The sequence below is a fragment of the Ylistrum balloti genome, unplaced genomic scaffold, assembly GCF_031769215.1.
Source record: "Ylistrum balloti isolate Yb309-2 unplaced genomic scaffold, AGI_CSIRO_Ybal_v1 Utg370286, whole genome shotgun sequence".
NCBI classification, from domain to species: Eukaryota; Metazoa; Mollusca; class Bivalvia; order Pectinida; family Pectinidae; genus Ylistrum; species Ylistrum balloti.
In genome coordinates, this window is record NW_026782218.1 from 275,629 (window position 1) to 409,087 (window position 133,459).

The 133,459-nt window shown below is 34.6% G+C and overlaps 2 protein-coding genes across 2 annotated transcripts; one reads left to right on the forward strand and one right to left on the reverse strand.

The window, feature by feature from the left end:
- Positions 1-58,391: 58,391 nt before the first annotated feature.
- On the forward strand, positions 58,392-60,505 carry LOC132552901 (uncharacterized). Its single transcript, XM_060217098.1, has 2 exons — positions 58,392-58,486; positions 59,800-60,505. Exons 1-2 carry the CDS (start codon positions 58,392-58,394, stop codon positions 60,503-60,505), a joined length of 801 nt encoding a protein of 266 aa, XP_060073081.1.
- A 19,423-nt stretch (positions 60,506-79,928) lies between these two features.
- Positions 79,929-111,478, reverse strand: LOC132552902 (uncharacterized). The gene is made up of 4 exons (XM_060217099.1): positions 111,394-111,478; positions 101,032-101,157; positions 80,940-81,749; positions 79,929-80,326 (listed from the first exon to the last, which is right to left on the reverse strand). Exons 1-4 carry the CDS (start codon positions 111,476-111,478, stop codon positions 79,929-79,931), a joined length of 1,419 nt encoding a protein of 472 aa, XP_060073082.1.
- Positions 111,479-133,459: the final 21,981 nt, after the last annotated feature.

A 133,459-nucleotide genomic window follows, 5' to 3' on the forward strand; every position in this document is an offset into this window, starting at 1 on the left:
GCTTTCGACAAACTATTATATTTATTACATATAGATAAACAGTCGTTACACCTAAATGTAAATTATTTTCAGTATGTGTTAAAGTCTACGTTCATTGTATCACCTTGTAGAGGGTAATGTTCGCGGGGTATTTAGCTTCCCTACAATCACGGTCATTAAATAAATATTTAACAGAAAATCAAAATATAAGGACATCTTTTATATACCTACATACAAGGATATCAACGTGAAATTAAATACCCAGTAACCAGTATAAACTAGACCAACAGCGAAATCTTAACCCCGCAGATTAAACAGTCTTCAACTGACAAATTCATAATACGGGATTTCAAAAGATAAAAGGCTGACAAAATTATGGGGTAGTTTTTAGATTGTCATAGTAATTTTATAAGAAATAATATATTACTTTGTGCGATGTGAATCTGCATGCTTTTGAAGCTCGTTAGCTTGCATGCTGATTCTATCATTGGATAAATTGCTTTCATTCGAGAGCGTAACATTACTTACTAGAATTAACAAAGATTTTACATGTCGAGTGTCGTCGATGAGGCAGAGCACACTTACTCTTCCGGAACGCCTGGTATTATTCTCCTTTTACTTTTTCATGAGTCTATGCTTTAACCTTCCACTTCAACATATGTTGATACATGATTTATATAAAAAGATGGTTTGCATGATATTTAAAATTCATATAGAGAAATATAATGTCATTAACAGAATATTAAGGCTGAAAGGCTGTTGTAAATGTGATTAAGTGGCTGTCAGAACAATATCGGTGCTGATCGATAAGTTTTGAGCAATGTAAACACACCTGTACACATCTTTAGCTGTAACATTATCTACCCTGATGTACGTGTTATACGCTTCTAAATGTTTATCCGGCGGAACAGTACAGTAGCATGCATTTTAAGAGAAGATTGTTAATTAAACATGTGCTTCTTGTACAGCGGATGTGTTATTTTTATTTGATTTGAGGAGTGTACAGTGTGAGAGGTCTCCCTGACAGACAGGTGTTCTCTAAAACTGCGAATCTGCGTGGGCACCTCCTAACGAAACGACTTCGTTATTTTCTACAGATACAAGTTTACATGTGTGTAGGTTTGCATACTTTAATTCTGTTATTACGTGCAATTTTTTCGGAGTGAAAAGTGCCGGTTATAGAATACATGTCAGACATTATTGGTCTGATTCCAAAATTATTCTTAAATGATTTTTAGATTGATGGTAAACACAATTGTTTGCGTTCCTCATAATCCTGTGCTGCAGTTCTCGAAATCAAGGAAACGTTAGTCTTTTCTACAGCAGGTTTTCAAACAAGCTGTATGACAGCCTGATGATTTCGATTTCCCTATAGCAGCATGCCTAATTAGCCAGCCTGTGGTATCTACATGTCTGAGATTTGATCAACAAGGACCAGTTCCAAATGTTACGATTTTTCTTCAAGATGTTGACAGTCGGCGTTAATACCCACAAGACAAGATCTCGAGAAAAAAAATTGGAATCATAGGACAATTTATTTTACCTTGAGCTATATGCAGTTGGATGTATCTGATGCTCGTTTGCATGCCTGGCTGTAGCTGTCGTTAATTCAATGTTTCTCATTTGGAAATTTGAAATTACCTATTTGCACTTACCCAGAGCTGAAGGCGTTTAACTTCCCGGAATATTTTACTTATTCTCCTTGAAGTTTTTCGCGGGTTTCCTGTACGATAATCTTTTTTTAATGTTTTGCCCTAGTTTCATCGAATTTAAATATGAATTCAGATTTTGTCGACATTTCAGTAACTGTTGTTCCTATTACGTCATCTATTCTTTTTTCAATTAAAAGAAAATAGATAAGTGAAAATATCAATAAACTAACACAAAGCATCATATACAGTTATGTTGTTGATCCGAAGGTTCCAGATTTGAATTACGTGTCGTAATTGTATCCGAGTTTAATGTGTGTTGTATATACAATGTAATTCTGGTGTTCATATGTTATTACGTTATTAGACGATTTACCACTATGATCAGACAGTATTTATCTAATGTAAACCGTACTGTTGGTATGTCGTCCAAAGTGTTTAAATAAATATGTAACATAAGCTATTTTGTTATTACACACGATTCAATATTTTCTTCAGACAAGTGACATGTATGATGATTGACAGAATGTAGGTTGTTTCGTCCCAAAGCTAATGCTTGATTAATTAAATCTGTTACCTGTAACCGTGTGAGATCTGGGTATCTCAGTCGAGGGCTAAGATCATGTAACATAATACCAACCGACTGCCCTCGACTGAGACAACCCGATCTCGCTCAATTACAGGTTATAAATTTTCTTTCTCGCACCTACTACTCTGAAAATTATTCAATATTTCATTAGAGTTTGGCGTATCCCGTGGGAGCCTCAAACTACCCACACAGCCTCTTCACTTTTAAGCAACGTTTGGATAGTGGCGCGTAAACGATGTAAGCCGCACTTTAAAATCCAACATATTTTACAGTGAACATTTTCTATCTAATTTAAATATGAGAATATAATTGAAATTTTAACAACGGCATAACCTACTTTTTTGTTGAAATGCTGGGATGTAAGTGCCACCTACGCCTACACGTGTATGAATACACCGAAATGCAAAAAAAGGTCCGCGGAAACGCACGTAAGGTTACTCGACAGATCGGGCGAGATAGAAAAATCTAGGATGGAGTATTACATGGGATATTCCTGTCTGAGGTGCGAGAAAAATGATTCTTTATATATTCTATATATTCTCTTTTACTTGTTATGTAACGGACGAGGGTCAGAAACTGTCTCGAACATACTGCGCTAGAATTTTTAATTATTCATAAACAGTTGTGATTTTGTTAAAATTTCTTGATGAACATATAAAGGTTGTGCTATAGTTTGTACAATGTGTACTTTTTATATGAATTATCCCGTTTACAGGACAAGTGTATAAAAAGAATGTTGATATAATATCTGCTGCTAGAGAGTGTACGTGATTACATAACATCTAGTTACACAGCATGGTGACTACCATAGGGACACACGAAATCACTGACACGGTGATTTCAAACCAATATATTACAGTAATCCTTCATCATTTTGTTTTGCTTTGAAAACAAGATTTTAGACATCTGACCTTCTGTTTTAAGATTCCAAAATATTGACCTTCTCCAACTCAATCAACATGACCTTCAAAATAAAATCTTTCGATAGGAATAATATTGATTTTTGTTATCGGACATTCAGTTTTTGTTGAAACGAAAAATATGTATCTTACTCTGGATTTGTGTACCTTTTCAAATATTAAGTATGTACAGATTCGTTAAGTGAACCGTTATTTTCACACAAAGGAAATATGCCATCTAACCATGAAAACAAACGAAGCATGAAAATATTTGTCTTTGCATGTAAATGTAAGACGCCCCGTTCTATAAGCCAGTCTATTTTAGATATACTGATATGATATATAACCATTGCAAAATACTCTATATTTTATAGTTTAAATTTTCACGATTTTCTTTCAAGCCGACCAAAAAATATTTTAACGTAATTAAAATCTGGATATGAAAAACATGTCTGATATACTCCCGAATAATTTTTTTCGTGATTTCATTTTTTACGATCACATTAGTGTACCAAGATATAGTGAAAATATCGTCCCCGCGAGAATACTCGGATAAACAGTATGCTATTTATAGATTATTTCACTTCAGAATGCGATACCATCGATGACCTCTTAGATTAGTCATCTTACGCATAGTATTTCTCAATCAATCAGACTTAAATAAAACGTAATCAATTTTGAGTATTTAAAATAATTTAAGTAATGTGACCAGTGATTTCATTACATAGTTATTTAATTCTAACTGGGTCAAGGTGTCCCAATGTACAAGAGATGGACACGACTTTATAATACATTCTCTGTTAGCGCTGGTGCCAATAAACCAGCATCCATTTTGTTTTCATCAAGACGACGTGACGTAATTAATTTGTGACGTTCAGAAATACTCGTTACCGCGAACCATTAAAAAGGACGCGGCGTCCGTTGGCGTCAAATTGACCACGAAAAAGCAAGTTATATGATTTCAAGGGACCATTTTCTTGTAACAATCAGCCACAACTGGTATTTCTAGAAATTACTGAAAATTGCTGTTTCGGACAAGAAAACATTTTTATGGTCAGATTTGCGTCGGCTGATCATACTAAAATGTGTCTGAAAAATATTGTCAGACCTTTGTTTTATTGATGAATGAAACACCCCAGTCAGAGACGCCGTTACAATTACAGACATATGGAATGACCAAACTATCTATAGAACAACCAACTTATTACTATGCGGGTACTTAAAACGCAAGTTTTTGTGAGTAAATGTGTAGCACGAAGTGAACAAATGTAGGAGTCACAATTACATGAACAATTTAAACAGTGTTTGTTATTATTGTATCAGCTGTCAGTTAGTTTTTATAATCATTATTATTTCTGAATGCGCTTTGGATGGTCTACTCATTTCTATCAAATGAGATTAGTGAATATGGTGTGTAAACATCAGACCGGCGATATTAGGATATTATACTGAATTGGAAATCGAAGACACGATACAATCTTCCTACAAAGAAACCAACATGACAGCTTTGATTTCTGGATAGCAGTATTGTTAAACCCCAAACCCATTATGTTAACATGTCACAGTTGATTCGATTTTCAAGGACCAGTTACCATTATTACGATCTTATAGGGCGCTATATAAATGTTGTATATATATATATCTCCGTGCAAGACGGACAAACTCGTAACACAGGGTTTAAAATGATGCAGGTTGATGACAATTACTGGGAAGTTTTACAGTTGCCACAGTGATCTCATTGAGAACTATTCTATTTATTTGTGTGATATAACGCTTGACGTGTTTGATGCTCGTTCTTTTGCCTGTTGGTTCCGTTGTTGTATACCTTTTTCTCATTTGAGGACGTCACATCTCTCACTTGTCGTCAATGAAGCAGAAGACGCTTACACTTCCGGAACACCTAGTCTTATTCTTCTTGTACTTTTCAGGAGTTTCCGGGTAAATCTGAATGTTTGTTTTAATTATGACTTTGTTGACATGTTGGTATTCTATTGATGATTATAGATATAACATCACAAACTCAAATTACAGCATGATGTAAAAAGTAATGACAAGCGGCAGAAATGAAACATAATTTAAAACAAAAGTGACCTGATAAACAGTATATTAAAATTGCCCGTATGTCATGTGATTCCTGTAACTCGATAATATTGACTCATCCTGTGTCATTAAAGGAAATGTGTTTTTGTCTCGTTTTAGAAAGCAATTGGAAATTATGTAGGAATTGATTTTACAGTAGAAACTAGAATATCACATGATGCTGGACGCGGGGATACTTTTCAGGGTTAATGTCAGCTTGGAGAGATTTCCACTGTATAGAGTAATCTCGTGTTTTTATATCACATTAAACGAAAGCGTCAAGATCATAAAGAGACACAAAGGAAAAAACTACAATTAAAGGAAACTTTAAAAACAATTATTTGTACAATACTGAAGACAATTTATCCTTTGTTTACAATCTTAATCAGAGTTCTAGGCCTGTAAGATGTTGAATGCCTATATTTACACTTCTGGTACTTCAATAGTCAATCAGTTGGTATCAAACCTGACACGTAATTATATCATTTGTGAAGAGAGTTGATTAGCGGCGATTTATCGCTCCGTCGAAAGTCTGCATTTAGAAAAAAAATGAAAGTATAAAAGCATTATAAAAGTGCATGATACGTCATTGTGATGCCGGTACTATAAACAAAGCATATACCACTACGAGGGCGTGCGTCGGCTACTCCCTAATATATAATATGCGTTATATATATGTGTTGTATGTATATGTAATTTGTGCTGTATGCATATATAATTTGTGTTGAATATATATGTAAATTGTGTTGTATGTATATGTAATTTGTGTTGTGTGTATATATAATTTGTGTTGTATGTATATGTAATTTGTGTTGTGTGTATATATAATTTGTGTTGTATGTATATGTAAATTGTGTTGTATGTATATGTAATTTGTGTTGTGTGTATATGTAATTTGTGTTGTATATATATGTAATTTGTATTGTATGTATATGTAATTTGTGTTGTATGTATATATAATTTGTGTTGTATGTATATGTAATTTGAGTTGTATGTATATATAATTTGTGTTGTATAAATAAATTGTGTTGTATGTATATGTAATTTGTATTGTATGTATATGTAATTTGTGTTGTATGTAGATATAATTTGTGTTGTATGTATATCTAATTTGTGTTGTATCGATATTTAAATTGTTGTGTATGTATATGTAATTTGTGTTGTATATATATGTAATTTGTGTTGTATATATATATATAATTTGTGTTGTATATATGTAATTTATGCTGTATGAATATATAATTTGTGTTGTATGTATATGTAATTTATGCTGTATGTATATATAATTTGTGTTGTATATATATGTAATTTGTGTTGTATGTATATATAATTTGTGTTCTATATATATATAATTTGTGTTGTATGTATATGTAATTTGTGTTGTATGTATATGTAATTTGTGTTGTATATATATATAATTTGTGTTGTATATATGTAATTTATGCTGTATGTATATGTAATTTATGCTGTATGTATATATAATTTGTGTTGTATATATATGTAATTTGTGTTGTATGTATATATAATTTGTGTTGTATATATATATATAATTTGTGTTGTATGTATATGTAATTTGTGTTGTATGTATATGTAATTTGTGTTGTATGTATATGTAATTTGAGTTGTATGTATATGTAATTTGTATTGTATGTATATATAATTTGTGTTGTATGTATATGTAATTTGTGTTGTATGTATATGTAAATTGTGTTGTATGTATATATAATTTGTGTTGTATGTATATGTAATTTGTGTTGTATGTATATGTAATTTGAGTTGTGTATATGTAATTTGTGTTGTATGTATATGTAATTTGAGTTTTATTTATATATAATTTGTGTTGTATAAATAAATTGTGTTGTATGTATATGTAATTTGTGTTGTATGTATATGTCATTTGTGTTGTATGTAGATATAATTTGTGTTGTATGTATATGTAATTTGTGTTGTATGTATATATAATTTGTGTTGTATATATATATAATTTGTGTTGTATATATGTAATTTATGCTGTATGTATATATAATTTGTGTTGTATGTATATGTAATTTGTGTTGTATCGATATTTAAATTGTTGTGTATGTATATGTAATTTGTGTTGTATATATATGTAATTTGTGTTGTATATATATGTAATTTGTGTTGTATGTATATTTGTGTTGTATATATATATAATTTGTGTTGCATGTATATGTAATTTGTGTTGTATGTATATGTAATTTGTGTTGTATCGATATTTAAATTGTTGTGTATGTATATGTAATTTGTGTTTTATGTATATATAATTTGTGTTGTATGTATATGTAATTTGTGTTGCATGTATATGTAATTTGTGTTTTATGTATATATAATTTGTGTTGTATGTATATGTAATTTGTGTTGCATGTATATGTAATTTGTGTTTTATGTATATATAATTTGTGTTGTATGTATATGTAATTTGTGTTGCATGTATATGTAATTTGTGTTTTATGTATATATAATTTGAGTTGTATGTATATATAATTTGGGTTGTATGTATATGTAAATTGAGTTTTAGGTATATGTTATTTGTGTTGTATGGATATTTAAATTGTTGTGTATGTATATATGTAATTTGAGTTGTGTATATGTAATTTGAGTTTTATGTATATGTTATTTGTGTTGTATGTATATGTAATTTGTGTTGTATGGATATTTAAATTGTTGTGTATGTATATATGTAATTTGTGTTGTATATATATGTAATTTATGTTGTATGTATATATAATTTGTGTTGTATATATATATAATTTGTGTTGTATGTATATATAATTTGTGTTGTATATATATGTAATTTGTGTTGTATATATATGTAATTTGTGTTGTATGTATATGTAATTTGTGTTGTATCGATATTTAAATTGTTGTGTATGTATATGTAATTTGTGTTTTATGTATATATAATTTGTGTTGTATGTATATGTAATTTGTGTTGCATGTATATGTAATTTGTGTTTTATGTATATATAATTTGTGTTGTATGTATATGTAATTTGTGTTGCATGTATATGTAATTTGTGTTTTATGTATATATAATTTGTGTTGTATGTATATGTAATTTGTGTTGCATGTATATGTAATTTGTGTTTTATGTATATATAATTTGAGTTGTATGTATATATAATTTGTGTTGTATGTATATGTAATTTGAGTTTTAGGTATATGTTATTTGTGTTGTATGGATATTTAAATTGTTGTGTATGTATATATGTAATTTGAGTTGTGTATATGTAATTTGAGTTTTATGTATATGTTATTTGTGTTGTATGTATATGTAATTTGTGTTGTATGGATATTTAAATTGTTGTGTATGTATATATGTAATTTGTGTTGTATATATATGTAATTTATGTTGTATGTATATATAATTTGTGTTGTATATATATATAATTTGTGTTGTATGTATATATAATTTGTGTTGTATATATATGTAATTTGTGTTGTATATATATGTAATTTGTGTTGTATATATATGTAATTTGTGTTGTATCGATATTTAAATTGTTGTGTATGTATATGTAATTTGTGTTGTATATATATGTAATTTGAGTTGTATGTATATGTAATTTGTGTTGTATGTATATGTCATTTGTGTTGTATGTATATGTAATTTGTGTTGTATCGATATTTAAATTGTTGTGTATATATATGTAAATTGTGTTGTATGTATATACAATTTGTGTTGTGTGTATATATAATTTGTGTTGTATGTATATGTAAATTGTGAGTTGTATATATATATAATTTGTGTTGTGTGTATATATAATTTGTGTTGTATGTATATGTAAATTGTGAGTTGTGTGTATATGTAGTTAGTGTTGTATGTATATGTAATTTGTGTTGTATGTATATGTAATTTGTGTAATTTGTGCTGTATGTATATGTAATTTGTGTTTTAGGTATATGTAATTTGTGTTGTATGTGTAAATTGTGAGTTGTATATATATATATAATTTGTGTTGTATGTGTATGTAATTTGTGTTGTATGTATATGTAATTTGAGTTGTGTATATGTAATTTGTGTTGTATGTATATGTAATTTGAGTTTTATGTATATGTTATTTGTGTTGTATGTATATGTAATTTGTGTTGTATCGATATTTAAATTGTTGTGTATATATATGTAAATTGTGTTGTATGTATATACAATTTGTGTTGTGTGTATATATAATTTGTGTTGTATGTATATGTAAATTGTGAGTTGTATATATATGTAATTTGTGTTGTATGTGTATGTAATTTGTGTTGTATGTATATATAATTTGAGTTGTATGTATATGTAATTTGTGTTGTAAATATATGTAATTTGTGTTGTATGTGTATGTAATTTGAGTTGTATGTATATGTAATTTGAGTTGTATGTATATGTAATTTGAGTTTGATGTATATGTAATTTGAGTTGTATGTATATGTAATTTGTATTGTATGTGTAAATTGTGAGTTGTTTGTATATGTAATTTGAGTTGTATGTATATGTAATTTGTGTTGTATTTATATGTAATTTGTGTTGTATTTATATGTAATTTGAGTTGTATGTATATGTAATTTGTGTTTTATGTATATGTAACTTGAGTTGTATGTATATGTAATTTGTATTGTATGTGTAAATTGTGAGTTGTTTGTATATGTAATTTGAGTTGTATGTATATGTAATTTGTGTTTTATATATATGTAATTTGAGTTGTATGTATATGTAATTTGTATTGTATGTGTAAATTGTGAGTTGTTTGTATATGTAATTTGAGTTGTATGTATATGTAATTTGTGTTGTATCGATATTTAGATTGTTGTGTATGTATATGTAAATTTTGTTGTTATTTGCAATTTAGTGTTCTATTTATTTGTTGTTTTTTAGGCTTTCGTTGTTTGTATTATTTTCAAACATTTCATTTTATGCATCCGGAAGCAAGGTAGAGAACTCATAAAATCTATTTGCCTGTCGTTAAACCTTTTGATTTATTCAATCAGTATAATATATTTGAAATGAAATAAAACACAATTTTGATTTAAATTATGTCACTGTAGTGCAAATATAAATCTGGCGATGATAACAGACAAGCAAACATGAAGTAACGAGAATACATTGCTAATGGCCATCTCATAGCGTATCATTTCTAGGAATTATTCTGATGAGCGAGTGAAATACATCAAGCGGCAATCCTATTTTATAAAATGTTCAACTCACGCCCGTCCTTATTCTCATCCAGTTTTTACGGGTGGGTCATTTTTACGAATTTACAGTTTGTAAGTCTGTATCTGATGACCTGATTCTCTACACCGACAAACACATCACCTACCTGTCTTACCTGTGAGAAAGGTTTTCCACAGTTTGGAATATCTATTCGGCATGTATGGAACAGGAAATTGACTATTAACTTTAGGAGTTCTTCTTCTTTCGTAATTATGGATTTGTTGATACAGCACCAGGTCATCTTCATTTATAATGATTAATCTGTAATATCAAACGTCAAATAGCATGATATTCAAATTCTGATAGGTGATTCATGTCTTATCACGTGACATACAACCAAAGTTTGAATGTCCTATATCGTATATTGATTTAACACCATACAACTTTACATTCCACACTTAAAATGTTGTTTATATATGATAAAAACAGTCTACATTGAAAATGTTTACCAACAATCCAAGCATGATGTCATTGAAATATCTTGGTAAAGATTACATGAAAATATTTTTCTTTAGAATATTCCCATAACAATTTAACTCCGGAATGAAAAAATATTTTCATTTTTTTTTTCTTTGTTGTCTTTTGAACTTGTGCTTTTTATCATCGTGAGAACGACACGACATTTTACTTGTCCGTTTACCTTGAGGATGAAAGGTCGCAAACTTTCTATTCTTGTCAATAAATTGACAAAGCAGGGGTCAGTTTCGATGTTAATGTGATAGCGAGCTCAGCGAGCGCTTTATGGTATTGTGAGTGTGATAATTCAACTCCAACAACCTGCCCATACGATCAACTTTAAACGGAAGTGTGGCAGGAACTTCATTACCAACAATACACTTACCGCAGCACGCAATGAAAACTGCCGACCCGTTGAATGGATTAAAATGATTTTGACCGACAAAAAATATTTTAAGCTTTCATATGGAAGTGAAATCATACTGAAAGTCTTAAATTATTCAAATGAATTTAACAAACATATACGTTAATGGTTTGAAAAACATATAACAAATATCTCGTTGAAAAATTACAATTTTGTCCACTCAAGATGAGAGCACGTTTGTTCTCCGATGTACCTGATTTCCGGTTTAACCTTCGAGAACTTTCGTCAATTTCCGTTTGACATCGTCTCTTACACGGAAGCAGCCGAAAGGTCTCAATTTGGCGGAAAACTTGTCCCGTCTCCTAACTATATTAATTTTGCAAGATGTGGATGTTCTTTCGATAACTGTTTGAAATTAAGAATGATCAAGTATTTGAATGTTTAGACATTTTCCAGCAAACACTTATAAGGCACAATGATAAGATACCTATTAGTGGTGAGTTTATTTTTGTCATTTTATTTTTTGGGTTTTCTTCCAGAAAAATGCGTTTTATGTAGTAAATTGTGACTTTAATAAGAATTTTATTTAAACATATATATTTATATTGATTTTCTGCATTACGATGTATAACAGAATAGTCTCCACAGTGTTTATAACCTTACCCTCTTTTTGCTACCAAGACAAGTTAACATTGCTTAAAAACCTGAGGGTTCTAATGCATTGTATAATTTGTTAATTAACAGAACGAAACTCAAATTGCAAAGAAAAAAGAAAACGATGGGAGAGAACATTCTGATTTTGATAAAGGAAACTTGTAAACATATAAGCACCGCCTTTACAAATCCAACTAAAACTATATTGTCTTTCGCCATATTTTAACTACAAAATCCTTTCTTTTTTAAAGCAAAGATGATAGATAGTCCTCTCTGCAATATCTGTAACTCTAAAAGGGAAACTCTTGCGCATTTATTTTGAAGACTTTTTTTATAATTTTTTATAGTCTAGATATGTTGTCAAAGACTTTATTAAGGCATTTACTGTTTCCACTGAAAGCGATGACCCTCATCACAAATTTCAGTTTTTCTGGACCAATGCTCTGAAACCATTCAAGATGATTGCTCAAAACTTTTTACACATATTAAGCTAGTAGTATCTTTTGCTATGGGGGAAGTTCACCATTGAAATACTTTTTCTGTTACCATGGAAACAGATAGGCCAGATTACAAAGTTCAGTTTTTTTCAGACCAGTTCTCTTAAACCATTCAAGGTAATTACCCGTTACTCAAAACTTTGTACAGGCATCAAACTCGTACTCTACCAGAAGTTCTCGATTTCAATACTTTGTATTGAATAATTAGAAATAACAAATAGAAATTAAACTTGTTATAAAATTAGCATATTTATATGTGATTGTCTGTCTTTCTTCTAAACAGCCAGGCGCAGGGGAAATGCCACGTTTGGCGTTATTTTGTCTTTCGTTGTGTTCTTGGTCTACTTTCATGGTGTATGATTATGTGTGCATGGTTTACTGGAATAAGGAAACTTTATTATTTCACCTTATAAAAATGATGTTTTTTGTAAGCATGCGAAGGGTCTAACTTTGGGAGGTAACTTGTATCCCTTCGGGGAATCGAACCCCGGACGGCTAGGTGATAGACAAGTGTGTTACAACTGTGCCACCAAACCACCGCCTGATGATGATGATACATTGCTTTCTAAAAGAAGAAGAAGATGTGTTAATGATGATGATAATGATATATTTATACATTTATATGTGCCGATGTTTTGTTAAAATCTTGCGAAATATACAATTTTAAAAACACGCATCTTGTTGACCAACTAGCGCTCGCTTTTGCGCAGTGCCTATTTCATATTAGTATATTGTGTACTCGTTATTTCTTCAGGTTACTTACTTAATGATTTATGCGGGGTTTGTGCATATATAGTTGATATACTATCTAAGCGGAAGAAAACCGAAAGCAATTTTAAACGAAATAAATCTATAACGATGTAGGTAGTAATCTACAGATGTAATACATTTCGCTGTCGGATCTGCCAAGTATAATTAACAAAGCATGAACAAGAGGTGATACGCCGGTTGTATGGAGATAGCTAACATTTGTTTCATAGTGTACTGAGACTTTTATTTTTATTAAAACAGACAGAATTTAATGTACATAGTTAGGCAGCTCATGATTCACCTGTACATACGATTTATTTCCGGGATGTCAATGTAGATTTTGAGCTTGAATGCAAGCATCTATTCTACACTACTGATGCAAACGCTGTGAAGCACTGATTATCATAAAATCATAACGAGGCTCCTTGTACAGTATTAAAGGCTCTGAAAGGCCGAGAGGCAGTAATAGAAAACGTTAAAACCGTTAAATAAGTGAATAAATAAATAAATCGGAGTTGTTGCGATAGATGTATTTAAAAGAGACAACCAGCCAAGATAACACATACAGGTTAGATTACGTGTTTGTATTGTCTTATCTTGTGCGTCGCTTTCTTTCGACCTGCGCAGGGTTTGGCGATCGCATGATTGTACACAAGACAACCTACATAAAGCGTAGTAAAGGTCTTGATTGGTTATGTTAATCAGTGAATACAAGGCGTCTGCGCGGATATCAATAAAAATCTGTTTCCTATGAAATACCCCGATCGCGCTTAGTTACAAGCAACTACTCTGAAAATTATTCAATATTTAATCAGAGTGTGGCGTATCCCGTGGGAGCCTCAAACTACCCACACAGCCTCTTCACTTTTAAACAACGTTTGGATAGTGCCGCGTAAACAATGTAGGCCGCACTTACAAATACAACACATTTTACAGTGAAAATTTTCTTTTTCAGTTTAAATATGATTAATTAAATATAATATCGTTGAAATTTAAACAACGACATAAACTACGTGTTGTTGAAATGCACGAGTGTAGGTGCCACCTACGCCTACACGCGTATGAATACATCGATGCGTAAAAAATCCGCGAAAACACACTTAAGAGTACTAGTGAGATAGAAAAATCTAGGACGGGGTATTAAGTGGGATATGCCTGTCAGAAGTGCGAGAAAGAGTGATCCCTCAGTCTTTCTGATAAGTAAGCTTGTAGAATTGTTTAGAGCAGGGTATGCTAAGAAGTGCGGAAAATAAGGCACACAGTTATTATTGTTCTTTCATAACATTAGAGCTCATGCACCAAGCAGTACGCATGCGTTTGTATATATTGTTGTTGATGCTAATGCGTCAGACCGGACGCATGCGTTTGTATATATTGTTGTTGAGGCTCATCCGTCAGAACGGACGCATGCGTTTGTATATATTGTTGTTGAGGCTCATCCGTCAGAACGGACGTATGCGTTTGTATATATTGTTGAGGCTCTTGCGTCAGACCGGACGCATGCGTTTGTATATATTGTTGTTGAGGCTCTTGCGCCAGACCGGACGCATGCGTTTGTATATATTGTTGAGGCTCATCCGTCAGACCGGACGCATGCGTTTGTATATATTGTTGAGGCTCTTGCGTCAGACCGGACGCATGCGTTCCTGATAGCATCTGCCAATCAGAATCATTTATACCTATTAGTAATACAATTCTATATCTATCAAAGGTAACTGTAAGACAAACAATTATTGCTACCATTTAATTATAAACAATACTTTCTTCCCTGATACTACCAGATACGACACCCCGCTAGACGTTACAACAGGAAGTTGTAACGGTGTGCTATGTTATAGTCCAATCGCATTCGAGAAACTCCCGGAGCAGTCCTAGGAAATTGTAAGTAAGGAATATTGAATTTAACTCTATCATACGACTGTTTCATCCTTCTAAAATTCGAGAAATCAGCAGTGCTAGGAAATTGTAGGTAAGGAATATTGATTTAAAACAACACCACGAAAACACCAACATGGCAACATATTCATTATCCGAAAAAATCCCCAAATTTTCACAAAAACTGGCAAAATATAAACTGTTTCAGAAGAGTAAGCGTCTTCTGTTTCATCGAAGACACCCGTCATGTAAATCTTGGTCATTCCAAGTAAGTAACGTCACGTTCTCCAATGAGAACAAATTATACAACAACGGAACCAATAAGCAAACTAACGAGTATCAAACACGCCCAGCTTCAAATCACACAAAGAAATAAAATATTTCTCAATGAGATCAGTATGGCGACCGTGAAACTTCCCTATAATTTTCATCAACCTGCATCATTTTAAACCCTGTGTTACGAGTTTGTCCGTCAGTTGATGAGTTCTTTCACGAAAATCGTGATAAATTGGAACATGCCCTTGAATATTGAATCAACTGTGACATGTAAATACCATAGGTTAGAGATGCAGGAATATCGATATCCAGAAATGGAAAATTCACAATAGGGAAATGTAAGTCAGAAAGTTTATCATACAGCTTGGTGGAAAACATCGAAATAAGGAGCCAATTTAGAAGAGTTTGTCGTGTCTTTGTTTTCTCATTCTGGTGGATATATACAATAGACAGAGCCATTCAATTTCGTTTTATTTAAAGACATGACGTCATCAATATATCAGAAAGTGAAATTAAATGACTTTGCAAGGCCTTTGTGACCTGTTTTGGTAAGTTCTTCAATAAATTCACTATCGTATGAAAGCAAAAAACAGAAACTGTATCATACAGCTGTCTCATCCTTCTAGGACTTATCAGTCACAGTAACACTCACATCAGTGCTAGGAAATTGTAGGTAAGAAATAACGAATTAAGCTTATCATACAGTGACCTTTTACGACTAATCAATAATGACGCCACGTACTTAAAATATCGAAAGCTAGAAGGGGATGGCTGAAAAAATCAAAACTCGACGAAATATACGTCAAAAACCAGATAGGGTGGCACAATTTTTTTTAAAAAAATCAAACGAATTACACATTTTTTCAAAAAAATGATTTCTTTTATCAGTTAAAGAAAAGATTTTAGAAAAAGTGTACATTATTACCATCAGGTGTACAGGCTATAATTGGTTTTTCGCCGAGTCTTCGAGCCAAGCCTCGTTATAATTACTTCTAAAAAAGTACAAGTATGGCTTTAGCTTTTGCAGGTAGGGCAAATAAAAGTTGATATTTAGCAGCTGTTTTTTCTTAATGTAATGGATAGCTTATATCTGTGTTAATAAGAGATAGTTTCCTGCCTGCCCTTTATCGAACGCCCTCCCCCCAAGTTTTGAATTGTTTTTCTATGATTTCATAACCTTGTATGGTAAAAAAAGTTAGTTGTCGTGATTGGTTGGAAGCCTTCGTTTCCTTCCGACCCATAACTAGTTCTTCGTGTGTTTTTACAAAATTAATTATGATAAATTATTTGGAATGTCGCATGTTGACGTACATGGCATCACTTAGATTTATATATGGCGGATGTCGTCGATGAAGCAGAAGACGCTTGCCCTTCCGAAACACATGATTTCGTTCTTGTACTTTTTCAGATGTTTACGTGTAAACCTATTTTTTGTTTCACCGAATTCTGTGTTTGAATTAAGATTCTGTTACTATTTTCCATGTTATTTTTCTATACGTTGAATTACGTATGTCGGGTCACGTGACATTCAGGCTAATATTGAATGTGGTAGGTCGTATGTGTGATCCAACATTACACAGCTATACACAATTCGCATTATAAAATGCAATTATGATCGCGATACCAACAGAATACGATAAATCATTAACATCAAAGGATTATGTCGTTAGAATATCGCTGTAAGATAAAGATAATCCATTCCGACAAATAAGCAATAAATCTTAAATTTATTTTGGAAACATGACATTTTCACTGAATGTTCCCATACTGTCCACTGTTGTTAAATGAAAATATTTCATTTTTGGGATTCATTCATTATTGTGAGAACGATGTGACATTTAAAAATGTCTACTTCATATCCCGCGAGAATGAGGGGTAAAGATACACTTTTTTCAATAAACTGAGAAAGCTCGACTGTACATCAACCAGGGAGAAATTCTGACGTTAATATGCTGATTTATTGTTATTTCTAAACGTGAAGAAAAATGTACTTATTGATGTATGTGGGATTAGTGATAAGAAAGATAAGATATTTGTTGAAGAAAACATTTTAGACGAAATCAGTGTATACTTATGTAGGTTTCTACATGTTATGGTGACAATGGTTGATCCTGCTGTGGCTGACAAAACAGCATGCTGTAGATGTCAACAGCTGATTGGTTTCCTTGTAACCATTTTCTACTGCTGATGTGACATACTATTTATCATCTTGAAAAGATCTTAAATTCAAAGAAGATTGAAAAATAATATCCATATTGTAGGTATGACATAAAACAGACAGGCGGTTTGTAATCGTTTATCTAGAAATAAGTAGACAATATAAGTTTCTTTGAATCAGTGAGAGCAGTTTGTACACCATAATCAGTATAAAACATAAATAATACAGATCTACATTTAACGTAAAGAATATGTGGTAAGTCTAGACGTCCAACAAATGCATATCTAGTGTGTAGTAGTGTGATACAATAGTATCTGGTGTGTAGTAGTGTGATACAATAGTATCTGGTGTGCAGTAGTGTGATACAATAGTATCTGGTGTGTAGTAGTGTGATACAATAGTATCTGGTGTGTAGTAGTGTGATACAATAGTATCTGGTGTGTAGTAGTGTGATACAATAGTATCTGGTGTGTAGTGTGATACAATAATATCTGGTGTGTAGTAGTGTGATACAATAGTATCTGGTGTGTAGTAGTGTGATACAATAGTATCTGGTGTGTAGTAGTGTGATACAATAGTATCTGGTATGTGTAGTGTGATACAATAATATCTGGTGTGCAGTAGTGTGATACAATAGTATCTGGTGTGTAGTAGTGTGATACAATAGTATCTGGTGTGTAGTGTGATACAATAGTATCTGGTGTGCAGTAGTGTGATACAATAGTATCTGGTGTGTAGTAGTGTGATGCAATAGTATCTGGTGTGTGTAGTGTGATACAATAGTATCTAGTGTGTAGTAGTGTGATACAATAATATCTGGTGTGTGTACTGTGATACAATAGTATCTGGTGTGTAGTAGTGTGATAAAATAGTATCTAGTGTGTAGTAGTGTGATACAATAATATCTGGTGTGTAGTAGTGTGATACAATAGTATCTAGTGTGTAGTAGTGTGATACAATAGTATCTGGTGTAGTAGTGTGATACAATAGTATCTAGTGTGTAGTAGTGTGATACAATAGTATCTGGTGTGATACAATAGTATCTGGTGTGTAGTAGTGTGATTCAATAGTATCTGGTGTGCAGTAGTGTGATACAATAGTATCTGGTGTGTAGTAGTGTGATACAATAATATCTGGTGTGTGTACTGTGATACAATAGTATCTGGTGTGCAGTAGTGTGATACAATAGTATCTGGTGTGTAGTGTGATACAATAGTATCTGGTTGTAGTAGTGTGATACAACAGTATCTGGTGTGTAGTAGCGTGATACAATAATATCTGGTGTGTAGTATTGTGATACAATAATATCTGGTGTGTAGTATTGTGATACAATAATATCTGGTGTGTAGTAGTGTGATACAATAGTATCTGGTGTGCAGTAGTGTGATACAATGTATCTGGTGTGTAGTAGTGTGATACAATAATATCTGGTGTGTAGTGTGATACAATAATATCTGGTGTGATACAATAGTATCTGGTGTGTAGTAGTGTGATACAATAGTATCTGGTGTGTAGTAGTGTGATACAATAGTATCTGGTGTGATACAATAGTATCTGGTGTGTAGTAGTGTGATACAATAGTATCTGGTGTGTAGTAGTGTGATACAATAGTATATAGTGTGTAGTAGTGTGTTACAATAGTATCTGGTGTGTAGTAGTGTGATACAATAGTATCTGGTGTGATACAATAGTATCTGGTGTGTAGTAGTGTGATACAATAGTATCTGGTGTGTAGTAGTGTGATACAATATTATCTGGTATGTGTAGTGTGATACAATAATATCTGGTGTGTAGTAGTGTGATACAATAGTATCTGGTGTGTAGTAGTGTGATACAATAGTATCTGGTGTGCAGTAGTGTGATACAATAGTATCTGGTGTGTAGTAGTGTGATACAATAGTATCTGGTGTGTAGTAGTGTGATACAATAGTATCTGGTGTGCAGTAGTGTGATACAATAGTATCTGGTGTGCAGTAGTGTGATACAATAGTATCTGGTGTGCAGTAGTGTGATACAATAGTATCTGGTGTGTTTAGTGTGATACAATAGTATCTGGTGTGTAGTAATGTGATACAAAAGTATCTGGTGTAGTAGTGTGATACAATAATATCTGGTGTGTGTAGTGTGATACAATAGTATCTGGTGTGTAGTAGTGTGATTCAATAGTATCTGGTGTGCAGTAGTGTGATACAATAGTATCTGGTGTGTAGTAGTGTGATACAATAATATCTGGTGTGTGTACTGTGATACAATAGTATCTGGTGTGCAGTAGTGTGATACAATAGTATCTGGTGTGTAGTGTGATACAATAGTATCTGGTTGTAGTAGTGTGATACAACAGTATCTGGTGTGTAGTAGCGTGATACAATAATATCTGGTGTGTAGTATTGTGATACAATAATATCTGGTGTGTAGTAGTGTGATACAACAGTATCTGGTGTGTAGTAGTGTGATACAGTAGTATCTAGTGTGTAGTAGTGTGATACAATAGTATCTGGTGTGCAGTAGTGTGATACAATAGTATCTGGTGTGTAGTAGTGTGATACAACAGTATCTGGAGTGTAGTCTAGTAATCCAACAAATATATATCTGGAGTGTAGTCTAGTCCAACAAATATATATCTGGAGTGTAGTCTAGTCCAACAAATATATATCTGGAGTGTAGTCTAGTCCAACAAATATATATCTGGAGTGTAGTCTAGTCCAACAAATATATATCTGGAGTGTAGTCTAGTCCAACAAATATATATCTGGAGTGAAGTCTAGTCCAACAAATATATATCTGGAGTGTAGTCTAGTCCAACAAATATATATCTGGAGTGTAGTCTAGTCCAACAAATATATATCTGGAGTGTAGTCTAGTCCAACAAATATATATCTGGAGTGTAGTCTAGTCCAACAAATATATATCTGGAGTGTAGTCTAGTCCAACAAATATATATCTGGAGTGTAGTCTAGTCCAACAAATATATATCTGGAGTGTAGTCTAGTCCAACAAATATATATCTGGAGTGTAGTCTAGTCAAACAAAAATATATCTGGAGTGTAGTCTAGTCCAACAAATATATATCTGGAGTGTAGTCTAGTCCAACAAATATATATCTGGAGTGTGTCTAGTCCAACAAATATATATCTGGAGTGTAGTCTAGTCCAACAAATATATATCTGGAGTGTAGTCTAGTCCAACAAATATATATCTGGAGTGTAGTCTAGTCCAACAAATATATATCTGGAGTGTAGTCTAGTCCAACAAATATATATCTGGAGTGTAGTCTAGTCCAACAAATATATATCTGGAGTGTGTCTAGTCCAACAAATATATATCTGGAGTGTAGTCTAGTCCAACAAATATATATCTGGAGTGTAGTCTAGTCCAACAAATATATATCTGGAGTGTAGTCTAGTCCAACAAATATATATCTGGAGTGTAGTCTAGTCCAACAAATATATATCTGGAGTGTAGTCTAGTCCAACAAATATATATCTGGAGTGTAGTCTAGTCCAACAAATATATATCTGGAGTGTAGTCTAGTCCAACAAATATATATCTGGAGTGTAGTCTAATCCAACAAATATATATCTTATATCTGGAGTGTAGTCTAGTCCAACAAATATATATCTGGAGTGTAGTCTAGTCCAACAAATATATATCTGGAGTGTAGTCTAGTCCAACAAATATATATCTGGAGTGTAGTCTAGTCCAACAAATATATATCTGGAGTGTAGTCTAATCCAACAAATATATATCTTATATCTGGAGTGTAGTCTAGTCCAACAAATATATATCTAGAGTGTGTCTAGTAATCCAACAAATATATATCTGGAGTGTAGTCTAGTCCAACAAATATATATCTGGAGTGTGTCTAGTAATCCAACAAATATATATCTGGAGTGTAGTCTAGTCCAACAAATATATATCTGGAGTGTAGTCTAATCCAACAAATATATATCTTATATCTGGAGTGTAGTCTAGTCCAACAAATATATATCTGGAGTGTGTCTAGTAATCCAACAAATATATATCTGGAGTGTAGTCTAGTCCAACAAATATATATCTGGAGTGTGTCTAGTAATCCAACAAATATATATCTGGAGTGTAGTCTAGTCCAACAAATATATATCTGGTGTGTAGTCTATATAATATATTATGTAATCAATTATTCAGGTATACATATATAAATTACATATCTTCGTGCACACATCACATATCGTGTAACGTTTTGTTCTCCCACAACTGTATATTGATGACCAACACACCAAGCTCTTCGTGCACACATCACATATCGTGTAACGTTTTGTTCTCCCACAACTGTATATTGATGACCAACACACCAAGCTCTTCGTGCACACATCACATATCGTGTAACGTTTTGTTCTCCCACAACTGTATATTGATGACCAACACACCAAGCTCTTCGTGCACACATCACATATCGTGTAACGTTTTGTTCTTCCACAACTGTATATTGATGACCAACACACCAAGCTCTTCGTGCACACATCACATATCGTGTAACGTTTTGTTCTCCCACAACTGTATATTGATGACCAACACACCAAGCCCTTCGTGCACACATCACATATCGTGTAACGTTTTGTTCTCCCACAACTGTATATTGATGACCAACACACCCAGCTCTTCGTGCACACATCACATATCGTGTAACGTTTTGTTCTCCCACAACTGTATATTGATGACCAACACACCAAGCTCTTCGTGCACACATCACATATCGTGTAACGTTTTGTTCTCCCACAACTGTATATTGATGACCAACACACCAAGCCCTTCGTGCACACATCACATATCGTGTAACGTTTTGTTCTCCCACAACTGTATATTGATGACCAACACACCAAGCTCTTCGTGCACACATCACATATCGTGTAACGTTTTGTTCTCCCACAACTGTATATTGATGACCAACACACCAAGCTCTTCGTGCACACATCACATATCGTGTAACGTTTTGTTCTCCCACAACTGTATATTGATGACCAACACACCAAGCTCTTCGTGCACACATCACATATCGTGTAACGTTTTGTTCTCCCACAACTGTATATTGATGACCAACACACCAAGCTCTTCGTGCACACATCACATATCGTGTAACGTTTTGTTCTCCCACAACTGTATATTGATGACCAACACACCAAGCTCTTCGTGCACACATCACATATCGTGTAACGTTTTGTTCTCCCACAACTGTATATTGATGACCAACACACCAAGCTCTTCGTGCACACATCACATATCGTGTAACGTTTTGTTCTCCCACAACTGTATATTGATGACCAACACACCAAGCTCTTCGTGCACACATCACATATCGTGTAACGTTTTGTTCTCCCACAACTGTATATTGATGACCAACACACCAAGCTCTTCGTGCACACATCACATATCGTGTAACGTTTTGTTCTCCCACAACTGTATATTGATGACCAACACACCAAGCTCTTCGTGCACACATCACATATCGTGTAACGTTTTGTTCTCCCACAATGGTATATTGATGACCAACACACCAAGCTCTTCGTGCACACATCACATATCGTGTAACGTTTTGTTCTCCCACAACTGTATATTGATGACCAACACACCAAGCTCTTCGTGCACACATCACATATCGTGTAACGTTTTGTTCTCCCACAACTGTATATTGATGACCACCACACCAAGCTCTTCGTGCACACATCACATATCGTGTATCGTTTTGTTCTCCCACAACTGTATATTGATGACCAACACACCAAGCTCTTCGTGCACACATCACATATCGTGTAACGTTTTGTTCTCCCACAACTGTATATTGATGACCAACACACCAAGCTCTTCGTGCACACATCACATATCGTGTAACGTTTTGTTCTCCCACAACTGTATATTGATGACCAACACACCAAGCTCTTCGTGCACACATCACATATCGTGTAACGTTTTGTTCTCCCACATCTGTATATTGATGACCAACACACCAAGCTCTTCGTGCACACATCACATATCGTGTAACGTTTTGTTCTCCCACAATGGTATATTGATGACCAACACACCAAGCTCTTCGTGCACACATCACATATCGTGTAACGTTTTGTTCTCCCACAATGGTATATTGATGACCAACACACCAAGCTCTTCGTGCACACATCACATATCGTGTAACGTTTTGTTCTCCCACAATGGTATATTGATGACCAACACACCAAGCTCTTCGTGCACACATCACATATCGTGTAACGTTTTGTTCTCCCACAATGGTATATTGATGACCAACACACCAAGCTCTTCGTGCACACATCACATATCGTGTAACGTTTTGTTCTCCCACAACTGTATATTGATGACCAACACACCAAGCTCTTCGTGCACACATCACATATCGTGTAACGTTTTGTTCTCCCACAACTGTATATTGATGACCAACACACCAAGCTCTTCGTGCACACATCACATATCGTGTAACGTTTTGTTCTCCCACAACTGTATATTGATGACCAACACACCAAGCTCTTCGTGCACACATCACATATCGTGTAACGTTTTGTTCTCCCACAACTGTATATTGATGACCAACACACCAAGCTCTTCGTGCACACATCACATATCGTGTAACGTTTTGTTCTCCCACAACTGTATATTGATGACCAACACACCAAGCTCTTCGTGCACACATCACATATCGTGTATCGTTTTGTTCTCCCACAACTGTATATTGATGACCAACACACCAAGCTCTTCGTGCACACATCACATATCGTGTAACGTTTTGTTCTCCCACAATGGTATATTGATGACCAACACACCAATCTCTTCGTGCACACATCACATATCGTGTAACGTTTTGTTCTCCCACAACTGTATATTGATGACCAACACACCAAGCTCTTCGTGCACACATCACATATCGTGTAACGTTTTGTTCTCCCACAACTGTATATTGATGACCAACACACCAAGCTCTTCGTGCACACATCACATATCGTGTATCGTTTTGTTCTCCCACAACTGTATATTGATGACCAACACACCAAGCTCTTCGTGCACACATCACATATCGTGTAACGTTTTGTTCTCCCACAATGGTATATTGATGACCAACACACCAATCTCTTCGTGCACACATCACATATCGTGTAACGTTTTGTTCTCCCACAATGGTATATTGCGCAAAATTAGATAAGTATATTCAATCTTGGTGACAGATAAAGAGAAAGGCTGTAGTTATTTTATCACCCAGCTTGCATTCATATTGACAGTAATTGTAATGTGACGATACCGTTCACTAGTTACACTTATCTAAGATGTTGTCGTGTCTATTTCCTGTTTTTCTGATACAGATTGCTGTTATTGTTTTATAACACTAAAAATGCAATGTATTGTTTTTTGTGATCCGGAAGTATATATATTGCTATGCAAAGAAAACAATTTAAAAAATGAAAAAAAACCCAAATAATAATAATAATGCATGCAAAATTATGATTCTATATGTTGGGTTGTAATGCATCCGACCCCCGATGTATCCATTTTTTGACAATCTTGACTTGAATTCTATTGGGGAGCATACTAGGAACTCCTAGTTCTGAGATTATGCAAGCTGTCTTTCGGATGTGTCGATTGGAATGTGAAGTGTATTGATCACATCGATCCTTTATAGCTAATAACAACTGAACCTTCAGCATTTATTGACCAAGCCATAAGAATTAAATGTTCTCCTCTCTTTGAAGATTTTTATTTTTATACTTAATTTATGGAAGGGCTTATAAATCACCCGGAATTACCACTGACCTCGCCATTTTCACTTATATTGATAATAATCTTTTGTGTTTTTGTTCATTGTATATACCCACCTGGACATGGAATACATCACCGGTGATCTCAATTTTAATGGACAACGAAACTAACAAACTGGAGATGACTTTGAATTCCCTATTGTGAAATTTCAATTTCTAGCAGCTTCCTGTCTTCCCATTCGATATTCAAGATATTGTACCCAATATCACAATATTAGTTAAAGTTGTCTACAGCTGACAGATAAACTCACAACACGGTCGTTCGCGATGGCCAGCATCCGAACGGAATATATCCTGGTCCTATGTATTGATAGATGTGTTCGATGTTTATTAGTGTGCTCCATTATTTCAATTGTCCGTTTCTTATTTCAGAACCCTACTTTACTGGGATAAGTGAAGTTGAAGAAAATAACCCTTCGGAAAACATATGGTGGTCTATATACATATGTTCATTTTGTCCAGTTTCTTTTCATCGCCTTAATTGAATTAACATTTTGTTAATATGTTGGTGTTGTAACAATGTAGAAATCGTGGATGCTACGCCATCTTCAGCATCTTAGTGTAACATGACCAACACGACGGAGATGCTCGTTAGTGTGCATGTTGGTTCCGTTTTTGTACACATTGTTCTCATTTAAAAACGTGACATTACTAGTTCGGATTGACTAATGTTGACATGGCTGGTGTCGTCGATGAAGCAGAATACGCTTGTTCTTACGGAACACGTGGTTTTACTCGCTTTGTACTGTTTCAGTAGTTTCTGTATAAATCTTTATTTTGTTCATATTTTGCCCTAGTTTTGTTGAATTTTTGTTTGGATTATGATTACGTTGACATATTGGTATTTTCTGGTTGTTTATTGAGCCTAAATCTTTGTTAACAAGTTAACGCTTTTAATTTACCTTTGATGAAACTATTCCTCATAACTAAATCGATATCCAAGTACTTCTTTCATCACGATTTCTTTTAAAGACAGCGTGTTGATTACAGCTCATGACCACAACATATTGTATTGACAAGTAAAGCATACTTTATTTAAATCACTTATTTTTGCCTAGACAGAAGTGCGTGAGTGCTTTTATTGTGGGAAGAAGCCGGAATATATATATGACCGGGCATGTTATCCTTGCATGTCCCATTGGGACATTGAACCAGGCCTGCATAGATGAAAGACTGAACTTTTGAAACAACCGATCACTCAAGATTAAGTCTCGCCGATGTAGTGAAGTTATGGAGAGACACGGATTTTCGTAACGGAATACGCTGAATATGCCGAACACCTGTTTAGTTCCTTAAAGTGGACGCATGTATACCTTGTTAATAATTTTCACTCGTTCCATTTTTCTTCACTGAATATTTTTTTATTCAAACCATTTCGCAAGATAGGCTGATGTGTACTCATCTCGTGACAGGCATGTGCACGTTTTCAATAGGCGTTTGATGTAGGACCAGTTGAATTTTATGTATTATAACTAACTTTATGGTTAATCTATATTCACACTGATTTCAACTCTTTATGTTATATGGATGTACTTAGCTTGGTATACATAATTGTTGATGAATAGAAATCAATAATACAATTTAACAGCCTATAGACAGCCGGAAGTGACATTTTGGGGTTCTCTATATATATATCCTGGCCCCACTTGTATAAAACATAATATTTCCTCAAGTCGAGATTTTCCTCTGCTGATATCTCCTCAAAAACGGCTTGTATAAAATTTTCTCAAGGAACAGGAGGAGTCATCGGCTAGGATGTCCTGAAATTCCTTGAGGAATTTTCATACAAGATATTTTCAAGGAGATATTTATTAACTGAGGAAAATCTGGGCTTGAGGAAATCTCAAGTTGAGATGTTTTATACAAGTGGGGCCAGGTAATCTCACTTAATTAAAGTATTCGCTAGATAAAATTTTATAGGGTGCAACAACCACACAGGTACCATTCAATACAAATTCAGATTTAAATACAGCTGAGCCAAAAATGTATTAAACTGCGTCATACAGCTGTTTCGTCAGTCTATGACTAGACATAGATGCTAAGAAACCTGTTGTAAACGACTGAGGAAAAATTACCTTAAATGTCACAATGTCAAAATATAGATGGCAATTTCCTAAAGCCTCCTAAGGACCGAAATCTTGTAGTTTTCATTTTTCTGAAAATTTCAGATGAACGTCAAGCTTCTGCTTAAAGTCTGAGCCATGCCACAGCTCGACAGAAGTTTGCTTTATATTCCCACACACTGATGAATGTATGTTAAAAAATGTTTGGGTTATCTATCGGGAGCTACATAAAATTCATCATTGTATTGTATGTATCTTTCAGTGAAACTGCTATGAAATATGCATGTGACTAGCGCCAACTATGTCCGCCAATTAACTGATTGACTGTTTAACGCAAAAGTCCAGGCATAACGACACACATGTATTGACCCAAGTTTGATATGGAATACATAAATCTTTGAGCTACCGAAGTTAGCCTGGACCTCGCTTTTCATACCCTAGGCAGTCCACAACAGAAAGTGCTGACGACATCTCTTAGATTATGTTCTCATGGAAACCTTTGACGGATATTCTTTTTTATTATTTTTGATTCATGTATTTTTACGTAACCCTAGTTACCCCCGCAGAATTGGCGGCTTATATAAAAGGGCGATAGAGGTACAAAACTGACAGCTGCGGAGGCTGTGTCATCGTGTGGCCTGTACGGTTCTCTCTGCTACATATCGATACACCTCTGCCTGAGAGTACAGGAGTACTGTGGACAAGTACTGACCGCTATAAAGGTAGGTGATCACTTTGACAGTCAGGGTGTGGATAGAGAAACGTAAAGCCAAGCCTGACTTACTGTGATTTTTCCGTGCGAATTCTTATATATAGTTGATAATTATACAAATATAAGAAATTTTGCTTCCTCGCCTTGTCAGTTACTAATTCAGAAATTCTAAGAGTGAAAAGATGTTTCATATTATATTCTATTCTTAACATGTTTTATATCTCAAAGTAGTCAAATAAATAGTATCTGTATTGTCGTACGATCATTGAACCGTATCTGGGACTTCCAATCTATTCCTATTGATTGTACTTAGTTTTAAAATCAAACTGTGGTGGAAAATTCCTTTTTTTTTTTAAATATCTGATTTACGGTATTTTTGATGTTGTTTATTAACATAATGATAAGGATTGTAGAAGGGGTACCAGTCGAAAAACGTATTACTTCATCCGTAATTTTTCTGAGATCGTTACTAATTTTGGGAACACGGGCGGGAACCCTTCAGGAGACGATGAAATCCACCAGTAGAGCTTTCTGACCAGCTTTCTTAAACGTTAAGTTAACATTTCAGCGGGGTCGTCATTTGTCGGTAGACGTTAGTTTTACAGTAACCCTGATGCTGGACAGAGGTTTAGAGTAACCTTGGGTGTTTAGAGGTTTACAGTAACCCGGGGTGGATGGAGGTTTACAGTAACCCTGATGCTGGATAGAGGTTTGCAGTAACCTCGTGTGGATAGAGGTTTACAGTAACCCTGATGCTGGACAGAGGTTTACAGTAACCCTGGGTGGATAGAGGTTTACAGTAACCCTGGGTGGATAGAGGTTTACAGTAACCCTGGGTGGATAGAGGTTTACAGTAACCCAACTGGTGGATAGAGGTATACAGTAACCCAACTGGTGTTTAGAGGTTTACTGAAACCCTGGGTGGATAGAGGTTTACAGTAACCCTGATGCTGGACAGAGGTTTACAGTAACCCTGGGTGGATAGAGGTTTACAGTAACCCAACTGGTGGATAGAGGTATACAGTAACCCAACTGGTGTTTAGAGGTTTACTGAAACCCTGGGTGGATAGAGGTTTACAGTAACCCTGATGCTGGACAGAGGTTTACAGTAACCCTGGGTGGATAGAGGTTTACAGTAACCCAACTGGTGGATAGAGGTTTACAGTAACCCTGATGCTGGACAGAGGTTTGCAGTAACCCTGATGCTGGACAGAGGTTTACAGTAACCCTGGGTGGATAGAGGTTTACAGTAACCCCACTGGTGGCTACAGGTTCAGAGTAACCCTACTGGTGTTTCGAGGTTTACAGTAACCCTGGGTGGATAGATGTTTACAGTAGCCCCACTGGTGGCTACAGGTTCAGAGTAACCCTACTGGTGGCTACAGGTTCAGAGTAACCCTACTAGTGGCTAGAGGTTTAGAGTAACCCTACTAGTAGATATAGGTTTTCAGTAACCCTATTGGTAATTGGAAGTTTTCAGTAACCCTACAGTTGGAATTTATCTGATTGGATGTATATTCGCTGAAATTGGCGACTTTATGTCATTTTTGCAAAGTTGAAATTAAAGAAAAAACTACAATCTGTATGGTTGTCAGTAAGGTACATGTCTTCTGGGTAAAGTGTTACCATAGAATTATTACCAGTGAACTTTCCCCTGTTTTGGTGGCGTTGATCAAGTACTGTTCAGTACATCGTAATCAGGTCTTGATTGTCATTTTGACAACATTTACACCGACATTTCATTAGCGGCATCGTGGTTTTACCCCAGTCATTACTGCAAAAGTACCCTGAGGTATCGCCATATGTACACGAAATTAACTTGTCCTGTGTCAAATTTAATATAAAATACAGTTATAGAGTAAACATGAGGAAAGAAATGTTTTCCTCTGATCAATTTATATTGACAAGTACAAATCACTTTGTCCAGGAAACAGTCTGCTTTGATCCTTTTTAGTCTTATTGAATGGCAGACATCGCCAATCGTGTTCCTAATCACGCCGAGTCACGTTATACTCCGTGTTTTCCTCTACACTTTACATAAATTTTCTGCAAATAATTCCTTCGTTTGAATCTAAGTTTCAAAGGTATCCTGATAAATCACATGTATATATCAAATATGGAAAAACAGGGTTGCCGTATCTCCATACAAAAAGGATTAACGCTAATAGGCGACGTTGATGTCCACCGAAACAAAACGTCGTGGTTAGACGGAATTACGGCGAAACGTCAATCTCATAGATTTGACCGTATAACATAGACCTCTGACGTTAAAGTGGATGACTAATGATGACGTAAACTTTAGTAAACAGTAGCATGAATCACTACTAATGGCAATCAGAATTCCATTTCTATATATATCACCTGATATCTAATTGTCATTAATAAGTGTGTTCCTGTCTTCTAAGCGTTATACAGCGAATCTATGAAAAGAAATCTTTTAAGAAAACAAAACTTTTTTTAATATCCAGTATGAAATAATTTACTCTTACATAATTACTGTATAATCATGTATTGTGTTCATTTGCTGACGTCTGAAGATATTTTTATTAAGTCGCCCCCCTCAAAATTTTATGAACAAAGAGATATTTAAAAGCCAAATGGAAAGTTTTTCTAAAAGGACACGGAAAGCTAACACAAAGTTTAGGGTTTAAGGGTCACTGGTCGACGCTTCAAGCAAATATTTGATCATCAATTTTCTCCTGGTGTGTAATTAGTAGTCCAAAAATGAAGCGTAAATATTGCTGCAAGCCTTAATGAAACAGTTGTGTTTTAATACAATGTTCACCAAACATTTTGGATGACATTTGTATCTGTGTTATGACATTTGTATCCTGTCTATTTCTACTTGTTGTCAAAAGGTCTTCAAACATGACAAATTTGCTTTCAATTGACAAAACTGATGAAGATGTGTTTTTCCTTGTCACGAATCACCGTATGCTAATATCATTTGTTAGATTATTTCAATATTGTGAGCAGATTTAGCTTCGAATGGTAATTACATTAGGTATGATACGTTAACATCTGTTATTTAGGCCATGATTTGCTTCAAGTATGAGATGTTGAGCGAACTGATTCTCTGTTCTATGTCTGTGACCATGTGGATACCATTATATATGTACACCTATGTTATGTTAACTTTGCGCAAACAAGCAATATTTGCCACTAACATCATCAGCTAACAAATTAAGTTACTAGCGTTTGCCAAAAACTTACTACTTTGAAATAAAATGTAAGCATGTTTTTTTTTTTGTCTAAAACCAAAATTTATATAACTAGATTATAAAAAAATAAACATGAAAATTACAGCATTTTGGTTGTCAAACTGAGCTGTTCGTTTAAAGTTCAAAAGCAAGTTACATACAAATATTCCATTTACACGTATATAACGACAGTAATTATATAGAAACTGAAGACACGCGCATTGCTACGCGCGTTCGTGGGAGAATGTCTCCCTTTTTTCTCTCTCGTATTCCCTTTCTAACTTTATACGTTATATAGCTTGGTGTAATATAGAGTGTTAATCTAGATACTCTACCTCCCACGGGATCAGAAGCAATTTGGGAGAAAATGGAGTCAGTATGCTTATCATTCACTCTGTACAATAAACATGTTCATATTACATTGTTCTACATGTCATGTGATAATGTGTCAGCAGAATTTCAGGCGGTCGCCCTTGTGTTTTCGTTATTTTATTTAAAATGTATGTGTATATACTTACATTGGGCGTTTGACCTCTGACAGATACATTGAAAAGAACAGCTGATCTGGAAGTGAAAGCGTCTGGTTTATGTACAGAGTACTTTGGTCAATATTGCAGGTATATCTTTAACAATGTATACTGTAAAAATGATATATATTTACGAATTTCAATTTTCGTGTATCATATCTTTACTGGTTTCAGTTGTCGTGTAATACATATTTGCGAATTTCAATTTTCGTGTAATATTTATATACGGGTTTCGGTTTTCGTGTAATCATATTTGCGAGTTTCAATTTTCGTGTAATATTTATATACGGGTTTCGGTTTTCGTGTAATCATATTTGCGAGTTTCAGTTTTCGTGTAATATTTATATACGGGTTTCAGTTTTCGTGTAATATTTATATACGGGTTTCGGTTTTCGTGTAATTTATATTTGCGAATTTCAATTTTCGTGTAATATGTATTGATGGATTTCAGTTTTCGTGATACCCACCCCCTCCCCTCTAAAATAACATTTCTTAGAATTTTTGATTTCGTACGTGCATATGGCTCTATAAATCAAATTGTAGGAACAGCTCATGTTAATTTGTTCTCTTGGATTAAGTGTACCGCAAAATCAACGAAAATAACCCCACTCCAAGAAAATCAATAGTTTTACAGTAAACCGTGTACTCATGTAATGCGTAGTGATATCTAACGCTAATTTGATTTGCTTGTAATGTACACGTCTTGAATGTGCGATAATCTCGAAACGCCGTATTTGAAATATTTATAAGAAGATGAAAAAAAAATAAATTTAGTCCTTTCAAGATGAAAATAAAACTACGCCTATTATCGCAGTGACGAGTAAATCAATGCCCTGGCATCAATATCTACTAACATGTATATAAAAGCAGTCCCGTTTTATAACAGACGCTGTACCGTCGTTTCCCTCCTACAGGGAACCATCCCATATACAACAAAATAACATGTTCGTGCAACTATGCACCTTTTTGAATCGTTTAATCTAGACGTATGTCATGTACACGATGTAAATGGCAGTAATATTATTCATAGTTCTCGTGTTTTGTTAGAATTCAATAAAAAGCGACGTTAAAGTTGCTCTATAACGAGACAGAACAACTTGTACTGCAGTTGTATGTACCTAATGATTAACACCTCTTGGTAAACGAATAGAATTAGAAAACGCATGCGCGAGACTATAACGAAACGACTGTTCCCTTTGGAGTCGTTTGCAGATGATTCGGGTTCCGTTGTTTGGAATATATGAATATCATTTCAATCCCCTGTGTATATGTCGGTTTAGTAGGATAGAGAACAATGAAACTCGGCACTTTCTCAGACGGTCAGCACACCGCCGACATCAGACTGGAATCCATGATACAGCGGCGAGATCACCTCTCAATAAAGACAGATCGGTGCTTAGACTGTCAAGGACAATATAAAAGATATGAATAAGGGGTTCAGACGGAACACATAGTGAAAGGAATATCAAATATATGTGTAATTGACAATGTAACTGGTGTTTGTTTCTCTTCTCTCATTCGAGGAAATCTTCATAACCTGTATGGGACAGAGAATAAACACTGGATTCAAATTAAGAAATACATTTTCTTTAGCTACATTGGCATACTAACGATTGACAATCAGAAGACGTCAGTAATTATGAGAGAAATTAAACGAGAAATTAAATTTTCTAAGAAAGGACCACTGAGTATGCTTTATCTCTTGTAAATGATCGAACATTCTTGAAACTGAATCAATTAAAGGAATGTTAACATCGTTCAACATTTAATTAAGTGATTAAGAAATGTGCCAAGATACTGTACAGCCAGTTATTTCGTGAGGATGGCATTTTCTCGATTTAACAGGGCGGTAACGTGATCGCGAAAATACGATCCGCGAAATGATGAGACGTTGGTAAATATCGGACGGTTGTGACATTGGTACATTCACTAGCCGACTCTCAACTCATTCAAGAACATTACAACGATCAAAATTAATTTAAAAAGGTACATGATTCAAAGTATATATAATAAGTTACATATAGCTTTAAAACGTACATAATTATCATGAACAATTTCTTAATAATGAATTAGAAATGTTGTGATATCCGAAGCAATATTCGTGAACAATAGATATCATCTGATATCAGTTTTAAATTTTACTTCTTTCGTTTTAATTTAAAACAAAAACGTTGAAAAGTTGACTGGCACAAATAAGCGGGTATAAAGCAATGTAATTTTATAAACAAGGCACAGAGAACGAATATCTCGACAACATCCAGATGTAGGGTTATATATAGAACAAACACACAAGATGTACGGTTATATATAGAACAAACACACAAGATGTACGGTTATATATAGAACAAACACACCAGATGTACGGTTATATATAGAACAAACACACCAGATGTACGGTTAAATATAGAACAAACACACAAGATGTACGGTTATATATAGAACAAACACACCAGATGTACGGTTATATATAGAACAAACACACAAGATGTACGGTTATATATAGAACAAACACACAAGATGTACGGTTATATATAGAACAAACACACCAGATGTACGGTTAAATATAGAACAAACACACAAGATGTACGGTTATATATAGAACAAACACACAAGATGTACGGTTATATATAGAACAAACACACCAGATGTACGGTTAAATATAGAACAAACACACAAGATGTACGGTTATATATAGAACAAACACACCAGATGTACGGTTATATATAGAACAAACACACCAGATGTACGGTTATATATAGAACAAACACACAAGATGTACGGTTATATATAGAACAAACACACAAGATGTACGGTTATATATAGAACAAACACACAAGATGTACGGTTATATATAGAACAAACACACAAGATGTACGGTTATATATAGAACAAACACACAAGATGTACGGTTATATATAGAACAAACACACAAGATGTACGGTTATATATAGAACAAACACACCAGATGTACGGTTAAATATAGAACAAACACACCAGATGTACGGTTATATATAGAACAAACACACCAGATGTACGGTTATATATAGAACAAACACACCAGATGTACGGTTATATATAGAACAAACACACAAGATGTACGGTTATATATAGAACAAACACACAAGATGTATATATGAAAAAATAATGTACACATTTATAGCTACAAATATATGATTGTTAAAAAAACCCCAACAAAACAGAATGTTAACAGTGCATATGTCTAAAATACACAGCCAAACTACAAGTAATGTAAAATATGCTTTAAAAAGAATGAATATATATATATCAACTTCATACAAAACAAATTTGAACATGAATGTAAATTTTACCATTTATAACTTTTGATTCACAAAATCAACCCAACAGTAGCAAGATTTATAGGAGACGATAAGTAGTGTTCTATTTTTGTTCTGTTTACATGAAACAGAGTGTGTTGAAAGACCAGCATCCTCGACACTCCAGAGGTTACTCGATGTACATCAAAAGAATCTCGAGGTCGCATAAAGTTATATTGTAATAGCTATGAAGTTGGGTGTTGCTCCTTGTAAATTGTAACAGGAGCTTACCAGCCTGCGAATGGTCAATTTTTTCTCTCACGGAATCAATAAAATTACTTCGCTTGTGCCTTCAATTTGCTGTGACATTCTCAGGGGTGCAGAGATAATTCGCTGATACGTCACCACGTCACCAGAACACTGACGTTCGTCGGTGAGACGATACCCGGATACGGGAGGAGTCAAGGAGACGTTCGTCGGTGAGACGATACCCGGACACGGGAGGAGTCAAGTAGACGTTCGTCGGTGAGACGATACCCGAACACGGGAGGAGTCAAGGAGACGTTCGTCGGTGAGACGATACCCGGACACGGGAGGAGTCAAGGAGACGTTCGTCAGTGAGACGATACCCGGACACAGCAAGAGTCAAGGAGACGTTCGTCGGTGAGACGATACCCGAACACGGGAGGAGTCCAGGAGACGTTCGTCGGTGAGACGATACCCGGACACGGGAGGAGTCAGGGAGACGTTCGTCGATGAGACGATACCCGAACACGGGAGGAGTCAAGGAGACGTTCTTCGGTGAGACGATACCCGGACAAAGGAAGAGTCAAGGAGACGTTCGTCGGTGAGACGATACCCGAAAACGGGAAGAGTCAAGGAGACGTTCGTCGGTGAGACGATACCCGGACACAGGAAGAGTCCAGGAGACGTTCGTCGGTGAGACGATACCCGGACACGGGAGGAGTCAATGAGACGAAAAACCTGTCAACCAACCAACTAACCAACGGGTGCAGAGAGCGAAAGTCACAATTCTATCTATCGAGTTTGAGCTTTTCACCCCTACACTGTGGAGACTAGACATTTGATGTCTACAATCTAAACACGGTATTGATATTCAGGAAAGCACACTGCACATACCAATCAAATTATAATCACAGAACGTACGAGATATTAAGCTGATAAGAGGACTGGCTGGGAAGATTACTTACAAATTAACCAGAGAAAAACCATGGAATTCCGTAAGTGAAAGTAGGACACTATCGCTATTTCAATTTCAAGAACTTACAACTGGGATTCTGAAGGTATATTGATTGTAGACTGCAGTACATGATTTTTATAATACCAAGCGGTATTGACGCGTCTGTATGTCCTTGAAGTCGGCGAGAAGGGTTAAAAATATATCAAGTCGCGGGGTATATTGCGGAAGGGGAAGGTGCTGCCGGATCGAGATTTTACGTAAACCAGATATCAAACTGTCAATTAATTCGTTTTATTGCTGCAGGAATGACAACGCTTCAAGTTCCAACTCATTCGGATGAGCAATAAGCCGAGATCATAACCTGACATTGGCGTTAATTTTTGTCATTGTCAATCTGAAACATCCGTTTGTTGAGTTGTCGCATGGCGCACCTGTCCGACCACGTTTTCCTCGGGTACTCCGACAGAAATATCCTTCGCTTCCATCCGGGTTAATAAGAGCGATTAAGATAAGCTTTAAGTTTGTCTCGCAATTGTTGTAAAAACTGAAGAAAGTTTATGTTTTTTGTTTTCCTAAAATGCTGTCTACAACTAAAAGTTAAATGTTCTCAGCATCAGAATTTTCAAATTTAACAATTAACAAATTCGCCACACATGGTTTCGGGAGGTATAAGTTAATGAAGAATATGGGAATGTTTTTATGATCATTATAATGATATCGTCAACAGATAGTTTATTTCCTTGTCCGGTATGAAGCTAGACGTGTTAAATGCTCGTAAGTATAGCAAACGATTGCATTGTTGTTGACTTTGTTCTCTTTTTGAAACGTGGCATTACTTACTTGACCAAGATTGACATGGCGGGTGTCGTCGTTAATGCAGAACATGCTTACCATTTCCAAACACATGGTCCTATAGATAAATAATAAGAGTTAAAGCTTTTATTTCTCATGTAGCAAATTATGGGATTAATGTATAAGCCACATAATGGTATATTTTTCATACAAATTTAGAGTAAGATATAGTAGCGCCAGATAATGTTTCGTTCTTCTTCGTCTCTTTCGCTACGTTTTGAAGCCTTAAGGTTAATCAACTGATTTTTCACTCTATCATTCGAAACATTGTCAAAAAATGTACAAAAGCACACAAGTGAAAAACACCTTTTAATGCAAATTTAGAATTGAATACAGTGGAGCCAAATTATGAATACAACTTCATCATACAGTTGTTTCTGGGACTCGTCAGTGATACTTAGGATCTTAAGTTTTCGAGTTTATCAGCTGGAACGGTATTAGTCTGAATCATCAAACCATTAAGATACTTAATGTATAACAATGAGTATATGATGCCTTCAGGTGTATGGACACCATATTTGTTCTTATCAACAAGAATTCGAGCAACGTTGCAGACAAAATAGATCTTTCCTTGCCATGTTTTCTTCCGTTCAATATGACTGAAGCTTGCACCTGATTTTCGGAGTGGTATTTTGGTTTCCATAAAGAGATGATCTTCTGAGCAAGTTGTTTTGAATTTTGTCTATACCAGTGCTAGTAGGTATGATTTCCATAAAACCTGACTTCTAAGCAAATTGCTTTGTATATGACCTTATAAAAAAACCCACTCTTTTAAGTACATCGTTTATTTGTCTGTCTCAGGTTATAATTATTCTAACAACATGATCTACTTAATGAACAATTGTACTGGATACATGTATAAACAGTGTTTTTTCTAATGGAGGTAACCTTGATTGTAATAAACATAACACACTATGACAAACCACATTGTTAATAGAAACACCTAACATCTACACTCATATTTACCCGTCTTTCTACTCTACCGTGACTGATTTACCCCTGATTAATTGGCAAAATCATGACACAGACTAAAAAGGGTACAACGATATCAAGGATGTACTCCTCGGATGTTTTGACAACAAGACATAATTTAATATAGAATTGATTCCACTCTAATATTTTTGACGTTTGTCTCTTTATATAATTTGTTATCAGTAGTTGTCCTTATAATTTGAAACCACGTTACCTCACGTTTTGAATCAATTTCGGAAGTGGACTATATTTTGATGGCGTAGTTGACGGAGTGATTCGGTTAATAGCGTCAACAATTATAACGTTTTCTGGTTACTAAGGTACTTCAGTATTACTCTTGAAGTCAGGAGTAAATTTCAACTAAATTTTGTATGAGTTGTCGCCACAAATCACAGAATTCAAATTCGTGAATTTCGACTTGGTGGCCATTTTCCCGGATTTTTAGGACCCAGAAATGATTATTTCAGCTGATTTCTTGATTTTATGAAATACTTAATATCCATGTATCGTACCTTTACTTTTTAATGAAAGACGATTTTTTTTCGAAAAAGATTATTGCGAAAATATCAGAGAATGACTGTTATAAAAAGATATTAAAAAAAGAAAGAAAACTATGTGGAAATAAATGTTTTCATGTTACACATATTCTGAAGCCGGTACCGAAAACAGCATTGCAGCAACATATTTAAGTGTATCGTTTTAATCTACGTTCTGAAATAAAACCTTTCAAGAAATCATCAGCAAAGTTTAATACTGGACTTATTCTGTTTCTGAGAAGTTTACATCATTAACAATTTACAGACGTACGAGACGACATGACTAGCAAGAATCTAGTGTTATCATAGTGTACTACGGCCGGGTTTATAGTGTACATTTCATGGCTCTGAGTTCGTACTATTTCACAATTCAGATTTTGGTCATCATCGTACGAGACGACATGACTAGCACGAATCTAGTGTTATCGTAGTGTACTACGGCCGGGTTTATAGTGTACATTTCATGGCTCTGAGTTCGTACTATTTCACAATTCAGATTTTGGTCATCATCGTACGAGACGACATGACTAGCACGAATCTAGTGTTATCGTAGTGTACTACGGCCGGGTTTATAGTGTACATTTCATGGCTCTGAGTTCGTACTATTTCACAATTCAGGTTTTGGTCATCATCGTACGAGACGACATGACTAGCAAGAATCTAGTGTTATCGTAGTGTACTACGGCCGGGTTTATAGTGTACATTTCATGGCTCTGAGTTCGTACTATTTCACAATTCAGATTTTGGTCATCATCGTACGAGACGACATGACTAGCAAGAATCTAGTGTTATCGTAGTGTACTACGGCCGGGTTTATAGTGTACATTTCATGGCTCTGAGTTCGTACTATTTCACAATTCAGATTTTGGTCATCATCGTACGAGACGACATGACTAGCACGAATCTAGTGTTATCGTAGTGTACTACGGCCGGGTTTATAGTGTACATTTCCTGGCTCTGAGTTCGTACTATTTCACAATTTAGATTTTGGTCATCATCGTACGAGACGACATGACTAGCAAGAATCTAGTGTTGTAGTGTACTACGGCCGGGTTTATAGTGTACATTTCATGGCTCTGAGTTCGTACTATTTCACAATTCAGATTTTGGTCATCATCGTACGAGACGACATGACTAGCAAGAATCTAGTGTTATCGTAGTGTACTACGGCCGGGTTTATAGTGTACATTTCATGGCTCTGAGTTCGTACTATTTCACAATTCAGATTTTGGTCATCATCGTACGAGACGACATGACTAGCAAGAATCTAGTGTTATCGTAGTGTACTACGGCCGGGTTTATAGTGTACATTTCATGGCTCTGAGTTCGTACTATTTCACAATTCAGATTTTGGTCATCATCGTACGAGACGACATGACTAGCAAGAATCTAGTGTTATCGTAGTGTACTACGGTCGGGTTTATATTGTACATTTCCTGGCTCTGAGTACGTACTATTTCACGATTTAGATTTTGGTCATCATCTCACAGGCTTGTTTTGTATGTTGATTTACACCTTCAAATAAGTTGTTCCAGAATCGATCAGGATGTTGAAAGTAATGGATTTGTCATCATCAGAACACAATATACTTGGTTGACGCCTTATTAACGCGTCTTTTGCCCGTGCCTACACATAAGCTAGATTTATCGACTCAGTCTTGAGGTGTGATGGATAGCCCTCAATACCAAAAATGAGATTCGTGTATTGTCGGAACTGAGATTTACAAAGGATTTTGAGATCTGAATTGTCTATCTTGTTTTTTCTTCTTTTATAACACTAAAACGATTGTATAAAACTCACAAGTGAAAAACACATTTTGATTTAGAATCAGATACGATGATGCAAGGGCCTAAATAAATAGGAAAAGGTAGGCTATCTGAGGGGAATCTTCAGCGAAAAATCGTCAAAATCTAGTGAAGTAATGTATAAACGAACTACCAGATCAGTCTCGTGCGTTTATTTCGACAATATTGTTTCTTCCAATTGTTCCTTCTACGGTTCCTCGTTAGGATTCCCGAGGACCTTAGAATGTAAAATCGGTAGACGTATAATCTACACAATGTTACCCCTTACCTCACCTTGACAAAGATATAAAGGTGTATATCGGGCTTATTGCAATGACAGCACGTGACGCAAGTGTGTTAAGTGTTATTTACCTGTTCACTATTTCACGCCTTAGTTGACTGAGGATGTAGATCGAGATAATTTCATTAATTAACCATGATGCTAGTTATGTGTATTTTACATGTATGTGCAATCTTATGATTAATTTATATTTTTGGGGTAAATGTAACTGTTGAAATATTTCATTGAAGTCCGTGATACAATCTAAATCACCTATATAAGTATACTTACTATAGATGAAATAAAATGTGTAACAGTTGGTATTTTGGTGTTTATTTCAATGAACGACCTGACATAAGGGAAAGCACAATGTCGTCAATTTGTCATTATGATATCATGTAAAATGTGCCATGCATGCACATGTTATCATTAATAAACAACAACAGACACCAACGTTGAAATTATTTTGTAAATAATTTTCATATTTAGGTGGATATATTTCTTTGAATATAAAAATTCCGACACGAAGTATATGTATAAAAACAGTTCCCATTGTTGAACAAATCGAATGATTGCAAACTGATTTTTCATATACAATATAGAAAAAATATCAACAAATTGAGAGTTTCTCTGTTTCTTTACCTTCAAAATTCCTTTATGCGACAAATTTCTCCTCAGTACCAAGAAACTGTATTCAATATGATGCTGCCAGGCACTGCATGTTACCCGGGTTCGTCTCTTTGGTTCAATTAAACTCACTGTCGAAACATTTAGACACATTTCATATGACGAGATCGAATAAATCTAATTAATTTTATCTTTAAATTTCTCAAAACTAAAACAATTTTTATTTGCAATCTGGTTGTTAGAAAAGAACGTAAAGCACATGTGTTAATCTCAAAACATCTCAAAACTGAATGATTTCGGCATGCTGAGAACAAATCGTGCAAAAATTGCCGTCAATGGTTTTCCTATTGTTATCATATAAGCCATTTATACACTGACTTTTTTCACTGAGTCAGAAATTACTAATATTTGTATCTGATGTCTCCGGAATGTTAATTATTCGGTTGGCTATACGTTGATATTTATTGTATACTGTGTACTGAAAACCAGAATCGCGGCACGTGGGCAGCACCACAACCTTGTACTCCAGAAAAAAATCGTATGGTGATCTTATTACATCATAGCTACACACATATAGTTTTGAATTAAAAGTAGTAGTTGAGATAATAAGTATTTATATTGGTGTATTATCAATAACATAAATGATATTGTTACGTTTAATTGAATGAAAACCATTAGCCGGATTCAGCAAAGTAACAGTAGGATACAGATAGAAGACAATCGATTGCATTAAATACAAACATTCTACTGATATCGGTTGGAAACTAAATTCAGATAAATTAATTTCGTATTAGTGTTTCAATAAGTATTTAGTTTTAGTTTTTATATCTTGTTTACAATATCAGGAGCTATACAGCTACGTCATCATATTTTATCGACTGTTTACTTCACAGTACATAATCAGTTAGCCTATAAATAACCCGGATATAAGCTTGTCACTTCAGGAAAAAGTAGTCTATAAGTTTCTGGTGTTTCCAAGGTTGCTTGTTTTAAAAATATACACCATGGAGTTATCGAATGCTTATTTCACATAAATAACCCGATATGAGGCTTTGCTACTTAAGTAAAAAGGTCGATAAGTGATTGATGTTTCCATAGTGATTCAAACAAAATGGCGACTAATGGACGAGCAGACGTCTTAAAATGGGATTCAATAGCGTATACTTCGGCAAGTAAACCTTCTACGATGTCTCCGCATGGTCAGACCATCTAATTTATTCCAGACGTACTCAGAACAGCTGTTGTCGCCACTGTCATAACCATAAAAATACAGAGTATTACATAAATAAAATGCATATTTGCCTATCGCCGTTATTTGAGGATTAAAAAGGGTTTTCCGTGTGGTTAAGTAATCATGTAGTTCGCACAAGTTTCTAATACATATATTGATAATGATAATGTTCAATTAAAATGCTGCGTTTAATTAGATAAAATACAAGTAGCAGGGATTTTTACACAGCTGTACAGTTCTGTATATTCTATCACTAATATTCATAAATGTTTTGCCAAGTTACACCACTTCTGCTGATATCGGTTGGTAATTCAGACGAATTGGCTCCGTTTAATTATTTGCTGAAGCTTTTAGTTTCTATTTTCATTATACCATCAATATTTTTCATTTTTTTGCTTAATCGAAAGCGTTGGCACGGTTCCTTTTTAAAAACTATACAGCCTCGACACCGTTCATTCATTGACTGTCCACAACACAGTAAACAAGTAGGTAATATAAATTAGTACGTAAACACTTATTTCATAATATATCGGAATAGTACAGACTTGATATCACCTGTTTATGTCAAATCACGAAAACCATTGCATCAATCAATCTCTAAATCTTTTAAATCGTACTGTTGGAAGCCACGGATTAAAACTGGTGGGCTGTAGGTGAGTGAAATTAGGAGTTATTCTTTCTCGCGTGTAGTTCTCCAAGGCAACTTAGCTTGATAATGGAGCTATGCTTATAAATTTGTTTCAAAGACTTTACCCCAAATGACTAAAACAATTGCAATAAAATGAAAAATCAAATCACGGAGAAAAATCTTTGATTCAATTTAAAGAATAATGGTATTTAAGTTTGCAAATTTTTCTTCGCTGAAATTATTGGTATAGACATAGCACCCACAGAGGATATATCCATAGCTCCAAAAATCTCTATCCATCCCGAAGGTCTGATTTCAACTAAATTGTAATACCAATACTGGTTTCTCTAAGAAAGCAATAAAGAGCTTTGAATCGTTATAAATCGCTCTTTATTTCAATAATATTTCTATTTTGTTATATAAAACATATTAACAGTTCAGAGATAACAAAACCTTCAAATGAACTAACACATTTATGATTTGACTGAAAGATACTGACATTTCAATAAATGTCAATATTCATTACTACAAAGTGATGTTAGGTGAACACGCTTCACACAAAGGGTTGTGAGAAATATCAGACTTCCTAGAGATGTAATAATAAAATGAAAAAAAAACCCGATTCTTTCTATCATGCTTTAGGGTATATATATGCTAATATCAGTAAACCTGTTTTTTAGATATCGCACACACTCGTGCTGGCTATATACCTGTTTTATGTGGTGACAAGTGAGACTATTGCGAGGTAATATTTAACATATTACTGCTCATTCATTTGTGATTAATACACAGTTTGTATTAAGGTTGAAGTCCTGAAAAATACATTGATTTCTGTATTACAATCGACATAATTTCAAATGACCCTTTGGCAAATCCTGAAAAAATACTACTATACAGAAAATACCACAATCAACAACCTATTGCTCAATATCAGCCATATATCAGGTTATGTTTCTCCTGTAATGAGAGCTTCCATCTCCAAGAAAAGTGAACACTGGTATAAATATATGTTTGTGAATTATACGGAATCATATTTCGTAAAAAATTCCTCCAAATCAAAACAAGAAATATTTGGAGGACGAAATCATAAAAAAGATCGAGGTTGGTGGAATGATCTTCCAACAAATCATTGGCATACCAATCGGAACTAACTGCACCCCTCTGTTGGCTTATTTGTTTTTATTTTCAAACGAAGCTTAATTTATTGAACAGCTTGTCATAAATGCCTTGGGAAGTCGACTAAGTTCACATTCAGATATAGTGATGACGTCTTGTCTTTAAATTACAAGAAATTTATTGACTATGTTATCTCGATCTTTTCCTACAACGAAACCAACATGGACAGCTTTCAATCAAGAGGTATGGTAAACGTTAGGATTTCAATATCCCTACCGGGAATTTCTCATTTCTAGATAGCAATATTCCTGCATCTGAAATGTATGTTATTAACATGTCATAGTTAATTCGATATTTAAGGGTCTATCCCATCATTAGTTAGTTACATGTGTCCGTGACTTACTGTAGTCCGAATATTAATTAGGTATCAGGTTATATTAAGTAAGTTAGTTATGTTCGTCTCTGTGATTCTTGCTGTAGTCCGAATATTAATCAGGTTATATTAAGTAAGTTAGTTATGTCCGTCTCTGTGACGCTTGCAGTAGTCCGGATATTAATCAGGTACCGGGTTATATTTAGTAACGTCTCTGTGACGCTTGCTGTAGTCTGAATACTAATCAGGTACCAGGTTATATTAAGTAAGTTAGTTATGTCCGTCTCTGTGACGCTTGCTGACTAGTGACTACTTTTCGTTGTTCTTTTTTCTTGTGATTTTTCTAGATGTGGTCAATATGTAATATGCGTCGAACAAATTAAAGTCAAGGAAATGGTACCGAGTCTTTGTCATATAGGAGGATCTGCTAATGATTCGTAGGTCATCTAATTCTCCAATTGGCTGACTCTATCCCAATATATTTGAACCGGTATATATCATCTCTGATCTGTTTAGGTAATTAAAGATAATAAAAGTGGCAATGAAAAAGTACAAGCGGGAATTACAATATACAGAAAAAGTGGTTCTTACTCCAGGATAATATTGCCTATTTCTTACCGAACAGGTGGGAACATATCTATCGTTATATTAATCAACTGCACCTATATTTCCAGCATAGGTCTACACTATCTGTCGATATATGGTACCTGTATCTAAGTAACCATTTATCGTGTGCAATGAGGCGTGAAGTACGTTTTCCGTGTTACTTCTATTATACACGTATATAACAAGGGAAAGTAGATAAAATGTACATTAAGTATAAAATATCGTACTTTACTGTAAAATTAAAGCTCTCAGAACATACCATGGTGCTGCTACAGGTTACAATGACCTGTGGAGATATCTGTATCGCTTATAAGAAAGTCCATTTTATTTATGTTTATAGCCGATTAACAGAATCATCACATAACTTTTTCACGAGAACAACAGCTATTGAAATCCGACAAAATCATAATCCAAACTCACAATTGTTGGAACGAGGGCAAATATGAGAAACTACGAGCAGAACAAAATCCATAGTTGTCTGCAATAGTCAGTGTCTTCTGGTGCATTAACTGCATCCATCTTGTAAGGTAAATAGTGGAACCGACCGGCATACTAATGAGTCCATATCGAACACCGGACAAGGAAATGGAATATCATTTTAAAACTATGCTAATACAGATATCAAGACGATAGTCATGTGTAAACTATGCTAAAATTTTGATTTGAATTTCATTAAAAGAAGAGAAATACGGATACAGTGAGAGCCTGAAATAAGTGGGTCGGTAGTGGCGGAATGGAGTGCTCCTTGAGCTGAATCGACGACACACGCGGTGTAAATAATGGACAATACACATTATGTCATGGATTTCAACTGAGAACTGGAACAACACCTCCCCCCAAACAATAAACCATAAAAACAGTTACCAAATAAGATATGTACATTTAGTATATACATAAAACACACCAACTCTCCAATAAGAAATGTACATTTAGTATATACATAACACAGACCGAGTCTCCAATAAGATATGTACATTTAGTATATACATAAAACACCCCAGCTCTCCAATAAGATATGTACATTTAGTATATACATAACACAGGCCGAATCTCCAATAAGAAATGTACATTTAGTATATTTATAAAACACGACAACTCTCAAATAAGATATGTACATTTAGTATATACATAAAACACACCACCTCTCCAATAAGATATGTACATTTAGTATATACATAAAACACACCAAGCCTCCAATTAGATATGTACATTTAGTATATACATAACACAGGCCGAGTCTCCAATAAGAAATGTACATTTAGCATATACATAAAACACGCCAACTCTCCAATAAGATATGTACATTTAGTATATACTCCCAAACGGACGTGAGGTTAACGCTATAATTGGATATTTCCTTTAGCACTATGAAAAGGTTATAGACATACATCTATCAGAGAAATGATCCAACTCCTTGTTTCATCTTCTAAATCTGCATCGTATTTGATTAATTCTTTATATGTTAGGCATTTTAGGCCTAGAGTTGCGAGATTCGATGTCAGTGTTAACAAACACTAACTCGCTGCACCGTCTGCATTCACACCACCGTAAACGTAATAGAAAACTGTTCGATATCTAAATAAAAAGTTATAGCCAATTGGATGACCTCTCCTGCACGTGGTTTTTGAAAGTTATGCCGTGTGTAAATCTCCTTGTAATTGTGAAGAGCTGAAGTCGAGTTTATAGTGGTACCACACTGAAGTACTGTTCAACAGGCAAACCCATGCGGTCACATTATACCAAGAACTGGTACACCTGTCGCTACACAATATTAATGCCTTATATGAAGCAAGGCGTATCTATAATCATTATAACATACTTATGGTTTTGTATTTAAGATTAAACAAGAGATACACAAACGAATAACACCTTTTAATGTAAATGTAGTGTTAGATATAGTAGAGCTAAACAATGAATAAATCTGAATGTTTTGTCCTTCCATATCGTGTATCTTTGGCTACTTTCAACAATGTCACATATATTCCTGTTATATATAGATATGTAGCATATTTCAAACTTATACTTTAATGGCGAGGATTTAATTTGATCTGAAACACCCATGAAAGAACCGACATTTTAAAAGAATATTAATTCAAACACCAATCCGACGAAACTAGAGCAAAGTAAGAACAAAGAAAAATATTTACACAGACTCATGAACAAGTACACCAATTTGTTTCGGAGGAGTAAGCATCATCGGATTCATCGGCGACACCCACTATGCACGCCTTGTCCATTCCAAGTAAGTGCTGGCGCATACCCATTTAAAACAAGCAAACAAAAACAGAGCCATATGGTGTTCTTACACGTACAGAAATATAACGACTGTTGAACTTCCTCATGGCCTGCATTTCCAGACGCCTTGCGTTGTGCATTTGTCTGATAGTTGCCCACATCTAGGCCGAAAATCGTGATATTGGAAACAGGCCCTATAATATCGAAGTAATTGTAAACAAACATATGCAGGGTTGTTGATATCTAGAAATAAAAAAAGAATGGGGAATTGAAATCATCACTCTTATCATACAGCTTGGTGAAAAGCTGTCGCTGTTGGTTTCGTTGTAGGAAAAGATCTCGAGGACAGCGGTAGAAGCAGAAAAGTCTGGCGTGTCATTGATGTCTTCCAATGGTAAAACATACTTATTTCAAATCAATTTTAACATTTATTCTTATTTAGTATATCGACAAATTTGTAAATATTGTCGATGTCGCCAACCTATTTTATACATGTACTCTTGATTCGAGCTCCGGCGCTGAGAATCCTGTATTAATGTGATATCGATATAAACAAAACATAACGAGCCATTCCTTATGACGAATAGCTCATAAAGAAGATAAGGCATTTTCCCGTTAACTTCCCATTATTAACCAGGTATTCAATTAAACTAAGAACCATATATTTTGATTGAGATGTGCTCGACGAGTATATCAGTAAATCTTTTGCGAACTGTCAATCGTTTATCGGAGAGAGTCCCTTATCTCTTTTTATGAATGCTTTGCTTGATTTCTTCCTGTTATGGCAAATAATCTAAAAATATTTATTCAATGATGGTTTAATGTAGAAAATATGGATAACTAAATTTTAACTTCAAAGCATTGTAAATTATCACTCGCTGATAATTATTTCCTAACTCACAAAAGATGAAGCGTTTTATAATGGGTTAATGATTTCTAATTAAATGTCCATCTTCAAAGATTGTTTACCCTGAATAGCAACATAACGATATGGTCATAATATATCATAGTTCACATTACAACCAGAATAGCAGGTATTGATCAAATCTCCAGATAAAGTTCTTTCCTTTAAGAAACAAAAAAGCGATCAAATCAAAAATGAGACATGCTTCAGTCGACAATTGATTTAACCATTTTTTAAATGTTGAACATCTGACGTCAGTATCTGTTTACAGTTACGTCAGTCCGATCATGTACTGAACAGTAATATATCGACGTGTTAATGAAATCTTGATTCTAACTCAACGACAATGTAACATGTACAAACTATGAAAAAAAGATTGATAAGAAAGCTCCTGCTAACGTACAACGAGAATAAGAACTACGTAAAGGAGCTAATGTTTCTATGGGAAATAAACATAGGCGATTAACGATGTCTAGAACTGTAAACAAAAAGAACAATATTGAAGATCAGAACTTTTTTCTGAAACATTTTCTATGTTTGTGTTCAAAATCTACTAAAGGATTTCTTAGCACCATCTTTCTATTTACAAGAGATGTTGTCTGAAAAGGGCTCTCATTCTGCTAAATCCTTTCACACACTCACAATTCAATCAATAGATAGCGTAGTAGTGTATTGTGATATGCTCACAACACCAACATCTGTTTTAAATTTGGTGTTGTTTTTCTAAATATCACTAAGAAATTTACTCCGCAGCTGTATTTCTGTATATTTATACTAAAGTTTCACGAGGGTTTATAATCAGGGTAGAAAAATCACCTTCCATTCAAAGGTGATTTACTCTGGGGACGATGTGTGAGATAACTGGATGTTTGACCTGAGGTGGTAAAATTTCGATCTAACAATATACTAAATATTGGTTATCTGTGCTCCATAAAACCTCCTGGCGATCAAAACAAAAGACAATAATGGTTTCAATGCCTTTCACACTTCAAGTAATGTATGCAATGTCGTATGCATGATGATGAAGAATTTCAACAAAAAGTTTAATTTCTAATTTAAACATCTTACTTTTATTTGTCATTAAATTAATAAAAATCATCACAGCACCACATACAGATTTGTTCTTAATACATATTTTTGAAAATACATTTTGTTTCAAACCACGTGTTTTAATGATAATTGTATCGCATTAACGCATTGAAAGTGAATATAAATGAACTTCATCGCCATATTTCATATCAGCGTCTAGTCGGTATGGATCCTATTTCTGATAAATAATGTTTAGAGTTCCATGACTATTTATCACAGAAATGAAGGATATGGTACATTTCAAGAAACGTTAGCAGAAATATTTATATTAAGAAGATTGATGGTTCAGGTTCAGAACAAGGTCAAGGTGAGATTGTACAAAAGACACTCAAATGATGAGCACCACATCATGATTTAGAGTTAAATACAGTTGAGCCGAAGAATAACTTAAACTGCATCATACAGCTGTTTCGTCCTTCTTGGATTCATCAGTGATGATAATTGATGTTATTGAATTTCCGGTCAGAAATTAAAAAAAAAAAATACATATATGGACTAAGTGTTTATATTTTATAAATTGTTCAGCTGAGTACGGAGTAATTGAAGGAAAAGATTTGTTATGCATACAAGAATGACTGGTGATGAATATCTCTATTCACTATTTTATGTCACTTCTTGAAGGTACTTAATCAATAAGCAAAAAGTGCATATTTACACTAATTCTAAAGATAAAAAAGACATTCCGAGACTAAAACACATATTTCAATCAATGAACACAATTATATCGGTTTGATAGGTCTCTAGGGCACTTTAATAAAACTGACAGAAGTATAATCACCCAAAAGGTTAGAAATACATCAGAGTGCTAAAACACGCGTGGTTGTGTGTTAAGTGAACGTTACCTAATGTAACACCACTCCCACGTCATTTTTTTTCTTAAATATTCTAATTTTGAAAAATACCTTGAATTGTCTGACCTTTTCTGATTTCGTTTGTTCAAACTTTCACGGTTGTTATAGAGACAGAAAATGAGGTAAAGATATTATTCAAGAACAAAAATGATATTGTTCGGGAACTTATCTATTTAAAGAAATGGTAATATTTTTATACTCAAAACTAATATAATCAAAACTAGTATAATGAATGCTATACAATAATTCTGTCAACGACATCCAATGGCAAGTTCCCATTGTTTGATATTTAAGTGTCTTAGATTAATCAATTTCGGCATTTTAACCGTAATCCAACAACAGACACAAACCAGATTGTATAATGATCAATGAACTGAATAAAATAGGTGCTTAATGTAAGATGTTTAAGATATCCTGATTAATAGTATCATTAATTATTATCCTTGTACTTTTTCAGGACTTTCCGTGTAAATTTTATTTTTGTTTATTTTGCCGAAGTTCAAATTTGGATTATGATTATGTTGGCACGTTGTTATATTATTGTTAATGTTTATGGATATATAACATAGCGGTTTTTACAAAGGATACACTCCTCAATGCACACCTCATTACAAAAAGACATCATAGATAAATACAGAGTACCTCAAGGACGTTACAGTGAGCAACATAATGAATCATAATTCAAACTCAAATTCCGTAAACTAGGGCAAAAATATGAAAAAAAAAATATATTAACTTACATATCCTCCACAGTTTATATCGTTATGTGAAATATACCATCTACCTTCATATCCTCTACAACCTGTAACAATATGTGAACTTTTACCCTCGTCACATATATACCATTTGTAGTTTTGCTGACAGGCATATTTTAACTGAATACATTATATTGAAGTTTATTTTTGAATAACAAGAAAAGAGGTCTTTGTTCAAATCTGTATTTCCATTCGTATCGGTAAATGCCGAGGTGAGCCGTATGAAGCAAGCATCGAGAAAAAGAAAGATTCAGAAAAGCATCAATTATCTGAAGATAAGGGAACTGGTTAACTCCCTTTCTAGATTTTGATATTTCTTTCGATCAGTCTTTATCTTCCTCGGTCGCCTCTTTCATTTAAAAATTCTGTGCTTTAGCATCATTAGTCTTGCAAATACGAAGCAGATGTATAATTCAGTTAAATTAATCGCAAGACTCTACTCTATCTCCTAATTTGTATTGAATGGTGCTTTTCACTGGTGTGTCTTTAATACAATACTCTAAACTTGTTTCACTTGTAACAGCACTTTCTAAGTTTTAGTATCTTTTAATGGTTTATACGGGATTTTTGCCTGATCTCTTCGCCAGTTGTTGACATGCACCGTCGGCTAAAACATTTCCACTACTGTTCAGCTGGCGACGCACACCGTAAATTTGATAAGTTCATCCCCTTTGAGCAAATGTGCAAATTCGCCAAGACTATACGTGTATAAAAACCGAGAACTTAGGAAATTATAAAAGTAGTTATCACGTCAATTTTAATTGAAAATTTGTTTTATTGTTGGATTTCATTCGATTTAATCAGTAATTTCCACAAATGCTTGAAAGACATGTAATTCATATTACTCTAGCTCGATTTGTGAAAAGACAGAAAGTATTTATTTCTCGGGTCTTATCTGCTGGCTATCAGTAGATACTGAACACAGTTCTGATGTATTGATATATCAGGCTAACAATGGTGAACAGGTCATCGTTTCATTAAATGAACGCTGCTTTACCATCAATGGATGTTTCCCAAGCTGTATACCCTTACATTGTTTGGAAATGCACCGGTTTATTTTCTCAAGATCCCATTCTTGAACCAAAATGCGATTTGCGTTTTGTAATCTTAGTGAATAACAGGTGCTTGTATTTAAACCTTTTACCATAAACATCCCTCGGATTTTGTGTCACTGAACAATATCGTAAATCCCCATGAATTGATATCATTGTTGTGATTATTGTCTTATATGTAAGTGACTGCAGAAGCTGGTTAGATAACACTTATATTTGTGAACGTTATGTGGTAGAATTGGCATTTGTGTATAAACAGTGTTCTCACAGTTAAGTAGTTTGAAAATATACAGTGAAACTATAACGAATGGGGTGAGAAGTCTCTTTATAGGATGTTAGTGAGGGTCACCAAGAGTTAACTGTAAAAGTAGATGTCTTATTATCACCACACAGAACAACTTATACTCGTTGGAATTGTAAAATGAACCTCGATTGCGGTGAAAAAATAACGACAGGATAACACGTGATTCACAATCACGTGATATTTGTCAACGAGGAGAACTCCACGTTTTATGATGTACCTAACAGTACAGACGATCTGATGACTTGACACGGTGATGATGATCAGGTCACATAGTTAGTGGAGATTTAATAGACCTAACGACATTTTCGTGTTCATATTGGTTCCTTTGCAGACTTAGTTAGAAATTAGACATGTATTGAAACAAAATATTTTCTCTGCATAGGCTGTTTACAGTAACGACCTTTGATGGTAAAAAAACCCAGCTTCTGCTGATTGTCAGCTTATCTATCTTTGCAGTTTGCATATGTTGTTTTGATCGAAAGAAAGGAACAGAGACCATCAAAACATGGATATTCATATTATATATTATATTATATTATATATTTACATATAACGTTATAAATCGTAATTAACAATAGTAATCTATAATTTACAATAAAATATTGATGTTAATATATACAGAACAATATAAAAAAAAATCACATCCTGAAACCCTAAATATAGTTACTCTTTATTACATAACATACGATATTAAAAAGCTACAACCAAGAAGGCGTCTATGTGTATCATCATTCCACATAGATTTTACTTGAATTCATGGCTTTATACAATACGCAGAACCGAACCTTTTTAATGCAAATAACAGAATGATAAATAGTCGTTATTGATGGAAGCTTTGCTGAAAAAAAACATCGATAAAGATAATTGAGGATTTGGTCATCCATTTCCTTTGTCTTCACTATCATACCTCGTATTTCGCTCAGTAGACAGGCGAAGTAATACAGTCAGGGCTCAGTGGAAGTGTCACTGTAATATAGCCGGTACAGAGGGGATTGTCCATGTCTCATGTGGATGAATTGCTACCATACCCAACACGACCGATACAGATTTACAACACATGAACACATAGTTCAGTCCGGGATTGGACATATTTCAAAGGATTTCAGATTGTCCTCATTATTTTGTCATCCGAATGGAACTACAACCTGATTAAAATTATATTTTAGATTAAATGAGGAGTGTCGTCTGCTTTTGCTTTCATTTAGTATCCGACTAGAGGTTCTCTCGCGGGAGGAATACAAGCGGTAAAACATTAATCCGAGTCGTTTAAAGAATGTGTTCCTTATGGCGTTAACTAACTCCATCGCAATCTAGGCGATTAATTTGTCATAGGACGCCAAACTTTGTTTTTGGAAAACATTAAACAAAGAAATCAACACGTGATTGCATTGTCATACAGCATTGTCATGAATTCAAAATCGTTTAGGTTAGAAATGTTGAAGCTTAAATATCCTCTTTATACCCCGTGAGAATAGCACTCCATACCCAACTTATATTGTGTGATTTTCTCTCAGAGTAGTCCGTGCCATTATTTGTTTTCCAGGGAACGGTGGTGTGTAGGAGTGGGATTTGGGTTGGGGTTGGTGGTGGTGTTGGTGGGGGGGTGGGGGTGGGGGGTGGGGGGTGGGGGTGGGGGGGGGGGGGGGGGGGGGGGCGGGGTGGGGGTGATAATTCAGTCGTAAAGTGCTGGCCTACGCAATCACAGGTGAGAAATTCAAGAACGTGTAATTCGAAACTCCCTACCTGTTTCTAAGGCAGCTGTGAAACTCAATGGTCTGTGCGTGTTCTGTTGTTGTACACTCCACGGTAATTTCTCCTCACAATGATCATACAAATCACATTATGTGTACCATCACTGTCGTGTAAGTTCTCCGGACACTTTAAAATGGAGGTATGTAAACAACCGCGCAGCTATATACTGGATCTCTAAGAATTAAAAAAAAAACATTTCTAATAGTTTCACAAAAACAAGAAAATTCCAACAAGTGAAGGTTATCATAATCAAAACTAGACCTCAATTAAATTATGGCAATAAAAAAAAACCAAACAAACAAACAAACAAAAAACAGCAAAGGTTAACACGACAGTCCTGAAAAAAATACAAGGAGAATAAGTCCAGATGTTCCGCAAAAGTAAGCGTCTTCTGCTTCATCAACTTTGTCAAGTTAATCTTGGTAAATGCGTGTAAGTTATGTAACGTTCTCAAATGAGAGCAAGGTATACAACAACGAAACCAATCTAGCTATCAAACAGTTACTATACTCTTTGGCCGAAGTCAACAAATAACAACAGGAAGATACCAACATTTCAACGTAATTCAGACACAAATGCCATAGAACTAGGACAAACTAAGAACAAAAGAAAGATTTACATGAAGACTCCTGAAAAAGTACAAGGAGAATAAGACCAGGTGTTCTGGAAGAGTAAGCGTCTTCTGTTTCATCGACGACAACCGCCATGTAAACCTTGGTCAATCCAAGTAGGTAATGTCAAGTTCTGAAAATGAGAACAATTAATACAAAAACAGACCAAACGGGCAAACTAACGAGCATCAGATACGTCCAGCATCATGTCACACAAAATAATAGAATATTTCTCAATTATATAACTATGGCGACCAATAACTTTAGGCATGTTTTTGAACTGTAAAATTCATTGCTATAATTCTTAACAAGAAATTTCAAACATGTATCATACATAGGTTATATGTAATGTATATCTTATAAATATTTAATGAAAGTGAAGGTTGTTTACTTCCTACCATGCATGCTTATTTGGACATAGGTGATATCCTGTGTCGATGTTTTAAATTTCCGTTGTTATGTCTCTCTGTTGAAATTAATGGTGCATCAAAAAAAAAAAAAAAAATACAAAATACACTGAGATGTTGCTGTTGTTACGTGCGGAACAGTTGAACCCTCCACTCGAACTCTTATAACTTGAAGTCCCGGTATAACTGAATGTTTTTCGTCGGTCCCGGCCAAACTTCACACAAAGCGTTCGAACTTGACTTTAAGCGAATACTCGGATAACTCAAAGGACCCATCGTCTTCGAAATAATGAAGTTTGGTCAAACTGTCAATAATATATTTCTTATATATAGGTATTAATTTCTGTTTGTTATACCTTAAAAAATACTGTAAAAAATATTTAGAATACCTTCATGTATGCATGTGTATGAGTGAAAGTAGGATGAAATTTAAATTATATGAATTACCTCCCTTTACTGTTGTAAAAGTTACCTCCCTTGCGTTTGTTATTTTTCAGTTCTAACTATATGTGGTCTACTTCTGGCCACTTCAATGTTTGAAGATAGTTTACATAGGCTTTGCCTGTTATTCAATCCAGTTTGACGTTTACATCTTATCAATAAAATGTATTGAAATGAAAAATAATGAAGTTTGACTTTAGTAGAAAAACGACACGAAAAACTAAATTTCTTTCAATCCTGCCGTTTCGAATTTATATATTCAATATAAAAGATGTAACATTTACAGGGTATTATTTTCCCACTAAATGCGCAGAACAGGGATGGGGGATAGTAATAGGCTTATTCCACTGTTATTCTTCCAGTGTAGATAACTTCAAACACCTTAATTTTTTTCGGTGGTCATATTTTTTTTCATTTTGCTCACAAAATTAATCAGTAAATGTAGTATCTTAATGCATGATTGATATACTACATTTATTGTTCACGAGAATATTATGATAATTCCAACTTCCATCTTGCCAAGAAAGAAATAAATCATAACTAATATGTCTTTTCTGAGCCCTCTTACAATGTAATTTGGTTCTTTAATAAGGTAATCATAAAAAGTGACAACTGTTAACACCACACACGATCATGCAAGCAAACGAGTCATGATTTCCTAACAAAGAAATATTGATCTAATATAAATCTAAACGATTTGACTGAGAAATAGTAATCGTCTTGAGATATATTATGAAAAAAGTGAGAATTATTGTTCATATTGAGAAGTATTAATCGGACTGTGAAAAATTAATAGTAGTGCGAAACATTAATCTAACTGGGAAATATTTTTCTAATTAAAAATATCAATAATCATATTGCAAAATATTAGTATAACTAAGAAATATTGATCTCTAAAATACCCTGCAGTATAATACATAGCTTGAATGATAATAACACAATGAAGACAATCTCACTCTTATTACGTTTTATCATTCTTATACTGATCGGTTGCTGAAGACTGATTGTATGAATGACGAGTTGGTTGTGTTATTTATTGGAGGACTTTTTACGTCTCTTCATCGACAAGATATATGAAAGCGTAAATGAGTCTAATTCCACTATCACTAGCCTTTATTAGAGACTCGCCGGGATTATTTTTCTTGAAGATAATGACATTTGTCACGTTCTAAATAGCCTTTTATGATTGGCAAATTAACTGTAAAAGTATTATTATGACGATCTCCAAAAATATCCAGCTCTTCAGAACTCATAAATACGATCTGTGTATTCATTAATCTTATATCAATCATGGGCGACTACTGCAACACAGTGTGGTGACCAATATAGCGCTTTATCAAAGAACAATTAGATAAAGTCTGCTACAATAAATGAGAACATTGTGTGTAGAAATGATCGGTGCGTAGAGCAACTGCGCTGGCTTTGAGATAACTTCGAGATAAAACGGGCATGGAGATAGAATGAAAAGTGTATAGACCAAACATGAAGAAGAATACGGACAAAATCTGAAAATCGTAAGGATACAGCATAGAAAAAATACAGACATTGCTTGAAAGAGAGTATGGCCAAGGCTTGCAAAAGTGTATGGACATAGCATAAACCTTTGTATGGCAAAACCTGAAAATCGTATGGGCACAGCATAGAAAAATAAGGACAAAGCTTAAAAGAGAGTATGGACACAGCATAAAGATGTGTATGGCTAAACTTGAAAATCGCATGGGCACAACATAGAAGCATACGGACAAAGCTTGAAAGAGAGTATGGACAACGCTTTCAAAAGTGTATGGACATAAAAATCGTATGGACACAACATAGAAAATACGGACATAGCTTGAAAAAGAGTATGGACAAAACATGGATTGATTAACAGCTTTGATCACATCACATTTTAGTGATCGAACAAACAGCGTGACTTTTGATCTTAATACAGATGTAATAAACACAAAAGTTGTTTGACCATATCTGATTTAAATGTTCTGATACCAATGTTAACGTGTGATGATTAGTCGAAAATTTATACTAAAATTCACCGTTGATTAGAGAAATAGTCACCGTTGATTAGAGAAATAGTCACCGTTGATTAGAGAAATAGTCACCGTTGATTAGAGAAATAGTCACCGTTGATTAGAGAAATAGTCACCGTTGATTAGAGAAATAGTCACCGTTGATTAGAGAAATAGTCACCGTTGATTAGAGAAATAGCTCTCACTTCATTTTTTTCAAAACTTCTTTGAGTTCATCAGCTTTTTGTTCAAGATCTTGGGGTGAGTTGTGTACTCTTTATATATAACAGATGTCGCTAATAACCAAATTTCACACCGCTAAACACGTCCACTCAATATTTATATTTGATATGTCACACTGTTAAAACGTTTTGTTAGAGGTGCTTTCTGAAATGTAAAAAAATACCAAAAGAACGTAAAACTAAAACAAAGCTGTGCTGCATTCAATCCTCAAACGATGTCTCTTGAAATGACCTGAATCGATGTTGCAGAGGACACTTTTACTTCAAGATCTGACATTGACGTCAGAGTATAAAACTCGGTTTTAGTTAAATTATGTAAGGTATCATACATGCTTGCCATGTTATCCAAGGCTTTGTACATGTGAACAACAGGCGACAAAGTCTGTAGGAATTTCAAGCTTTTTTTTCAACACAGACGAAACCTGTTACAGGAAGTGCGTCATTGCTGTTACTATGCGATCGCGCTGTATGTACACATGTATATATACAGCACATAATTAACATTCACCACATTTTCTTGAATTGCAGGTAAATGACAGCTTCCCGTCTTGGAACGAATATGGTTTCCCTAATTTTAACATTTTGCAAATGCTTACTTGTGACTCTGTGCGTGACAGGTGGATCATGGTAGGTAAAACTTTATTTATCTTTAAACCTAAGGTAGTACTTTCAACATATCCATCTTTATTGCTCATAGTTTTTGAGATAAAAATGATCTATAACTTGAAAAAAAATCTTTAAAGAAACAAGATCAATAATTATAAAGTTGAATTGTACTGACAAAAGTATGATTTTCATGGTGTGCCTGACTTTTGTAAATATTAAATGTAATTTGTATTCTACACTGTCACCAATTTATACTTTTGTTCAATATGATATATTCCTTTATAGATATACGACAGCAGTTGTAAATGAAATGTATAATACCCTTGGCACTTGTAGCTACACCTTTTATCTTATGTATCGTCAGAGACAAATGGATACAAATTATGTTATATAATGTCTAGTCGCTTTACTGAAACACTATTGGTGTTCGTAAAGGTTCGGCGACAGCAGATATTTTGTGGGGCATTACCGCAGCTAATTAACAGTAATACTGTAAATGAGCTGGTTGGGTGACACATTATTACTCCCACGATTATTATTACAGGCTTCAATATTGTTTCATATTAATATTTATAGTCTGTCCATCCGTCGTCTGGCGCCCGTTTGGTTTTTTAAATAAAAATCGCCCATGAACGACAGCACGGATTTTTACCAAATTGTCCTTGAAGCATGTTTGGGGAAGAGATATAAACCTGGTCTTATTCTTCTTGTGCTTTTGCAGGAGTTTCCGTTTCAATCTTTCTTTTGTTCATATTTTGCCCTAGTTTTATGGAATTTGAGTTTAAATTATGATTTTGTTCCTATGTTGGTGTTTTCTTGGTGTTATATATATATACAGTCATTAAATAATGAACATTATAAAATGTATCCATTTATGGTTCCAGTGCATTTCTCAAATTATATGTGGCATTTGTTTAGGTCAGTTTGGATTCAGTCGCCGCCACTCCTAGATTTATGAAACAGCACATTATAATTATTTTTGGTTATGTTCCATCTTATTCTGATTTGTATATGTATTTACGGTTCGCCCGTTTCTCTTTTGTACCTAATGACAAGAGGGATAATACATAGTTCAGTATACTCCGCAGTGTTTCTGTATAGATTTATATGGTAAACTACAGTGAATTCTCCCCTATCTACTTTCAATGTGTGTTACAGCATGATGCAGTAAGGAGATGTAAAATCAAGATTTTAGTGGAATAATAACGAATGAACTGACTACGTGATATTGAGCACTTACAATATATATATACTTCGCACAATTTGTGAAATATAATAAAAAACAACTTACATGTCTCGTTTTTAATGTTGTCTGTCCTAATTCGATTTTGCAGCGGCACACATGACGGCCCCCATGATGCGAGAGTTCTAACACAAGAGGACAACAGAAATTTAGATAGCATCGCAAACAGACTGATAGAGAAGAGACCTCTGGACACATATGAGAGCGGTTTAGCAGGGAAGCGAATGATGGATCCTCTTGCAAACGGACTTGTCGGGAAACGTTATATGGATTCACTGGCAAGTGGTCTGATTGGTAAACGGTACATTGATGATTTAGCAAGTGGCTTGATTGGGAAGAGATACCTGGGTGGCATAGCAAACGGCTTAATTGGAAAACGCTATATTGGTGGCATAGCGAACGGACTAATTGGAAAACGTTACCTGAGCGGCATAGCGAACGGACTAATTGGTAAGCGCTACATCGGCGGCATTGCGAACGGTTTGATTGGGAAACGGTATGTTGACGATATCGCCAGTGATTTGATCGGAAAGCGTAACGACAATGGACAAATGCATGAAGATAAAAGACTTATCGACTCTCTAGCAAGCGGCATCATTGGCAAAAGATCAAATGGCAACAACGATTATGACAACGAAGCAAATGAAGTCAACAAGCGCTACATCGATGATCTGGCAAGCGGTCTCATCGGGAAAAGAGGATCCTTTCGACGAAGTGATCTTCAAGCTTTATTAGCAAAACGGCCATTCGGACAGCTCGCGAATGGTCTGATCGGAAAGAGGAGTGCTGAAAATTAAAAAGTCATGGAGTCATCGAACATCAGCGCCTACTAAAATCACACGTTAAAAATTGATTACAAGTACTGTAGTAAATCATTACGTTCACTCAAACAAACTGGACTTTTGTTGCTAGATAAGAAATACCTGAATATTAAAGAGGAGAAAAAGAGTTTTAAATCTTATCATAAGCCATGAAAAAATATAAAGACATTAATAGTTATAAAACATTTCTGAATCGCGGGGATCGAAGAATGCAGGAATATATAGCACACTGATCCGGCAAGGATTTATCAGACTTTTTTTTTGCCCTGATAAAGTGTATTAGGAGTAATTCAAACGTCAAATACGTATACATTTGTTTGGAAGAAAGGACATTTATCATTCTTGACAACACATTTTTTATTTATTGGCTGGCGGGATCGGCTGAACAAGGTGTGTCCTTAATGAAGAAATGGCATTAGAGCTTTAGCATTATCTGTGTCTACTTTTCGAAGCGCCTGCGGGACAGGAAAGGACTTATTACAAAAGTTTGTTAGCAGAGATGCCACATCAGATATCGGGACAGGAATTGATGAATTATCTACCTTTTATGGACTCTTTAGTTTAACGGGTGGGAATGAATTATAAGATGACGGGAGAGTGAAAAACGGATCATATCAGAATGTTATCTCGTGTCATTTATCGATAAGTTTGTTTGTATTTATGTGCTTCTTTTGATGTGTGTTTCATATGTTACATAACTATATATAACAACTCTGTGCTATGGTGTTGTATCCTACTTTTCAATATTCACTACAGCATACATTTAGGAATTGTTATCGTTTACATATCTTTGCCGGTGTAAGGCATTATCATACTGTATACTCACTAAAGTCCGTCTTGCTCCTCCAAGTCGTGAACTGTCAATACCCCAGGAATATCACAAAGAATAAATTCAAATTGAGTTGCATTTTCTTATAACAAGATGAAAATTGAAAAAAAGTATTATGACATCGTTGCTTTTGATTAGCATTAATGGAAAATGTACAGCAGGTGCGTCGATTCAAATTGATTAATTATTAATGTTTGTAGATATTTTATCCTTGTAAAATAGAATTTAGATATAAAGCTGAGATATAGGTATCAAATTCAATCGTTTCATTCGCAGCAGTATACAAAATTGATAACAGACAAAAACAACATGCTTAAACTTCAATAGGCATTTAGGAAATGTTTACCTATTATCTATCAATCAACTGCAAACAAATCTATGGATCGGCGGTCTTTTGGTCCGTCTGTTCGTCCGTTCTTTCGCCCAGTTAGGAAGATGAAACTTGTGACTGCATCCCTGAATGATCAACAGTATAGCTCAAATCTTATTTTCTTTTATCTATTTTTGTTTTCAACAAAATAGAAATGTGTGTCCATATCTGGGTAGTTTCAAACTTTAAGGGTTGAATTTGATATCCCTGCGTCTTTGCTGCAGCTGAATTTTTCCGATGAAATAGTGCAACATGATATTACAACTTTGGTGATCTATCAAATGTCTATCAGATATTATCATTTTGCTCAAATGCTTTATATATTTTATTTGAATGCTTCGTATTGTCAGAACATAAAACAGCATAATGAGAAACATATAAACGTCAACCCACCTAAGTTGTCTCCCTTGATTAGAATATTGGTGAGGACGTCCCTTCTGTGCTATATTAGATATGATAGGTTAGAGAAAATATTGTGGTTTTTGCAGATGTAACCTTGTGATTTCTGAATGTTCAATAAATGATGGCAACTGTCAATACGTGTGACAAATTCAAGATTCCTTGTTTTATTTTATATGATAGTCGGTGTGGATAGAAAACTTTTGTGACAAAACATAAACAAAGAAAGATGTGTTTAATTTGTTCAAAGAATAATGCGCTCCGAGGTATCATAACTGTTGCTTGCTATTGGAATAAAACACAAGACAACGATCTTCGCGATTACCTAATATGGAAACCATGAAAGGTAATGGTGAAAAGCAGGCGTTATTCGACCACTGTTATCATATCCATTTAAAATGTCGGCACTTTTCGCCGTAAACTTAATTTAAGCCGCCATCTGATCATGATGGGTGATTTAATCACAAAATGTCGGTAGTCCGTCCTTCGTCAGACGTTAAACTGTTTTTCTTAATTAGTGGATGGATCTTTATCATTAGATTTTCCCTTGATCCCTACTTGTGTCCTTTTGATTTTAGGACTGGTCAAGAACAGAAAATGACTGACAAACTTTAATATTTTATTTTGACGATTCAAATTTGTTCTTGCATTTTCTTGTAGGGAAAAATAAGATGAATTAGGTTCCATTTGGTCCCTTATTTTGTACTGTTGACTATTTTCAACTGGCCGCCATCTTGCATTCTGTTTATGTGCTTTTTTTTCAAATTACGTCAACAGTATTGATATGCATCACATTTGATTACGCATGTGCAGGACAGATACTACATGTAAACAAAATGTCTTCCCGCGTGAATAAGCCGTATGTAGAAATTAAATTTCAGTTACAAAACGAAAGATGGACGATTGAAAACTTCTGATGTTGTTCACAATGCGATAAGACACGACATCACGACACTCGATTAGGTCTAACGTGTTGGACATCAAACTAAAGTAATTTTGCTATCATTTTTTTAAGTGTTGCAAGTTCGAATAACAGGTTCTTATATTCTGTTTTAGTATAGTCGCTGTCGTTTGCGTCCATCATCGCGTGCTTCGGTTGGAAAATCATCTGCCTCAATTTCAAAAATGTCAAGTAAAGTGAAGTTATTAGCGTTATTTGATAAGGGTTTTCCATAAAAAAAATTAATGGTTGAGCTAGAAAATTGGAAATCACATGTCATGTTCATTTGGGATAAGTACGTTCACAAGTATAAGTCATTATAGTAACACTACAAAGATGGCTACAGATCTCATCAGTGTAGTAACACTACAAAGCTGGCTACAGATCTCATCAGTATACATCAGTGTAGTAACACTACAAAGGTGGCTACAGATCCCATCAGTATACATCAGTGTAGTAACAGTACAAAAGTGGATACAGATCTCATCAGTATACATCAGTGTAGTAACACTACAATGGTGGCTACAGATCTCATCAGTGTAGTAACACTACAATGGTGGCTACAGATCTCATCAGTGTAGTAACACTACAAAGGTGGCTACATATCTCATCAGTGTAGTAACACTACAAAAGTGGCTACAGATCTCATCAGTGTAGTAACACTACAAAGGTGGCTACATATCTCATCAGTGTAGTAACACTACAAAGGTGGCTACATATCTCATCAGTGTAGTAACACTACAAAAGTGGCTACAGATCTCATCAGTGTAGTAACACTACAAAGGTGGCTACAGATCTCATCAGTGTAGTAACACTACAAAGGTGGCTACAGATCTCATCAGTATACATCAGTGTAGTAACACTACAAAGGTGGCTACATATCTCATCAGTGTAGTAACACTACAAAAGTGGCTACAGATCTCATCAGTGTAGTAACACTACAAAGGTGGCTACAGATCTCATCAGTGTAGTAACACTACAAAGGTGGCTACAGATCTCATCAGTATACATCAGTGTAGTAACACTACAAAGGTGGCTACAGATCTCATCAGTATACATCAGTGTAGTAACACTACAAAGGTGGATACAGATCTCATCAGTGTAGTAACACTACAAAGGTGGATACAGATCCCGTCAGTATACATCAGTGTAGTAACACTACAAAGGTGGATACAGATCCCGTCAGTATACATCAGTGTAGTAACACTACAAAGGTGGATACAGATCCCGTCAGTATACATCAGTGTAGTAACACTACAAAGGTGGATACAGATCCCGTCAGTATACATCAGTGTAGTAACACTACAAAGGTGGCTACAGATCTCATCAGTATACATCAGTGTAGTAACACTACAAAGGTGGGTACAGATCCCGTCAGTATACATCAGTGTAGTAACACTACAAAGGTGGATACAGATCTCATCAGTATACATCAGTGTAGTAACACTACAAAGGTGGCTACAGATCTCATCAGTATACATCAGTGTAGTAACACTACAAAGGTGGCTACAGATCTCATCAGTATACATCAGTGTAGTAACACTACAAAGGTGGATACAGATCTCATCAGTATACATCAGTGTAGTAACACTACAAAGGTGGCTACATATCTCATCAGTATACATCAGTGTAGTAACACTACAAAGGTGGCTACAGATCTCATCAGTGTAGTAACACTACAAAAGTGGCTACATATCTCATCAGTATACATCAGTGTAGTAACACTACAAAGGTGGCTACAGATCTCATCAGTGTAGTAACACTACAAAGGTGGCTACATATCTCATCAGTATACATCAGTGTAGTAACACTACAAAGGTGGCTACAGATCTCATTAGTATACATCAGTGTAGTAACACTACAAAGGTGGCTACAGATCTCATCAGTATACATCAGTGTAGTAACACTACAAAGGTGGCTACAGATCTCATCAGTATACATCAGTGTAGTAACACTACAAAGGTGGCTACATATCTCATCAGTATACATCAGTGTAGTAACACTACAAAGGTGGCTACAGATCTCATTAGTATACATCAGTGTAGTAACACTACAAAGGTGGCTACAGATCTCATTAGTATACATCAGTGTAGTAACACTACAAAGGTGGCTACAGATCTCATCAGTGTAGTAACACTACAAAGGTGGCTAACATACAAAGGTGTAACTACAAAAGTGGATACAGATCATCAGTATACATCAGTGTAGTAACACTACAAAGGTGGCTACAGATCATCTACATCAGTATACATCAGTGTAGTAACACTACAAAGGTGGCTACAGATCATCAGTGTAGTAACACTACAAAGGTCAGTATACATCAGTGTAGTAACACTACAAAGGTGGCTACAGATCTCATCAGTGTAGTATACATCAGTGTAGTAACACTACAAAGGTGGCTACAGATCTCATCAGTATACATCAGTGTAGTAACACTACAAAGGTGGCTACATCTCATCAGTGTAGATCATCAGTGTAGTAACACTATACATCAGTGTAGTAACACTACAAAGGTGGCTACAGATCTACATCAGTGTAGTAACACTACAATGGTGGCTACATCAGTGTAGTAACACAGTGTAGTACACTACAAAGGTGGCTACAGTGTAGAAAAGTGGCTACAGATCTCATCAGTGTAGTAACACTACAAAGGTGGCTACAGATCTCATCAGTGTAGTAACACTACAAAGGTGGCTACAGATCTCATCAGTATACATCAGTGTAGTAACACTACAAAGGTGGCTACAGATCTCATCAGTGTAGTAACACTACAAAGGTGGCTACAGATCTCATCAGTGTAGTAACACTACAAAGGTGGCTACAGATCTCATCAGTGTAGTAACACTACAAAGTGGCTACAGATCTCATCAGTGTAGTAACACTACAAAAGTGGCTACAGATCTCATCAGTGTAGTAACACTACAAAAGTGGCTACAGATCTCATCAGTGTAGTAACACTACAAAGGTGGCTACAGATCTCATCAGTGTAGTAACACTACAAAGGTGGCTACAGATCTCATCAGTATACATCAGTGTAGTAACACTACAAAGGTGGCTACAGATCTACATCAGTGTAGTAACACTACAAACATCAGTGTAGTAACATCAAAGGTGGTGTAGTATACATCAGTGTAGTAACACTACAAAGGTGGCTACAGATCTCATCAGTATACATCAGTGTAGTAACACTACAAAGGTGGGTACAGATCACGTCAGTATACATCAGTGTAGTAACAACAGATCTACAAATCAGTGGCTACAGATCTCATCAGTATACATCAGTGTAGTAACACTACAAAGGTGGCTACAGATCTCATCAGTATACATCAGTGTAGTAACACTACAAAGGTGGCTACAGATCTCATCAGTATACATCAGTGTAGTAACACTACAAAGGTGGCTACAGATCTCATCAGTGTAGTAACACTACAAAGGTGGCTACAGATCTCATCAGTATACATCAGTGTAGTAACACTACAAAGGTGGCTACAGATCATCAGTATACATCAGTGTAGTAACACTACAAAGGTGGCTACAGATATACATCAGTGTAGTAACATACAGTGGTACAGTCACAGTATACATCAGTGTAGTAACACTACAAAGGTGGCTACAGATCTCATCAGTGTAGTAACATCAGTGTAGTAACACTACACACAAAGGTGGCTACAGATCTCATCAGTGTAGTAACACTACAAAGGTGGCTACAGATCTCATCAGTATACATCAGTGTAGTAACACTACAAAGGTGGCTACAGATCTCATCAGTATACATCAGTGTAGTAACACTACAAAGGTGGCTACAGATCTCATCAGTGTAGTAACATTACAAAGGTGGCTACAGATCTCATCAGTATACATTAGTGTAGTAACACCACAAAGGTGGCTACAGATCTCATCAGTGTAGTAACATTACAAAGGTGGCTACAGATCTCATCAGTATAGTAACATTACAAAGGTGGCTACAGATCTCATCAGTATACATCAGTGTAGTAACAACAAAGGTGGCTACAGATCTCATCAGTGTATAACATACAAAGGTGGTGTAGTAACACAGTGTAGTACAAAGGTGGCTACAGATCTCATCAGTGTAGTAACATTACAAAGGTGGCTACAGATCTCATCAGTATACATCAGTGTAGTAACACCACAAAGGTGGCTACAGATCACATCAGTATACATCAGTGTAGTAACATTACAAAGGTGGCTACAGATCTCATCAGTGTAGTAACATTACAAAGGTGGCTACAGATCTCTTCAGTAGATCTCAGTGTAGGACTTCCACAAAGGTGGCTACAGATCTCATCAGTGTAGTAACATTACAAAGGTGGCTACAGATCTCATCAGTATACATCAGTGTAGTAACACTACAAAGGTGGCTACAAATCTCATCAGTATACATCAGTGTAGTAACACTACAAAGGTGGCTACAGATCTCATCAGTGTAGTAACATTACAAAGGTGGCTACAGATCTCATCAGTATACATCAGTGTAGTAACACCACAAAGGTGGCTACAGATCTCATCAGTGTAGTAACATTACAAAGGTGGCTACAGATCTCATCAGTATACATCAGTGTAGTAACACTACAAAGGTGGCTACAGATCTCATCAGTGTAGTAACACTACAAAGGTGGCTACAGATCTTATCAGTATACATCAGTGTAGTAACACTACAAAGTAGGCTACAGATCTCATCAGTGTAGTAACACTACAAAGGTGGATACAGATCTCATCAGTGTAGTAACACTACAAAGGTGGCTACAAATCTCATCAGTATACATCAGTGTAGTAACACTACAAAGGTGGCTACAAATCTCATCAGTATACATCAGTGTAGTAACACTACAAGGGTGGCTACAGATCTCATCAGTATACATCAGTGTAGTAACACTACAAAGGTGGCTACAGATCCCATCAGTGTAGTAACACTACAAAGGTGGCTACAGATCTCATCAGCGTAGTAACACTACAAAGGTGGCTACAGATCATCACTAGGAAGCATTATGAATCATCCTTATAACACACAGACAGGCGGTCATCAAACATATATAGCTGTTGATGATGGTGAAACAATATAAAACCAATCCCAATAATATAATTTGAGAATCTAGCAACTAGTTATTGTCACTTACAATGCTAGCTGTGTTCGTCTTGTTAATGTTAGAATTCCTTTATAATCTAGAATTTCGTTCTAAGTAACGAAATGTATCATTTTCCTAATATCTACTTTGAGACATTCTCACTTCTGGCCTGTAACTGGGTTCTCGCCTGTGTTAAAGGTGGTTCTGCCTCGTTGCCGAAACATAAACGATTTTTTAAGAATATTTGTTTAACGTTCGGTAGCCTGGTAGTGTAACGACTTGTCCGTCAATCATTAGTATAATGTCCCGCTGGGTGCCTTTGGCTATACACTTCAGTGTCTGAATACATTAAAAAACTATAGTAATGAATTTCGTCAATAGAGAACGTCAACTGAAGGAAACAAGAAATAAGAGGGGTTATATATCGTTGTCTTCGTGTGCAGACGTTAGAGAAAATAAGGGGTATACAATTTTGAGGAGAGGAGCGACTTTGAGACCAAGTTGGGAACGAAAGGAGTGACATGAGCGAAGCTTACACAAAAAATGAGACATATAATCAAAGAAGAAAGCTAATTCAAGGAGTATTGTGATGGTTGGGAACCTTCTGGGAGCAAGGTGGCAACAATATCGTTATGAAAGGGGCCTATTCTGATGGCAGCTAGAGAACAAGGGTAATATCGTTATTGATGGAACGTCTTCGAAAAGAAGTTAAGGAACGAGACCTGAGATAGATCGTGTTGATGGAACGTCTTATAAAAGAAGTTAGGGAACGAGACCTGAGATAGATCGTGTTGATGGAACGTCTTCGAAAAGAAGTTAGGGAACGAGACCTGAGATAGATCGTGTTGGTGGAACGTCTTCGAAAAGAAGTTAGGGAACGAGACCTGAGATAGATCGTGTTGATGGAACGTCTTATAAAAGAAGTTAGGGAACGAGACCTGAGATAGATCGTGTTGGTGGCACGTCTTAGAAAAGAAGTTAGGGAATGAGACCTGAGATAGATCGTGTTGATGGAACGTCTTCAGAAAGAACGAGAGGAATTGAACGTCACGGAAAGAGGACAGAGAAATAGGATGATGTAAACTTTTGTTTGTGTAAAGCTCAGGTATAACAATCAAAACAAGTGCAATTGAAGTAAAGATTTCAAGGAAATGAAAATACGCATGCGAATCTATATATATTGTTGAACAAAATGATATAGATTTATCATGTCATGTCCAAAATAGGTTGATCATATGTCTAAGCTTTGGTAAACAGCATTTTACACCCGAATCACAATTTCAGATTTACATAGAAATTTTGTTAACGAAATGTGCATTGAGTAATGTCGAGGTTGGGGACAGATACGTCGTTTCAAACTCAAAACTACACGCCCTCCTAGCAACACTAGAGCACGCTAATATATGTTTGTACACGTCTGTTCCGAGTATCATAAAGTGATTATGGAACATTTGTGTTCATTTTAGAGAGAAGCCAAGTCGTATGTGATGCTGTTAATTATATCCTCTATGACACAGTGTTGCGATTTATAAAATCAAACTTGAAATTGGTCAAAATAACATCATTTGACGTCTTTCATAAAACAATTGAGCAATAACATAATTTCATACCAACCAATTCACGTGAATATAGTTATCACTTGTGTTAAGTTTGTTTCAGGAAATTACAGAAGAGATGATGTAAGCTCTGAACATGTTTACTCTATTTCATTTATTGAACATCGAACTAACGAAAGTATATCTTATTTACCAACTTAAAAAAACAGATTATTCATTTACAAATCCATTTATAATTGTTGTCACCTGTATTTGTGGTCTTGTATCTGTATTTGATAAGGTAATAGATAGTGCCGTCATTAGAAATTCTAGAATGTTAAAGAAATTTTCAACATCGTAAATTGTCACTATATAATTATAATTAAAGTGATATTTTCTATTTCTGATTGAATGACATCTTGAAAAATACGATAAAACAATTTGTCGTAATAAAATTTTATTGATTTAGACGATACTGGAATTAAATGACGTCCTGACTTGATCAGCTAATATGACGTAATATGTAACCAACCTTTGAAAACCGAAAAAAATCAGTAATTGTTTTTTCTTTTGTTTTGTTTTTGTTTTGTTTTCGCTTTGCTTCAACGAAAACCATTCTCCATCTATCATGTTCTATATACCTCAGATCAGAAGGAATATAAAGCTGTTTTATTGTATACTAAACAAATTGCGAATGTTAAACCCAAGAGACACATATATGATCGTACACGTAACATGTTGAGATGCTAATGTAAATATACACATAGGTTAAACAGTTTACAAAATTAAGGTCAAGTATCACTTTTATTCAAAATAGTGTTTTTGCGTTTTGATTTTTTCGTTTTTGTCTTGTTTTTGTTTTTTGTTTTTGCTTTGTTTTGTTTTGTTTTGATGTAATGTGATGTGATAAGCTTAATAACAAGTAAAGTAATTCTCAAACAGTTCTTCTCGTACGTATTGGTTTTAATTTCTATAATAAACATTTGTCTCAAATCACTTGAGCGTACATTTCAGTGTATTTCAGTATATCTAAGATTTCACATTTGTTACCTAAAGTTACAGCTCACTATCCTGTATGAATACTTATATAATTATAATTTGATCTGATAAAAAGCTCATAAATAATATGATTCGTAATTCTTATGAATAATAAAAGAAATCAGATGATGGTTAGAACTTTGCTTTATTACCTGTCGTAAGAGATAATTGAATTATCAGAGTAAAATTAAGAACCGTATTACGGTATTGGTAACAAGATAATACTCAGCCTGCGCGACAGAACCTGAAGTGTTATATAGATCGGTACAAACCAATATAGGACTTAATGCCATTTCCCAATCATAAAGGCATTATATCCATCACACAGAAATACGAAAGTCTACAGAAGTGTAGTTACCACAAGAAGTTTTCTATAATAATACAAAATACTAAAAGTAACACTTGATCAAAGATTCGTCATTAATGATGGACCATCGGTTTCAGATGTCATATTTATAACTTTTTCTGCGAAAATCAAATAGATATGAAAAATACATCGTAACATTAAGTGAGATTGTTAAACTGTGACATCCTGTAGTTTGACATCCGCTGCCACTTGTTCGCGTGTCCTTGTTCCATAGTCCCCAAGTGACCAGTCCAAAAATGCATTAATTTCTATAGATTTTAACCGCGATATGTGTTATTCATAGTGAATCATCAATATATTGCCGTGAATTTCTATTGTACCACTGACCGTACACAAATGAAACCATAAGGTATTGAATTCCATTTTTAAATGTTTTATACAATGTAAAATCAACACGTTACACTAGATGTACACAAGCAGGTGCATTTGAACTAAAAAAAAAAAACGTAATTATGAAAATGTCGTGTATTTTACTTGTTAATTATATATCATTCTTATAAATAATTCTAGATCAATGGAATGATTGACAGCAACAGTATTTAATGTATACATTGTACGTAAGTCATGAGCCTCATAAAAACATAGATACATAATATTAGAGTTTGGATATAGGTGTAATGTCTGCCATGATCCTGCTGTCTATAACAGGATGTATATAAATCAAATATGTGAAATCATTCCCGTGCATATAGACCTATACATCTCCCGAAAGGTCTTGGTTATCAGTCTGGTTGTATCTGTTAATATATTTATAATACCTTCGTGCATCAACAGGGAGACTAACGCGATAAAGCATAATTCGTCACTGGTCCGTGACAGCTGGAGAACATTATAATGACCTGCTTCTGTTTCATTGCCTTTGACATTAATGAGTCACACAGACCTTACAATTAAATGTATATTGTCACTCTGCCTGTCGTAGTTGACATTTCAGACAATTGGTGTCATAACTCTCGATATGAATCCTTGATTTGGAATACAAGGGAACACAAAAATCTGAAAAAGAACATTAAGAAGACATCAGAACAAACTTGTACAGTCAGTTATCGTGTATATCTTTTCAATACCCACTTAATTAATGTTTAAGTGATTAGTGATGTGCAGGCACTAGTAAACATAGGTATGCCTCATTAAATTCACTTTTCAGAATATATATTGATGTTTGCTTGTGCATTAATGAAGAAGAAACTTAAGCTTATTATGCTCCAGTAATACAGTAAACCGACATTCTTTAGCAGCGGGTAAATAAAGCTATTTCAGCAATATAGCATGTTCATGGTGACTTACTATCGCGATATCTGAACCACTATTCTAAAATTTCAGTGCAAGGTCTGCAATTGATGAAACCCCAAGGAGAATGCCACTCCCAGTGGCTAATTTGACCACGAGAGATAGACTTGCTGTAGAACATATGATGGACATGAACCAGTTAATACAAAGGATAGGATTTTAGTGACCGATGTAGACTAATTTCAGATATTTCCAAGAAAAGTGAGTTAAAGTTGGGAGATTCATAGTTGTCAAAATGACATTTACATCTCATTCATATGACCTACGGTGTTCTTTTATTAGACTACAAGCTTATCTAAAACTATTCTGGTTCTGAATCTACCAGCGATATTTACGTGTGTTTCATTGATTTTGAAACAGTTTTTCTTATAATTTTCATATGTTTTCAGTAAAACATTTACTCTGATAAGTTTAAAAATTCTCAACCCTCGGGACAGCGATAGCACAAAGAAACAACTCTCGTGACAGTGATAACACAAAGACAAACTCTCGTGACAGTGATAACACAAAGACATAACTCTCGTGACAGTGATAACACAAAGAAACAACTCTCGTGACAGTGATAACACAAAGACACAACTCTCGTGACAGTGATAACACAAAGAAACAACTCTCGTGACAGTGATAACACAAAGAAACAAATCTCGTGACAGTGATAACACAAAGAAACAACTCTCGTGACAGTGATAACACAAAGAAACAACTCTCGTGACAGTGATAACACAAAGAAACAACTCTCGTGACAGTGATAACACAATGAAACAACTCTCGTGACAGTGATAACACAAAGAAACAACTCTCGTGACAGTGATAACACAAAGAAACAACTCTCGTGACAGTGATAACACAAAGAAACAACTCTCGTGACAGTGATAACACAAAGACACAACTCTCGTGACAGTGATAACACAAAGAAACAACTCTCGTGACAGTGATAACACAAAGAAACAAATCTCGTGACAGTGATAACACAAAGAAACAACTCTCGTGACAGTGATAACACAAAGAAACAACTCTCGTGACAGTGATAACACAAAGAAACAACTCTCGTGACAGTGATAACACAATGAAACAACTCTCGTGACAGTGATAACACAAAGAAACAACTCTCGTGACAGTGATAACACAAAGAAACAACTCTCGTGACAGTGATAACACAAAGAAACAACTCTCGTGACAGTGATAACACAAAGAAACAACTCTCGTGACAGTGATAACACAAAGAAACAACTCTCGTGACAGTGATAACACAAAGAAACAAATCTCGTGACAGTGATAACACAACGAAACAACTCTCGTGACAGTGATAACACAAAGAAACAACTCTCGTGACAGTGATAACACAAAGAAACAACTCTCGTGACAGTGATAACACAAAGACACAACTCTCGTGACAGTGATAACACAATGAAACAACCCTCGTGACAGTGATAACACAAAGAAACAAATCTCGTGACAGTGATAACACAATGAAACAACCCTCGTGACAGCGATAACACAAAGAAACAACTCTCGTGACAGTGATAACACAAAGAAACAACTCTCGTGACAGTGATAACACAAAGAAACAACTCTCGTGACAGTGATAACACAAAGAAACAACTCTCGTGACAGTGATAACACAAAGAAACAACCCTCTTGAAAGTAAGAACACAAAAACACTTTCTGTCAATACAAAGAGAAAGAGAGTTTTCTATTTGCATATAGTGGCAGTGTGTTGGTAAATTGTTAATAAAACAAAAACTCTTATTGAATTGGATTTGAGACAAACGTTAGTTTGTTTAATACAATGACTGTCTTGTTTAATGTTGATATCACAGATACTAACACGCACACAGCTCGTTACCAGCGATATGTACACAATGCTTTCTAAACTCATGGTAATGATAGTACCGACGATATTTACTGCTTTCCACAACTTTCACCTCTTCATTACAATTTCATCCTGTTCTACTAACACTTCTACAATTGTGTTTGATTTTGTAAAATGCAAAATATAGTTATAACAATCGAAAACACAAGCATCGTTAGTCTGTTGGTTAAGTGTTTGATCAGAAGTTGATATAAATTTTCGAACCAGTTCAAAACCTGGAATATTTTCATCAATCTTGATTTCCTCTCTTCATTCGTGATATAGTTTACATAATGCATACATGTTTAGCAAGCCAAACAGCCTAGTTGACAATACATAAAGGACCTTATCGCTTTTCTGAAGATATACAGAGGCGACAGATAATTACGTACACTGAATTATTTGTAATGAGAAACCGTCTGCCTGTCAATTAAACTGATTTTCTTATAATTTTTAAATAAATGACATTTTAACAACAATTATTTGCTCATTTCCATAAAGACGTAGCGCTAGCTCCAGGCAGAACCTGTTTTCTGATAATTACAGTTAACATTGCATGTAACAGCAATACTTACATCATCAACGCATCCGTTGAAGTACCCATACCGTTCACAGAACCCAATTGTCAATGGCGCATTTCTTGATTCAATTTTTCCTAAAAAAGAAATACAGAAACATTCTAACTTCTCATATCTATTCACTTTTTTAATTTCTTAATTTTCCGACATGCTTATTCTTATCGTTGCAGCAACATTGATATTCAATGTAACCTATTACATAGGCGATTTATATCTAAGTTATATATTTGTTATAAAAAAGATGTCAAGCAATATCATGTGTTTAAGGCATACTCTACCAGTAGTTTCGACAGGTTCCGACTTTCCATTAACAGATGCTATGAAGTAACGTCCGTCATATTGCAGCGTGACAGTGTTCCACTCGTGGGGCTGAAAATGAGGGAAAAGGCAGCGTTTTTAAGTAACAGGGAAAGACCAAATTTGATAACGACACATTGTTGAGTCATAATTACAAGCAGATGTTTTAACTAAGAATGTAGGTGAGTATTCGTAGCTAATTTGAGAACAGAAATAAAAACTCCAATATCTAGTTAATTATATTTCAGTTTTCAATTTGTCTCGGATGTAAGCACACATAGAGTCCTACTGTGGGATGAAACCGGAGTATCCGAAAAAAAAAACCAATATAATTGATCTGGTGATCCTTTCCGTCCGGAGCGAAAGGTGAGTGCGTTACCACTGTTTGTTTGTTTGGTTTTTTTTAATGAGAGTTGCTATCACTATAGATTTCACGATACTTGCCATCAGGAGGATTGTATCTTAGACTAAAGAAATGCAATATATTTTTAAATGCTGTCGTAATGTCGCCTTCTAGACATGATAATTACATAATGACAGCGTTGTACGCAATTGCCTCGTTACCTTAGCACAGTATCGGCTAGATTATCATCAGAGAAATTAGAAACTGACGTGGTGCATGTGACACTCATGGAATCAATCACGTAAGTATAACAGAAACAGGCAGCGAAACACGAAGGAATGTTGACGTGATGGTATCAGGAAAATATCATTACCAAATTGTATACAAAGCATTTGATTCGTGTTGTAGATCAATTCAGCGCCATATTGACCTTCCAATCTGCAGTTTACCAATAAAACTGAAAAAACCTCCAGAGGACTTCGTCATTAACTCGAACAAAAGATCTAGAGGCTAGACGGATCTTAACGATCATTTGAGGTCTATAAATGTTATCGGTCATCTTGTATCATATGCCATGGTAATTATTTTGATTCCAAAGATTACACAGAAGACACTTATGTGACTGGTATTTTTCAGAACGAATTTAGAATAAGATACATTAGAGCCGACTAATTAAGTAAACTGCATTTTACAGCTGTCTTGTCTCTCTAAGGCTCACTTGTGGTGCTTAGGGCCCAAACTGACCAAAAGTATTTAGAATCTAAATGTGAAGGTACACTAACAACATCATTCAATACATTTCGTTATGATCATGTGTCTGTTAACTATAAAAGTCAAGTACATGTGTTTAGTCTTAACTGTGTTACTATCGGAATCAATTAAAATATGGCACGTAACGGCAAACTTGTGCATTCGTAAAGGTTGTACAGAAACACACCAGTGAATGACACTTTTCAGTGCAAATGTAGAATTCGATGGAGCAGACTAAAATGATGAATTAAATTGCATTAAACAGCTGTTTCGTCTTATTAAATCTGCTGTTTCGTCTTAATAAATAAGCTGTTTCGTCTTAATAAATCAGCTGTTTCGTCTTACTAAAACAGCTGTTTCGTCTTAATAAATCAGCTGTTTCGTCTTACTAAATCAGCTGTTTCATCTTAATAAATAAGTGTTGGGAGGTGACTGGGACAAATCAAAACTGACCGGTAAAAGTGTAAGATTCAGTATGAGGAGGTTTACCAGCCCGATAGTTCAATAAATATCAGAATTATCATATGCCTACTAACTGCTAAAGAATGTCAAGCACACATGTATTTTCTCTACGTGAACACCATTTGAATGAATGAAAAGGTGGCATGCATTAAAATTAAACAAGGACACTTTCCGAAGTCGAAACGACTTGACACGGACGACGCACGACGCCGAACAAGAGAACTCCGTAGATCACCAGGAGACTTTTGTCAGCTGACCTAAATAGAAATCCGTATCGTTCTTCGAGAATGATGATTACGTTGCCATTTGATACGCCTCAATACACAACATCACCAACAAGCACAGCACACACAATTGTTAATTAAAAAAATACCTGTGATACATTACTGTTAAGGACACAGACCAACAACAACCAAGACCGATAGTTGTCTCTACCATATCGGAAGGACAAATCAAATCTTAGCACGGAAAGGAATCAAAGGAATCTAGATATCTGGACAAAAAACACAAACAAACAAAAACAAATACGATAATATCTCCAAAATTATTACAATCAAAATGCAATATTTGTTAACGACTTGACTGCAGTAACTTATTGTCGGCTTATATCATGCAGAATCGACATACATAGATAAATTCGCGTCAATATGTCAACACGTATGAGAAATCTGGAAAAAAAATGTTTATAGAAAAAATATAACATTTATATTTATATTGGATTACTAATTCTCAAAAGTATCAATATAAAGTTTTAATGCTAGCTCGTCTAGATGTTCAACCGAACCTTTGTCAAAGTTTCCATTCTTAATATTATGTAAATCTGGGGGATAGTCTTACTGTGGTATTGTTTACGCAAGTAATGGAGAAGATACTTGATAATATGTGGATTGTAAAGAACTCATATGAGCTTTTGACTAATCTTGAACACCCTCTTAAAAAAACAACATTTTTTTCTATAAGAACATTTGATTTTTCCAATCTGAACACCACCTTACCTCATTCTAAACTGAAATAATACCTTACTTATCTTTGTGCTCTTGCTATGAGAGCTTTCTTTCCAAAGAAAAGCGAACAGCGTTACAAATATATAGATGTGAACTATACTGAGTCATTTTTCGTACTCAAATTAATATGTCTAAAGCAAAGAAGAAATAAACATGGGACGAAATCATAAAAAAACCATTGTTCCCCTGTTGGCTTACAGTTTTGTTTCGTGCAAGACTGAATTTATCAAAGAACTTATCAAAAATAGGTCACAAAGCCCTTGTAAAGTCCTTAAATTTCACTTTCAGATATATAGTCGACGTCTTGTCTTTCAATAACAAAGGATTCATTACTTTCGTCCATAGTAAATATCAAACAATATTTAAATTTTGGGACATTAAAGACTCTTCCACATTACCCACTTATCTTAATCTTTTCCTAAAACGATTTTCGTGCAAGATTTCTTCAACTGCCGGATAAGCTCATAACAGAACTGACGAGACTTCAAAAGATGCTTGTTGATGACTATCATGGGGAAGTTGTACGGTAGTCATAGCGATCTGAGAAATATTGATGCTCGTTAGTTTGCTTGTTGATTGCATTGTTGTACACCTTGTTCTCATTTAAGATCATGACATTACTTACTTGGATTGATCAAGGTTAACAAGGCGGGTGTCGACAGTGAAACAGAAGACGCTTACTCTCCCGGAACACCTGGTTTTATTTTCTTTCTGCTTTCAAGGAATACCCAAGGATATTATTCTTTTGATCATATTTTGTCGTGAATTAGAATTTGGATAATGCTTGTATTTAAATGATTGTGTTTCTTTTTTTTTTTCTTTTTTTTTTTCTTTTTTTTTCTTTTGGAAACAAGATACGTGAAAAAAAGTAATTTAAGAAGAAAATACGGTCGCAATGTTTAAAGGAAAAAGCCTTTAGTCAGTGGGATGTATATAAGAGAGGAAATAACTAGATGATCAGGTCAAGACTATAGCAACGGTGGGGTAGAAAACAATATTAGATCAACTTCTCTACAGGGACACAAATCAGATCAACATCTCTACAGGAAACAAGTCAGATCAACATCTCTACAGGGACACAAATCAGACCAACATCTCTACAGGGACACAAATCAGATCAACATCTCTACAGGGACACAAGTTAGATCGACATCTCTACAGGGACACAAGTCAGATCAACATCTCTACAGGAACACGAATCAGACCAACATCTCTACAGGGACACAAGTTAGATCGACATCTCTACAGGGCCACAAGTCAAATCAACATCTCTACAGGGACACAAGTTAGATCGACATCTCTACAGGGACACAAATCAGACCAACATCTCTACAGGGACACAAATCAGATCAACATCTCTACAGGAACACAAGTTAGATCGACATCTCTACAGGGACACAAATCAGACCAACATCTCTAAAGGGACACAAATCAGATCAACATCTCTACAGGGACACAAGTACGATCGACATCTCTACAGGGCCACAAATGACAGCAGTATCTCAGAGAGCGTGTAAATATACCTACGGGACGGTAATTTAGAGTCACTAGGTAATATTGTTATTGATTTTATCAAACACAATGTGTCTCGGTAACGGGCATTTAGAATTATATAGCTATACAAGGTGTCGTGATTAAAGTATGTAACACAAACTATGTAAAATATTTCGCAGTGAAATATTAACGACATTTTTACCGAATTGTTAGATTTGAAATTTTCTCTCAATTTAGATTAATTATATTACTGGTTTTGCGGAGAAAATGGCCAATCTCTCCCAGAGTGCATTTTGGTACCAGACAAGGAGCACCAACGACATTAGAGATGGTGAAAGTTTCCTTCCCTCATGTTGAAATATAAATTTTATCTTTCAGAAAACAAATTACATCATGTGAATAAAGTGTCGGAGCGATTTCAGATGCTCATTTATAACGATAATCACTATTAGATTTCCTGAAGGTTTCATTGTTGTTCACCATGGTCTCTTTGAGAACCTGACATTACTTACTTTAATTGAGTAACATGGTGAGTGTTCTTTTCTCCTTGCACTTTTTAATATGCCACCTTGTTAAACTGTATACTTTGCCCTAGTTTCGTTTCATCGACATGTGAATTTGAATTAAGAATCTGTTGATATGGTGTTTTTTTGTGTTTTTTTGTTTTTTTTTTTTTTGTTTTGTTTTTAATGTTTTTTGTTCTTTATACTTCACTAAACATTTATTGGTTGGTCTGATATCTGTTATGGTACACGTGTACATTTTCTCTATGTTATACTTACATTTATCTCGAAGGCTGTTAGACTCATCTTAGTGTCTGTTTCAATGAAGATAACTAAGTGATTCGTCCTGTTCAGCACAATACCGATGGATGGGTCTCTGAACTCTCCTGTCAACATGTTTGTCTCACAATTGGTTAACAATGGGAATAACTGGTCCCTTTCTTTTACATAAGTCACAAACCTCAACACAATATAAAGACTATATCTGAAGTCATATCCATTATACCGAGGATATCCCATTTTCTGTGATCCATTGAAACATAACACCCCACTACTCAGTGTCGGTTTTAGGTCTTTACTTGCAAAGTGTGCCAAAAAGTTGCCGGACGAATCATCCATACCATAGTCAAAAGTATTAATTAGATCAGGTTTACAACCAGCATCTGTGAAAGAAATGGAAACAAATATGTTATAAAAAGTCAGATAAAACGACGTGCTGTTTGCCATGTATAATGTTGAAATATCGAAAATTATTTAGAAATACACAAGATTGAAATCAAACCGTACATCACGAGAGTTGCAGAGGAGGATTTTAAACGGTTACGTTTCAGATAGAAAGGAAATGAGAAAACTTAAGCCTTTGAAGATGATACCGAAAAAAACTGTAATCGCCGTTGTTTCTACATCATATAAAAAGTGGAAACAAAGTAATGAACAAGAAAAAGCTGTTTGAGCAAAGCAATATTAACATTGTTCTAAAGCTCGAATCAGCAACATGCTATTATAACTTTATGTCAGTAGACGTTAAATAGTAATTAATCATTTCGACAATGTCTTTAAGGTCCTTAGGAAATTCAAGCTAATGTTGCGCCATCTGGAGAAACACGATAACTATGTGCTATCGAATTTTCACAACTTGTGACCGTGGCATGCTTCGTCAGTTTTTTACATTGACGTTAATTAATATGAATGGGTTATGCAGTCTTCTGTTTAAAGCAAATTAAGATAAAGGTAAGAAAATTTTAGAAAGGCTACCTGTTTATCTTAACAAATTACCTTTCGGTTTCGAGGGCACGAAGGTACAAGCGCATGTCACATTGCTGAATAGGGTGCCAAGGGGGCAAGCCATTTTTGCGATAATCTTTCCTTTCTCTACCACCCAGTACATCTTGCTGTTCAGGAGATGTTCTCTGTGTTGACCTTTACAAGCATGGTTTGAAAAATCAATCATGTTAGCATCATGCATTGGTTTTTGTTGCTTTGGTGTGAAGGACGAAGGTAAGTCATTTGCCTGTTGCGTGGGATCCTGAAAAGTAGCGCCCACTGCAGTACCGGTCGATCCTACTGCCACGGCATTTCCATCTACAAGCTTCTGATCTGGAAAAGCGTCCTTTATTTTCTTTGGTGAATTGATGAGTTCTTTGATCTGATGTGCCTGATTAACGGCTTGTGAAGGCTGATTGGGGGAACCCATTAACATTTCCTGAATACCTCCCTCCACAAAGTTATGTAATATAACCCTATCTTTAAGATTCTGTTGAATGACATGGTTTCCACTCATCGGCCTATTCATGTGCTGTGGCTGTTGATTAGATAGTCCTCCAGCGATGTTTCCTGTGACGGGCATGCTATTCAACCTGAAGTCACCAACGCTACCGAGACTCGAGTGAAGATCTGGATTAAGATTCCTCTCTGATGATCCTAGTCGAAACATTGCACCGCCAAGACCCATGTCGGGAGCAGCGGACCCTTCAACAACAGGACCATTCACAAGTCTTCCCGAATTCCCTGGTTCTGTGTTGCTAGTGCTCGTTCCGAAAATATCTGATATAGGTGTTGGAGAGACATTACCCGACTGTTGTAGACCTGTGGGAAATGAAATCAAAATTTAAGTATATTTGATATATGATAAACGTTCTTATTATCAGCGACAAAACCAGAGAAGGAAGATGACAACAGTGATGTTATGGCAAATTGCGTGATTGCATAGAGACACGCATGAGGTGGATGAAACGAACGTTAGTCAAAGTGACATTGTAGAAGAAAAAAACAAGCCTTTTATGTGAACATAAGAACACAATTATAATCTAAACCCGAATTCAATAAAACTAGGGTAAAATATGAACAAAAGACACATTTTAGTACAAATTTAGAATAAGATAGAACAGAACCAATGAATAAATTAAACTGCATAATAGAGCTAAGAGCCCAATCGTTTTATATAGCAGGCAAGTGATGAAAATCAAAGGTGTTCGAAAAAACTGTCCAAATGTAGGTGGGGAGGAGACCTAGCTTTGATGGAACATTAGAAATAAGTATATATCAAGCAAAAGACTGTTACGACCACCACGTTAACGTGTATCTGTTAATTGTTATGAAATTGTTCACAAACTCGCTTAAACACTCGTCGAAGTGTATTGTTCGATGCTCTAAGTTACCTAAGCGTGTTTTATAAGTGATACGATATTAAATCAACTTTTATTGTTACCATGCTAATAAAAATGAATTATTCATTAAAAATTCATTTAAACGGTATTTGACAAGGTAAGGTCACCGTGTCAAACAACTAAATAGCTTACTTCTCTCTCATATTAACGAGAAAAGTTGCAGAGCGTGACAGTAACGGTTGACAAAAGGTAGATAGCTACGCTCACAAAGAGCACCTTGTTGTTTGTGAATTAATACATACAGATGTAGGATGGACCACATCACGATCTTCTTTACCGTGTAACAGAGAACAAAAAAAAACCGAAATCAATTTACGTTATGCAACACTTCTGATACTATTCATTTTTTCATATACATGAATGTATCATACGTGCATAATATAAATAGTTTTCATACACTGAAGAATTAATTAACTGGGTGATATTAATACTCACCATTAATAGTTCACATTACAGACACGGTCACCATAAAGAGAATTTCAAGTGGGAGTTATTCCTGCTCAATGAAAGATACGAACTGATCTGTTGAACAGTGAAATCACTTTTACATAACAATTACTATGAGAAATCGAACGAGAACGCATACATAGTCACGATATAAAATTAATGGAAAGTGACGGAATATAGGTTGATATAAACCTCAATCAGCGCCCGCCACATACATCAATCCTAAATTTAATTAATTTCACGCCGTCCTAGTGAAAGCCGGTATATTGTCAGCAAACTGACAAGTTCATCGAGTACAACATATTGAACACAGACAACGTCAGGGGTGAAAAGAGTTGTTTTACATGTCATTCATATTGATAGACTACATAGCCGAAGTTTTATCAATATTACTGATTGGTCAGATTCACATCTTTTGGCATGTAAATTGGTCAATCTTCATATTTATATAGCTGTATTAATGTAATCAGATTTGAAAGTTTTATTCTGTTCATCGAAGGCAAAAATATTCGTTAACACCTTACTGTCAAAGCAATAAAAGGAGCCTTTCACTAAAAGTTCACTTTGTTTAATCATTAATTAAATGATACCACTGCTTTGTTCCTTAGGGAGTTTACCCTTGCGATATAATATACAAAAACAGTCACCAATATGATTTAAGTTCAGGTGACAATTTTGTTGTTTCTTCTGATCCTACACACCTGTTATGCTAATGTATGGTTTGTTCTTTATTCCTCATTAAGTGTCAGTTACTGGTTTTTGTGTAGATTGTATTTACAGGAATATTTTCATAACATTGTTTTATACAACAAAGATATAGATGCTATAATAGATAGACGCGGAGTTAGCTATCTTTACTGTACATACCCTTTTTCTTAATGAGGACGGCGGGATAATAACACATTGGCCATAAATGAAGAACCATACACAGTATGTTGAAAGCACTAAAACACAGAGTTTGCCTTTCGACCAGACCTAATTGTATATGTATGTTATTTACACTTAGCAAATAATTTATCAGATCGGCGGGAAAATAAATCTTTTTTGTGGAGAAAAAAAAATTAAGGTTTTAAAGTTTTTAAGAGTAATGATACCAGGGAGGTCGGCTATTAAAGTTAAATTAATCAAAATAAATGTCAATGTTTTGTAAGATTTATATAATTGTCATAAAATTTACACAGAGTTGTGTTGACGCCAAGGAAATGAATATCTTATCCAATGTTAATACATATGTAACAGTATTTTCTATTCATCGAACTAAACTTTAAAGCGTGAAAGCAATAAATCAAAAGTATGTTTGACAATTTAACATTAATCAAAGTTAAAACAGCATAGATATATGCGATATATACGTTTGATAAATATTAAGAATGATATTTCTTCTAACATTCAATCTGTTAAGACGCCCTATGTCTACATAGCACGAACTCTAGTGTAGACAGGAATGATACATTTGCATACTTTATTTCAACAGAAAACAAAAATAGAATTTCTTATGATAAATATGTCATGACGTCAACACACGAAGACAACAGCTAAAAGTAACTTAAACTTTAAAGGAACTTTAAAGGAGGTTTAATTAAAACTAATTAATCAAACTAATTTAGTTAAATACGTTGGCTTATCTAATCACAAACACTATTGAAGAGCGTAGTTTATTTGTGCATCTTTTGATGAAAATTATTGGGAAATGTTATGGTCGTCATAGTGATGTCATTGAGAAATGTTCTATTTCTTTTTTGCGATATGATGTTGGGCGTGTTTGCTATGCTCGTTAGTTTGCCTGTTGGCTACGTTGTTGTATTCCTTGTTCTTCTTTGAGAACATGACATTACTTACTTGGAATGACCACGGTTTACATGGAAGGTGTCATCAACGAAGCAGAAGATGCTCACTCCATCAAAACACATGGTCTCATTCTGCGTGTACTTTTCCAGGAGTCTCTTTGTAATCTATTTTTTTCATATTTTGCCCTACTTTTGTTGCATTTGAGTTTGAATTATAATTGTTGACATGTTACTTTTAAATTCTGTTCTCAACAGGAATGTGCTTACTGATAATGACTTGGATGTTCTTCAGGATTGGCTCACTAATGATTACTTTGATGTGGAAGAGGATGTCACACTTTCTATACAAAAGATGGTGTGAGTTATCAAACACTCCTGATTTAGATTCACGTTTTATGAGGATTGTAACAACAATTCTAGTGGGATTGTCCAATTTCTTAAGTTCTTTATGACTTAAAAGCTACTGACAATGAAAAGGATGCTTTTGTTTCTTTATGTTGTTTTTTTTCTCACCAATATATATATCAGAAGCACAGTCAATGGGCCAATCATATTGAAAATGTATGAATAAGTTACAAAATTATCTTATTGTGAAGACGAAAACAACGTTTGTGTAGATGATATCACCATAACATAATTAATCTTGACAACCTTGTCTATCTTTGATGATATCCAACTTGTCATAATACTACGCGTACTCCTGACCATTGAAAATGTAATTTTAATAATGTTACTGATGGTGAATATGATAATTCATTCCAAGAGAAACAAGCCATCATATGACCTTTATATATTTCATCTTTTTGAAGAAATATTTCTAATGAAGCATTGTTATCAAAAAGAAAACAAAAAGCAAGGAATATCACAACATAGGATTGTACAATACACAGGAAGAAAAAAACACTCTCCACTCATTTACAATGATGAAAAAGATACTGTAAAGACACTAGTAACAAGTAACGTGGTACACTTGTAACTGAACACTAGTAACAAGCAATGTGGTGCACTTGTAACTGACTAGTAACAAGCAATGCGGTACACTTGTAACTGACTAGTAACAAGCAATGTGGTACACTTGTAACTGACTAGTAACAAGCAATGCGGTACACTCGTAACTGACTAGTAACAAGCAATGTGGTACACTTGAAACTGACTAGTAACAAGCAATGTGGTACACTTGAAACAGACTAGTAACAAGCAATGTGGTACACTTGTAACTGAACACTAGTAACAAGCAATGTGGTACACTTGTAACTGACTAGTAACAAGCAATGTGGTACACTTGAAACTGACTAGTAACAAGCAATGTGGTACACTTGAAACTGACTAGTAACAAGCAATGTGGTACACTTGTAACTGAACACTAGTAACAAGCAATGTGGCACACTTGTAACTGACTAGTAACAAGCAATGTGGTACACTTGAAACTGACTGGTAACAAGCAATGTGGCACACTTGTAACTGAATAGACAAGTCTGATAACCGAAAAAATTCACTATGCATAAGTTTACATACTTATAATAAATCTTCAAGATGCATTGAAAAAAAATGAATTAACTAAAATCAAGCCTAACTTTAGATGTAATTGAAATGAATCAATAAAAGAAAAAATATACATCAATATGCTTACAATATCAAGCGTTTCATTATAATACACCAAAACACTCCGCTTTCTCCTCTTTTTAATTAAATGCAAACTTCACAGCATTTTCATAATTCATACAGTACTCGCCACAGCAATTCAGACCTTTTCATAAACGTAATTAGTAATCATGATGAGGTGGTGTTACATTAGACACATTAATAAGTAGATGACAGGGGTTTTAAATAACGGGTTGTAATTTAGGAACTATGTTTAATTTGTGCCATTTTATAAGACAAGTAATATGTTAAGAGAAGTCCAGTAGCGAGATCGTGACTAACAGCGTTAGGACACTGCTGTATAAGGTCATCTCCACACACTGAATCTTGATGGATGCACTAGATTATTAACTTTAACAAGAAGACTATCAAGGATCAAAAAAAAAAAAAAAAAGAGAAAAGAGCACATGACACATCCTTATACCCTCTCATAACTTACAAGTAAGGATTTCTTTGTTTTGTTATTTTGTATTCCACCTTTTTACTATAATAGCACACAGTTGTTGCACTGATAATAATATCATATTACATAAGTTTGAATTATTATATTATTTACATTAAAACATCAAAGATTAAATTGATTATAAAATTAGATTCAAAAGTGAATTTACTTTATCCATTTTTAATAAAAAAGAAAATTTTACTTTGATGTAAGAAAACACTTACCTGGTTTAACAATGGCAAACAATAAAAGGAAAACGAAAAGGTAGCAGGTCTCCATCTTGTCCAAATACTTTTACAGTGACAAAATGTGACAACCTCTGAACACAAAATCTGACTAATTACGAAGGTCTTGATAACGTATACCTCCGCTTAAGAAAGTAGCTCCTTTTCGTCGTTTGGTTTTTATTAGAATGCAATTTCAGTTACGAATATGTTTACATCAATCATTAAAAAGATATTAATTAGGAATCACGCCTTAAAAATCAATATGTAAACAGAAGCTGGTTTTACTGTCCCAATGTCACACAGGTCAAGTCACGAGAATCTATTTGCATATCACACAATTGCAATTTATGACGTCACTTGACAGGCGTGACATTTTTTCATTATGGTAATTATTTATCTACGTTTTTACATTTACCATTACGTACAATACGAAGGTGTAATTATTCAAAGACAAACATAATTAAATGGAAATGTACACACAGAAGGATTGTAATGAATCATAACAAATGGAATATATAAACGTTTGTGTTAATTGATATTAGTGATAGGAATCTTAATTTTTAAGCTTTTCTTTCAGAAGATTAACGAATCGTGAGAACAAAAGGAATGGTAGCTGTTTTAGTATGAACCAATAAAAACATACGTGTCGTTAAAAAGTAAAAGTGCACAAATGTAAACAGATAAAAAGTGAGATTTTCTCTTGATCTGTCAAAACAAACTTTATTTATTTCACAACTGCGACACAATAATTACACTTATCACTTGTGTCGACTCGATGGAAGCTTGCAAGGAGGCTTAAAGAGGGAGAAAACCCACATGGTCGGGCAGGTGACTACGTACATTTGTCCCATCCGAATGGAGCCCCAGATGAAAGGGCGAGTACGTTACCACTTCGATATTCAAACCACCAAGGAGTGAAATGTTACATTTATCCTACAATGTATTATATGTAACATTTATCCTACAATATATTATATATCACATTTATCCTACAATATGTTATATGTAATATTTATCCGACAATACATTATATATCACATTTATCCTACAATATGTTATATGTAATATTTATCCTACAATATATTATATCTAGCATTTATCCTACAATATGTTATATGTAATATTTATCCTACAATATATTATATCTAGCATTTATCCTACAATATATTATATGTGACATTCATCCTACAATATATTATATTATATCACTCATTCCATAAAGTTAGGTTTTTTTTCATTTTAAAGTTGCTAGTATCTGCGAAGTCCGTAGAAGATCCAATGACCCTTTCTCTCGTAAAGTCTTTGTGTTTAGACATAGCGTGCATGGTTCAGTTCACACAAGCATAAGTTCACAATATTAGTATTGCTTCCATTTCTGTAGTTTCTTACTTGTTCATGCAGTCTTTCCAAGAAAAGAACGTACGGCTTATCATGCTTCAGTATTACCAGATTGCCTATTTATGATATTACAAGAACCTCCCACGGTTATCGCTGACTCGTCTAGCCATTCAAGCAAACATTTTGCAAAGCAACCAATCATCAATTTTGGTAAATGTGGGTAAGTCTTTTTACGATACCATTCATTCAGGCAGCGGAATAAATGGTATATGGATTTTAAAGAAATCCAAAAAGATATTGTCTGATGGTCAAGACCCTCTTCTCCAAAAACAATTTCTGTAAGAAAATTTGCTTTTCCAACTCTGTACGCCACAATACCCTATTATAAATTGAAAAAAATGCCTCCGTTCTCTTGATATGAGAGCTTTCTATTCCAAGAAAGACGAACGGCAGTATAAACATTTATTTGCGAACTGCACTGAAATGATTACACGTATGTAATGAAAAATAGGTCCAAATCAAAGAAAAAATATACTGAGGACGATATCATCAAAATGATCGAGTTTCTGGCTGACATCTTTGACGGGTAAGTTTTCAATATTTATATAGCAACAACCTTGGATCCCCGAACAAAAAGTACTTAGATGTCAGTTAATTCGATATTCAAGGGCCTGTTCCCATTATCACGATTTTCATGCTAGACGTCGTCAAACTCGTAACACGGGGTTTCAAAAGATGCAGGTTGATGAGAATTATGAGGAAGTTTTATGGTCGTCATAGTGATATCATTGGGAAATATTCTATTTCTTTTTGTGATATGACGCTGGACTTATTTGTTATTCATTAGTTTGCCTGTTGGTTGCGTTATTGTATACCTTGTTCTTATTTGAGAACTTGGCATTAATTGCTTGGATTGACAAATATTTATATGATGGATGTCGTTGATGAAGCAGAAGACGCTTACTCTTCCTGAACACCTGTTGTAATTTTTCAGGAGTCTCTGTGGATTTCTTTCTTTTGTTCGTACTTTGCTCTACTTTGGTTAAATCTGAATTTAGATTATGATTATGTTGCCATGTTGGTATTTTCTTTTTGCTTTAGTTTGCTTCAGTTCTCAACAGAAATGTGCCTACCAATGGTGACTTTGTAGAAGATAATGCACCACTTTCTATGTGAAAGGTTGAGTTAATTTGTGTGTTTTTTTCAAGCAATTCTGGTTTAGATTCAAACGCGATAACGCGTGATGAGGATTGTGACCAACAATTTAATTGTGATCGTGTCATTTCTCAAGTTCTGTATGACCTGTAGGCTACGGAAAAGTTGGTGAAAAGTTACAGAAAAGCGTTGTTGAAACTATTATAAGATGGCTTTACTTCATATGTTTCTGAGCCCCTGTGTAAAAGAAACTTGATTTCTTACATGTCATTAGATTCAAGCCTATGGCTTGTCATGTTTACAAAAATATTAATCTCTAGCACTTGATTTTTATTTTATTTCATTTTCATCTGATTATTGCAAATGGTCATTTATACAATTTCAGTCCATATGCCAAGAGGGAAGGTACCCGTATATAGGAAGAAATACAGTAGGTTTGAGGCGGTCAAGGTATGCAACAACCTTGCAAAATGACTATAGAAAGGTAGAGAACATAATTTTTGTTTTATCGTTTCAGCTCATTTAATCTGGCAGCGATTGTAGTATATTTTTGAACTCGCTATATGTATGCTTTCGTTCTTTTTTATTTTATCTATATATTTATTCGCTTTTTCACGTACTTTATAAATCTGTGTTTTTGTGTATTCTGCTTTTAGACCAGAATCATGATATCGTAATGATTAGATGTATGATAGATGGCGCTTTATCTAGTAAGTCTAGTCATCATGCTGTTTGAACTTTGAATTCCAGAGGCTGAACGTCGTTTGCGGTCAGAAAATCACGACAGACTCTGGCAACATGCGGTCGAGCATTGTCTTGCTGGAAAATTAGGTTACGTCTGAGAAATGGAAGGAAATGTGGTTGGAGGATCTGGTCTCTGTACAGAACGGCATTGAGGTTTGGAATCAGGACCACTAAGGGTGCTTTTACTCCATAGTTGATGCCTCCCTAAACCATTACAGAAGGCCCACCGAATCTATCGCGTTCAACTGCGCATGCGTAGACAAAACGCAAACCGCATCTGCGATATACCCGGTGGACATAACACGTCTCCATCGACATTCTCAATCCTTACCCCTTGCCCTATTATAGTTTCCATCCTTACCCCGTGCCCTATTATAGTGTCCATCCTTACCCCTTGCCCTATTATAGTGTCCATCCTTACCCTGTGCCCTATTATAGCGTCCATCCTTACATCGTGCCTTATTACAGTGTCCATCCTTACTCCTTGCCCTATTATAGTGTCCATACTTACCCTGTGCCCTATTATAGCGTCCATCCTTACATCGTGCCCTATTATAGTTTCCATCCTTACCCCGTGCCCTATTATAGCGTCCATCCTTACCCCTTGCCCTATTATAGTGTCCATCCTTACCCTGTGCCCTATTATAGCGTCCATCCTTACATCGTGCCTTATTACAGTGTCCATCCTTACTCCATGCCCTATTATAGTGTCCATCCTTACTCTGTGCCCTATTATAGTGTCCATCCTTACCCTGTGCCCTATTATAGTGTCCATCCTTACCCCTTGCCCTATTATAGTGTCCAGCCTTACCCCTTGCCCTATTATAGTGACCATCCTTACCCCGTACCCTATTATAGTGTCCATCCTTACCCCTTGCCCTATGACAGTGTCTATCCTTACCCCGTGCCCTATTATAGTGTGCAGCCTTACCCCTTGCCCTATTATAGTGTCTATCCTTACCTCTTGCCCTATTATAGTGTCTATCCTTACCCCGTGCCCTAATATAGTGTCCATCCTTACCCCATGCCCTATTATAGTGTCCATCCTTACCCCATGCCCTATTATAGTGTCCATCCTTACCCCGTGCCCTATTATAAGACTCTTTTCTGTATGGGTATGTAGGATAGGGATATTCCATCCGAGGGGTCACAAAATATGGTAAAACCCGAGGCTTGCCGAGGGTTTTTACCGCATTTTGTGATCCCGAGGGTGGAATATCCCTATCCTACAAACCCATATAGAAAAGAGATTTTTTTCTCTCATTTCTAATCTCATATTATCACATATTTGCACTCACCTCGCGGTAGCCAGCACTGGACGCCGCCATTTTTCAGAATTCTATATTTTTTTCATTGGGTTATATACTTAAAAAAATTGCTGAAATAGATTCTTCATCCCCGAATTTAGCAAACTGTGTTTGCGGTCGAAAACATAATATGGAGTGTGAATGTAAACATCCAACGTCAGTGTTTAACTGTATTTCTTCAAGCGGGCCGCGTCAAATACCCTGTCAAATATGTCACCCAGAGACATGCATACGCGTTCAAATATAGTGCCTTAAAACACGCAATAAAACAACACTTTTCTTTTAAATATTTACTATTGTTCAATGTATAATATATCATAAACACATTTAACATCTTTGAACATGTTGGTCAAGTTATTAATACTACTTTACTGTTAATAGTAATCTTATAAATCTTACACATTTATGAATGGAATTCTTGGTTTGCTTCTGAGATGACGTCACTTACGTCACACATTTCGCGCCATACCGACAGGAGGAAAGTTAGTCACTGTCACTTCAAACACACATGGACGACGGCGGAAAGGTTGGTGATGTTGATATTTATAGAACAGTTTTGTAACTACGACCCTGCAAACAACGACTCCAATCGACTGCGTGTTGGTGGATGAAGCGGTTGACGAGGACATAGTCGATGAGTGCGAGGGAAAAAAAACTATGAATTACTCCGCGCGCGAGGCTTTATTACACAGGCGCCTGTGTAATAAACGTCTATCATGACCATGTTTATTACCCTGGACAGGCCTATCTGACACAGGTGTAAATGAGAGAATATAGTGTCCATCCTTACCCCGTGCCCTATTATAGTGTCCATCCTTACCCTTTGCACTATTATAGTGTCCATCCTTACTCCTTGCCCTATTATAGTGTCCATCCTTACCCCGTGCCCTATTATAGTATCTATACTTACCCCGTGTCCTATTATAGTGTCCATCTTTACCCCGTGTCCTGTTATAGTGTCTATCCTTGCCCCTTGCCCTATTATAGTGTCCATCTTTACCAATTGCCCTATTTTAGTGTCCATCCTTACCCCTGGCAGTATTATAACTTCCATCCCTACCTATAGCTTATGTCTTTATCTAAATCCCTGTTCTAGTTCTTATCCCTTTCCTGTCTATATAAAGTATCTTCAGATATGCAAACAAACGGAATCAAATATCATATTCGAGTAGCTTTCTCCCTCATTAAAACCAAGTCCTTACTTTGTTATTTTAATGAAAATCGAAACATTTACGAGTTGTGTTCCAATATGCACTGCTTTTTAATTGTTCTTTAATGCCGAATTATTAGCAATGAGTTGCCCTGATTGATCCGTCATTATATTTACGAAATCTGTTATAAAACATCGAAGATGCCGAGATGTTAACAGAAGTCAAATTAGATGAAAGTAAGGTCAAACAACATTATGCTTGGATAAAATAATGAATTACACGTTAACACTGAAAATCCTCAAGAAGGATAAAACTACCTGTTCCGGAAGATTAAGCGTCTTTTGTTTCTTGGTCAAGGAAACTGTGTTATGTAACGTTATTAATGAGAAGCAGGCACAAACGACTGGGCCACCTGGCAAACAAATAAGTATCAAACATCTCTTACTTAATGTCACATAAGAGGTCATTACGATGACTTTTCCATTAACTTGTAAACACTCTTTTCTCATTCTTTTTTCAGAGTTTGTTTGCTAGGTTTCTATCAAATTCTGGTAATTAAGTATTCGGACGAATCCCTTGCTAATAAAATTACTGTTTATTTGTCCGTTTTCAATCAAATCGTGATAATTCAGTATTTGGACCAAACCCTTAATACATATTTACGTAATTATTTTGAAATATAAACACTTACCTGTATACGTGTGACCTTACGATCCTGTAAATCATGACTTAATCACCTTGAACTTTTAACCATAATTCTCTTAGGAATAACCCTTTTTTTCTTTTTTTTTTTAGATAAACCATTCTTTCGTCGACTTCAGGTTCGTATGTCTGTTTTGTTAACATGTCTTCAATTCCCCGGTGAATTGTGATAAACACAGGAGCAGATGTTCTATAATCACTATCACTATCGAGATTTTGACATTTTCTTTGAGCCATGTTTGGTTGGGTTCATAGCATTACTGACCTAATTCACAAGTCCTTGGAAGACGAGACAGCTGTAGGAGGCAATTTAATTAATTGCTTGGCTCTACGGTGCCTACGGTGTCTAAAATAAGAATGTCGTTAAATCATACTAAAAGCAGTGTTTTTTTTTACAATATACATTAACATTTAGATTAGTTATGAATAGCTGTATATTGATCAAAATGATTTTACTACTGTCCTTGTTCTCCGACCTGACCTTATTTGTCAAACTGACTTCAAGAGTGTCCGATCGTATCCAATCAAACCATACTGATCACACTAATCACATCGGTGTCCGATCGTCTCTTACCTAATTATACTGATCACACTGGTTATAGTAGTGTCCGATCGTCCCTTACCTAATCTTACTGATCACACTAGTTATAGTAGTGTCCGATCGTCCCTTACCTAATCTTACTGATCACACCGGTTATAGTAGTGTCCGATCGTCTCTTACCTAATTATACTGATCACACTGGTTATAGTAGTGTCCGATCGTCTCCAATCAAACCATACTGATCACACTAATCACATCGGTGTCCGATCGTCTCTTACCTAATTAAACTAATCACACTGGTTATAGTAGTGTCCGATCGTCTCTTACCTAATTATCACACTGATCACACTGTCTCCAATCAAACCATACTGATCACACTAATCACATCGGTGTCCGATCGTCTCTCTCTGATCACACTAATTAAACTAATTAATCACACTGGTTATAGTAGTGTCCGATCGTCTCCAATCAAACCATACTGATCACACTAATCACATCGGTGTCCGATCTCTTACCTAATTAAACTAATCTCTCCAACCTAATCCATCGTCTCTTACCTAATTAAACTAATCACACTGGTTATAGTACTCGTCTCCAATCACACTGGTTATCACATAGTGTCCGATCGTCTCTTACCTAATTAAACTAATCACACTGGTTATAGTAGTGTCCGATCGTCTCCAATCAAACCATACTGATCACACTAATCACATCGGTGTCCGATCGTCTCTTACCTAATTAAACTAATCACACTGGTTATAGTAGTGTCCGATCGTCTCCAATCAAACCATACTGATCACACTAATCACACGATCGTCTCTTACCTAATTAAACTAATCACACTGGTTATAGTAGTGTCCGATCGTCTCTTACCTAATCACACTAAACTAATCACACTGGTTATAGTAGTGTCCGATCGTCTCCAATCAAACCATACTGATCACACTAATCACATCGGTGTCCGATCGTCTCTTACCTAATTAAACTAATCACACTGGTTATAGTAGTGTCCGATCGTCTCCAATCAAACCATACTGATCACACTAATCACATCGGTGTCCGATCGTCTCTTACCTAATTAAACTAATCACACTGGTTATAGTAATCGTCTCCAATCAAACCATACTGATCACACTAATAATCACACTGGTTATAGTAGTGTCCGATCGTCTCCAATCAAACCATACTGATCACACTAATCACATCGGTGTCCGATCGTCTCTTACCTAATTAAACTAATCACACTGGTTATAGTAGTGTCCGATCGTCTCCAATCAAACCATACTGATCACACTAATCACATCCGTCTCTTACCTAATTAAACTAATCACACTGGTTATAGTAGTGTCCGATCGTCTCCAATCAAACCATACTGATCACACTAATCACATCGGTGTCCGATCGTCTCTTAATTAAACTAATCACACTGGTTATAGTAGTGTCCGATCGTCTCCAATCAAACCATACTGATCACACTAATAATCTAATTAAACTAATCACACTGGTTATAGTAGTGTCCGATCGTATCTTACCTAATTACACTAATCACACTGGTTATAGTAGTGTCCGATCGTCTCCAATCAAACCATACTGATCACACTACTCTCATCGGTGTCCGATCGTCTCTTACCTAATTAAACTAATCACACTGGTTATAGTAGTGTCCGATCGTCTCCAATCAAACCATACTGATCACACTAATCACATCGGTGTCCGATCGTCTCTTACCTAATTAAACTAATCACACTGGTTATAGTAGTGTCCGATCGTCTCCAATCAAACCATACTGATCACACTAATCACATCGGTGTCCGATCGTCTCTTACCTAATTAAACTAATCACACTGGTTATAGTAGTGTCCGATCGTCTCAATCAAACCATACTGATCACACTAATCACATACCTAATTAAACTAATCACACTGGTTATAGTAGTGTCCGATCGTCTCATAACAAAGCTAAACTGATCACACTAATCACATCGGTGTCCGATCGTCTCTTACCTAATTAAACTAATCACACTGGTTATAGTAGTGTCCGATCGTCTCCAATCAAACCATACTGATCACACTAATCACATCGGTGTCCGATCGTCTCTTACCTAATTAAACTAATCACACTGGTTATAGTAGTGTCCGATCGTCTCCAATCAAACCATACTGATCACACTAATCACATCGGTGTCCGATCGTCTCTTACCTAATTAAACTAATCACACTGGTTATAGTAGTGTCCGATCGTCTCCAATCAAACCATACTGATCACACTAATCACATCGGTGTCCGATCGTCTCTTACCTAATTAAACTAATCACACTGGTTATAGTAGTGTCCGATCGTCTCTCCAATCAAACCATACTGATCACACTAATCACATCGGTGTCCGATCGTCTCTTACCTAATTAAACTAATCACACTGGTTATAGTAGTGTCCGATCGTCTCCAATCAAACCATACTGATCACACTAATCACATCGGTGTCCGATCGTCTCTTACCTAATTAAACTAATCACACTGGTTATAGTAGTGTCCGATCGTCTCCAATCAAAAAATACTGATCACACTAATCACATCGGTGTGATCACTAATTAAACTAATCACACTGGTTATCGGTGTCCGATCGTCTCTTACCTAATTAAACTAATCACACTGGTTATAGTAGTGTCCGATCGTCTCCAATCAAACCATACTGATCACACTAATCACATCGGTGTCCGATCGTCTCTTACCTAATTAAACTAATCACACTGGTTATAGTAGTGTCCGATCGTCTCCAATCAAACCTTACTGATCACACTAATCACATCGGTGTCCGATCGTCTCTTACCTAATTAAACTAATCACACTGGTTATAGTAGTGTCCGATCGTCTCCAATCAAACCATACTGATCACACTAATCACATCGGTGTCCGATCGTCTCTTACCTAATTAAACTAATCACACTGGTTATAGTAGTGTCCGATCGTCTCTTACCTATTTATACTGATCACACTGGTTATAGTAGTGTCCGATCGTCTCTTACCTAATTAAACTAATCACACTGGTTATAGTAGTGTCCGATCGTCTCCAATCAAACCATACTGATCACACTAATCACATCGGTGTCCGATCGTCTCTTACCTAATTAAACTAATCACACTGGTTATAGTAGTGTCCGATCGTCTCCAATCAAACCATACTGATCACACTAATCACATCGGTGTCCGATCGTCTCTTACCTAATTAAACTAATCACACTGGTTATAGTAGTGTCCGATCGTCCCATACTGATCACCATAATCTGGTTTACTGATCACACTAATCACACTGGTTATAGTAGTAATCACACGATCGTCTCTTACCTAATTAAACTAATCACACTGGTTATAGTAGTGTCCGATCGTCTCTTACCTAATTAAACTAATCACACTGGTTATAGATCACACTAGTAGTGTCCGATCGTCTCTTACCTAATTAAACTAATCACACTGGTTATAGTAGTGTCCGATCGTCTCTTACCTAATTAAACTAATCACACTGGTTATAGTAGTGTCCGATCGTCTCTTACCTAATTAAACTAATCACACTGGTTATAGTAGTGTCCGATCGTCTCCAATCAAACCATACTGATCACACTAATCACATCGGTGTCCGATCGTCTCTTACCTAATTAAACTAATCACACTGGTTATAGTAGTGTCCGATCGTCTCCAATCAAACCATACTGATCACACTAATCACATCGGTGTCCGATCGTCTCTTACCTAATTATACTGATCACACAGGTTATAGTAGTGTCCGATCGTCTCTTACCTAATTAAACTAATCACACTGGTTATAGTAGTGTCCGATCGTCTCTTACCTATTTATACTGATCACACTGGTTATAGTAGTGTCCGATCGTCTCTTACCATATTTAAACTAATCACACTGGTTATAGTTGTGTCCGATCGTCTCCAATCAAACCATACTGATCACACTAATCACATCGGTGTCCGATCGTCTCTTACCTAATTAAACTAATCACACTGGTTATAGTAGTGTCCGATCGTCTCCAATCAAACCATACTGATCACACTAATCACATCGGTGTCCGATCGTCTCTTACCTAATTAAACTAATCACACTGGTTATAGTAGTGTCCGATCGTCTCCAATCAAACCATACTGATCACACTAATCACATCGGTGTCCGATCGTCTCTTACCTAATTAAACTAATCACACTGGTTATAGTAGTGTCCGATCATCCCTTACCTAATTATACTGATCACACCGGTTATAGTAGTGTCCGATCGTCCCTTACCTAATCCTACAGAAAACAATAGTGACAGAAGTGTCCGATCGCCTCTGGTCTAACTTTTATCTGATTTTGGTACCATTTGATTCAATTGATGAAACGAAATGGAAGACATAAAAAAATTCCTTACAACTCAGTGACACACGAATAAAGATTTTCTTTCATGTAAAGTCATAGGTAATGGTCTTTTAATTACATGTATTTATCGTTATTCCTAACTAGTTTAGACAAACGTGTTACATTATACGTGTATTACCGGTTTAGTATCGTTTTAACTTTGTGCACGGAAGATAATATTTCGAAAATAAAACACCAAAACAGCAAAACTGAAATATAACTCTCTCTTTAGCTTTGTGTAAGAAAGGCATTTCCTTTAACTAAACATACTATAGCAGAGCAAGTTCAATATCCCGAATATAAGATACAACGACAATACCTCGAATATAAAATAGCACAGTAGAACAAGGGCAATACTTGAATCATAAAAAACAAAGGTAGAACGGAAAGAGCAATAGTAAAATGTAGAAATAGAGCAATGACGCTTACTCGAGTATAAAAAACTGTATCAGAAGCGAAACAAGCTTAATGTCACGAATATAAAATAGCACATTAGAACAAGGGCAATACTTGAATCATAAAAAACAAAGGTAGAACGGAAAGAGCAATAGTAAAATGTAGAAATAGAGCAATGACGCTTACTCGAGTATAAAAAACTGTATCAGAAGCGAAACAAGCTCAATGTCACGAATATAAAATAGCACAGTAGAACAAGGGCAATACTTGAATCATAAAAAACAAAGGTAGAACGGAAAGAGCAATAGTAAAATGTAGAAATAGAGCAATGACGCTTACTCGAGTATAAAAAACTGTATCAGAAGCGAAACAAGCTCAATGTCACGAATATAAAATACCGAAGTAGAGTAAATGTATCTGGAGTGTCTTTAGCTATGTGTACGAAGGGAAATAACTGGAGCATGAACTACTACAACAGCACAAATACTCTTGCCTTGTTTCATAGTTAACACTAACTTGTATTACTACAGCAGAACAAATACTCGTGCATTGTTTCATAGTTAACACTAACTTGTATTACTACAACAGAACAAATACTCGTGCATTGTTTCATGGTTAACACTAACTTGTATTACTACAACAGAACAAATACTCGTGCATTGTTCCATGGTTAACACTAACTTGTATTACTACAACAGAACAAATACTCGTGCATTGTTCCATGGTTAACACTAACTTGTATTACTACAACAGAACAAATACTCGTGCATTGTTTCATGGTTAACACTAACTTGTGTTACTACAACAGAACAAATACTCGTGCATCGTTTCATAGTTAACACTAACTTGTATTACTACAACAGAACAAATACTCGTGCATTGTTCCATGGTTAACACTAACTTGTATTACTACAGCAGAACAAATACTCGTGCATTGTTTCATGGTTAACACTAACTTGTATTACTACAACAGAACAAATACTCGTGCATTGTTTCATAGTTAACACTAACTTGTATTACTACAACAGAACAAATACTCGTGCATTGTTCCATGGTTAACACTAACTTGTATTACTACAACAGAACAAATACTCGTGCATTGTTTCATAGTTAACACTAACTTGTGTTACTACAACAGAACAAATACTCGTGCATTGTTTCATAGTTAACACTAACTTGTGTTACTACAACAGAACAAATACTCGTGCCTTGTTTCATAGTTAACACTAACTTGTGTTACTACAACAGAACAAATACTCGTGCATTGTTTCATAGTTAACACTAACTTGTATTACTACAACAGAACAAATACTCGTGCATTGTTCCATGGTTAACACTAACTTGTATTACTACAGCAGAACAAATATCGTGTCTTGTTTTATTGTTAACACTAACATGTACCACTACAAGTACTGGTACATGCACTTCAAACTTTTGAAAAGCATCTCGTATTTAGATTAAAATGTATATTTGTCTTCATTTTTCTGTTAATAGTCGGTAATATTATGTTACATTTGGTTACGTTGCTAGAGATAAATGACATGGAACCTACCCAGAAAACTAGAAATGTCGCGTGAAATAATTCAAGAAAAAAAACAGTAATCACGTGATGAAAAGAGGGCAATGATAACTGAAAAACCAACTCTATGATATATATTGACCCTTAAGTTCAGATAAATCGTTTATCGAAAGATTTCGTAAGTATTTACCAACCACCCATGGTCATAAAGATATATACATGTTCTTATTTGAACAACCAATTACTGAAACTACGACACGACCACTAAATCAGGAAGAGTAATCTCCCTTCGTATGTATTCATTAATAGTCGCACGAAACACGACAGTACAAAATATTGGAGCCTATTACCTGCGTACATTGAAGGGAAGACAACAATATTCATATTTCATGTTAAATGTAACTCTTTTTGTATAAATATAACTTAGTGATTATGGCGCTGAAGACACCAAACGATAGTTAAAATCATTACAACAACCACTGTTCATCATACTTCAATGTACAGCATACATACCCCTAATATATCCCGTTTACTTGGGTATCGATTCAAGAGGAGAAAATATTCCTCATTTCTTTTTTATTTTATTTGTAATGCTCCTGAAGTCATATATGATCACAGATGTGTTAACTTTTGTAGTAAATCACATGTACACAAGCACGGATCTAAATGCAGGTTATGTATCTTGCTTCCGAAAATAATACAACTTGTTTATTTTTTCTACAATACAGGTACATAAATGCAATACCACGTTATAATGGTAGAGAAAAATTCGGTCCAGGAAACATAAACAATTTATCTGATACAAAAGTGTTTCTATCATTGTAGAAAATACTGTATTTGATCAATAATTGAGAATCGCACATTCTACTTTAAGATCGTTTACATGCAGACTGTCTAAAGTACATCTTACCTACGAAGTTTTCACAAACTGATCCCGTGAATCCGTCAGGACATATACAGTAAATCTGGCTATCTTTCACAGAACAAGTGGCACCATGTTCACACGGCGATGACAGAGAACACAGGAAGTCTAGATCTGAAATAACAAAACAGACAGTACTGTTACATAAATAAACTCTTAATACAGACTCAACAACGAGTCACCAAGGTTAATATTAACAAAACAAACACTACTGTTACATAAATAAACTCTTAATACAGACTCAACAACGAGTCACCAAGGTTAATATTAACAAAACAAACAGTACTGTTACATAAATAAACTCTTAATACAGACTCAACAACGAGTCACCAAGGTTAATATAAACAAAATCTTAATACAGACTCAACAACGAGTAACCAAGGTTAATATTAACAAAACAAACAGTACTGTTACATAAATAAACTCTTAATACAGACTCAACAACGAGTAACCAAGGTTAATATTAACAAAACAAACAGTACTGTTACATAAATAAACTCTTAATACAGACTCAACAACGAGTTACCAAGGTTAATATAAACAAAACCTTCATACTGACTCAACAACGAGTAACCAAGGTTAATATTAACAAAACAAACAGTACTGTTACATAAATAAACTCTTAATACAGACTCAACAACGAGTAACCAAGGTTAATATTAACAAAACAAACAGTACTGTTACATAAATAAACTCTTAACACAGACTCAACAACGAGTCACCAAGGTTAATATAAACAAAATCTTAATACAGACTCAACAACGAGTCACCAAGGTTAATATAAACAAAATCTTAATACAGACTCAACAACGAGTCACCTAGGCAAATATAAACCAAATCTTAATACTGACTCAACAACGAGTCACCAAGGTTAATATAAACAAAATCTTAATACAGACTCAACAACGAGTCACCAAGGTTAATATAAACAAAATCTTAATACAGACTCAACAACGAGTCACCTAGGCAAATATAAACCAAATCTTAATACTGACTCAACAACGAGTCACCAAGGTTAATATAAACAAAATCTTAATACTGACTCAACAACGAGTCACCTAGGCAAATATAAACAAAATCTTAATACTGATTCAACAGCGAGTCACCAAGGTTAATATAAACAAAATCTTAATACTGACTCAACAACGAGTCACCAAGGTTAATATAAACAAAATCTTAATACTGACTCAACAACGAGTCACCAAGGTTAATATAAACAAAATCTTAATACTGACTCAACAACGAGTCACCTAGGTTAATATAAACAAAATCTTAATACAGACTCAACAACGAGTCACCAAGGTTAATATAAACAAAATCTTAATACTGACTCAACAACGAGTCACCAAGGTTAATATAAACAAAACCTTAATACTGACTCAACAACGAGTCACCTAGGTTAATATAAACAAAATCTTAATACTGACTCAACAACGAGTCACCAAGGTTAATATAAACAAAATCTTAATACTGACTCAACAACGAGTCACCAAGGTTGATATAAACAAAATCTTAATACTGACTCAACAACGAGTCACCAAGGTTGATATAAACAAAACCTTCATACTGACTCAACAACGAGTCACCTAGGCAAATATAAACCAAATCTTAATACTGACTCAACAACGAGTCACCAAGGTTAATATAAACAAAACCTTACTACTGACTCAACAACGAGTCACCTAGGTTAATATAAACAAAATTTTAGTACAGACTCAACAACGAGTAGCCCAGGCAAATATAAACAAAACAACAGTACCCATATAGAAACATTCAACGATTTACCTTAAAAATATCTTAGTAATAAATCTTTCATGAAATATTGTTCAATAAATGTCTGGAGGAGTTATAAATCATTTTGATTTCATCTTTGTTTTTCGTTGTAATTTAAGATGTATGTAAACTGTATACAATTTGTTTTCAAACTGTAAGTTTGTTTTTATCTGAATTATATTACATCACTTAATGATAAAATGATAAAGTACTATCAGTTATTTTCGATAGAAAAATAAAAAAAAAATAAATACAAAAACATGCTTTTCAATTGAATAATGAGTGAAAAAAAGCATCGTTTTTATTACTGCTTTAAGATACAGTTTAGTTATGAAAAAGACGAGAATAAAAACAAAAAAAAAATGGAAGTTAAACATGAAATTACGAGAAGCTTTTTTGTCAATGAAATCCTTACGGCCTTAAGGCATTTTAACACTTTCATCAATACGATCTCTGGTCACCTCACCCCATTATTTTGACACTTTCATCAATACGATCTCTGGTCACCTCACCCCATTTTTTTGACACTTTCATCAATACGATCTCTGGTCACCTCACCCCATTATTTTGACACTTTCATCAATACGATCACACATCGTGCAGATGACTCTTTATTAACAAGTTAAATTTGGTACATAACTAATGAAAATGAGGTGTTTACACATAAATAGTTTTTGTAGCTAATAAAATAAGGTTACAGCTTTAGGCGCTGAATATTGATAATAAAAAATGAATACCTAGTTAGAATATGTCATTAAAATCTTAATTATTTATTACACGAATGAAATGGACCATGATAAAGATAGCAATAAAACTTTATGGTGTTGAGTTTTGTTGTGTCCTAAAGGGAAATTAACAATGTTTATGATCGTGGAGATATCCATGTTATCAATATTATATATTTATGGGGCTACAATTCATCAGGCTCTTTATACATTTGACGACTATTATATGTGTAATTGTCTGTAAAGAGGCGCCATAAATTTGGAATAAAGACATATATATGAATATTGAGGTTTGTCTGGGATGTTACGTAACAGCTCTATACTGCTGCTTAATTAATTGTTTGGCTCTACTGTATCCGATCTAAAATTCTATTAAAAGGTGATATTCACTTGTCTGGACTTAATTTGGACTGTTGAGGCTATTTTGTCTTTGAGCATGATATTGCCTCTGTGATACAGGAAATATGCATCTGTTTATAAATCTTTATCAAAAGATCATGACGTAAATGTCAGGAACTGAGAAATCTTATGAGTCGTATCTTACAGAAATCTACACATCCAGATTGAAATTAATCGGGCGTTTGAAGCATTCGTCTAAACCACAAGTACATCCGTACACATCAGCATGTACCCATTGACACTCTAGTTATCAGAAACAAGTTTATATAGTGTGATTATGTAGGGAGAATGTTTATATAGTGTGATTATGTAGGGAGAATGTTTATATAGTGTGATTATGTAGGGGAGTGTTTATACAGTGTGATTATGTAGAGAGAATGTGTATATAGTGTGATTATGTAGGGAGAATGTTTATATAGTGTGATTATGTAGGGAGAATGTTTATATAGTGTGATTATGTAGGGAGAATGTTTATATAGTGTGATTATGTAGGGAGAATGTATATAGTGTGATTATATAGTGTGATTATGTAGTGGAGAATGTTTATATAGTGTGATTATGTATGGGAGAATGTTTATATAGTGTGATTATGTGAATGTTTATTTTATGTAGGGAGAATGTTTATATAGTGTGATTATGTAGGAGAATGTGTATACAGTGTGATTATGTAGGGAGAATGTGTATACAGTGTGATTATGTAGGGAGAATGTTTATATAGTGTGATTATGTAGAGAGAATGTTTATATAGTGTGATTATGTAGGGAGAATGTTTATATAGTGTGTTTATGTAGGGAGAATGTGTATACAGTGTGATTATGTAGGGAGAATGTTTATATAGTGTGGTTATGTAGGGAGAATGTGTATATAGTGTGATTATGTAGGGAGAATGTTTATAATGTTTATATAGTGTGATTATGTAGGGAGAATATTTATATAGTGTGATTATGTAGGGAGAATGTTTATATAGTGTGATTATGTAGGGAGAATATTTATATAGTGTGATTATGTAGGGAGAATGTTTATATAGTGTGATTATGTAGGGAGAATGTGTATATAGTGTGATTATGTAGGGAGAATGTTTATATAGTGTGATTATGTAGGGAGAATGTTTATATAGTGTGATTATGTAGGGAGAATGTTTATATAGTGTGATTATGTAGGGAGAATGTTTATATAGTGTGGTTATGTAGGGAGAATGTTTATATAGTGTGATTATGTAGGGAGAATGTTTATATAGTGTGATTATGTAGGGAGAATGTGTATATAGTGTGATTATGTAGGGAGAATGTTTATATAGTGTGATTATGTAGGGAGAATGTTTATATAGTGTGATTATGTAGGGAGAATGTGTATACAGTGTGATTATGTAGGGGGAATGTTTATATAGTGTGATTATGTAGAGAGAATGTTTATATAGTGTGTTTATGTAGGGAGAATGTTTATATAGTGTGATTATGTAGGGAGAATGTGTATACAGTGTGATTATGTATGGGGAATGTTTATATAGTGTGATTATGTAGGGAGAATGTTTATATAGTGTGATTATGTAGGGAGAATGTTTATATAGTGTGATTATGTAGGGAGAATGTTTATATAGTGTGATTATGTAGGGAGAATGTTTATATAGTGTGATTATGTAGGGAGAATGTTTATATAGTGTGATTATGTAGTGAGAATGTTTATATAGTGTGATTATGTAGGGAGAATGTTTATATAGTGTGATTATGTAGGGAGAATGTGTATACAGTGTGATTATGTAGGGAGAATGTTTATATAGTGTGATTATGTAGGGAGAATGTTTATATAGTGTGGTTATGTAGGGGAGTGTTTATATAGTGTGGTTATGTAGGGAGAATGTGTATATAGTGTGATTATGTAGGGAGAATGTTTATATAGTGTGATTATGTAGGGAGAATGTGTATATAGTGTGATTATGTAGGGAGAATGTTTATATAGTGTGATTATGTAGGGAGAATGTGTATACAGTGTGATTATGTAGGGAGAATGTTTATATAGTGTGATTATGTAGGGAGAATGTTTATATAGTGTGATTATGTAGGGAGAATGTTTATATAGTGTGATTATGTAGAGAGAATGTTTATATAGTGTGATTATGTAGAGAGAATGTTTATATAGTGTGATTATGTAGGGAGAATGTTTATATAGTGTGATTATGTAGGGAGAATGTTTATATAGTGTGATTATGTAGGGAGAATGTTTATATAGTGTGATTATGTAGGGGGAATGTTTATATAGTGTGATTATGTAGAGAGAATGTGTATACAGTGTGATTATGTAGGAGAATGTTTATATAGTGTGTTTATGTAGGGAGAATGTTTATATAGTGTGGTTATGTAGGGGAGTGTTTATATAGTGTGGTTATTGTGATTATGTAGGGAGAATGTTTATATATGTAGGGAGAATGTTTATATAGTGTGATTATGTATGGGGAATGTTTATATAGTGTGATTATGTAGGGAGAATGTTTATATAGTGTGATTATGTAGGGAGAATGTTTATATAGTGTGATTATGTAGGGAGAATGTTTATATAGTGTGATTATGTAGGGAGAATGTTTATATAGTGTGATTATGTAGGGAGAATGTGTATATAGTGTGTTTATGTAGGGAGAATGTTTATATAGTGTGATTATGTAGGGAGAATGTTTATATAGTGTGATTATGTATGTAGTGTGGAGAATGTTTATATAGTGTGATTATGTATGGGAGAATGTTTATATAGTGTGATTATGTAGGGAGAATGTTTATATAGTGTATATGTATGTTTATATAGTGTGATTATGTAGGGAGAATGTTTATATAGTGTGATTATGTAGGGAGAATATTTATATAGTGTGATTATGTAGGGAGAATGTTTATATAGTGTGATTATGTAGGGAGAATATTTATATAGTGTGATTATGTAGGGAGAATGTTTATATAGTGTGATTATGTAGGGAGAATGTTTATATAGTGTGATTATGTAGGGAGAATGTTTATATAGTGTGATTATGTAGGGAGAATGTTTATATAGTGTGATTATGTAGGGAGAATGTTTATATAGTGTGATTATGTAGGGAGAATATTTATATAGTGTGATTATGTAGGGAGAATGTTTATATAGTGTGATTATGTAGTGTGGAGAAGAATGTTTATATAGTGTGATTATGTAGGGAAGAATGTATTATATATGTGTTATATATGGGAGAATGTTTATATAGTGTGATTATGTAGGGAGAATGTTTATATAGTGTGATTATGTAGGGAGAATGTTTATATAGTGTGATTATGTAGGGAGAATGTGTATACAGTGTGATTATGTAGGGGGAATGTTTATATAGTGTGATTATGTATGGGGAATGTTTATATAGTGTGATTATGTAGGGAGAATGTTTATATAGTGTGATTATGTAGGGAGAATGTTTATATAGTGTGATTATGTAGGGAGAATGTTTATATAGTGTGATTATGTAGGGAGAATGTTTATACAGTGTGATTATGTAGGGAGAATGTTTATATAGTGTGATTATGTAGGGAGAATGTTTATATAGTGTGATTATGTAGGGAGAATGTTTATATAGTGTGATTATGTAGGGAGAATGTTTATATAGTGTGATTATGTAGGGAGAATGTTTATATAGTGTGATTATGTAGGGAGAATGTTTATATAGTGTGATTATGTAGGGAGAATGTTTATATAGTGTGATTATGTAGGGAGAATGTTTATATAGTGTGATTATGTAGGGAGAATGTTTATATAGTGTGATTATGTAGGGAGAATGTTTATATAGTGTGATTATGTAGGGAGAATGTTTATATAGTGTGATTATGTAGGGAGAATGTTTATAAAGTGTGATTATGTAGGGAGAATGTTTATATAGTGTGATTATGTAGGGAGAATGTTATATATAGTGTGATTATGTATGGGAGAATGTTTATATAGTGTGATTATGTATGGGAGAATGTTTATATAGTGTGATTAGTGTGATTATGTAGGGAGAATGTTTATATAGTGTGATTATGTAGGGAGAATGTTTATATAGTGTGATTATGTAGGGAGAATGTTTATACAGTGTGATTATGTAGGGAGAATGTGTATACAGTGTGATTATGTAGGGAGAATGTTTATACAGTGTGATTATGTAGGGAGAATGTTTATATAGTGTGATTATGTAAGGGGAATGTGTATACAGTGTGATTATGTAGGGAAAATGTTTATATAGTGTGGTTATGTAGGGAGAATGTTTATATAGTGTGGTTATGTAGGGAGAATGTGTATATAGTGTGATTATGTAGGGAGAATGTTTATATAGTGTGATTATGTTTATATACGAACAGGTTAGAGGATAATTTGAGCTGTGTTAATTCATGCAATTTATTTCTTTTCAGAATGATGAATAATATGGCATAGGAAAACACACATGTCACCATAATCATAATCAAAACTCGGAGTACCAAGAGAACAAGGAATCTAACAAGAGAACCAACAGGCAACGTAAACAGCGTCAAACACAAACTAATATAACATTTCCAATTGAGATCACTATGACAATCGTAAAACTTCCCCATAATTTCATTAATCTGCATTTTTTGAAACACTGCGTTATGTGTTTGTCAGTTGATGATCGTGAATATGCGGACAGGCCCTAACCAAAACAGCGTATGGTCCATCTTGTCCGAAGTTATTAAACAAAAACAACATAAAAACAACATAAATCATTTCACTGCTTTAGATTGTTTAGGTTAATAAGCTAGATATATATACGATTCTTCTAAATAAAAAAAATAGATATAATAAGTAAATGAGTACCATTGTTTTTGCCATCTCAACGATTCTTACCTTCTACTGTACGTTGTAAATGCTATTGTAATCTGACAACCAGCGGGGCCGACTAATTAAGGATGAAATATGACACCTGTTTGTAATATAACATACGGTTATGCAATATGAACGACGTTTTAATTGTGCGCTCCGGATACATATTCTTACGTCATGCTAAACAATCATAAAACATGAGCTTGTCATATATGTCTTTGTACCTGATACTGGAGCGTTTACCGCATACATTGTACCAGCTTTGTCATTCAAGGGGTAAAACAAATCATTTTTGCATCGTGGTATCAGTCTTGGTACATTGATCAAACATTTCCATGTTTTTAGTAATGTTATTCTTGTCTGTTATTTTATTCAGAAAGTGACAAAGACATATGAAAAGTAGAAGGACAAAAAGGCCACGTGTTACTTCTTTTGCATCACAGCTATCAGATGAAAAACCTGCTGCAAAATACAACTACGTTAACAGACTAGGAACATCTTATCATAGCATCAGCACCCGAGGAATATCTCGTCATCAACACAAGCTGCAAAATATGATAGTAACAACATATGTTGATGTCAACAACAATGATCATACAGATATATGAAACATGTAAAATAACGCAACATTAGGATCTGTGTCGGCATCAGGACGTAATACACCAGGGTAACAAGTCAGATATAGACAGGCTGTGACAAAGAAATAAAGCAACACCTAAATAGACAGACCACAGCGTCAAAAACACCAATGCTCTTTATCATATTACACAAACATTAATATATATCACAGCGGATACGATTCCTCTAGAGAAACGCAGTCCTTACGCAGCACATTTGGTTCTCCATTTCCCTATCAAAAGACAGGAAAAACGTTCACACAAACGTGTATTAATATTTTCAGTAAGGAATAAGTACAAATTACAAATTCAGAAACAATGAAATTAACTAATGCCACGGTTTCGTCTTTCTAGGACTCATTAGTGATGAATGGGGTCTAAAGTTTGAATAGCAAGAGGACGATTTGGGAATTTCAAATTTGAGTATGGACGTAGATATACACATACCACATAATTCAGTCAAACTTGTCGAGTTACACATTCCAAACCTAAATGCCACGTTTTGATTCATTTGAATAGTGTCGCGGTTCAGAACATTCACAGGTATTTGGCGTTGTTCACCATCACAAAATCTATTGAATTATGGAATAAGTACACCTCTACATCTAAAATTTGACATTTCTTTCGATCTTTGGATTTTCTTCAGTCGTCTGAAAAAGTCGACCTCAAAACTAAGTCAATAAAATCGTTTTTGCAAACAAACATTTATAAAAAAAAAAAAAAAGAGGCGAGGAAACAAAACAGAGGAAAGATTTACACGGAGATTCTTGAAAAAGTATAAGGGATACTGAGACCAGGTGTTCCTGAAATGTAAACGTCTTCTGCGTCATCGACGTCACTTGCCATATAAAAACCTGGTCAAAGCAAGTAGCTAATATCACATAATGAGAACAAGGTAAACAACTACGTAACCAACAGGCATACTAACGAACATTAAACACGCCCTTGTTCGTATCGCACAAGGAAATAGAGTATTTCTCAATGTCTCAATGAGATCAATATGATAAAACATCCCTATAATCTTCATCTACTTGTATCTCGGGGGACTATACAAGAGAATGCCAACGTGAAATGAAGAAAAAGCTAACATATATTGTGTTACAGATATCTAAGTGATTATGTGTGTCCATCGTATTGCATATGTAGGAACGATGATTCATTTCAACTAGAATATATTGAAGATGCTGCAACGATGCTGGGAATTAGGAAATAATTTGGAAAGATTGACATTGTCTGATATCTTACTTTTGTTGGTAAGTAAAGGTGGTATAAAGGTTTCAACGACAGGCAGGTAATAGAGTTGTTACACTAAAATGTTAAAGGCGGAAAGGAACACGGTAGCAGGTGCTTACATCCAGTCACATGAATATTGAAAACTGTCACATTTTCCCTCATTAAAAAATCGACGCGCACTCAATTCAAAAACCTTGATCTGTGTCTATCAGAACTATCACAAGCATTTCTCTGTGAGACTGTCGCCTCATATTGAGACCAATAGTGGAACATTACGAGGCGTTATTATTTGCAGAAATTAATTTACATCTGTTTGGCAAATTCAGCATAATATCCAACAGAGACAGAAGTGTGAGTTAAGGTACATTGGATACCTTCAAAATAGCTTTTCGATATGATGGATTGCAATGTCGATAATGAATTATTCATTTGAGTTGAATCCGTATAAAAACATGCATATGGAATGTAAATAGAAGAATTGCAATGAACACAGCTCATATATATACATATATATTTCAATAATACAATGATATTTGTTTATTGTTACTTTACGTCCAATTAACAATCAGTGTCCTTTAAGGACAAGCCTGGTTTGGGTTGTGGATAAAAGCCCGAGGGAAAAACCACCGACTTTCGCTTTGAGCCTGCAACCCAGAAGTGTAGGGCAAGTCATGAAGACAATCAGACCCCTTAACCACTCGGCCAACGACGCCCAATTTTAAATAGGAAATAAGTAAAAGATAATTTTATACATGCATTATGGTCGTTGTATGGCATCTTGTACTTACCTGTTAGTACCTCCTGAGACAAAGCACCTCCCAAGAACAGGATGGTGACCAATATTCCTGATAAAGTCCGTAACAAATATATCATGTCTACTTGTATAAAAATCTACCTTAAATGCACACGTCTTTACCACTACGTTCAGGGGTATAGTTGTCGTTAATATCACATGGGAGTTCTCCGTGACCGAAATACGTCCGTCGGTCTCAAGTAATAAAATATGCTAATGATTGGAGAAATTATAACTTTTTTATAACTGTTAATTATCTCATACATTCTGGGTGATTTATCATTAAGTTAGGTTTAGCTGTCAACTCAACAAGCGCCATGAAACATTCAGTGAATGCTACTCTTTTTTCAAGATTACATTAATAATGAGAAATGAGCTTTATTTCCATGCTTGTACCAGTTTTAGCACTAAAACTGACAGTGACATGTCTGCCATTCAAGACGCCTCGGATTAACCAACATATACAGCTTTCCAGCAAGCTGTGTGACAAGCGTGGTGATTGCAATTTCCCAACTGTTAATTTTCCATTTCTGGATAGGGATAACCCTATATCTCCAAACTATGTTTTTACTTATCGTAGTTGATTCAATATCCAAGGGCATGTTCCAATTATCACGATCATCGTGCAAGAAGTCCTCGATTTGTACGATTTTCATAATTATCTCATAGAAGAATATTTGGGGTTTTTTTTTGTGCCATATAAAGTCGGGTGTTTTTGATGCTCGTTAGTTTGTTTGTTCCATTATTGCATATCTCGTTCTCATTTACAAACGTTACTGGGAATGATCAAGATTTACATGGTGGATACCAGCGATGACGCAGACCATAATTTCTCTTGTCTTCTCCTTCTTTCATGTGCTTCTGTGTAAATCTTTCTTTCGTTAATATTTTGCCTTTGTTTAATTAAATTTGAGCATGGATTATGATTATGTTGATATGTTTTGTTGTTTTTCATGGTGCCCTATTCTGTGGTATAATAGCTTTGTTTAAAATATGTAAATTAACACGTCTAGATGTAGTTATAATACATTCAAGAAAAATCTTTCCGACGTTAATCATCTTGGCGAGTTTTGGTATTGTGTGATACCAAACTATCCTGAAGAAAGAACAGTGTATCTTTGATTTTCTTCAGCAGGATCTATCCAGTATCGACATATCAACAGTATCTTAATTCAAGTCTATAAAACTACATCAGCGACCAGTGAAAGCGTAAAAGGAAATTAAGATAAGATATTTCCTAAGATTAAGCGTCTTATATTCATCGACATCTGCCAAGTCAATCCAAGCAAACTGTGCACGTTTACCAATTAAACCATAGGTTGAGGAAAGCATGGTGGTTACTCACTAGAAATGGCAAACTTACAATAAATTAATCAAAATCATCACGATTATCATACAACGTGGTAAAAATATCAAGGTAAGTTATTTGTCGTGTAACTGATTTTAAATTAATACCCCTCAGTATAGGTTGGTTACCATAGTAATGATAAAAGCCTTTTAGGAGATTATCTCAAAATATTTTAAATAGTTTGTTTAATCACTTAACGTTTTTTCATTATCGGTATATTTTTGTTTGCCTTCTGACGCCCGTCTCTCGAAAACGTTCCGGTATACTTCATTATCGAATACTTTTATCGTCGTTCGTTCGTCTTTGAAAACACAGCGAGAGAAAAAGCGAATTTCTTAAGTTTTTTAAGTGAACAGAAGAAAAATATGATAAACCGACTTCCTAATGGAAGAAAAGTTTCGCAGGAAAGAATGTTCAAGTTTGGTCAAACACGTTTTGCGCTAATTTGCACTTCACTTTCCATTTCTTTATAATCACATCATAGACTGTAACACTTTATTCACATTACTAAGAATGACTAACCGACGTAGGCTAAAGTATTGGTTTGACAACTAAACAAGTCAGTAACAAAACACTCTTTATGTGACTACAGAGTTCCATATCATGTAAATCCAGGAGTCTGGTCTTGGCATCAGGATCAAGACGTAGACACCTGTAGTCTATTTTCCACCTTGTATGTGAATACAGCATGTTCCCGTTTATCTGAAAACGTGAATCGTACCCATACTCTGGTTTCTTGAAATTCTCATTCCATCATGACAGGACATTCACAATATTTTGGTGTCTTTGGAAGCTTATCATTTTCGATGATACGTAAAGTGTCATTAACTATTCTTATTTTGACCATTGTAATATGGAGAGGTAGCTCAGGGTAATGCCGAAGGAAATTGAATTTCAAGGTCATCTGAATTAAAGAGCCAGAGCCACTCCGTTAAAGATATTTTTCATATGTTATTGACTGGAAATGTTATATACTAATAGATAATATATAAATAAAGACTTGTATTAAGATTCGAACTTGAAATTGAAAGGGTACCGGAGATATCGATGCCGGAATTAGTCTCATAAATCAACACCAGGATATGAATATTGATGAGGAAAAGTCACGTGATACGTTCAGACGCGGTCGGATCCAAAACAAAAATGGAGGAAGAAGTGAGTAGTACGTCCATGTGACATCGCTTGTAAAGAGATTTTAACGATAAATGCAATCAATACTCTATATATCCTGTATGGAAATCATCTTACATATGTATTGATCATGTCTTTCAATGCTTAGATATGACACAGAAACGTGCAGATTACGAGAAAAAGTAAGATTAACTGCAAAGAAGCCCTCAAATGGGGGCTACGATACGATAACGAACATATATAGCATCGCAAAATGGATCTATCTAAAGCGAATATTCGATGATAAGAGTATTTATGAATATGATTTTAGAGTGATAGTATACGATATAAATCTTTGCCTTTGATATATTACGGTTTGCGCATGCGTCAGAGAGCAGGACTTCCCGCATGATTTTGAATTAGCACTGAGTCGTTTCGAATTATTTTTTAAAACTATTTATTACGTTAGATTGGTAGCGATTTACTTTAAAATTGCGGTATTACAGGGTTAGTCAGAACTTTTGCTATCCGAGAAAAATAGAAAAACATCATTTTTTTTATATAAAATGATATCGGTCGAGGAGTGGGTCTGGCTCTTTAAGCTGTTGGGTTTTCTTTTGGGTAATTGAAAGCTTTGCATGAAGTTGGCTTTGAGTACAGGTAACTGCAGGATAGGAGTATTCCAGTTCTTTGATAATCCTGCACCAGGCTGTACTGAAGGAATGTGGTCTCGCCAACAAACAAACATGACTAGCGAGTGTCTACTCTCCAAACCACAAATGGTTCAAGATGCACTTCTGTGTTTTGCCTTGCTTTATTCATTAGCTTAGTTTTGCTGGTAGATTAATTTTAACCTTTCCCACAGTGGTGACGTTACAAATGTGTATTTTGGTCTGTTATTTGTGTTGACATATTAGTGCATATGGTTATAGTGCAGGAAACAACGAGATGGTTAGGTAGGATGATACATTCTGTTCTGTATGTGGTACGTTCCGTTCTGATAAAAATGAACCCTTTGAGGCCACGATTTCTTAGTTAGTCGTGTAAAGAAATAATTATATCGTAATATCAATGAATTGGTATTCGACAGAAAACAGACAAGAATCTAACCACTTTAATCTTTTTCCCAAATAACACTTCTGTAAATGTAGAATGAAAATTATCTAGAAAGGAGGACTCTCTTAAGTGATATGTCTGTGTCATAAATGTCCAGGTTTCATAAGTATCCGAGATGTCTTGGCACATCTTAAATATATAGGTATCTGAAGTAACTATAGTACCAATGTAGCTGTAATCTGATGTCTCGTAAATGTCTTAATGTCTTGAGTATATTAAATGTTTTGGTATCTGTAGTATAATAGATATGATGCTTTTCAAAGTGTTTGGTATCTTAAATATTTGTATATCCTAAGTAATGGAAATGCCTAGGTGTTTTACGATTGGTGTTAAAAAGAGACAAAAAGTGTTACTACGAACTTGTCAATAGATAGAAGGCTTCTACTTGCCAATGTCAACAATCACTAACAAAAAGGAAAGTCTTCTCTACAGACAATATAAACCAATTTATCTAAAATAACATTTAAGGACAGTTCTCAGACAATATAAACCAATTTATCTAAAATAACATTTAAGGACAGTTCTCAGACAATATAAACCAATTTATCTAAAATAACATTTAAGGACAATTCTCAGACAATATAAACCAATTTATCTAAAATAACATTTAAGGACAGTTCTCAGACAATATAAACCAATTTATCTAAAATAACATTTAAGGACAGTTCTCAGACAATATAAACCAATTTATCTAAAATAACATTTAAGGACAGTTCTCATACAATATAAACCAATTTATCTAAAATAACATTTAAGGACAGTTCTCAGACAATATAAACCAATTTATCTAAAATAACATTTAAGGACAGTTCTCAGACAATATAAACCAAATTATCTAAAATAACATTTAAGGACAGTTCTCAGACAATATAAACCAATTTATCTAAAATAACATTTAAGGACAGTTCTCAGACAATATAAACCAATTTATCTAAAATAACATTTAAGGACAGTTCTCAGACAATATAAACCAATTTATCTAAAATAACATTTAAGGACAGTTCTCAGACAATATAAACCAATTTATCTAAAATAACATTTAAGGACAGTTCTCAGACAATATAAACCAATTTATCTAAAATAACATTTAAGGACAGTTCTGAGACAATATAAACCAAATTATCTAAAATAACATTTAAGGACAGTTCTGAGACAATATAAACCAAATTATCTAAAATAACATTTAAGGACAGTTCTGAGACAATATAAACCAAATTATCTAAAATAACATTTAAGGACAGTTCACAGACAATATAAACCAATTTATCTAAAATAACATTTAAGGACAGTTCTCAGACAATATAAACCAAATTATCTAAAATAACATTTAAGGACAGTTCTGAGACAATATAAACCAAATTATCTAAAATAACATTTAAGGACAGTTCTCAGACAATATAAACCAAATTATCTAAAATAACATTTAAGGACAGTTCTGAGACAATATAAACCAATTTATCTAAAATAACATTTAAGGACGGTTCTCAGACAATATAAACCAATTTATCTAAAATAACATTTAAGGACAGTTCTCAGACAATATAAACCAATTTATCTAAAATAACATTTAAGGACAGTTCTCAGACAATATAAACCAATTTATCTAAAATAACATTTAAGGACAGTTCTCAGACAATATAAACCAATTTATCTAAAATAACATTTAAGGACAGTTCTCAGACAATATAAACCAATTTATCTAAAATAACATTTAAGGACAGTTCTCAGACAATATAAACCAATTTATCTAAAATAACATTTAAGGACAGTTCTCAGACAATATAAACCAATTTATCTAAAATAACATTTAAGGACAGTTCTCAGACAATATAAACCAATTTATCTAAAATAACATTTAAGGACAGTTCTCAGACAATATAAACCAATTTATCTAAAATAACATTTAAGGACAGTTCTCAGACAATATAAACCAATTTATCTAAAATAACATTTAAGGACAGTTCTCGGACAATATAAACCAATTTATCTAAAATAACATTTAAGGACAGTTCTCAGACAATATAAACCAATTTATCTAAAATAACATTTAAGGACAGTTCTCAGACAATATAAACCAACTTATCTAAAATAACATTTAAGGACAGTTCTCAGACAATATAAACCAATTTATCTAAAATAACATTTAAGGACAATTCTCAGACATTATAAACCAATTTATCTAAAATAACATTTAAGGACAGTTCTCAGACAATATAAACCAATTTATCTAAAATAACATTTAAGGACAGTTCTCAGACAATATAAACCAATTTATCTAAAATAACATTTAAGGACAGTTCTCAGACAATATAAACCAATTTATCTAAAATAACATTTAAGGACAGTTCTCAGACAATATAAACCAATTTATCTAAAATAACATTTAAGGACAATTCTCAGACATTATAAACCAATTTATCTAAAATAACATTTAAGGACAGTTCTCAGACAATATAAACCAATTTATCTAAAATAACATTTAAGGACAGTTCTCAGACAATATAAACCAATTTATCTAAAATAACATTTAAGGACAGTTCTCAGACAATATAAACCAATTTATCTAAAATAACATTTAAGGACAGTTCTCAGACAATATAAACCAATTTATCTAAAATAACATTTAAGGACAGTTCTCAGACAATATAAACCAATTTATCTAAAATAACATTTAAGGACAGTTCTCAGACAATATAAACCAATTTATCTAAAATAACATTTAAGGACAATTCTCAGACATTATAAACCAATTTATCTAAAATAACATTTAAGGACAGTTCTCAGACAATATAAACCAATTTATCTAAAATAACATTTAAGGACAGTTCTCAGACAATATAAACCAATTTATCTAAAATAACATTTAAGGACAGTTCTCAGACAATATAAACCAATTTATCTAAAATAACATTTAAGGACAGTTCTCAGACAATATAAACCAATTTATCTAAAATAACATTTAAGGACAGTTCTCAGACAATATAAACCAATTTATCTAAAATAACATTTAAGGACAATTCTCAGACATTATAAACCAACTTAAGGACACTTACGGATAGCTTCTACTATGCTAAGCTGTTCTTTATACTTATATATATATATGATTAAAAATGTTGAAGGGAGTAGCGATGTCTTTCTATATGTAAACTAATTGTCTATTGTAACGGAGATAAAGAAGGCTACAAAAAGACAAAACTGTAGGGGAGGCTACTCGCGCGACTAAGAAAATTATATAAGGGAGATTACCCGTTCGTAATTACACCCACCAGAAAAGTTTAAATAATACACACTGTTCGTAACGTTTTATTCATATGGTTATTCAAATGTAATGATTTATTTGTATTCATTAAGAATATGTAGGTTAAATTTACTACAGTACCAAAGCTATAACAAAGTAGCACTGTGTTTGGTACATCTGGACATGTCTATATCATACACATTATCATGGTGTGTTTGTTACATCTGGACATGTCTATATCATACACATTATCATGGTGTGTTTGTTACATCTCGACATGTCTATATCATACACATTATCATGGTGTGTTTGTTACATCTAGACATGTCTATATCATACACATTATCATGGTGTGTTTGTTACATCTGGACATGTCTATATCATACACATTATCATGGTGTGTTTGTTACATCTAGACATGTCTATATCATACACATTATCATGGTGTGTTTGTTACATCTCGACATGTCTATATCATACACACGATCATGGTGTGTTTGTTACATCTCGACATGTCTATATCATACACATTATCATGGCGTGTTTGTTACATCTGGACATGTCTATATCATACACATTATCATGGTGTGTTTGTTACATCTAGACATGTCTATATCATACACACGATCATGGTGTGTTTGTTACATGTACATCTCGACATGTCTATATCATACACATTATCATGGTGTGTTTGTTACATCTGGACATGTCTATATCATACACATTATCATGGTGTGTTTGTTACATCTAGACATGTCTATATCATACACACGATCATGGTGTGTTTGTTACATCTGGACATGTCTATATCATACACATTATCATGGTGTGTTTGTTACATCTCGACATGTCTGTATCATACACATTACCATGGTGTGTTTGTTACATCTCGACATGTCTATATCATACACATTATCATGGTGTGTTTGTTACATCTGGACATGTCTATATCATACACACGATCATGGTGTGTTTGTTACATCTGGACATGTCTATATCATACACATTATCATGGTGTGTTTGTTACATCTCGACATGTCTGTATCATACACACGATCATGGTGTGTTTGTTACATCTGGACATGTCTATATCATACACATTATCATGGTGTGTTTGTTACATCTCGACATGTCTGTATCATACACATTATCATGGTGTGTTTGTTACATCTGGACATGTCTATATCATACACATTATCATGGTGTGTTTGTTACATCTCGACATGTCTGTATCATACACATTATCATGGGGTGTTTGTTACATCTGGACATGTCTATATCATACACATTATCATGGTGTGTTTGTTACATCTGGACATGTCTATATCATACACATTATCATGGTGTGTTTGTTACATCTAGACATGTCTATATCATACACATTATCATGGTCTGTTTGTTACATCTAGACATGTCTATATCATACACATTATCATGGTGTGTTTGTTACATCTCGACATGTCTGTATCATACACATTATCATGGCGTGTTTGTTTCATGTACATCTAGACATGACTATATCATACACATTATCATGGCGTGTTTGTTACATCTCGACATGTCTGTATCATACACATTATCATGGTGTGTTTGTTACATCTGGACATGTCTATATCATACACATTATCATGGTGTGTTTGTTACATCTCGACATGTCTGTATCATACACATTATCATGGGGTGTTTGTTACATCTGGACATGTCTATATCATACACATTATCATGGTGTGTTTGTTACATCTGGACATGTCTATATCATACACATTATCATGGTGTGTTTGTTACATCTGGACATGTCTATATCATACACATTATCATGGTGTGTTTGTTACATCTCGACATGTCTGTATCATACACATTATCATGGCGTGTTTGTTTCATGTACATCTAGACATGACTATATCATACACATTATCATGGCGTGTTTGTTACATCTGGACATGACTATATCATACACATTATCATGGTGTGTTTGTTACTTCTAGACATGTCTATATCATACACATTATCATGGTGTGTTTGTTACATCTCGACATGTCTGTATCATACACATTATCATGGCGTGTTTGTTTCATGTACATCTAGACATGACTATATCATACACATTATCATGGCGTGTTTGTTACATCTGGACATGACTATATCATACACATTATCATGGTGTGTTTGTTACTTCTAGACATGTCTATATCATACACATTATCATGGTGTGTTTGTTACATCTCGACATGTCTATATCATACACATTATCATGGTGTGTTTGTTACATCTGGACATGTCTATATCATACACATTATCATGGTGTGTTTGTTACATCTCGACATGTCTATATCATACACACGATCATGGTGTGTTTGTTACATCTCGACATGTCTATATCATACACATTATCATGGCGTGTTTGTTACATCTGGACATGTCTATATCATACACATTATCATGGTGTGTTTGTTACATCTAGACATGTCTATATCATACACACGATCATGGTGTGTTTGTTACATGTACATCTCGACATGTCTATATCATACACATTATCATGGTGTGTTTGTTACATCTGGACATGTCTATATCATACACATTATCATGGTGTGTTTGTTACATCTAGACATGTCTATATCATACACACGATCATGGTGTGTTTGTTACATCTGGACATGTCTATATCATACACATTATCATGGTGTGTTTGTTACATCTCGACATGTCTGTATCATACACATTACCATGGTGTGTTTGTTACATCTCGACATGTCTATATCATACACATTATCATGGTGTGTTTGTTACATCTGGACATGTCTATATCATACACACGATCATGGTGTGTTTGTTACATCTGGACATGTCTATATCATACACATTATCATGGTGTGTTTGTTACATCTCGACATGTCTGTATCATACACACGATCATGGTGTGTTTGTTACATCTGGACATGTCTATATCATACACATTATCATGGTGTGTTTGTTACATCTCGACATGTCTGTATCATACACATTATCATGGTGTGTTTGTTACATCTGGACATGTCTATATCATACACATTATCATGGTGTGTTTGTTACATCTCGACATGTCTGTATCATACACATTATCATGGGGTGTTTGTTACATCTGGACATGTCTATATCATACACATTATCATGGTGTGTTTGTTACATCTGGACATGTCTATATCATACACATTATCATGGTGTGTTTGTTACATCTAGACATGTCTATATCATACACATTATCATGGTCTGTTTGTTACATCTAGACATGTCTATATCATACACATTATCATGGTGTGTTTGTTACATCTCGACATGTCTGTATCATACACATTATCATGGCGTGTTTGTTTCATGTACATCTAGACATGACTATATCATACACATTATCATGGCGTGTTTGTTACATCTCGACATGTCTGTATCATACACATTATCATGGTGTGTTTGTTACATCTGGACATGTCTATATCATACACATTATCATGGTGTGTTTGTTACATCTCGACATGTCTGTATCATACACATTATCATGGGGTGTTTGTTACATCTGGACATGTCTATATCATACACATTATCATGGTGTGTTTGTTACATCTGGACATGTCTATATCATACACATTATCATGGTGTGTTTGTTACATCTCGACATGTCTGTATCATACACATTATCATGGCGTGTTTGTTTCATGTACATCTAGACATGACTATATCATACACATTATCATGGCGTGTTTGTTACATCTCGACATGTCTGTATCATACACATTATCATGGTGTGTTTGTTACATCTGGACATGTCTATATCATACACATTATCATGGTGTGTTTGTTACATCTCGACATGTCTGTATCATACACATTATCATGGGGTGTTTGTTACATCTGGACATGTCTATATCATACACATTATCATGGTGTGTTTGTTACATCTGGACATGTCTATATCATACACATTATCATGGTGTGTTTGTTACATCTAGACATGTCTATATCATACACATTATCATGGTCTGTTTGTTACATCTAGACATGTCTATATCATACACATTATCCTGGTGTGTTTGTTACATCTCGACATGTCTGTATCATACACATTATCATGGCGTGTTTGTTTCATGTACATCTAGACATGACTATATCATACACATTATCATGGCGTGTTTGTTACATCTGGACATGACTATATCATACACATTATCATGGTGTGTTTGTTACTTCTAGACATGTCTATATCATACACATTATCATGGTGTGTTTGTTACATCTCGACATGTCTATATCATACACATTATCATGGTGTGTTTGTTACATCTGGACATGTCTATATCATACACATTATCATGGTGTGTTTGTTACATCTCGACATGTCTATATCATACACATTATCATGGTGTGTTTGTTACATCTCGACATGTCTATATCATACACATTATCATGGTGTGTTTGTTACATCTGGACATGTCTATATCATACACATTATCATGGTGTGTTTGTTACATCTAGACATGTCTATATCATACACACGATCATGGTGTGTTTGTTACATGTACATCTCGACATGTCTATATCATACACATTATCATGGTGTGTTTGTTACATCTGGACATGTCTATATCATACACATTATCATGGTGTGTTTGTTACATCTAGACATGTCTATATCATACACACGATCATGGTGTGTTTGTTACATCTGGACATGTCTATATCATACACATTATCATGGTGTGTTTGTTACATCTGACATGTCTGTATCATACACATTACCATGGTGTGTTTGTTACATCTCGACATGTCTATATCATACACATTATCATGGTGTGTTTGTTACATCTGGACATGTCTATATCATACACACGATCATGGTGTGTTTGTTACATCTGGACATGTCTATATCATACACATTATCATGGTGTGTTTGTTACATCTCGACATGTCTATATCATACACATTATCATGGTGTGTTTGTTACATCTGGACATGTCTATATCATACACATTATCATGGTGTGTTTGTTACATCTCGACATGTCTGTATCATACACATTATCATGGTGTGTTTGTTACATCTGGACATGTCTATATCATACACATTATCATGGTGTGTTTGTTACACTCGACATGTCTGTATCATACACATTATCATGGTGTGTTTGTTACATCTGGACATGTCTATATCATACACATTATCATGGTGTGTTTGTTACATCTGGACATGTCTATATCATACACATTATCATGGTGTGTTTGTTACATCTAGACATGTCTATATCATACACATTATCATGGTGTGTTTGTTACATCTAGACATGTCTATATCATACACATTATCATGGTGTGTTTGTTACATCTCGACATGTCTGTATCATACACATTATCATGGCGTGTTTGTTTCATGTACATCTAGACATGACTATATCATACACATTATCATGGCGTGTTTGTTACATCTGGACATGTCTGTATCATACACATTATCATGGTGTGTTTGTTACATCTGGACATGTCTATATCATACACATTATCATGGTGTGTTTGTTACATCTCGACATGTCTGTATCATACACATTATCATGGTGTGCTTGTTACATCTGGACATGTCTATATCATACACATTATCATGGTGTGTTTGTTACATCTGGACATGTCTATATCATACACATATCATCATGTCTATATCATACACATTATCATGGTGTGTTTGTTACATCTCGACATGTCTATATCATACACATTATCATGGTGTGTTTGTTACATCTCGACATGTCTGTATCATACACATTATCATGGCGTGTTTGTTTCATGTACATCTAGACATGACTATATCATACACATTATCATGGGTGTGTTTGTTACATCTGGACATGTCTATATCATACACATTATCATGGTGTGTTTGTTCATCTGGACATGTCTATATCATACACATTATCATGGTGTGTTTGTTACATCTCGACATGTCTATATCATACACATTATCATGGTGTGTTTGTTACATCTGGACATGTCTATATCATACACATTATCATGGTGTGTTTGTTACATCTCGACATGTCTATATCATACACATTATCATGGTGTGTTTGTTACATCTGGACATGTCTATATCATACACATTATCATGGTGTGTTTGTTACATCTGGACATGTCTATATCATACACATTATCATGGTGTGTTTGTTACATCTAGACATGTCTATATCATACACATTATCATGGTGTGTTTGTTACATCTAGACATGTCTATATCATACACATTATCATGGTGTGTTTGTTACATCTGGACATGTCTATATCATACACATTATCATGGTGTGTTTGTTACATCTGGACATGTCTATATCATACACATTATCATGGTGTGTTTGTACATTCGACATGTCTATATCATACACATTATCATGGTGTGTTTGTTACATCTAGACATGTCTATATCATACACATTATCATGGTGTGTTTGTTACATCTGGACATGTCTATATCATACACATTATCATGGTGTGTTTGTTACATCTCGACATGTCTATATCATACACATTATCATGGTGTGTTTGTTACATCTGGACATGTCTATATCATACACATTATCATGGTGTGTTTGTTACATCTCGACATGTCTGTATCATACACATTATCATGGGGTGTTTGTCTATGTCTATATCATACACATTATCATGGTGTGTTTGTTACATCTGGACATGTCTATATCATACACATTATCATGGTGTGTTTGTCTAGACATGTCTATATCATACACATTATCATGGTGTGTTTGTTACATCTGGACATGTCTATATCATACACATTATCATGGTGTGTTTGTTACATCTCGACATGTCTATATCATACACATTATCATGGTGTGTTTGTTACATCTAGACATGTCTATATCATACACATTATCATGGTGTGTTTGTTACATCTAGACATGTCTATATCATACACATTATCATGGTGTGTTTGTTACATCTGGACATGTCTATATCATACACATTATCATGGTGTGTTTGTTACATCTCGACATGTCTATATCATACACATTATCATGGTGTGTTTGTTACATCTGGACATGTCTATATCATACACATTATCATGGTGTGTTTGTTACATTGGACATGTCTATATCATACACATTATCATGGTTTGTTTGTTACATCTTGACATGTCTATATCATACACATTATCATGGGTGTTTGTTACATCTTGTTACATCTCGACATGTCTATATCATACACATTATCATGATGTGTTTGTTACATCTGGACATGTCTATATCATACACATTATCATGGTGTGTTTGTTACATCTCGACATGTCTATATAATACACATTATCATGTTGTGTTTGTTAGATTTGGACATGTCTATATCATACACATTATCATGGTGTGTTTGTTACATCTGGACATGTCTATATCATACACATTATCATGGGTGTGTTTGTTACACATGTCTATATCATACACATTATCATGGTGTGTTTGTTACATCTGGACATGTCTATATATCATGGTGTGTTTGTTACATCTCGACATGTCTATATCATACACATTATCATGGTGTGTTTGGACATGTCTATATCATACACATTATCATGGTGTGTTTGTTACATGTATATCTAGACATGTCTATATCATACACATTATCATGATGTGTCTGTTATATATGGACATGTCTATATCATACACATTATCATGGTGTGTTTGTTACATCTCGACATGTCTATATCATACACATTATCATGGTGTGTTTGTTACATCTGGACATGTCTATATCATACACATTACATGGTGTGTTTGTTACATCTCGACATGTCTATATCATACACATATCATACACACATGTCTATATCATACACATTATCATGGTGTGTTTGTTACATCTGGACATGTCTATATCATACACACGATCATGGCGTGTTTGTTACATCTCGACATGTCTATATCATACACATTATCATGGTGTGTTTGTTACATGTATATCTAGACATGTCTATATCATACACATTATCATGGTGTGTTTGTTACATACTCGACATGTCTATATAGACATGTCTATATCATACACATTATCATGGTGTGTTTGTTTACATGTCTATATCATACACATTATCATGGTGTGTTTGTTACACATGTCTATATCATACACATTATCATGGTGTGTTTGTTACATCTCGAAATGTCTATATCATACACATTATCATGGCGTGTTTGTTTCATGTACATCTAGACTTGATTATATCATACACATTATCATGGCGTGTTTGTTACATCTGGACATGTCTTTATCATACACATTATCATAGTCTGTTTGTTACATCTAGACATGTCTATATCATACACATTATCATGGTGTGTTTGTTACATCTGGACATGTCTATATCATACACACGATCATGGTGTGTTTGTTACATCTCGACATGTCTATATCATACACATTATCATGGTGTGTTTGTTACATGTATATCTAGACATGTCTATATCATACACATTATCATGGTGTGTTTGTTACATCTCGACATGTCTATATCATACACATTATCATGGCGTGTTTGTTACAACTAGACATGTCTATATCATACACATTATCATGGTGTGTTTGTTACATGTATATCTAGACATGTCTATATCATACACATTATCATGGTGTTTTTGTTACATCTCGACATGTCTATATCATACACATTATCATGGCGTGTTTGTTTCATGTACATCTAGACTTGACTATATCATACACATTATCATGGTGTGTTTGTTACATTTGGACATGTCTATATCATACACATTATCATGGTGTGTTTGTTACATCTGGACATGTCTATATCATACACACGATCTTGGTGTGTTTGTTACATTTGGACATGTCTATATCATACACATTATCATGGTGTGTTTGTTACATCTGGACATGTCTATATCATACACACGATCTTGGTGTGTTTGTTACATCTCGACATGTCTATATCATACACATTATCATGGTGTGTTTGTTACATCTCGACATGTCTATATCATACACATTATCATGGTGTGTTTGTTACATCTGGACATGTCTATATCATACACATTATCATGGTGTGTTTGTTACATCTGGACATGTCTATATCATACACACGATCATGGCGTGTTTGTTACATATCGACATGTGTATATCATACACATTATCATGGCGTGTTTGTTACATCTGGACATGTCTATATCATACACATTATCATGGTGTGTTTGTTACATCTGGACATGTCTATATCATACACACGATCATGGCGTGTTTGTTACATCTCGACATGTCTATATCATACACATTATCATGGTGTGTTTGTTACATGTATATCTAGACATGTCTATATCATACACATTATCATGGCGTGTTTGTTACATCTCGACATGTCTATATCATACACATTATCATGGCGTGTTTGTTACAACTAGACATGTCTATATCATACACATTATCATGGTGTGTTTGTTACATGTATATCTAGACATGTCTATATCATACACATTATCATGGTGTGTTTGTTACATCTCGACATGTCTATATCATACACATTATCATGGCGTGTTTGTTTCATGTACATCTAGACTTGACTATATCATACACATTATCATGGTGTGTTTGTTACAACTAGACATGTCTATATTATACACATTATCATGGTGTGTTTGTTACATTTGGACATGTCTATATCATACACATTATCATGGTGTGTTTGTTACATTTGGACATGTCTATATCATACACATTATCATGGTGTGTTTGTTACATCTCGACATGTCTATATCATACACACGATCATGGCGTGTTTGTTACATCTCGACATGTCTATATCATACACATTATCATGGTGTGTTTGTTACATGTATATCTAGACATGTCTATATCATACACATTATCATGGCGTGTTTGTTACATCTCGACATGTCTATATCATACACATTATCATGGCGTGTTTGTTACAACTAGACATGTCTATATCATACACATTATCATGGTGTGTTTGTTACATGTATATCTAGACATGTCTATATCATACACATTATCATGGTGTGTTTGTTACATCTCGACATGTCTATATCATACACATTATCATGGCGTGTTTGTTTCATGTACATCTAGAATTGACTATATCATACACATTATCATGGTGTGTTTGTTACAACTAGACATGTCTATATTATACACATTATCATGGTGTGTTTGTTACATTTGGACATGTCTATATCATACACATTATCATGGTGTGTTTGTTACATTTGGACATGTCTATATCATACACATTATCATGGTGTGTTTGTTACATCTCGACATGTCTATATCATACACATGATCATGGTGTGTTTGTTACATCTGGACATGTCTATATCATACAGACGATCATGGTGTGTTTGTTACAACTAGACATGTCTATATCATACACATTATCATGGCGTGTTTGTTACATCTCGACATGTCTATATCATACACATTATCATGGTGTGTTTGTTATATCTCGACATGTCTATATCATACACATTATCATGGCGTGTTTGTTACATGTACATCTCGACATGTCTATATCATACACATTATCATGGTGTGTTTGTTACATCTGGACATGTCTATATCATACACATTATCATGGTGTGTTTGTTACATCTGGACATGTCTATATCATACACATTATCATGGCGTGTTTGTTACATGTATATCTAGACATGTCTATATCATACACATTATCATGTTGTGTTTGTTACATCTGGACATGTCTATATCATACACATTATCATGGCGTGTTTGTTTCATGTATATCTAGACATGTCTATATCATACACATTATCATGTTGTGTTTGTTAGATTTGGACATGTCTATATCATACACACGATCATGGCGTGTTTGTTACATCTCGACATGTCTATATCATACACATTATCATGGTGTGTTTGTTACATGTATATCTAGACATGTCTATATCATACACATTATCATGGCGTGTTTGTTACAACTAGACATGTCTATATCATACACATTATCATGGTGTGTTTGTTACATGTATATCTAGACATGTCTATATCATACACATTATCATGGTGTGTTTGTTACATCTCGAAATGTCTATATCATACACATTATCATGGCGTGTTTGTTTCATGTACATCTAGACTTGATTATATCATACACATTATCATGGCGTGTTTGTTACATCTGGACATGTCTTTATCATACACATTATCATAGTCTGTTTGTTACATCTAGACATGTCTATATCATACACATTATCATGGTGTGTTTGTTACATCTGGACATGTCTATATCATACACACGATCATGGTGTGTTTGTTACATCTCGACATGTCTATATCATACACATTATCATGGTGTGTTTGTTACATGTATATCTAGACATGTCTATATCATACACATTATCATGGTGTGTTTGTTACATCTCGACATGTCTATATCATACACATTATCATGGCGTGTTTGTTAAAACTAGACATGTCTATATCATACACATTATCATGGTGTGTTTGTTACATGTATATCTAGACATGTCTATATCATACACATTATCATGGTGTTTTTGTTACATCTCGACATGTCTATATCATACACATTATCATGGCGTGTTTGTTTCATGTACATCTAGACTTGACTATATCATACACATTATCATGGTGTGTTTGTTACATTTGGACATGTCTATATCATACACATTATCATGGTGTGTTTGTTACATCTGGACATGTCTATATCATACACACGATCTTGGTGTGTTTGTTACATTTGGACATGTCTATATCATACACATTATCATGGTGTGTTTGTTACATCTGGACCTGTCTATATCATACACACGATCTTGGTGTGTTTGTTACATCTCGACATGTCTATATCATACACATTATCATGGTGTGTTTGTTACATCTCGACATGTCTATATCATACACATTATCATGGTGTGTTTGTTACATCTGGACATGTCTATATCATACACATTATCATGGTGTGTTTGTTACATCTGGACATGTCTATATCATACACACGATCATAGCGTGTTTGTTACATATCGACATGTGTATATCATACACATTATCATGGCGTGTTTGTTACATCTGGACATGTCTATATCATACACATTATCATGGTGTGTTTGTTACATCTGGACATGTCTATATCATACACACGATCATGGCGTGTTTGTTACATCTCGACATGTCTATATCATACACATTATCATGGTGTGTTTGTTACATGTATATCTAGACATGTCTATATCATACACATTATCATGGTGTGTTTGTTACATCTCGACATGTCTATATCATACACATTATCATGGTGTGTTTGTTACAACTAGACATGTCTATATCATACACATTATCATGGTGTGTTTGTTACATGTATATCTAGACATGTCTATATCATACACATTATCATGGTGTGTTTGTTACATCTCGACATGTCTATATCATACACATTATCATGGCGTGTTTGTTTCATGTACATCTAGACTTGACTATATCATACACATTATCATGGTGTGTTTGTTACATTTGGACATGTCTATATCATACACATTATCATGGTGTGTTTGTTACATCTGGACATGTCTATATCATACACACGATCATGGCGTGTTTGTTACATCTCGACATGTCTATATCATACACATTATCATGGTGTGTTTGTTACATGTATATCTAGACATGTCTATATCATACACATTATCATGGCGTGTTTGTTACATCTCGACATGTCTATATCATACACATTATCATGGCGTGTTTGTGACTACTAGACATGTCTATATCATACACATTATCATGGTGTGTTTGTTACATGTATATCTAGACATGTCTATATCATACACATTATCATGGTGTGTTTGTTACATCTCGACATGTCTATATCATACACATTATCATGGCGTGTTTGTTTCATGTACATCTAGACTTGACTATATCATACACATTATCATGGTGTGTTTGTTACAACTAGACATGTCTATATTATACACATTATCATGGTGTGTTTGTTACATTTGGACATGTCTATATCATACACATTATCATGGTGTGTTTGTTACATTTGGACATGTCTATATCATACACATTATCATGGTGTGTTTGTTACATCTGGACATGTCTATATCATACACATGATCATGGTGTGTTTGTTACATCTGGACATGTCTATATCATACAGACGATCATGGTGTGTTTGTTACAACTAGACATGTCTATATCATACACATTATCATGGCGTGTTTGTTACATCTCGACATGTCTATATCATACACATTATCATGGTGTGTTTGTTATATCTCGACATGTCTATATCATACACATTATCATAGCGTGTTTGTTACATGTACATCTCGACATGTCTATATCATACACATTATCATGGTGTGTTTGTTACATCTGGACATGTCTATATCATACACATTATCATGGTGTGTTTGTTATATCTGGACATGTCTATATCATACACATTATCATGGCGTGTTTGTTACATGTATATCTAGACATGTCTATATCATACACATTATCATGTTGTGTTTGTTACATCTGGACATGTCTATATCATACACATTATCATGGCGTGTTTGTTTCATGTATATCTAGACATGTCTATATCATACACATTATCATGTTGTGTTTGTTAGATTTGGACATGTCTATATCATACACATTATCATGGTGTGTTTGTTACATGTATATCTAGACATGTCTATATCATACACATTATCATGGCGTGTTTGTTTCATGTATATCTAGACATGTCTATATCATACACATTATCATGTTGTGTTTGTTTCATCTGGACATGTCTATATCATAAACATTATCATGGTGTGTTTGTTACATGTATATCTAGACATGTCTATATCATACACATTATCATGTTGTGTCTGTTACATTTGGACATGTCTATATCATACACATTATCATGGTGTGTTTGTTACATCTGGACATGACTATATCATACACATTATCATGGTGTGTTTGTTACATGTATATCTAGACATGTCTATATCATACACATTATCATGGTGTGTTTGTTATATTTGGACATGTCTATATCATACACATTATCATGGTGTGTTTGTTACATCTCGACATGTCTATATCATACACATTATCATGGTGTGTTTGTTACATCTCGACATGTCTATATCATACACATTATCATGGCGTGTTTGTTACATCTAGACATGTCTGTATCATACACATTATTATGGCGTGTTTGTTACATGTACATCTCGACATGTCTATATCATACACATTATCATGGCGTGTTTGTTACATCTGGACATGTCTATATCATACACATTATCATGGTGTGTTTGTTACATCTGGACATGTCTATATCATACACATAATCATGGTGTGTTTGTTACATCTCGACATGTCTATATCATACACATTATCATGGTGTGTTTGTTACATCTGGACATGTCTATATCATACATATAATCATAGTGTGTTTGTTACATCTAGACATGTCTATATCATACACATAATCATGGTGTGTTTGTTACATCTGGACATGTCTATATCATACACATTATCATGGCTTGTTTGTTACATCTGGACATGTCTATATCATACACATTATCATGGTGTGTTTGTTACATCTCGACGTGTCTATATCATACACATTATCATGGCTTGTTTGTTACATCTCGACATGTCTATATCATACACATTATCATGGTGTGTTTGTTACATCTGGACATGTCTATATCATACACACGATCTTGGTGTGTTTGTTACATCTCGACATGTCTAAATCATACACATATCATGGTGTGTTTGTTACATCTGGACATGTCTATATCATACACATTATCATGGTGTGTTTGTTACATCTGGACATGTCTATATCATACACATTATCATGGTGTGTTTGTTACATCTGGACATGTCTATATCATACACACGATCATGGCGTGTTTGTTACATCTCGACATGTCTATATCATACACATTATCATGGCGTGTTTGTTACATCTGGAAATGTCTATATCATACACATTATCATGGTGTGTTTGTTACATCTGGACATGTCTATATCATACACACGATCATGGCGTGTTTGTTACATCTCGACATGTCTATATCATACACATTATCATGGTGTGTTTGTTACATGTATATCTAGACATGTCTATATCATACACATTATCATGTTGTGTTTGTTACATCTGGACATGTCTATATCATACACAATATCATGGTGTGTTTGTTACATGTATATCTAGA

Coding starts and splice junctions, on each gene's coding strand:
- LOC132552901 (XM_060217098.1), top strand. CDS start 58,392: ATGACAGCTTCCCGTCTTGGAACGAATATGGTTTCCCTAATTTTAACA. Junction 58,487..59,799: donor TGCGTGACAGGTGGATCATG/GTAGGTAAAACT, acceptor TCGATTTTGCAG/CGGCACACATGACGGCCCCC.
- LOC132552902 (XM_060217099.1), bottom strand. CDS start 111,478: ATGATATATTTGTTACGGACTTTATCAGGAATATTGGTCACCATCCTG. Junction 81,750..101,031: donor AGTTTGTGAAAACTTCGTAG/GTAAGATGTACT, acceptor CATTTCCCACAG/GTCTACAACAGTCGGGTAAT. Junction 80,327..80,939: donor CGTGCCCTCGAAACCGAAAG/GTAATTTGTTAA, acceptor TTTCTTTCACAG/ATGCTGGTTGTAAACCTGAT.